Source organism: Tachyglossus aculeatus, chromosome 24, assembly GCF_015852505.1.
Source record: "Tachyglossus aculeatus isolate mTacAcu1 chromosome 24, mTacAcu1.pri, whole genome shotgun sequence".
Classification (NCBI taxonomy): Eukaryota; Metazoa; Chordata; class Mammalia; order Monotremata; family Tachyglossidae; genus Tachyglossus; species Tachyglossus aculeatus.
The window spans coordinates 25510199-25654377 of NC_052089.1; the positions used below are offsets into that span (position 1 = coordinate 25510199).

Here is a 144179-nt window from a genome sequence, read left to right on the forward strand (position 1 = left end):
CCAGATTAGAAAGCACCTCTTCTAGTTAGAAAATGATGATGATTGTAGCCCCTGATTAAAATTAGGGACCCTTTTCTGGTTAAATACACCATTAATTACATAACAGAAGCAGGATAAAGTTTTTATTCTACGACATAATTGCCTCTGAAAGTCGTTTGGGTTTCTTTCTCTCCGAAAAAGGAGTGTTGCAATCTGTACCTGTAGAGATCACCATTCAGGCAGCGTTGCGGTGGAAAGTTGAACCTGTAGAATTTAACCCCTAATTTTTGGCACCCTGAACAGCGATCCCTTAAGGTGTTTGAGAAAAGCATTGCATTCATATAAATGAGGTGCTTTGTTCTGAAGGGTCTGAATTCCAAACAAGGAGATAAATAAATCACTACATTAGAAAAAAACATAATTCTTGAATTTTGGCAGAACTTCAGTGAACTCTGCCTTGGACAATTAATATACACACACCAGTTTGCTCTGAGATTGGAAGTGCAGAATTTGATAAGGGAATCACAGAATAGACTCCAGCCTTGGTTAGGGGAAGGGAAAGTGTGGGCGAAAGTTAAAGGAGAGGGGCCCGTTTTGTTATTGCTGTGAGATAAATGGACGCAGATGCGTTTACAAATTCATACCAATTTTAGTCTGCGTTTGGTTTGTCTGACGGAGCCAGCTCTACTCTCCCAACGGTTGTAATTGGGATTTACTCCGATGCTGCCTGAGAGACTGAGTGAGCCCAAGGCTTGAGAGTCTGTCCCCTCTTCCCCCCCGCCACTTCAGGTCTTTTTCTTTTTTTTGTACTCCCCCCCCACCGAGAAGTCAAGTTTGGCGGGACCTCTACCTTCCCTCCTCCCCTCAAAGAAGCTCCTCCGGCTAGTATTTTTAAACACTATGAGGTTTTTCAGAACCCTTCTCCAGGGTGAGTTACTGGTATTTGGAGTTCAAAAAAAAAAAAAAAGCCCGAGTGAATCGATCCAGGTTGCGTCGTTGCATTCCGGTAATATTTCTAATGGAAATGGGTGATGTATTGTCCTACCTCGCTCACCCCACTGCTCCCTTGGAGAGACAGTCAGGGTTTGAAGAAGGGCATACCCCTCCCAAGAAGAGCTGACAGGCCTGCATGAAACACGATGTCATGTGGGGGATTCTCATGAGGAAATGATAGATCCTCCCTCTGCCCCAGGAGAGTCTCTGTGGGCACCCCTTTGGCATCTTGCTCCTTCCAAGCTGGTTCTCTCGGGCCGATGCTCCCTCTGCCGAGATCCCCATTCCCATGATGCTAAGAACCGAAAGCGCTAATTACACGATCCGGGATGGAAGTTGCAGTTTCAGAGCCGATGCCGAATTTGAGAGTTTTCGGCTCATGCCAAACAGGTGGATATGTTGGGTAGGGACCATCTCTATATGTTGCCAACTTGTACTTCCCAAGCGCTTAGTACAGTGCTCTGCACACAGTAAGCGCTCAATAAATACGATTGAATGAGATGAATGAATATGTTTTTCTCAAGCCGTGTGGAAATAGTTCCCTGGAATACCCTCCCTCCCCCCACCCTGCTTACGACCCCGAGGCCTTCAGATTGCCTGTGTAGGAAGCGTTTCCCTGCGCTCCACTTTCCCCCAGACCACACTGAGGAATCTTACCTACCGCCCTCAGGACATTAAAATGGTTGGACTCTGTGGGGGGCCATCTTGTTTACTTTTCGCGATGCCCGCTCCGGGAATTGTTTTCCTGCTCACTTGCTCGTTTTGCTCGTTGATCAGTATCCATGAGGGCCCCGCCAAGAGCGAGGCACTAGAATGGGCCACTGGCTCCCTTCAGGTGGCCCAGAAAGCCATCTCCTTTCCAGTTCCCCAGGCTAATCCAGGTGCCAGGCTGTGAGGAAAGATGGGCGGTAACAGAAAAGCTACCCCCCTTCCCTCCCCATGAAACCTATTATTCAGCCGGTTCAACCTTCCCCCGTTGTCAAGGTGAATTAACGGTGAGGCAGAAACAGAGGTGGCCTGTACTTTTTGAAAGAAACCTCTGCGTAATGATCAGCGCCGGGGTTTTGCAGGTTAACAACCCCGTCTCCCTGCACTAACACATTTTTGCGCCAAAAGACTGGGAATTAGTAACTGATGTTTGTTCCCAGAGGGAAGTGCTGGCTTTGTGGAATTCAGTGGTAAGCGCCTCGGTGTGCGGTGCTAGACAAAAAGACCGATGTGTAGAATGGATTGTTTTTATTTGAAAGTGTGTGGGGGGTTGGGGGAGGACGAGTGGAAATCTCTCATTTCTGAAGACCCATGTGCGTCTCTGTTTCTGATCTCCAAGGGGTACATCTCGATGGAAATAGCAAATGTCCTTTTTCTTCTTAATTTCAGGACCAGCCCCTGGCCTTGACATGCAATCTACTCCCTGGTAAGTCACCCGACTCTGATTAAGTTTCTTTCATATATACTTTTGTTTTCTTAAGCGAAGGCTCATTCAAGATCGTACTTGCTGGAGCTGAGTCAACCAATGGCTTCCTTTGTAGTTCTGAACAATGGAAAGGTAAGGTGATACGCTCTATAATGAGAATCGGTGTAAAAACGCAGGTGATAGTTGGCATTCGTGTGGTCAGAACTGCACGTTTCCCCACAGGTATAGGCTACTACCAGTACTCATGAGGAAAATGAAATTAGATGCCATTTCCAGATGTGCAGATTCACTCTGGCTCCCTCCAGAATGGATTTTTGCAGGGAATGAAATATAAATTGTGTTGGGTTTGGCACCTTTACAGTGCATTGGGGTTTAGGGGGGAGTAAAGACCTAAGGATTATGAGGGGGCGAGAGAGAGAGACAGAGATTGCATATGTGTGCGGGGGTGTGTGTGTTTAAAAAGGGTAAGTGAAATATAATGTCAAATGGCCTAGCTGGTTTATTGTGTGCGATTTGGTCTGCCATGTTGAGCTATCGACCCCCACCATCCGTCCACCCATCTGCCTTCCTTTCGTCTTCCCTCTCCCCGTCAGTGGAACGAGAGACAACTAGGACCACCAGGAGCTGAGAAGGACATGAGATTGTCGAGTGGGGCATAGATGAGGTGCTGGACTTGATAATGGTGACCAGAAGTTTACTGCCACCATTTTGAATCTCTCCAGTTCTTCCATGATGCTGGTATTCTCTCTGCGCTTTGGCCCGGGGACCTCTCAAGGCATCAACCTGGGGGAAGCCCGTCTGACAACGTGAGCCTTTTGGGGGCCCGTGGTGTTGCTTGGCACAGGTCTGGCTTCTGACAGTCTCGAGTCTCTCTCTCTCCATTTCTGTATTTCTTCCTCTCTTTCCTCTGTCTCTGTCTGTTTCTCTGCCCCCTCTCTGTTTCTCTCTGTCTCTCTCTCTGTTTCTCTCTGTCTCTCTCTGTCTCTGTCTCTCTCTCTCTCCATTTCTCTATTTCTTCCTCTCTTCTCTGTCTCTCTGTTTCTCTGCCCCCTCTCTGTTTCTCTCTTCTCCATTTCTATTGATTTTATTTTGTTTTAATATGGTTTGGTTTTGTTCTCTGTCTCCCCCTTCTAGACTGTGAGCCCACTGTTATGCTAGGGACCGTCTCTATATGTTGCCAACTTGTACTTCCCAAGCGCTTAGTACAGTGCTCTGCCACACAGTAAGTGCTCAATAAATTCGATTGATTGATTGATTGATTGAGGTAGGTGGTGCCCACCACACGGGTTTTTTCCCTAAAGTGAGGCTGTGCTCATTGTGGGTGGGAGTGTGTCTGTTTATTGTGGTATCGTATTCTCCCAAGCGCTTAGTACAGCAATGGCTCAGTGGAAAGAGCACGGGCTTGGGAGTCAGAGGTCATGTGTTCAAATCCTGGCTCCGCCAACCATCAGCTGTGTGACTTTGGGGCAAGTCACTTAACTTCTCTGTGTCTGTTACCTCATCTGTAACATGGAGATTAAAACTGTGAGCCCCCTGAGGGACAACCCTGATCACCTTGTAACCTCCCCAGTGCTTTAGAACAGTGCTTGGCACATAGTAAGCGCTTAACAAATACCATCATTATTATTTACAGTGCTTTGCTACAGTATGTGCTGAATAAATACAATCAAATGAATGAATGAAAGAAGGTCACTCCCACGTGCCAGTAGGACCAGGTTTCTGGAAGTCAGCGTATCAGTGGAGCGCCTGTGGTGTCTCGGGGTCAGATCCCCATTCTTCAGGAACTGATCCTCCTTCCCTGTGTCCTGCCTCTGCCCCCACTTCCTCCTTTCTTCCTCTGCCTCCCTGTTTCCTGTTACCTCACGATTCTCCCTCCAGGACCACCCCCTCTGTTTGCCTCACCTCTCAACAGGTGGATATGAACCCTTCCCTTTGTCCTCACTACCTCAGGAAGTTCTTGCCAACTGCTGATGGATTCATCCGAGCCAAAACCATCACCATGAGTGGTAACTTGTTGAGGCGCTTACTCTGTGTGCAGAGCACTGTACTAAATGCTTAGGAGAGCACAAGTACAACAATAAACAGACACATTCCCCACCACAATGAGCTTGCAGTTCAGACCAGAGAGCTCCCCCTGCTCCAGACCCTCCCCATCGACCCCCTCAGAGGGCAGCGACGGAACCAGAGTGGGCTGAGGGGATGGGGTTACCGGCATCCCACCCCGCCTTCCCTTCTCAGAGGGCTTACAAGCTCATGGGTCTTCTCCCATTAATAATAATAATAATTTTGGTGTTTGTTGAGCGCTTACTATGTGCCAAGCACTGTTCTAAGCACTGGGGGAGATACAAGCTAATCAGGTTGTTCCACGTGGGGGCTCACAGTCTTTAATCCCCCATTTTCCAGATGAGGGTAACTGAGGCACAGAGAAAGTGAAAGGACTTGCCCAAAGTCACACAGCTGGTAAGTGTGCGGAGCAGAGATTAGAACCCATGAACCTCTGACTCCCAAACCCCATGCTCTTTCCACTGACCACGCTGCTTCTCTGTCAGACATCTTCAAAAACCGGAAGGTCGGGAGTAAGGCCAGAGTAGTGGCAACCTTGAAAATGTTAGCTCAACGATCAAAGGGCATGACGTATTTGACTATTATTCATGGAGGAGGTCAAGCAAGAGGATAGAAATCAATCTAACAGTGAGGCTATGTTGAACCCAATTCACTTCACTTCTATGTCGTATTTATTGAGTGCTTTACTGTGTGCAGAGCACTGTACTAAGCTCTTGGGAAGTACAAGTTGGACAACATATAGAGACGGTCCCTACCCAACAGTGGGCTTGAGAAGAGGAAGCAGCATGGCTCAGTGGAAAGAGCCCGGGCTTTGGAGTCAGAGGTCAGGGTGGTTCAAATCCCAGCTCCACTCATTTTCAGCTGTGTGACTTTGGGCAAGTCACTTCTCATGGGCCTCAGTTTCCCTCATCTGTAAAATGGGGATTAAGACTGTGAGCCCCACGTGGGACAACCTGATCACCTTGCATCCCTCCAGCTCTTAGAACAGTGCTTTGCACATAGTAAGCACTTAATAAATACCATTATTGTTATTATTATTATTATTATTATTATTGTTCCTTATTTTCCCTTGAAGTAAGGCCACTTAAGAACAATAGCTCCTTCTGACCACTAGGGGGCTATAGGGGGCGTCGCTATTCACTTTTGCACTATATTAATCAATCAATCAATCGTATTTATTGAGCACTTACTGTGTGCAGAGCACTGTACATAACTATATTATGTCTTCCAAATCTGTTACATCGTAGTCTCCCAACCATTAAGTACAGTGCTCTGCACACAGTAAGCACTTGGTAAATGCCATCGATGGTGAAAAGCTCAATAAGAGACCACTCTCTAAATGGGAAAATACCTAAAGGGGAAACTTTGATTCCTTAGAGGGGACCGTCCCCTTCTAAGATCTCATTGGTTTTGCTCTTTGAGATTTAGCCCTGGGACCCGGCTGGATGTTTCCAAATTCCGCTGGGAGTGTCGTGCTGTTCAAGAAACTCCAGAAATGCGCCTCACACACCTAAAGAGGACCTGACTCAGCTGCCAAATAGTCATTTTTTTAAAAAAAAAATGGTTTTTAATCAATCAATCATTCGTATTTATGAGCGCTTACTGTGTGCAGGAGCACTGTACTAAGCGCGTTGGGGAAGTACAAGTTGGGCAACATATAGAAACAGTCCCTACCCCAACAGCTGGGGCTCATAGTCCACTCTAAAAAGTGTCCACTTTAAAAGCTCTAACTTTGTGTCTAGCACTGTTCTATAGCATTTAGTCAAGTTGGCTGCGGTCCCTGTCCCTCAGGGGACTCGCAGTCTAAGTAGGAGGGGGGACCAGATTCTGGATCCCCATTTTGCAGATGAAATAACTGAGGCACAGAGAAGAGTGAGTTGCCCAAGGTCACACATCAGATGAGGGACAGGAACCAGGGAGTAGAACCCAGGTCCTTTGATTCCTAGGCCCATGCCCCTTTCCATAGGCCATGCTACTTCTTTACTAATTGTGCCCGATTTTTTTTTTTTTTACTGTGGCGAATGAGCCTACCAGTGTGAAAAGCCGAAGTATATTCAAGCCAACCGGTAAGGGACTCGAAACGAGAGGTTAACAATTCCCAGCCGGGCAAATTATCCCAACAGCCCAGGCTTCACCCAAAAGACCAATTTAATCAGCTCTTCTCCTTGGCTATTACATTCTTCCATGAGGTTTCATTGCAGCCAGTTTTCTTGAGCGGATTTGGTGTTATCTCCGAGAGTTGCGGGGGAAAGGCTCCTTTGATGTGAACCCCTTCTAGAGTTTGAGCCCCCTGAGGGACTGGGTCTGTGTTAATTCCCACCCATGTATTCTTTCCCGGAGCTTAATACAGTACTCAGCTACAGAAGTGCTTAGTAAATTCTGTTGCCACTTCCACTGGTCTTGTGACCAGCTGATGATCCTTCCGGGTAGTAATATGAGTCTTGCTTTTCTCCGTTGTCTCCCAAGCGTTTGGGTTCTAATAACCTGTGGTATTCATTACGTGCTTACTCTGTGTCAAGCACTGTACTAAGCCCTGGTGTAGATACAAGATAATCAGATTCTACATGGGGGCTCACTGTCCAAGTGGGAGGGGAGAACAGGGTATCAAATCCCCATTTTGCAAGATGAGAGAATTGAGGCCTAGCGCGCCACACAGCTGACAGATGGCGGAGCCAGAATTAGAACCCAGGTCCTGTGATTCCCAGGCCCCAGCCTCTTTCCACTAGTCAACACTGCTTCCCTATGGGAATCTCTTTTCCCTGTGCCAAAAGAGAGTCTTATAAATATATCCAATCTCCGACATCCCCCGGGGCCACTTCTACCCTCACCCCTCTCAGATAGATATGTGAACATGTCAATATGGGAGAACTGAGATGATAACAATAAATAATAATAGTAATAATTATGGTACTTGTTCATTCATTCATTGTCGTATTTATTGAGTTGCTTACTGTGTGCAGAGCACTGTACTAAATGGCTTGGGAAGTACAAGGTCGGCACCATATAGAGACGGTCCCTACCCAACAATGGCTCACAGCTCTAGAAGGGGGAGGACAGACAACAAACGTGTAGAGAGGTGTCAAAACAGTCAGAATAAATAGAAGCACTTATTATGTACCAAGCACTGTTCTAACCACTGCGAGTAGATACAAGTTAGTCCAGGTTGGACACAGTCTCGGTCCTAAATTGGGCTCACATTCTTAATCCCCATTTTTTACAGATGAGGTAACTGAAGCACTGAGAAGTGAAGTGACTTGCCCATGGTCCCACTAGGAGACTGGATTAGAACGCAGGTCCTTCTGACTCCCGGGACAATGCTATATCCACTACAACATGCTGCTTCTCTATCTGGGTGGTGTTTACTTGACACTCTAACCCTGTTCTTGGTAAACACCCCCCAGGGGTAGAGGATAGGCAAGGGGTACTTGGAAGGAGAAAGTTTCCAACCACAGCCAGTTCTGTCATTTTTAAAAAAAATGCAGTCCTGAATTGAAATTCTCCTTAGGGGCTTTGCATGCCACAGGTGTGCCGGCAGTCTGTCGATAAAACGATAACCCCGTGGCACAGGCTGTTTTGAACGCACTCGTAAATAGCCTGCGTTTGGGGTTTTCTGGAGGGGCAGAGTTGTAAGGCTCAGTTGACCTAATTCCCATCGTTCACACCATTCAGTGCCTTTCATCTCTGGGTCACGAAGTTCAAATTTAGCCAAGGTCAGAGCTGACCAGATTGGACAGCTGTTCGGAGGCCGATCCCATTGCCTATAGAACACAGGCTGTCAGCCGGCCGGTTTGTCCCAGCGAAAGCTCACTCTTGGGTTGGGTTCAAAACTCAGGCTTGTTCGTCATACACCCAGATCCTGGGGGGAGCCCCAGAGGTCGTAATAAAAAGCTGGAAATACTAATAGCTGTGGCATTTATTAAGCGCTTACCCATGTGCCAAGCACCCAGGCAAGTGGCAGTGTTGGGAAATCAAGCAGTGCAGAGAAGGGGAACTGGCGAGGGACTTAGAATGGAAGAAGGAGCTCTCACTCTGTTGAACAATGCTGTTTAGGCAGAAATGTTGGGTTTTTTTCACTGTTTCCTCTCCATGATTGATTAAACATTGATGGGCCGAAAATATATCTTGGGGTCCTGGGCTTCTGGACACATGATTTGGGGGGGAAAAAAAGATGTGAAGGCCAGAATTGCCAAATGAATTTGGACTCTCCCAGGTTTTATCCTTCCAACTGCCATCACATGATGCATTTTGTGGCTTTATGTTTGTGTCTTTCATACTCTATCACTTAAGCAATTCCATCAGCCAGTGGTATCTGTTTGAGCACTTACTGGTGTGCAGGAAAGAGCTGTGCTAAACTAATTTCTTTAAAGGAATTTATGCTCTTATATGTGCCAGACACTGTTTCTGAGCATTGAGGTAGATACAAAGCTAACAGGATGGACACAGTCTGTGTCCCACATGGAGACCACAGTCCTAATCCCCATTTTTCAGATGAGGGTAACTGATGGCCCAGAGAAGTGAAGTGATACGTACCCAAGGTCACTCAGCAGAGAAGTGTGCATAACCGGGATTAGAACCAAGGTCCTCTGACTCTCAGGCCTTTGCTCTTTCCACTAGACATCACTGCTTCTCATGTGCCTCTCTCCTTTTCCACCTTACTCATATCTACCAATAATTAGTGTCTGTGTTTCCTTGGATGGTAAGGTCCTCCAGTCTGTAAGCTTCCTTGAGGGGCAGGGACATGACTACCAACTTGTTACGCTGATGCCAACTCTACCTCTCCCAAAATAATCAGACCAAGGGGCTCCTAGTCTAAATGGGAGTGGACCGAGAGATAGAGCAATGACCGCAGAAAATGAAGCAAAGGTAAATTGCCAAGTCAACAATCCAAGATACGGATGTAAAACAAAACTGGGTTCTCAGTAATCGAATCGAGAGGATCGGTGTTTACCCCAGTACCCAGCTCCAGGCACGGTCTTTGTTTTCAAATCCACGCAACCTCCCAAGCATCGATTCAGATCTGGACAGTGGGCGGCTTCTGCTCCCCTGGCTGGAGTCTCTAGAACAAAGACCGTGGGAGAGACTAAAGTAATAATTAATAATAATAATAATATATTAATAATAATAATAATTGGCATTTATTAAGCGCTTACTATGTGCAAAGCACTGTTCTAAAGCGCTGGGGAGGATACACGGTGATCAGGTTGTCCCACGGGGGGCTCACAGTCTTCATCACATTTTACAGATGAGGGAACTGAGGCCCATAAGAAGTGAAGTGACTTGCCCAAAGTCACACAGCTGACAGCTTGATGGAGCTGGGATTTTGAACCTCATGATCTCTGACTCCAAAGCCCATGCTCTTTCCACTGAGCCATGCTGCTTCTCATCGATGGATTGGTAGCCACTGGAGATTTTTGAGGAGATTTTTAAAGTTTACTCCTTTACCCAAATACAGATGGCATCCTATGCACAATAAGAGAGCCCTTCTATGCTGAACTACCAACTATGTTACCCACGTCTGTTATAGTCTCCCAGTGCTCAGCCCACAGTAAGTGCTCAACAAATACAATTTGACTAACGAGCCCCCAAGTAGATATTCAGCGCTATAGAACAGTGCTTGGCACATAGTAAGTGCTTAACAAATGCCATCATCATCATTAGGAAGACACGTTCCCTGCCCTCAAGTTTGCCAACAGTCTAGTATTTTTGTTTCCTTTAGCCTCGCCTGTTTGGACATAGGAAATCCTCCTCTATACTGTGGAAACTCCTAACTTCCTGTGGGTAGGTTTATTGTGGACCAACTCTATTGCATTGCACTATTCCCAAGCGCTTAGTACAGAGCTCTGTACAGGAGTAAGCTCTTAATAAATACCATTGATTGGCTGATTGGGGTCATGTTCCAAAGGGGAGGTCAGGAAGAGGGGAAAAAAGAAGGAGGGTGCAAGGACAGCATGTCTTGTTTGTTGTATTCTCTCCCTAGCTGCTTAGCACAACGTCCTGCATGCCAACGGTGGGCTCTTGTGTATGCTATTGATGACAGTGATATGACATTGGTCTGCTAATACTGTCAGTCTGGCTAGTGCACCCTGATTAGAATCAGGTGAAATGAAATTCAGGGGAAACCTCCTGTCCTGTTCCCCAGTTGACTGGGGACCCTGAGCACCCAGGCCCTGACCTCCTTTCGACTTCCTCAATCTCCAGAATCACTTGGGGTCTCTCAGTGGCAGTTCCAAAGAGGAGGCCGAAAGTTGCCAAACTGGCCCACTGGGGCCCAGTTTGGATGTGGGCAACCATGCCATGGATTTGGGCATCCGCTCAGGAGGCTGAGCTTCAGCGCCCCTAAAAACCACTCAGTGCAGTGGATGTAGAGAAGCGGCATGGCTCAGTGGAAAGATCACGGGCTTGGGGAGTCAGAGGTCATGGGTTTGAATCCTGGCTCTGCCACTTGTCAGCTGTGTGACCTTGGCCAAGCCACTTAATTTCTCTGGGCCTCAGTTCCCTCATCTGTAAAATGGGGATTAAGACTGTTGAGCCCCACGTAGACAACCTGATTACTTTATATCCCCCAAGTGCATAGAACAGTGCTTTGCACATAGTAAGTGCTTTACAGATACCATCATCATTATTATTATATAGGGACCACAGCGACTTTATGATAGGAAAGGTTTTTCCCCACCTCAACTCCTTATTGAAGGCACATCTCCTCCAAGAGGTCTTCCCTGATTAAACCCTCATCTCTTCTTCTCCTCCCACTCCCTTCTGGTCACCCCAGTTGGCTCCCTTTATTCACCCCTCCCTCAGCTCCACAGCATTTAATGTCCACATCTGTAATTTATTCATATTAATATCTCTCTCTCCCGCTCTAGACTGTGAGCTCACTGTGGGCAGAGAATAAGTAGCATGGTACTCTCCCAAGCACTTAGTACAGTACTCTGCACACAGTAACCGATCAATAAATACAATTGATTGGTAGGGAGGCAAAAGGAAAAAACAGATGATAAACACCAGCCAAGGTTTCTAGGGTTGAATCTGGGAAGGCTTTTTTTTCCGAGAGCACGTTTGTCAGTGTAACGGGGGCCAAGGGAAAACCTCAGTCCTCTGGGCAATGATTCTACAGGCGTTTTAGATAACCCAAGATCGGAGGGGCTCCCTTAGCCCTCCTTGGGTCGGTGAAGAAGCAGTCTGTCTGTGTGCCAGGCGGAAGACTCAAGGGAGCACCGAGAATCCTTTCGGACTAGCAGTGGGGAGAGCCTCGTTTGGCTCGGCTCACCGAAAAAACAACAACTGGTCCATATTTCTTTGGGGCCTCCAAGAGTGGAGAGAGGATAAGTGGTTTGGACCGCATAGTTACGGCGTGCCCAAGACGGGAAGCACAATCCGAGAAAACTGAATCCAGAGTCCCTGCCTAGAAGGACCTCGATGCTAATGAGACCAAATGAGGAGCATATGAGGTTTCAGTCCTGATAGAGTCTGGGCTTTCTTTCATTCGTTGTCCCTCCTCACTTCCTTGTGCCCCAGGGAAGGGAGGGCGGCTGTCCCGTCAAACCCTGGAAGGGATATCTTCTCTCTGCCCATTTCATGGGGTGGTTTCCAGAAAGATGTGGGGAGTAGAGGGGGCGAGAGCTGATTTATTGAGCGTTGTGATCTTCCCTTGGCCTTGGATGAGCTTGGAACAAGCCAAAGACCCCCTGGAGGCTCTGCTCCTGGCCACAGGGAAGACCCCCAAGTCGGGATCAAAAATGAACGTCCCCGAATTTCCTCCCGACCTCAACAGGAGCCATATCCAGGAAGGTTGCTGCTTTGTTCCGGTTCTGCAGTCAGCAGAATCACAGTGGGCTTGTAACCCAACTTGGAGCTTGTATTGTAAAGTTTTCCCCGGGAAACGCTTAGTGACATTAATGATGATGAGCATACAACTCAAGGATCCACATCTCAGTGCATTTGTGTGTGCGTCTGTGACCCTAAGCAACTAACTTTATATCCCAAGCAGTAGTAATGGTATTTGTTAAACAGTTATAATGTGCAGAGCACTGCGCTTCACTGGGAAAGAATTCACAGATGGGAATTAGACAAGTTTGGGATGCCTGTAAATTTGTTATGGAGAGGGAATGTGTCTGCCGACTCCGTTGTATTCTCCCAAGCGCTTAGTGCAGTGCTCTGCACACAGTAAGTGCTCAATAAGTACCTTTGATGGTGATAGTGAGTGGGCCCTGTCTGCACAACCATTAGAAGCAGATGAAGAACCACAACTGAACATTCTCATCCTTTCCCAGAAACTCATTCGCTGCCCTTAATCTACGAGTGAGGGTTTTTTGTTGCTGTTTTCATGATGTTTAAGCACTTAGTTGGTGTAGTACTGTTGTGGGTGTCGGGCTTGATGCAAGATAATCAGGTTAGATGCAATTTCTGTCCCACACAGGGCTCACAAAATCAGTTGGAAGGAGAAGGATTTAATCTCCATTTTGCAGATGAGGTAACTGAGGCACAGAGGTTAAGTGACTTGCCTGTGGCCACACAAGAGGCAATGGTGGTGCCGGGATTAGAACCTAGGTCTTCTGATTCCCAGGACTTCTTTCTACTAGGTCACACTGCTTCTCATTTGGTTTTGTGGTAAGTTTTGGGCATGAAAGTTTGAGGGTGCTGCAGGGCCCCATAAGGGTTTAGAAAGATTCATGGATGATAAATTCAGCCTGGATTATTAAGGAGGAAACGTAAGAGTGGATAGAATGCTCCGGATTTAGTAGATTGATAGTGAGTGCACTGATGGTCCAACCCCATCATAACGGTGGAGTCACTCATCATATTCGAGTGCCCACTGTATGCAGAGCACTGTATTAAGTGCCTCCAAGAGTACAACACAACAAGAAACAGACACATTCCCTGCCCACAACAAGCTTCCAGTCTAGAGTTGAGCGAAGGCAACTTTTTCCTCAGTGGTGCTTCGGCCCAAGACCGGATATCGGATCGGACCGGTCTCCGGCCTGACCCAAGGTGGCCTCGCTTATATTTTTACTGTGGATGGAACTGGCGGCCGTTTGTTCTGACTCCACCTCTGGCCTACTGTGTGACATTGGGCTAGTTGCTTAACCTCTCTGGACCTTCTTTTCCTCATCCATTGCATGAGGTTTGATAATGATAGTAATGATGGTATTTGTAAAGTGCTTACCGTGTGCCAGGCACTGTACTAAGTGCTGGGGTAGATACAAACAAATGAGGTTGAACACAGTACAGTCTATTGAGAAAAATAGATTGTGAGCCCCCGTGTGGGACAGGGACTGTGTCTGACCTCTTAATAAATGCTATAACGGTAATTAGAATTATTTTTTTCTTATTTATTTATTTTGATGGAATGAAACATTATGTATAATTATTTTACATTATTCTGATGTTCTTATGAGCTCCTGGAAGGCAGGGGACAGATCTGATATTTCTTGGAAAAGTTCTCCAATCACCTAGCGCGGTGCTTTGCATTCAGCCCGCAGTAAATTGTGCTCACGGTGAGTTTTTGTACCCCACTGGCAGGGGTGAAAGGGAAAAACTGACTCGTTTTAGGGGGAAGGGGGGTGCTGAATGAGACTGGGGCCCTTAAAAGTGGCAGCTCGCCCTGCCATTTCCCGGCCAGCCAAAAAGATCGAGAGCAGCGGAGTATCGATCGGCTACCTCTGGAGTCAGAGATTCAGGGGTTCTAATCCCAGCTCCGCTACCTGTCTGCTGTGTGACCTTGGGCAACTTACTTTACTTTTCTGGGCCTCAGTCACCTCATCTGTAAAATGGGGATTGAGACTGTGAGCCCCTAGGGACAGGGACCGTATCCAACTCATTTTGCTTGTATCCACCCCAATGCTTAGTACAGTGCCTGGCATGTAGTAAGCACTTAAGTGCCATTATGGTTTTTTTCCCACCCACCCCGAGTCCTTGCTGGGTGGCTGGGATGCCAGTCATGTTCAAACCATCCATCCACCCAGCCATTCCTCAGTTGGTCTCATAATTATTGAATGCTACAGTGCAAGCGCTTAGTACAGGGCTCTGCACACAGTAAGTGCTCAATAAATACGATTGAATGAATGAATGATTGTAAGTGCTTGGGAGTGTACAGTATAGTAGAGTTGGTAGGCATGATCGCTGCACTCAAGGAGATGTCTTAGAGAAGCAGCGTGGCTCAGCGGAAAGAGCCCGGGCTTTGGAGTCAGAGGTCATGGGTTCAAATCCCAGCTCCGCCACTTGTCAGCTGTGCGACTTTGGGCACGCCACTTAACTTCTCTGTTCCTCAGTTACCTCATCTGTAAAATGGGGATTAAAACTGTGAGCCCCATGTGGGACAACCTGATCACCTTGTAACCTCCCCAGCACTTAGAACAGTGTTTTCCACATAGTAAGCACTTAATAAATGTCATTATTATTATTATTATAACTAGGGAGGATTCTTGGTGGCTAACTGATATCCTGTGGTTCTGACTGTGTGTGGTTTTGACCCTGTGCCCCTCCTGGCCGGTGTTGCATTGAGGGAAAGCCCCAGCCTGCTTTCACGGGAAGGGCAGAGGGTGGGTATGAATAACTGTGGGTGGGAGGCCAGAAGGATCCAATCTGGGTTCTCATCTTGGCTCCATCACTTGCTTGCTGTGTGACCTTGAGAAAGTTACTTCAAGTCTTTGTTCCTTCAGTGTCCTCATCAGTAAAATGGGGATTAATCCTTATTCCTCCCCTCTAGACTGTGCCCTTTGTAGAGCAGTCAGTGGATCCAACTAAATGATAGTGATCTCTACCCCAGCACTGAGTGCACTGCTTGGAGTAATGTAAACCCTTAACAAATACCACATTTAAGATTAAGATTGGTATCCGCCAGGCTCTTTCCAAACCCTTTGGAGGTTCCCACCAAGGGCCCTCCCGTGCCTTCTAGTGTACAGATTATTTAAAATTGTTGGGGTGGTTTTTGGGGTGGTCAAAATGTGACGTCTGCCGGGGAACTGTCTTCCCCAGCACTTGGGCAATTTGCTTCACTTTTAGGGGTTATCAGTTTACTTCTCAGCAAAATGGGGTATAAATATCCATTTTCCCTCCTGCTCAGACTGAGACATTAAGGCCCATCCTCCCAGTGTGGGGTTTGAATCAGTCAATGGGTAGAATTTATTGAGCGCTTAGTCTATGCCAAGTCCTTTACCAAGTGCTTGGGAGAGTACAGAATGAGTTAGTGCATGTGATCCCTGCCCTCAAGGAGGATACAGATGAGCTGGGGAGACGGACACGAAAGCAACTTATAGGTCGAGGGAAGAATCAGAGTCTATATATTTTTAAAGCTAAGGGGGTAAGGTGGGGGGGGAGTACCCAAATGTCGAAGGAGTGAAACGGCAGTCAGGGGTGAAAGAGGAGGGGGAGGTGAAAGTGGTCACCATACATAGACCGCGAGTTTCAAGTGGGACAGGAGTGGTGTCTAACCCGATTAACTTGTATCTATCCCAGTGTTTAGAATGGTGCTTGACACACCATAAGCACTTAACAAATGTCAAATATTCACTCTCACCCATGGAAGAAATCATCTGGAGTGAGCCCTGGGCTCTACCAGGATGCCACACAGATATCTGTCTGAGCCCATTCATGAATTCTCTTCTTCAGAACCACAGATGAGACCGGTCTCAGATGAGAGGAATGAAGCTCCTTGAGGGCAGGCTTCTGTTGTACTTCCCCAACGACTTAGTACAGAGCATGTTACCCAGAGGCGCTCAGTAAATAGCTGTACTACAATATAAGTTCCCTCTGGGATGTCTCTGGACCTGGCTGATGTCAAAGCCATAATTTTGCCCTAAGGCAGGAAACAAATGAGTAACACAAAACACAAAAATTGCTTCTTTCTCCAGTTGTCACTCTGTTTCAGCTCTGATGTTCCAAAACCAAACCTATGAGAGATGGCCCCTGCTTCCTGAAAGGGCTTAGCATTTTTCTCAAAGCCATCCGATCGCCAGTCTGGAAATTGTGATTTTGGGTGGTGTTGGTGATGGAGGGGTGTCTCCTCTTCTCCACCCCCTTTCTATTTTATCGGTCTCTTCTCTTCAGCCTCCTTTCCAGACCTGTGTCTTGGACTTCAGTGTCCCCATCCATCGAAGATGTTCCCTTCTTTCCTCTCTCTTGGTTGAGGCAGGAGCTGGTTAAAACTCAATTGATGAAGAAAAGACAAAGGAGAGAGGATGAGAACAGGATCACACCCCGTTCTTCTGTTTCGCAAGGGCCGAGTTCTGGCAAAACCCTCCATTAACGAGAATTCGGGCTGCGGTTCTCACTCCTCCGGAGACCAAGCGCATATGCACAACCCGTCTCCATGGACACCATCGAGTGAATGTTCCCCAATTCCCTAACAGCATTCCAGCCAAATCATATCATGAAAGCTCACCTTATGGTGGGACTGAGCGTCTTCCGACATCAGTGAAATGGAAGATCATACCAAACCTGAATTCATACGGGGGAAAGAAGTTTTACAGGGAGGGGAGCTAATCTTCACCTGAGTCTTCAGCTGGTCTGGAAGGAAGAGAATCCATTGAAATTTTCTTTGTTCCTCTGGGTTAAGGTGTCAGGCCTGATTTTCCCACCCTTCTGTCTCTGGGCTATAACAAATTGTCAGGTTTCAGTCTCCTCTGCTGATGTGACAAGCTGATTAAGAGTATTTCATCCAGTTGGTGTATTTGATTTTCCATGGGAGACCCAAAATTAAGACTCCCGTGGCGCTTTCATCTTCTCTCGGTTGCACTGTTGGGGAATTGTTTTCTGGGTTCCCGCCTGCAAAATATTTAATCTTGGCAATTTGAGGCAAATCCACCCTTCTCTGAAGATGCATCAGCTGCTTTGGAATATGGCATCTGGTCATTCCATCTCGTGCGGGGAGGCAGGGATGAGGGGGGTGCGAGGAAGCGCTGTTATTGATCCCCATTAATCAGTGGTGAACTGGAGGCCCAAGTTGTTCAAGTGGTTGCCCCTGGATCTGAATGGGATTGGTGGGAGTGGAAAGGGAGGGAAAAAGTACAAAGGGTCCCACTTTCCCAGACCAGCTCGGCCCAGACCTCCTCTCGCCCCACCCCTGACCTAAGATTTTGCTCTGTGGAAGCAAAGCAAAGTCTGTCGAGTTAAGCAGATTGGGAAATGGCAGGCCACCATCACCCTGGTGAAAATCACGGGCTGTGGAAAGTAATGTGTCTTCTCGCTTTCTCGTTAGCAAATGTGTTACCACCCGAAGGATTCTGGAATGTTGGATTTGGGGAAAATCTTAACTGTAAAGCAGCATGAAGGGAAAGATCTCTTCTGCCCAATATGGAACTTCTGCTTCTCCTAGGATATCATTTATTCACATTAACGCCTGTCTCCCCCTCTGGACTGTAAGCTCATTCATTCAATTCAATTGTCTTGAGCGCTTACTGTGTGCAAAGCACTGTACTAAGTGCTTGATGTAAGCTCCTTGTGGGAAGGGAATGTGTCCGTTCATTGTTATATTGTACTCTCCCAAGCGCTCAGTACAGTGCTCTGCACATAGTAAGCGCTCAGTAAATACCATTGAATAATTCTGTTGTGCTCTCCCAAGCACTTAGTACCGTGCTCTGCACATAGTAAGCACTCATTAAATATCATTGATTGAATGGTGATGTAAGATGCAGTTTTGCCGACATATAGGAAATTCCTTTTGCCAATTGACACCGTAAATCCGTGGTGCCTAGAGAATCATACTAAGTTTCTCGGGGAAGTGCAACAAAGTTAATAAAGTTCTCACCTGCAGAATGAGACCCTCCTTTCCTCTTCTCCCACTCCCTTTCTGTATCGCCCTTGACTTGCTCCCTTAATTCAGCCCCTCTCCCAGCCCCACATCATTTGTGTACATATCTGAAATTTATTTATATGAAGGTCTGTCTCCCGCTCTAGACCGTAAGCGCTCTGTGGGCAGGGAATGTGTCTGTTTATTGTTATACCGTAGTCGACCAAGCGCTTAATACAGTACTTTGCACACGGTACTTGCTCAATAAATACGAACGAACGCAGGTGAATGTGACAAAGGAGAAAATGGCCAAAGTGGCTAGCAATCAAGGGCTACCGTCAGCCTCTCCTCAGAACCTCGTTCCAGAGAAGCCATCAGGATTTCCCAGGGACGTCTTCTAGGAGAACCAAGATTGCTCAGGGGATGCTGATGTCACGTCCACCTGTAGCCAGGCCTTTCTTCAGTGGTTGCAGGATACCCAGGATCACAAACCGTATCCTGCCGATCTCCCCGACGGTGGCTCTTATTAGCATTTGTTGCCCATCAGGGCCACTCTAAGCGGAAAGCAAGAACGGTCCTGTAGTGCGATCTTTCCTCTATGTGCGTCAAAGGGAACCAGAGTCTCATTTATCCACAGGCCTCAAGGAATCCCCATTGGGCGCATAGCACGCCGCTTCCAGCGGAGCAGAATTTTTAGGAGCTGAGGAGGAGTGGAGCCGTGTGTGCCCGGGCAGGATTCAGCTGGGATCGCTCAGCATCAGGCTCGCAGCTGCGATGAAAACCAACCCAGGATGGTTCCGTTTCTGCCCCGGGGCTGGTTTAAGTATCCATGGGCTGGTAACCCAATCTTCTAATTACAGAAAATTTAATGGTATTGAATGGTAACCCAGAAGAATTCTGAGAGGAGGGAAAAAGGGGAAAAAATGAAAGGAGAACGCTAATTTAGTTTCCAGCGAAAAGTAAAGATATCGTTTGGTCTCCTTTGGTTAATTGGTGGTGGTAGGATGGAAAAATTCATTTGTAATGGTTGCAACATGTAAGCTAATTATTAGCATTCTTGGGTCATTCACCTCCCGGTTTCCCATAGCCATTTGGGTTGTGAGTCGAATTTGGCTTGTGTTACAGTTAAATGATGGCAGGCAAAGGTAAATGTATATTAATATGTTGGGAAGCAGCATGGCCTGGTGGATAGGGCCCAGGACTGGGACCCCGAAGGTCCTGCGTTCTAATCCTGGCTCCGCCACTTTGCTGCGTGACCTTGGGCAAGTCACTTCACTTCTCTGGACCTCAGTCACCTCATCTGTAAAATTGGGTTTGAGACTGTGAGCCCCATGAGGGACAGGGACTGTGTCCAACCTGATTAGCTTGTATCTACCCCAGTGCTTAGAACAATGCTTGACACGTAGCATGCGCTTAATAAATAGCATTATTTTTAGTATTGATAGGAATTGGTCTTGAGAGTGTGCCTAACTCAGATGTTGCAGAGCGCGTTTAATGGGGAAGAGGGCAAGGCTGTCCCATCCTGGGATCTGAATTGACACTGATTGTAGTTGGTGTTGCCTGAAGGTTCCCCGGGGACCACCTCTCCCCTGGCCCCCCGCGAATTCTGGTGGGGATCTCATCACCCCCTTGTTGGGGTCAGGTGTTCATCGGGTGTTGCTCTCCAGAACTGCCAGCTCCCTTCAGTGAGAGACAGTGAGATAGGAGGAGGTGGTTCTCAAAATCCCCAGGTCATCGCAAACCTTCCAGTTATTCTTCAGTTTCACCCCTCTCTTTTTATTCCCTTCCATCTTGGTGTAGCAGAATGGAGTCTCCTGATGGGCTCTAATGAGCCTTGAGGTAGGGGCCTGAAACAGGAGCAGTGGCGGGGGGAACCCCTCTAGGCTGTGAGCTCATTGTGGGCAGGGACTGTCTTAGTACAAGTGCTTAGTACAGTGCTCTGCACCCAGGAAGCGCTCAGTAAATACCATTGACTGATTGGATGCCACCTTTGGGCTGATTCTTAGGAAATGGTTTCAGCTGATATTTCATCCACATTGCATCTTGGTGGTTCTCGGTGCAGTGCTGGTGTGTAATTTCTGTGTCAGTAGTGATTGTAGTGGGTCCATAGAAGTCAATCAATCTACCATATTTGAGTGCTTACTGTGTGCAGAGCTTGGGAGAATCCAGTATAACACACTTGGTAGACATGTTCCTTGTCCACAAGGTGCTTCATTTCTGGAGTTCTCCCTGACCTGCAAGGAGAATCTAGGTAGACCTAAGATTGTGAATACTGTTGGGTAGGGACTGTCTCTATATGTTGCCAACTTGTACTTCCCAAGTGCTTAGTACAGTGCTCTGCATACAGTAAGCACTCAATAAATATGATTGATTGATTGATTGATTGAATACCCAGATATTAAGGGAAGCAGTGGAGCACAGTGGAAACAGTAGTGGCCTCGGTTTGAATCCCAGCGCTGCCATTTTCCTGCTGTTTGACCTGGGTCAAGTCACTTAACTTCTCTGTCCCTCAGTTTCGTTATCTATAAAATAGGGATTAAGTTCTACCTCCTCCTTAGACTTTGTTGCCCATGTGGGTCAGGAACTCTGTCAGACCTGATTATCTTGTTTCTACCCCGGGCCTTAATACATAGTACATACTTTATAAGTACACCATTATTATTATTGTGTGCACAGCATATGTACATATACATCTATTATATTGATTGTGAGCTTCTTGAAGGCAGGGCTGGGTGGTCTTTTAGGTCTCCTAACCACCTACACCAGTGTTGGGCATGAAGACTTCAATAAATAGGCTGTTGATGGAACATATGTGTGAAGTGTCCTGCCAGACTGAGGCCAGGCCAGCTGGAAAATTAGCACCTGCCTAGGTATTTGTGGAGTGTTTACTCTGTACAGAGCACTAAGTATGTGGGAGAGTATAATACAATGGATTATATTGTAGAACCTACCCTTGCCCAGAAAGGACTTTCAGCTTAGAGTGGGAGGTGGAAGTTTAAAAAAAAAAATACAGATAGCTAAAAATGGTGGAATTTGTGAAGCACTTACTATGTTCTAGGCAAGCACTGGCATAGATAGAAGCTAAGCAAGTTGGACACAGTCCTTGTCCCCCTTTGAGCTCACAGTCTTAATCCCCATTTTACAGAAGAGGTAACTGAGGCATAGAGAAGTTGTGACTCACTTAAGGTGAGAGAGCAGACAACTGACAGAGCCAGGATTATATGTTTAAGTGCTGTGGGGCAAGAGACAGAGGTGAAATCAAGGGGAACAGACCCAAAGGCACAGCACGTACATACGTATCTGTAATTTATTTCTTTATTCATTCATTCAATTGTACTTATTGAGTGTGCAGAGCACTGTACTAAGTGCTTGGGAAGTACAAGTTGGCAACATATAGAGACGGTCCCTATCCAACAACGGGTTCACAGTCTAGAAGGGGGTTTATATTAACGTCTGTCTGTCTCCTCTGGACTGTAAGCTCATTGTGGGCAAGGAATGTGCCTGTTGTTATATTGCACTCTCAAAATTGAGTGCTTAGTACAGAGCTTTGCACGCAGTAAATGCTCAGTGAAAACGATTCAATGAATGAATAGGCAACAAAGGGAGAGCTTAGACAGGGAAGACTTCTTGAAGGTGCTATGATTTTAAGGGGGCTTTGAAGATGGGGAGAGCAAAACACTTTAACAGAATGCAAGTGCTAGGTAACACACATGATGTATGAAGTAATCCCAAGCACTATAAGGATCCGGGTAGTTTCCGACTTAAGACATTTCACGTTACACGAACGACACTTAAAACATTTCTGAAGGTATACAATATATCAGTTTGGACATCGGAGGTAAAATAATTCAACGGGTGTTAAAAGATTGCACTTAGATATATTGTAGCTGAAAATTATGTGAAGTCGAACCTGTAGTGTTTTGACCTATTCCAGATATCTGGTAGGGGATGAGGTGGAAGGTTTTTGCCTCTGACTGTGTCCTTTTAAAAACATTTTCGAAGAGGGTGTTCTCTGAAGAGAAGAATTTGGTCAAGGCCGAAGCAGCATTATTAAGAGCCCTGGTATGGGAGTTGGAGGATCTGGGTTGTAATCCTGGCTCCTCCACTTGTCTGCTTTGTGTCTCGAGCAACTCACCTCACTTCTGCACCTCAGTATCTTCATCTGAAAAATGGGGATTCTCCTTCCAACTGCGAGCCCCATGTAGGCCCTGATTATCTTGTATCTGTCCCAGCACTTAGTAAGGGACTTGACAAATAGTGAGCATATCGTACCACAGTTATTATTATAGCAACAATGGTACAGAAACACAACTTGAGACAATCTGTGTGTGTGCCCATCGTGACCAAAGCTGTGGGTCCCACATTGGCTGTTTCAGCTATAAACACACCAACTGGTGAATTTCACTGTCAGTGATGTTGTCTTTTAAACGAAAGACTACTATCTCTATCCATTTAGATATAGAATGCCTGTAGTAATAGTAGAGGAAGAACGTGCTTTGAGTACTCCTTGGTATTCACTGTACTAGGTGCCTGGGAAGTATAGAATAAAGAAGTGACCCATTTTTGGTTCACAAGGACGTTGAGAGGAGAGAAATATAACACCCTGTTCAGCTTGAGTTGTCAAAAATAAATGAGTATACATATATGCACAAGTATATATGTGCTAAAGTTAGTTGAAGGGATGATCTGGCCCAGGATGCTGGAGAAATCAATCAGAGAAGGCTCGTGGGAAGGGGTGGAATTTTAGAAGGGATTTGAATGTGGGGAGAGTCGTGGTCTTTCTCAGTGTCAGGGGGAGGAAAGCTGGTCAGACAAGGGCCTTTTTCACATCGGGTCTGAGTTGATGTTTTAAACTCTGTGTGGAAAAGCCCAGAGCTTGGGTTCCAAAAGCAGGTCAGAATACACTTCAAGGCAGCAGGGTTGGATGAGTACCATCAGAGGTCCTGGACTAGGAAGCTTATAGCTATTGTTTCTACAGCACTGGCTTACACTGGAACTCCACTTCTTGGACCGCTAACCCAGGAGAAGGAGGTTCCATCCAGTTAAATAGATCCCCTCCCTCCAGCTCCCCAAAATGATGGGGGTGAAGACGGCCCACCTCCGGCCCTTAAGCCTTTTGGATGGTGAATAGCTCCGGTCCACAAAGTGGAAATTTAGAAGGTCCCCGCCAATCACCACCATTCCTCTCAAGCCCGGGAAGGGGCAGGGGAAATGTTTGCTTCACACTCCTGGGGTAAGGCCATCAGTGGCAAACTCTCCCTGTGTCGATCTTCTTTTGTTCTTCCAGTTGGGGCTGGCCAGAGCGGGGCATCTCTCTCAGCTCCCCCATCCACTTCTCCCCCACTCTCCAACCTTCCATTTTCTCCTCTTTCTTTGTTCAGGGGTACCGGTTCCCGCCTCTTTTTTGCTCCAGAAATGTTGGGTTTTCCTAATCTGGTTTTTCCTCCTCAAGCCCCTCCTCACTGTCTGTATTCTTCTCCCATCTTCCTCCACTCCCTTCCTCCTCCCCCTGGCCCCGTTCTTGTCTATTGAGGCCATGTTTGCCCCCAAGAACCTGCTTCAGCACCATTCCTTGCCTGTGACACCCCCTCCTCCTCATCTGGTCCCAGAGCCTGGCTCCCCCAAACCGGCATCCTTGCCTAGATTTGTTTCTCTTCGTGCCTTAGTTTTCCGGGGGCTGAAGGGTGGGCTCAGATCCTTGCTGGCACATTCCCACATTCACTTCTCTGCTCCGGCCTATCAGGGAAGAAAAAGGAATTGGGTATGTGGGGGTCTTTCCTCCCCCTCTCCGTGCCCGTCCCTCCCCCGCCACCTCCCACGCATTCCCCCGCCCGCCCTGTTACTCCATTTTCTCCTAGAGTAGTTAAGTGAGAGCTTGCGGTATGGCAGCATTGTCTGTGCCGGTGGCCACACAAGTACTTGGTATTCACTGGAGATTTAGAGAAACGGCAGCTGCATATAAATATGCAGGGTGGCGGCGGAGGGGGGCGGAAGGCAGCAAAGGCAGAGGGGCCACCGGAGTGTGCAGTCCCTCGACTGCGGTGCTGCCACGGCGGATCAACGGACGCCACCCCCTCCCCACGCCAGCCGCCCCCTGTCAACGGGTCAAATGCATCCGACGCCAGCACCCCACTGGGGCATCCTTAGTACAGTGCCTTGTGTGTACTAAGCGCTTAACAAATGCCATAATTATTATTCTTATCCTCCAGGACCTGAACCCTCAAAGAAGCTCTACCTCCCCCTTCCGCCATCTCCCCACCAGGCCCACCTGTCTCGTTCCTCGACCTCCGAGAGCGGTTGGGCTCCTGATTTGAAAGAGAAAGGAACTCAGGAGCAGGCGGGTTCCCTCAGCCTGATCCTCTTGGCACCCAATAATAGTAATAATAATAATAATTATTATTATTATTATAATAGTGTCATTTGTTAAGCGCTTACTATGTGCAAAGCACTGTTCTAAGACTGGGGAGGTTACAAGGGGATCAGGTTGTCCCACCGGGGGAATCACAATCTTAATCCCCATTTTACAGATGAGGGAACTGAGGCCCAGAGAAGTGAAGTGACTCACCCAAAGTCACACAGCTGACAATTGGCAGAACTGGGATTCGAACCCCTGACCCCTGACTGCAAAGCCGGTGCTCTTTCCACTGAGTCACACTGAGGCCCAGAGACTCCGCTTCCCAGAAGGCCGGGAGTGAACCCTCCCTGGCTCGGAGCGAGCACCCCTGGACTGTGAACTCATTAGGAGCAGGGAAAATATCTGCTAATTCCATTGTATTGTACTCTCCCCGGGGCTTAGTACAGCCCTCTGCACGTAGTGCTCAGTAAATATGATTGATTTGATTGGACTGGGCAGAGACATTAAGGAGGAGGAGGACTAAGCCTCTCGTTAGCCTCACCTCATCTCCGGTGGATCCGAAGAGTCGGGGATGCTTCTCCCCATTTTACAGAGGGGGCAAACTGAGGATTGAAAAGCTTGCCCTTCCTGAGAGCAGCCCAAATGAAGGTTGCCCAGAATCCGGGAGAGGAAGCCCATTGGCGGAGTGGGCTTTATTCAACCAGGACTGACTGATGCTTCCCGGGAGCAGTAATGATAATAATAATAGTATAATGATTGTGGAATTTGTTAAACACTTACATGTGCCAGGCACTTTATTAAGTGCTGGGGTAGATACAAGCAAATTGGGTTGGAAACAGTCCCTGTCCCACATGAGGCTCACAATCTTAATCCCAATTTTACATATCGAGAAGCAGCATGGCTTAGTGGAAAAAGCACAGGCTTGGGAGTCAGAGGTTGAGGGTTCTAATCCCAGCTCCGTCACTTGTCAGCTGTGTGATTTTGGGCAAGTCCCTTAATTTCTCTGTGCCTCAGTTACCTCATCTGTATTAAGACTGTGAGCCCCACGTGGGACAACTGGATTATCTTGTATCTACCACGGTGTTTAGAACAGGGTTTGGCACATAGTAAGCGCTTAACAAATACCATCCTTATTACTATTTTACAGATGAAATAACTGAGGCCCAGAAAAATGAAGTGACTTGCTCAAGGTCACACAGCAGACAAGTGGCAGAGCTGGGATTAGAACCCAGGTCCTCCTGACTCCCAGGCTCAATCAACTAGGCTATGAGGCTTCCTCGAGTAGAAAGACACATGGAAAATGCATTCGTTCCCTGCCGATCCAACAGAGCGGTCTCAGAATCCTAGAGGCAGGTGGGGAGATGTGTGTGGGGGCGGTTTTCCTCTCTGTTTTCTTTAGAGGGTTGATGCTTACTAGTGCCCACCCAGCGTGGCACCCCTGACGGGTAGCGGGGTTGTAAAACTCAGAGCCACAGTTGGTTTTGGAAGCTGTACTGTTGAGGTTGCAGTGAGTCACCTCCATCCTGGGGAACGATAATTCCGACCTCCCTGGAATTGTGCCTCGGGACCACGCTTCAATTTCATAAATCAAGTCCCCGACAGCAGCAGAGAAAAGCCCACCTCCCACCACCTGTGGCAGAGAGTTGGGCGGCAGAGACGACCTCATCTAAAGGGATCCGGTTTGGGTGAGGGCGTCCTATGATCACGTTGTGCGGCAATCGGGTGTGGGCTTTGGGGCCATCCTCTGGGAGAGGTGTAAAAGTCCACAGCAGCAACCTGTCTCCCGCAAGCCCACATCCACTGGCCCGGCCATTCGGCATCCGTTGTGGCAGGGCACCAGTCCCAGCCCCTTGTTTTCGTTTCCATTTTTCTACCAAAACGGTCAGGTCATGTTTCCCCACTACTCAAAAACTACTGGTGGTTGCCCATCCACCTCCGCATCAGTAGAAACTCCTCACTGTCGGCTTTAGATCCCTTAAAGACTTTGCCCCCTCTTACTTCACCTCACTCCTCTCCTACTACAACGTCACCCGCTCGCTTGGTTCCTCTAATGCCAACCTACCCACTATATCTCCATCCTGTCTGTCTCGCCCATGTCCTGCCTCTGACCTGGAGCCCGCTTCACTCTTCCAATCCAACAGACACTAACTCTCCCCTCTCTTCCAAGGCTTACTGAAGGCACATTTCCTCCAAGAGGCCTTCCCTTACTAAGCTCTCGTTTCCTATTTTCCCACTCCCTTCTGCATCACCCCGATTTGCTCCCTTTATTCATTCGATCATATTTATTGAGTGCTTACTGTGTGCAGAGCACTGTTTAAGCACTTGATTTATCACCCCTCCCTCAGCCCCACAGCACTTAGGTTCATATCTGTAATCCCTTGATTTCTACCAGTGTCTATCTCCCCGTCCCCTTCATTGTGGTCAGAGAATGTGCCTCCCAACTCTATTATATTGTACTCTCCCATGCACTGTAATACAATATTCTGCACACAGTAAGCACAGAGTACAATTGATCGATTGATTGGGTTCCTTTTTGCGGAGGCGCCAAAGGAGTGGCTGTGGGAATTGGGTGAGCGGTGAAGTCGTTGAAACCCTTGCTTATTTTTCCCCTCCTCCTCCACTTCCTCTCCCCTATGGTGACCCCTCATCCTCCCACCCTTCTTCCCACACCACAAGGAACTGGATAAAGCGTGGAGCTATTTGTTTTGAATTCCTTTTTACAGAAACAAAAATAGCGGAACACAGCCTCCTCTCGGCCAAGCGGCTTTGTCCACTGGCCTGCCCACTAATGGAGATCTCTTCCTCTCATAGAACGATGCCTCCCATCTTGTTTTTGTTGGACTCCCCACGGCCTCAGGAGCCAGTGCGGGAGCTTACCGTGTGTCCGTAGGAAACCCGGATTGGCTCTCTTCCTCCTACTCGCTTTCTTGGGGGAAGCACAGGATCAGAACTCATAAGGGTGGTCCCACGGGTCGGGTGGATTTGCCATCTTGAGTGGATTCACCTTTTGGGTCACCACTTAGGCTCTGTTTTATCTCCACTGGCAGTTTATTGAGCACCTGTGGCGTACCGAACACAGTGCTAGGCACTCTGGACTGTGCAAATCAAAGTAGGAGACGTGGTTCCTGTCCTCTAGGAGCTTCCAATCTAGGGTCATTGGCAGACTTATGTTGCCGAATTGTACTTTCCAAGCACTTAGTACAGTGCTCTGCACACAGTAAGCACTCAATAAGTACGATTGAATGAATAATAATGATAATAATGAGGTTATTTGTTCAGCTCTTACTATGTGCCAAGCACTGTTCTAAGAACTAGGGTAGAGAGAAGGATATCAGGCTCTGTTTTCGGGGTTGGGCCTAGCCTGTATCCATTTTGAGTCATGCCACCGGGACTGCTGTCATCTAGGAAGCCGCTGTTCATACCGATGTTGACAAGATGGTGCCTTGCCAATGTCCCCAAGCCTATTGGGAAGTCTGACGGTTCTTCCTCTGGTTTTCATCTGGCCCTGCCCCCTCCCTGCCAGCCCCAGAATGGAACTGGAAGCTTTAAGCTCCATTTTTCGTTGTCTTCAAAGCCAGAACTCCCTCCCTCCCTCCCCATCAGCTCCTGCGGCCGAGTGCCATGGCTCAGACATAGGGCCTGAGGTCACAATGTGCTGGGAGGGGAACCCAAGGTGCAAGAGCAAGCTCTCTCCTGAGCCCCCGACTCTGGAGAAACACTGTAAGAAGTCGATACCTTTCCCTAAATAGCGTACATGACATTGCGTTCGGGTGGGTGTCTGACAAGACAACCGCCAAGTCACATGTGTGTCCCCATCCTCTGTTGGTGAGGGCCAGCAGCCATCTGGAGAAGCAGCGTGGCTCAGTGGAAAGAGCCCAGGCTTTAGAGTCAGAGGTCATGGGTTCAAATCCCGGCTCCGCCAATTGTCAGCTGTGTGACTTTGGGCAAGTCACTTCACTTCTCTGTGCCTCACTTACCTCATCTGTAAAATGGGGATTAAGACTGTGAGACCCCGTGGAACAACCTGATCACCTTGTAGCCTCCCCAGCGCTTAGAACAGTGCTTTGCACATAGTAAGCGCTTAATAATGCCATTATTATTACTATTATTATTATATGTAGTTCACCCCTGGCCAACATAAGATCTAGGAGTGCTCCGCCAAGAGAATCCCTAGGGCCAAAAAGCAACCGATGGGTGCCCACCTGACCCTGAGAATATGGCAGCATCCGGGATAGCGTGGTGCCCACTTCCATGGCCATCCTAGCCACAGATCCTGGGCCCACAGGTGGGTCATTTGCAGAGTCCAAAGCGGCGGAGAACCACTTCACACCAAAGTTTGAAAGGTGGTGCCCACCTCAGTTGGCGCTAGACTGTAAGCTCCATGAGGGCAGGGATTGTGTCTGCCGACTCTAATGTATCATCCTTTCCCAAACCCTTAGTTCAGTGGTCTGCACAAAGTGCGTGCTCAGTAAATGCCATTGCCTGATGGGTAGCATGCAAAATCTAAAACATGTCGTGAGGCAGCTGAAGGCCATGAGAAGCAATGTGGTTTAATGGGCCTGAGCGTCAGAAGGACCTGGGTTCTAATCTCAGTTCCGCCACATGTCTGCTGTGTGACCTTAGGCAAGTCACTTAACTTCTCTGGGCCTCAGCTCATTTGAAAAATGGGGATTAAGACTGTGAGCCCCATGTGGGTCAGGGACTGCTCAACCTGATTACCTTGTATCTGCCCCAGCGCTTAGAGCGGCGCTTGGCACATAGTAAGCGTTTAACAAATACCACGATTATTAAGTTGTTTTTGTTTCCATTGTTCCTATCTCCTTTGTAGTCTTTTCAAACTCCAGGCTCTAGGGCCGGGAGCCTGTGGTAGTATTTAGAGGCTTACCTACGCACACGTACACACCCACACAATGAGCAGGGTAAGCGTAGGTCACGAAAAGGTGCTCCAGTCAAGCAAAGAATTTAGCTTCTCTGTGTCTGTTTTCTCATCTGTAAAGGGGTGAGTCAGTACCCGTTCTCTCCCCTCTTTGGACTGGGAGTCTCCAGTGGAACCGGGATTGTGTCTGAGCTGATCATTTTATTTCTACTCCAGTGCTGGGCGCATAGTAAGCGTTTAACAAATGCCACAATCATCAGTCATCATCCCACAGCTGTTCTCATAGCGCTTGGCCCGGGGGTTGTGGCAGGGGCGGAGGTGGGGAGGGGGTGGTTTCCATCTGCTGCCTGTTTTATCTCAGCTTTGGCTCCGATGTGGGTCTCTGCTGCCATCTTCTTGTCCTTTGGTGGCCCCTCCCACCTGATCCACCCTCCGTGATTGTACTTAAGGGCCCAGGTCAAACTAGACCATTCGTTCATTCAATCATATTTATTGAGCACTTACTGTATGCAGGGCACTGTACTAAGCACTTGGGAAGTACAAGTTGGCAACATATAGAGATGTTGTTAGGACCCAACAGTGGGCTCACAGTCTAGAAGGGGGAGACAGACAACAAAACAAAACATTGTAGACAGGTGTCAAAATCGTCAGAATAAATAGAATTATAGCTGTATGCACATCATTAGCAAAATAGAGTAGTAAATATGTGCAAGTAAAATAAATAGACTAATAAATCTGTACAAATATATACAAGGGCTGTGGGGAGGGGAAGGAGGTAGGGCAGGGGGCGTGGGGAGGAGGAGAGGAAAAAGGGGGCTCAGTCAGGGAAGACCTGGAGGAGGTGAGCTCTTAGTAGGGCTTTGAAAGGAGGAAGAGAGCTAATTTGGTGGATGTGTGGAGGGAGGGCATTCCGGGCTAGGGGGAGGACGTGGGCCGGGGGTCGACGGCGGGACAGGTGAGAACGAGGCCCGGTGAGGAGGTTAGCGACAGCGGAGGAGCGGAGGGTGCGGACTGGGCTGGAGAAGGAGAGAAGGGAGGTGAGGTAGGAGAGGGTGAGGTGATGGACAGCCTTGAAGCTGAGAATGAGGAGTTTTTGCTTGATGGACTCAGGCTGGACTGTAAATTCTTCAAGGGCAGGAGTTGGTTCTTGTAATTCTATCATGTCCTCTTGCAGGCTCTCAGTATGGTGCTGTGCCCACATTAAACGCTCAGTAAATGCCATCGATTGATTTATGGAATGACCATCCATCCACGAGATTGTAATCTCTTCAAGGGCAGGGGTCGACCAATTCTGTTGTATCATTCATTCATTGTCGTATTTATTGAGCGCTTACTGTGTGCAGAGCACTGTACTACGCTCTTGGGAAGTACAATTTAGCAACAAATAGAGACAATTCCTGCCCCCAATGGGCAAAGGGGGAAACAGACAACAAAACAAGTAAACAGGCATCAGTAGCATCATTATAAATAAAAAGAATTAGAGATATATACACATCATTAATAGAAATAAATAGAATTATAGCTATAAATCTGTACATATATACACAAGTGCTGTGGGAAGTAATCCAGTGCTTAGAACAGTGCTCGGCACATAGTAATTGCTTAACAAATACCATTATTATTATTCTTATTGTTATCATTACAGCCCTCACCCTCTGCTCCTCTGCCTCTAACCTCCTCACTGTGCCTCGTTCTCGCCTGTCCTGCTGTCGATCCCTGACCCACGTCCTTCCCCTGGCCTGGAATGCCCTCCTTCCACATATCTGCCAAACCATAATAATAACAATAATAATAATAATAATAATGACATTTGTTAAGCACTTACTGTGTGCCCAACACTGTTCTAAGCTCTGGAGAGGATACAAGGTAATCACGTTGTCCCACGTGGGGCTCACAGTCTTCATCCCCATTTTACAGATGACGTAACGAAGGCACAGAGAAGTGAAGTGACTTACCCAAAGTCACACAGCTGACAAGCGGTGGAGCCAGGATTAGAACCCATGACCTCTGACTACCAAGCCCGGGCTCTTTCCACTGAGCCACGCTGCTTCGCTAATAATAATAATAATAATCATTAATAATAACGATAATTCTGGTATTTAATAATAATTATGATGGTATTTGTTAAGTTCTTAGTATGTGCCAAGCACTGTTCTAACCACTTGTATCTGTTAAGCGCTTACAGTGTGCCAGTACAGCGCTGCTTCTTGCTTCTTCTATTTATTTATTAAGCGCTTACTGTGTGCAGAGCAGTATTCTAAGCACTTGGTAGAGGACATTAGAACAATAAACAGACACATACCCTGCCCACGATGAGCTTATGGTCTAGAAGTGGAGAAGACAGACATTAATAGGCCTGAAGGGAAGACAGAACAGATGTCGACTCCCCATTTTACATTTGAGGAAACAGGCACAGAGAAGTCAAGTGCCTGGCCCAAGGTCACAGGGAGGCCAGCAGCGTTGCAGGGATTTGAACCCAGGTTCTCTGACTCACAGGCTGATTTTTCTAATGATAATAATAATTATTATGGTATTTGTTAAGCGCTTACTATGCGCCAAGCACCGTTCTAAGCACTGGGGTAGATACAAGGTAATCAAGTTGTCACACATGGGGCTCACAGTCTTAATCCCCATTTTACAGACGAGGTAACTGAGGCACAGAGAAGTTAAGTGACTTGCTATTCGCCCACGTTTTCCCAAACCCCTCAGTTCATTCGGTCTTTCCAGTTGAGGAGTTTATCCTATTTTAAGACACTGGGATTAGAGCATGGAGGCAGTTGGAAAGATAACTGTTGTATAATTCAACAGCAGAGTTGAGGACTGTTGACAACTTTGAAGACAGTGGTATCGACTATAAGATTTTTGTCAGTTTCCTTTATTCGTAGTATTTGTGGAACACCTCTAGTATTCAGAGAACTGTGCTAAATGCTTGGGAGAGTACAATTAAAGGGAAAAACGTGGTCCCTACCCCCAAGGAGCTTTCAGTTGAACTGGGGAGACAGACATAAATTTTATTTCAACAATGGGAGGAAAGGGTGGGTAAAAATTTGACTAAGATCAATGGGTGTCCTGCCTTGTGTTCTTCCATCGGTAATATTTATTGAGCTCTTACCACCTGTAGAATAATAATAATAATGATGATGGCATTTGTTAAGCGCTTACTATGTGCAAAGCACTGTTCTAAGCGCTGGGAAGGATACAAGGCGATCAGGTTGTCCCATGTGGGACTCACAGTCTCAATCCCCATTTTACAGATGAGGTAACTGAGGCACAGAGAAGTTAAGTGACTTCCCCGAAGTCACCCAGCTGATAAGTGGTGGAGCCAGGATTAGAACCCATGACATAATATCATAATACAATAAGAATCATAATATAATGATATTACTAATGATTGTGGTTGAAATGCTTACAATGAAAGTATTTAAATGTGAAAACATTTGACTGTGAAAGTGCTTAGTAAAAAAGCAGTGTGACCCTAGGGGAGGCCTGCGAGCCTGCTGTTGGGTAAGGACCGTCTCTATATGTTGCCAACTTGTACTTCCCAAGCGCTTAGTACAGTGCTCTGTACACAGTAAGTGCTCAATAAATATGATTGAATGAATGAATGGGAGTCAAAGGTCCTGGTTTCTAATCCCGGCTCCGTCAATTGTCTGCTGTGTGACTTTGGGCGAATCAGTTACCTCCTCTGTGCCTGTTTCCTCATCTGTAAAATGGGGATTAAGGCTGTGAAGCCCATGTGGGACATAGACTGTGTCCAACCTGAGTATCCTGTATAATATAGTGCCGCTACATGGCAAGTGCTTAACAAATGCCATTAAAAAAAGCCTGTGCCAAGCATTGTTGTAAGCATTGAGGTAGGTACAAGATAATCAGATGAATAACAGTCCCTGCTCCATATGGGGCTCACAGTCTAAGTAGGAGGGAGAACAAGTATTGAATCCCCGAATTTCAGATGAGGAAACTGAGGCACAGGCAAGTTAAGTGATTTGCCCTAGATCTCCCAGCAGAGCAGGGACTAAAACTGAGCACTGTACTGATCAATAAAGACACTCCCTGGACTTAGAGTCTAGGTAGATTTGCACACAGTTTTTGCCCCACTGGGGTGAGAACAGAAGTCATCAAGGAGTTGCATGAGTCCGTCGTAACTGATCTAGGAAGAAATTTTCTTCAACTGCAGTTTGGAAATATACATTCGCTGGATCTCTTACGTGGGTTCACAGTAAGAAAAACATCTTTTGTTTGCCTACAAAGGGTTTATTTCCCAGCAGTTTTAAAATGAACTTTTCATCCAAGAAGGGAATCAAGCATGAAGCTCTGAGAGTCTGGCCCTCACGTGGTGGGAAAATTTATTGTGATTTAGACAACTTCTTGGAAATTGGCAGGGAAGAGTCGTTGGAGGCAGGACAAAGCAGTTTTCAAACTGTGGACTTGGGAATGGAAGTCTTAAAGCCCATTTTTCAATATTTCTGTAAGAAGAAGCAAAGTGAACTTAAAATTAACTCATTCTAATAGAGAGAGCCGGAATCTTAGCCCCATTGTACATATGAGGAAATTGAGGCAGAGAGACTGTAAGCTTGTTGTGGGCAAGGAATTTGTTTATTGTTCCATTGTACTCTCCCAAGCGCTTAGTACAGTGCTCCTCCCTCTGTAAGCACTCAATAAATAGGATTGACTGACTGAACGACAGGGTTCTTGTCTACTGTGCTCTCCCAAGCGCTTAATTCAGTGCTCATTAAATAGCATCAACTGATTGAGAGATGAAGTGGTTTGCTCTACGATTACAGTGCTCATTAAATAGCATCAACTGATTGAGAGATGAAGTGGTTTGCTCTACGATTAATCCATCAATGGTTCTTATTGAGTGCTCGGTGCCAAGCACAGTACTAAGCGCTTGGGAGAGGACATTCACCATCACTTGGCCTCGGGTAAAGTTTTGTTTTGGGAAATGCTGTTCCATTTTGCTGCATGTGCCCCATACGTGATGATACTTTAGGCACCATCTTGCAAGAATCCTCCCCGCAAGTATCTCTCTATCACCTCATCACCACTAACCCCATTGCCCCAACACCTTGGTTCGAAGAGGCGTCTACTTCTCCCCAGTAGTAGTTACTTCTTTCCTGTGGGATGCACCATCCCCTTACCACTATCTTAGGGAGGGACAGTGGGAAAAGAGCCCTAGCTGTCGATAATCAATCAATCAATCGTATTTATTGAGCCCTTACTGTGTGCAGAGCACTGTACTAAGCACTTGGGAAGTACAAGTTGGCAACATATAGAGACAGTCCCTACCCAACAGTGGGTCGATAAGAGAAGCCAGATTTGGGCAGTAATAAGGATTGCTGTGGTTAAGTGCTTACCCTGTGCCAAACACGGAGTATCTACCCCTTGGATAGATAAAATAACAATAATAATTATGGTATCGTTTAAGCACTTAATATGTGCCAAGCACTGTACTAAGCTCTGGGGTGCAAACAAGCAAATCGGGTTGGACACAGTCCCTGTCCCACGTGAGGCTCGCGGTCTCAATCCCCATTTTACAGATGAGGTAACTGAGGGCCAGAGAAGCAAAGTGATTTGCCCAAGTCACACAGCAGAGCTGGGTTTGAACCCATGGCTTTCTGATTCCCAGTCCCGGGCTCTATCCACTACGCCGTGCTGCTTCCAATCAGATGAGACACAGCCGATGTCCCACAAGGGATTCACAATCTTAGGGCTAGGGACAGTGAGTATTGAATTGCCATTTGACAGCTGAGGAAACTGAGGCGCAGAGCAATTAAATGACTTGTCCAAGGTCACCCGAGAGGCAGTTTAGCAGAACCAGAATTAGAACCCAGGTTTCCCGACTCGCAGTCCTGTTCCCTTTCCATTACGAAAGAGCTCTGAGGCAGCAACTTACCTTGTTTTCCGTCTTATCCTTCTCTGTATCCGCTCGCTAGATTGATGGTTTCTAGCAGTGCACTGTGGGATTGTTTGTTTATGGTATAGAGTGAGTCAGCTGCTTGGGCTTTATTTAGCTCTTGCTCATTCAGAGCTTTGGGCAATCTGTCCTCGTTGTGGCAATAATATATTTAGAACTGATTCATCTCAAGACAACCAAAAGCCTTTGTGAGTGAATGGCTAAGAAGTTGAAAAATTCTTGCTAATCCTCCATATTGCCCCATTCTTGAATCCACGGCTTGGGAGAAAAAAAAAAATCACCCCACTTTCATGCTTATTTTGGGAAACGGTGTCATTTTTAGAAGGAACAGCTGCTTAAATGATAGTTCCAGATTGAGTGCTTTCCATGAAAGGGAAAGAAACGAGAGCGATCCCAATCAATTCTCTTCTCACTCCGAGTACCACTTGAAAACCGTGAGCCTCCACCTCTGCTGGAAGAAGGACAGGTGTTATCTAGGAAAGGGGGCGGCCTCATCCACGGCTTCCCGTGTTATCTGTCCTGGAAGATTTCTCCTGGGGGTTGGGAGACATGACTTAATTCTGACTCTTCCATTTCCCCGCTGTGTTCATTGTCATATTTATTGAGTGCTTACTGTGTGCAGAGCACTGAACTAAATGCCTGGGAGAGTACAGTATAACGATAGACACAGTTCCTGCCCACAATGAGCTTACAGTCTAAAGGAGACCTAAACTGCAAACCTGGAGCAAGTCACTTTAACATCTCGATGCCTCCGTTCCCTCATCTGTAGAATGGGGACACAATACCGGTTCTCCCCCTCTCCTTTAGACTCTGAGCCCCTTAGCCATATGTCTGATATGCTTATATTGCATCTCCCTTAGTGCTTAGCACATGGGCATGTAGGATGCGCTTAACAAATACCACAATTATTATTATTATTTTTTTTGCAAGATCCATCCCAACTGTCTAAAAGCGTTTCGCGGAAGAGAGATAGACTACGGAAAATCGCTTTCCACCTTAGCTTCCAGGATCGAAAGGGGAAAATAAACTTGGCAGATGTTTCCAGCTGGCAGTGGGTAGCTCTTTCCATGGCAGTGAACTCTCAACCATCTCTGCCCAGACAATCGCCCCAAGTCTTCCTGGGGGTGGATACAAGCAAATTGGGTCAGAGTCCCTGTCCCATATGGGACTCACGGTCTTCGTTCCCATTTTACAGAGTTCTCCTGTGGCCAGAGTGGATCCCAACATTTACAAGAGGAAAGTCTTCTTGGTCCCCTCAACTTTACCCCCAGCCTAGTGGCAGGAACCCATGCCTGGGAGTCAGACCACCTGGGTTCTCATTCAGGCTCTGCCACTTGCCTCCTGTGTGACTTTGGGCAAGTCATTTAACTTCTCAGACCCTCAGTTTCCTTGTCTGTAACGTGGGGATTCAGTAACTGTTCTCTTTCCCTCGTAGACTGTCCCTGTCCCCCACCAACCCCAAGGCACCCCCCCGCCCTACCTCCTTCCCCTCCCCACAGCACCTGTATATATGTTTGTACCAATTTATTGCTCTATTTTACTTGTACATATTTACTATCTTTATTTTGTCATTGATGTGCTTCTAGCTTTACTTCTATTTATTCTGATGACTTGACACCTGACCACATGTTTTGTTTTGTTGTCTGTCTCCCCCTTCTCTACTGTGAGCCCGTCGTTGGGTAGAGACTGTCTCTTTATGTTGCCGACTTGTACTTTCCAAGCGCTTAGTACAGTGCTGTGCACACAGAAAGCGCTCAATAAATACAATTGAATGAATGAATGAAAGGCAGGCATTGTGTCCAACCTGGTTATCTTGTGCTGACCTCAGCACTTAGTAAAGTGCTCAGCGCATAGCAAACATTTAGCAAATACAAGTATATCTTGGAAGCCCAGTGTCCAGCCTGATATCCTATACCTAGGAGGGATTCCAGTGTGACACCAGAGAGGCTAGTTGGCTCCAGAGTTTCAACACAACTTCAAGTCTGGATTTCTCACCGTGACCTCTAGACATAGTGGCTACTCGCTCTTCCTAGATCTTCCTCCTGTCCCTACTGTCTGTCTCCCTCCCCCATTAGAATGTAAGCCCCCCCGAAGGTGGGAGATGTCATGCTGCTGTTGTAATATCTGTAATATTAAGTACAGTGTTTTGCACTCAGGCAGGGCACAGCGTGGCTTAGTGGAAAGAACACGGGCTTGGGAGTCAGAGATCGTGGGTTCTAATCCCAGCTCCACCACTTATCAGCTGGGTGACTTCGGGTAGGTCACTCAACTTCTCTGTGCCTCTGTTACCTCATCTGTGAAATGGGGATTAAGACTGTGAGCCCCATGTGGCACAATCTGATTACCTTGTGTCTACCCCAGCACTTAGAACAGTGCACATATTAAGTACTTAATACCATTATTTTTTTTTATTTTTTCAAATAATAATAGTAATAACTGTGGTATTTAAGTACTTACAGGCACTGGGGGGACATAAGCAAATTGCTTTGGACACAGTCCCTGTCCCACATGGGGGCTCACGGTCTTAATCCCCATTTTACAGATGAGGTAACTGAGGTCCAGAGAAGCGCAGTGACTGGCCCAAGGTCACACAGCAGCCAAGTGGCAGAGCCAGGGTTAGAACCCAGATCCTCTGATTCCCAGACTCTTGCTTTTTTGGCCAAGTCATGCTTGCTTCTCTCGGTGGGTTGACGGGTAGCAGTCGGCTCTGACAGACCTACAAAACCTGCCACAGTTACTTGGGATTTACTGTCAGTAGAGGCCCCAGGGCGACCAAGAGCTGAAGAAAGAGTGGGGAACTAAACCAGACACCAGTGTGGGCGGACCACACCTAAAATTCCGTCTTGGCGGCCGCACAGTGTGAAAGTTATTTCTGGCTGTATTAATGTCTGTCTTTCCCCTGCTAGACTGTAAGTTCGTTGCGGGCACGGAATGTATCTGCCAAACTCTGTTGGATTGTACTCTCCCAAGCACTTAGTGCAGTGCTCTGCACATAATAATAATAATAATAATGGTATTTATTAAGCACTTACTATGTGCAGAGCACTGTTCTAAGTGCTGGGAAGGTTGCCAGGTGATCAGGTTGCCACAGGGGACTCACAGTCTTAATCCCCTTTTTACAGATGAGGTAACTGAGGCCCAGAGAAGTTAAATGACTTGCCCAAAGTCACACAGCTGACAAGTGGTGGAGTTGGGATTTGAACCCATGACCTCTGACTCCAAAGCCCGGGCTCTTTCCACTGAGCCATGCTGCTTCTATGCGCTGAGTGCATAGTAAGCACTCAGTGAACACTGTTGATGATGATGTTGTTGGTTGGGTTTGAACATACACACACGCACGCACACACTCACACGCACACACTCACACTCACACTCACACGCATGTACATGGTAATCTCCGCAACGCTAGCCCATAGGAAATCAGGCTCTCGATTTCGATTATTTTTACACAATAGCAACACTCTTCAAATCATTGGCTTTCCAGCCTTTGGGTCAGAGGAATATATTGCTGTGGTGGTGTTGCTAGAATCTCCTGTTAGAGACTGTGTGTTCATATTGAACAATTTTTCTTTCAGGTCGTCTTCCAGAAGATCCTAGGAGCCTGACTCTCAGAGCCAAGGTAAGGGAGGCTCTGCTTGTTATGAATCTGAGGCATAGGTGGACTCAGTCCTCCAGCCCATTCTCCATAAAGTCCAGGGAAACCTTCCGCTGAACAGCAGGCCAGCCCCTTTATGTGCGTGAATAGAAGATAGTTCCCTGAGTAGTTGTTGGCCCACAGTTAAGACAGGAAATCTCCATATTGGTTACTGAACATCATGGGTTAACTGTTCTATTTTGAAATGCTGTTTCATCCTGTTGGGAGTGATTCTCTGACCAGTGTTCAGCCGGTATGTCGCTTGTCAGATACTGATGTGGCACCGGATGTCTTTTTGACGGATATTTATATTTTCCACACCCTGTCTCCCTCCACCTCAGCTCCCCCCATGGCTTGGAAACCGGCTCCCGTGTTCCTGGGATGCTGGGAGGGAAGGGAATGCAGTGGCTCTGGAAAAAATGGGGGTGGGCAGGAAGCCCCCCGGAAAAATGCCGAAGTCTCAGGTGGTTTGGGGCAGTCTCCCAAAATGGCGTGTGTGACCTCATCACAACATACTGTTTGCCCAGAGTAACATGCGATGCCGTGTGATTGTGTGGGTCAGATCAGTGGGGCCCCCACCCTAATTCACATACTTGGTGGTCTTTTCTCCCGCATGAGTTTGCCAACTTGTACTTCCCAAGCGCTTAGTACAGTGCTCTGCACACAGTAAGTGCTCAATAAATACGATTGATGATGATGATGATGATGAGTTTGGCAACAGCCATGTGTGACAGTGTGTAGGTGGCTGTTCCTCAGGTTCTCGGTTTCTATGGCCCAGTGCCCCACGGGGGAAAACCTGATCACCTTGTATCCCCCCCAGCGCTTAGAACAGTGCTTTGCACATAGTAAGCGCTTAACAAATGCCATTATTATTATTTTTATTAACAGAGTTACATTTCCTGAAAAACGAGCAGCTTTGATAAGGGTTGTTGCGTGTCTTCCTTGGTCATCCACATAGTCTTCCCTGTGTATTTCATTAAACCACAAATAACGGGTGACTGAACCAAGTTCACATGCGTGCACCTCACCCTCGGCTTTGCAACAGTGTCTCCTGAGGAATTTCCCTCTCAATAGTCACACCTTGAATTTGGCAAGGCCCTTCTTCTCTCCAAACCCCTTTCACACTGACTAACTCTGGTTCCTGAGAAGTAGGGAGAGGCAGGGACTGCTTCTTCCCATTTTTACAGTTGGGCAAATCACTTAACCTCTCTGGGCCTTGGTTTTTCCAAGATCACACAGCAAGCCAGAGGTTGAGCTGGGCTAGAACTCTGCTCCTGACCCAGGTTGACTCGTTTATTCTTTCATTCATTCATTCAATTGTGTTTATTGAGTGCTTACTGTGTGCAGAGCACTGTACTAAGCGCTTGGGAAGTACAAGTCGGCAACATATATAGACAGTCCCTACCCAACAGTGGGCTCACAGTCTAGAAGCGGGAGACAGAGAACAAAACAAAACATATTAACAAAATAAAATAAATAGAATATGTACAAGTAAAATAAATAGAGTAATAAATACATAAAAACATATATACATTTTTTTGTACATTTATGTGTGTGATACACATTTCAGAGCAAACAAAACAGATCATCCTAGCACTTTTCCCCTCTGTAATACACATCGTTTGATATTCCAACAGTTGTAAATGCCTTTAAAACTTTGAGTAGTTTCAATTAATCTTTTAGATCATCTTCTAATTCCAGTTGATTGTCTTACTTCATCCCTCCTGGATCTTGGGATCCTAATATCGTCCTTATTCCCGATGCTTTCACCAGTGCTCCAGGATATCCTTATTCATAAATATCATAATAATAAAAATTAATCTTCTAGTATTCAGGTTTGTTTTTTTAACGGTATTTAAGCATTTACTATGTGCCAGGCACTGTACTAAGCACCGGGATAGATACTGGATAATCAGTTTGGACATGTCCCACATGAGGCTCACAGTCTTAATCCCCATTTTACAGATGAGGGAACTGAAGCACAGAGAAGTGAGGTGACTTGCCCGAGGTCACACAGCAGACAAACGGCAGAGCCAGGATTAGACCCCAAGTCTTCCAACTCCCAGGCCCAAGCTCTTTCCACTGCTTCTCACAGTTTTGTTGTCCACCTTTTAAAAATCCCTTTCAGCTGGCACTGGTTTCTTACTTGTCTGAAGATCTGTTCTTGGTCCTTTATAAACTCATTTATCTCAATGTCACTGCTTAACATCTCGGCATCAGCCTCCCCCACACCCCTCGATTGCCCCATTATTTTTCACCAAAAATCCTAACTCAGTCGTCCTTTCATTTAGGCAGGGAGAATATTCGTTTTCCAATCGCCTTTGTTCAGTCGTCTCCCTCCCGGTTCCCTTTCCAAATCGGTGGGAAGCTCAGATCTGACTTACCTTCCAAGCGATCTCTTTGCTGAGGACCATCTTATTTCCAAAGGAGTCGTTTTGTAATGTAATCAGGCCCGTGGGGAGGCTTTAAGAAATAGTCCCTTCATTAGTTTGACCTCCTTTTCCGTTCACTGTTTTGACTGAGTGTATCCTGAACTCTACTTGATATGAGAGGAGACATCTTCCATTGAAAATTTCTTTAAAGTCCGTGGCTTCTTCACTGGGATCCATTGATAATAATAATAATGATGGCATTTATTAAGCACTTACTATGTGCAAAGCACTGTTCTAAGCGCTGGGGAGGTTACAAGGGGATCAGGTTGTCCCACGGGGGGCTCCCAGTCCTAATCCCCATTTTACAGATGAGGTAACTGAGGGCCCAGAGAAGTTAAGTGACTTGCCCAAGGTCACACAGCAGACATGTGGCAGAGCTGGAATTCGAACCCCTGACCTCTGACTCCAAAGCCTGGGCTCTTTCCACTGAGCCACGCTGCTTCTCTATTGATGATAATAATAATAATAATAATAATATTATTATTAATATTATTATTATTATTATGGTACTTGTTAAGTACTTAATGTGTGCCAGCCATTGTACTAAGCACTGGGGTAGATGTAAGCTAATCCATTTGGACACAGTCCGTGTCCCACGTGGGGCTCACATTCTTAATCCCCATTTTACAGATAAGGTAACCGAGGCCCAGAGAAGTGAATTGCCCAAGTTCACACAGCAAACAAGTGACAGAGCTGGGATTAGAACCCAGGTCCTTAGAAGATTTCACAGTCTTTTTTTAATATATAGCATTTATTAAGCGCTTACTATATGCAAAGCACTGTTCTAAGCGTTGGGGAGGTTACAAGGTGAACAGGTTGTCCCGTGTGGGGTTCACAGTCTTCATCCCCATTTTAAAGATGAGGGAACTGAGGCCCAGAGAAGTGAAGTGACTTGCCCAAAGTCACACAGCTAAGTGTGAAGCAGTGTGAAGCACGAGAAGCAGGGTGGCTCAGTGGAAAGAGCCCGGGCTTTGGAGTCAGAGGTCAGGGGTTCGAATCCTGGCTCCGCCACATGTCTGCTGTGTGACCTTGGGCAAGTCACTTAAATTCTCTGGGCCTCAGTGACCTCATCTGTAAAATGGGGATTAAGACTGGGAGCCCCCCGTGGGACAACCTGATCCCGTTGTATCCTCCCCAGCGCTTAGAACAGTGCTTTGCACATAGTAAGCGCTTAATAAATGCCATCATTATTATTATTATTATAAGTGGCGGAGCCGGGATTTGAACCCATGACCTCAGACTCCAAAGCCCGGGCTCTTTCCACTGAGCCATGCCGTGAATTACCATTAACTTGTGACCAATGTTTTTCTCTCTACCCAAATGGCTCTCAGGTCCTCATGCTGAAACGTCTGATGCCAGAATATAGGCTTCACTAGCTGGTTAATTTTGGAAGGTACCCAATTGATTATGCTTAAATTCACGACAAAACGACGGAAGGGGAACAGAATTCTTTTGATGATGACATCCTACTGAATCCCATTCCTCATTTTTGACAGCATGTTATCTCAATATGCAGCCTCTGTAACAATCACCCACATTTTATCTGTCATCCTAGTTGGACTGGCTTTTTTTTTGTACATTTATCTGCGTGACATGCATTTCAGACTCCAGGTAATGCTACTTTTTCGGTTCCGTTTGATTCATTTTCATTTCTTGCTTAGGAGTTGTGGTAGCTCCTTCCATAGAGAACGCCTTCAGAGCATCTTAATGAATTCCATGATGATGATGATAATGGTATTAGTTAACCATTTTAGTGCCAATAATAATAATAATGATGGCATTTATTAAGCGCTTACTATGTGGAAAGCACTGTTCTAAGCGCTGGGGAGGTTACAAGGTGATCAGGTTGTCCCACGGGGGGCTCACAGTCTTCATCCACATTTTACAGATGAGGTAACGGAGGCACAGAGAAGTGAAGTGACTTGCCCAAAGTCAAGCAGCTGACAATTGGCAGAGCCGGGATTTGAACCCATGATCTCTGACTCCAAAGACTGGGCTCTTTGCACTGTGCCACGCTGCTTCTCTGCCAAACAGTGTGCTGAGTGCTGGGATAGATTCAGAATAATCAGATTGGGCCCAGTCCCTATAATAATAATTATGATATTTATTAAGCACTTACTATGTGCCAAGCAGTGTTCTATGCGCTGAGATAGATACAAGGTTCTCAGGTTGTCTCACGTGGTGGGGGCTCACAGTCTAGGGAGAGGGGGAAGAGACAGCGTGGCTTAGTGGAAAGAGCATGGGCTTGGGAGTCTGAGGTCATGGGTTCGAATCCCGGCTCTACCACTTGTCAGCTGTGTAACTTTGGGCAAGTCACTTAACTTCTCTGTGCCTCAGTGACCTCATCTGTAAAATGGGGACTAAGACTGTGAGCCCCACGTGGTACAACCTGATAACCTCGTATCTACCCCAGCACTTAGAACAGTGCTTGGCATATAGTAAGCGCTTAGCAAATGCCATCATCATTATTATTATTATATTTAACCCCCATTTTACAGGTGGGGAAATTGAGATGCAGAAAAATGAAGTGACTCGTCCAGGGTCACAAAACAGGAAGGTGGCGGAGACAGGATTAGAACTCAGGGCTCCATACTCCCTGTCCTGTACTCTACCCCCTAGGATCTTAAAGATGGATCGCAGGTAAATATCATGACTTCTGTCCATTTATCTGTCAATTTTAGTGTAATTCCTTCATTCATTCAATCGTATTTATTGAGCGCTTACTGTGTGCAGAGCACTGTAGTAAGCACTTGGAATTCCAACCCAATCATCTTGTATCTACCCCAGTGCTTAGAGCTATGGCACATAGTAAGTACTTTGCAAGTGTTTAACAAGCACTTACCAAGTGAGAAGCAGTGTGGCTTAGTGGAAAGAGCACAGGCTTGGGAGTCAGAAGTTGTGGGTTCAAATCCTGGCTCCACCACTTATCAGCTGTGTGACTTTGGGCAAGTCACTGAACTTCTCTGTGCCTCAGTTACCTCATCTATAAAATGGGGAGTAAGACTGTGAGCCCCAAGTGGGACCACCTGATTACCTTGTAGCTGAGAAGCAGCGTGGCTCAGTGGAAAGAGCCCGGGCTCTGGAGTCAGAGGTCATGGGTTCAAATCCCGGCTCTGCCAATTGTCAGCTGTGTGACTTTGGGCAGGTCACTTCACTTCTCTGGGCCTCAGTTACCTCATCTGTAAAATGGGGATTAAGACTGTGAGCCCCCGATGGGACAACCTGATTGCCTTGTAACCTCCCCAGTGCTTAGAACAGTGCTTTGCATAAATAAATAAATAAATATAGTATAGTAAATAAATATAGTAATAAATGCCATTATTATTATAATTATAATAATTATTATTATTATTATTATTACCCTAGTGCTGAGAATAGTACTTGGCACATAGTAAGTGCTTTACAAGTACCATAATTAGTACTATTATTATTATTATTAAATACAATTGAAGACACAAAGTTTTTTTTAAAAAAGCTGACTAATCACCCTGCAAAACTCTCCCTCATGACCGACCATCCCTCAAGGGGAAATCCTCGGAGAATAAGCCATTTCCTCGCCTTCCAGGGCCATGGCTACTCCTCAGTGACCCTAAAGACAGGGGTCCCCCAACATGAGTCCCGGGCCGGCTACCGACAGAAAAGATAGCTCATTGGATCAGGACTTGGCCTGCTGAGGGAAAGCCTTAGGGATATCATTTCTGAGGTTTAAGGGGTCATCACGAAGCAACAGGGTGTGGGCAAAATAACTGTTACGATGATTCATTCATTCATTCATTCATTCAATTGTATTTATTGGTGCACAGCACTGTACTAAGCGCTTGGGAAGTACAAGTTGGCAACATATAGAGACGATCCCTACCCAACAGCGGGCTCACAGTCTAGAATGGGGAGACAGAAAACAAAACATATTAACGAAATAAAATAAATAGAATAAATATGTACAAGTAAAATAGAGTAATAAATATGTACTAACATATATACAGGTGCGGCAGGGGGATGGGGAGGGAGAAGAGGGGGAGAGGAAGGAGGGGGCTCAAGCTGATGATGGCCAAGCTGCATTTATTTTGGAATACTTGTGGGATTTGCTAATTGCTTACTATGTGCCAGGCACTGTACTAAGCGCTGGGATAGGTACAGGATAGCCAGGTCGGACATAGTCTGTTTCCCACACAGCGCTCCTCATCCTATTCCCCATTTTATAGATGAGAGGACTGAGGCCCAGTGAAGTGACTTGCCCAAGGTCACACAACATACCAGTGGCGGAGCCAGGATTAGAACCCAGGTCCTCTGGCTCCCAGACCTGTGCTCCCTCCACTAGGCCCCGATGCTTCTTTGTAAGCAGACCCTACGGCTGTGAGGGGGAAGGTGACGTATGTTTTAAGATGCGGCATGATATATGAACACACCCTGCCAAGTCGTTTGCCCTTTGGAAAAGATCGTAGTCAAGCCAGTGAGTTGGCTCATGGAGAGCAGTCAGGATTGTGAAACCACCCCTTCCAGGAACTCTAGGCTGTGCAGCCTAGTGGGAAGAGTTCAGGGCTGGGGACAGGAGACCTAGGTTAATAATAATAATAATAATAATAATAATAATAATAATAATAATAGTAATAGTGGTATTTAAGTGCTTACTACGTGTCAAGCACTGTTATGAGCTCTGGGGTAGATTCAAGCTAATCAGTATGGACACAGTCCCTGTCCCACCTGGGGCTCACAGGCTTAATCCCCATTTTATAGATGAGGGAAATGAGGCACAGAGAAATTAAGTGACTTTCCCAAGGTCACACAGCATACATGTGGTGGAGCTGGGATTAAAATTCCCGTTCTTCTGACTCTCAGGCCCATTCTCTCTCCACTAGTCTCTGGGTACTAATCCCAACTGCAACACAGATCTGCTCTTTAGACTATAAATTTGTTGTGGGCCTGGAATATGTCTGTTTATTGTTGTATTGTACTCTCCCCAGGGTTTAGTACAGTGTTCTTTACACAGTAATTGCTTAAAAAAACTCGATTGCCTGTATGAACCCTTGGGAAATTGACTTCGCCGAGCCTCATCTGGGAAATGGGGATAAGATTGATCGTGAGCCTCAGGTGAAACAGGAGCTGTGTCCGTCCTGATAGCCTCATATCTAGCCCGACACTTAGCACTTAGTAAGTGTTTAATCCAAGTCGTAATTATCAGACCCCAGGCGCTTCAAGAACAGTTTGAATCCTCTGAACTTGGCTGTTCAGTTGGCTCCAGAAGGGAGAGCGCGGGTGGGGAGTTCATTAACGAACGGCAGTTGCCCGAAAAACGAATTTCCAGTAAAAAGTTGAAGAAATTGGGCCTGGAGAAGGGAATGAGAAAGGGGTGAGAGAATCGGGTTAAGCCTCAGCCATCTGGTAGCGATTATCTGTTCACGCTGGAAATGGCCGGAGCCAGCATTTAAGATGTCGTTACGTGATAGAGCGGCGATATCTTGCAGCGGTCAGCGTTGGTGCCGGTGAACTGTGGGCCGTTGAAGTTTTGACTCCTCTGAAGTGCTTGTCGAAGCCTTCCAAAATAAATAAATGTCGTTTTCCGAAGGAATGGGGACATAGCCCAAGGACCAGGCCTGTCACGGGGTCTTGAGACCCCATAGCCGGACTGCGTTTAAGCATAAGTGCCTTCAGACCACACAAATCACACACCGTAGAGCCCTTTGACGGACAAAGCTCTCCCAGTTTACTTTCCCGTCACCTCGGCAGGGCTCCTCCAGGCAAAAACATCAAAGACTTGGGGAAAAGAGAAGAAAAACGTTCCAGACAATGCAAGAAAACACAGTCTGGAAATGCTCCCTGGGAATTCTGCCTTGGATTGACCACACTTCAAAACTCAATTCTCCCAGGTCCCCCTCTTTCCAAAAGAAAAATAAAGGGAAATTTGCCTAACTTAAATGGGCTTGGTTTGGGGTCTGCTTTATGCCCTGTTTCTTTTCATTTTTCTTTCTGGCTCCCACCCTCTTTATTCCATCAATCACTGGTAAGTTTTCCTTCTTTCTGTTTCTTTTCTCCTCCCCTTCTTGTCTTGATCTTCCCCAGATCCCTGCACTATAAAATACCTCCTAATTCCCGACAGTCACTATTTAGTTGCTATATTTTATTATGTTTCTCACTGTTGTTGGTTTTTTTTTCTTTTTTTTGGTCACACTTTCTCTCTGTCCATTTTGGATCAGTCAGTCAGTTGACGCTGTTTACTGAGCGGTGACAGTGTGCAGAACACTGAACTAAGCTTTTGGAAGAGTGCAGTACAGTGGAGTCGCAAAATATGATGCTTGCAATCTCCAGGAGAAAGAGGCACTAAAATATAAATAGGAGAAATGATTAAGTGTAAGGATTTGGATACAAGTGCTGTAGGGCTGGGAATGGGGGGCAGTGCATCAAAGTGCCAAAGTGCAGAGTGTTTGAAGCAGCCTGGCGTAGTGGATAGAGCACAAGCATCGAAGTCAGAAAGACCTGGGTTCTAATCCCGGCTCTGCCACTTGTCTGCTGTGTGACCTTGGGCAAGTCACTTCACTTCTCTGGGCCTCAGTTACCTCATCTGTAACCTGGGGATTAAGAGTGTGAGCCTCATGTGGGACAGGGACTGTATCTACCCCAGCACTTAGTACACTGCTTAGCACATAAGTGCTTCAATACCATAATAATAATGATAATGTTTCACCATTTTTATGGCTAATGATATCTGTTCCCCCTTCTAAACTGTAAGCCCGTTGTTGGGCAGGGACCGTCTCTATATGTTGCCAACTTGTACTTCCCAAGTGCTTAGTACAGTGCTCTGAACACAGTAAGCGCTCAATAAATATGATTGAATGAGTGAATGAATAACTGTTGCCCTTTTTCTGGTTAGTGAAAAATCCCAGGTCGTCCCTTTCCATGGTCGTCTTCTATTTCTTTCTCACAGTCGGATTCACTTCCCCAAGCAAGTGCTACTAAGGGCTTGGAAGGGTGCAGTAGAGTTAGTAGATGTGAGACCTTCCCTTAAGGATCTTCGAGTCAGGTGGGGAAGACGGCCACTTGGATAAATTACGGGGAGGAAGAAGCAGTATCATCCATTCATTCATTCATTCGTATTTATTGAGCACTTACTGTGTGCAAAGCACTGTACTAAGGGCTTGGGAAGTACAAGTTGGCAACTTATAGAGATGGTTCCTACCCAACAGCGGGCTCACAGTCTAGAAGGGGGAGACAGACAACAAAACAATCAATCAATCAATCAATCATATTTATTGAGTGCTTACTGTGTGCCGAGCACTGTACTAAGCGCTTGGGAAGTACAAGTTGGCAACATATAGAGACGGTCCCTATCCAACAGTGGGCTCACAGTCTAGAAGGGGGAGACAGAGAACAAAACAAAACATATTAACAAAATAAAATGAATAGATATGTACAAGTAAAATAAATAAATAAAACATGTGGACAGGTGTCAAGTCATCAGAATAAATAGAAATAAAGCTAGATGCACGTCATTAACAAAATAAATAGAATAGTAAATATGTACAAGTAAAATGAATAGAGTAATAAATCTGTACAAACATGTGCAGGTGCTATGAGGAGGGGAAGGATGTAGGGCGGGTGGATGGGGAGGAGGAGAGGAAAAAGGCTCAGTGTGGGAAGGCCTCCTGGAGGAGGTGAGCTCTCAGTAGGGCTTTGAAGGGAGGAAGAGAGCTACACAGTAGAGTGTAAAGTTAGGTATGTAAGTGCTTCTGGGGGAGGTGCGGATTCTCAACTGCATAGAGGAGGCGGTCGAGCTGGTGGCAGCTGTGTAAAGTGAGAGGGTAGAGAAGCAGTGTGGCTTAGCAGAAAGAACACAAAACTGGAAGTCAAAAGACCTGGGTTCTAATGCCGCCTCCCCTGCTTGCCTGCTGTGAGACCAGAGGCAAGTTGTGTAACTTCTCTGGGCATCAGTTTCCTACCCTACCTGCCCAACCTCCCTCCCCGCCGCCACAGCACCTGTATATATGTTTGTACAGATTTATTACTCTATTTATTTTACTCGTACATATTTACTGTTCTATTTATTTTGTTAATGATGTGCGTCTAGCTTTACTTCTATTTATTCTGATGACTTGACACCTGTCCACATGTTTTGTTGTCTGTCTCCCCCTTCTAGACTGTGAGCCCGTTGTTGGGTAGGGAAGCAGTTGAAGCAGCGTGGCTCAGTGGAAAGAGCCCAAGGTTGGGAGTCAGAGGTCATGGGTTCAAATCCCGGCTCCACCACCTGTCAGCTGTGTGACTTTGGGCAAGTCACTCAACTTCTCTGTGCCTCAGTTACCTCATCTGTAAAATGGGGATTAAGATTGTGAGCCCCACATGGGACAACCTGATCACCTTGTATCCACCCCAACAGTGCTTTGCACATAGCAAGCGCTTAACAAATACCAAAATTATTATTATTATTATAGGGACCATCTCTATACGTTGCCAGCTAGTACTTCCCAAGCGCTTAGTACAGTGCTCTGCACATAGTAAGCGCTCAATAAATACGATTCAGTGCCTATTCTCCCTCCTACTTAGACTGTGAGCCCCATGTGGGACAGGACCTGCGTCTGATGTGACTAACTTGATTCTACCCCGGCGCTTAGAACAGCGCTTCACACTTAGTGAATTCTTAACATACGTGAAGAAGTGGCATTACCTAATGATTAGAACACAGACCTGGAAGTCAGAAGGACCTGGGTTCTAATCCCGGCTCTGCCTCTGGTCAGCTGCGGGACCTTGGGCCAGTCACTTTATTTTTCTGGGCCTTGGTTACCTCATCTGTTAAATGGGGATCAAGACTGAGACCCACGTGGGACGTGGACTGTGTCCAAACTGATTAGCTTGTATCTACCTCAGTGTTGAGTAATAATAATAATTATGGTATTCATTAAGCACTATGTGCCCCACACTGTACTAAGCGCTGGGGTAGAGTGCTTGACATGTAGTAAGCTCTTAACAAATACCATAAAAACACACAGGAAAAAAAGCAAATACCATAAAACATACAAATAAAAACCTAGGCTTTGACAGGGCCAGCACGGCACTGAGACCAGAGCTCGGTTCCTCAAGCTCGTCTCCCTCGCCGCTTGGGCAGGATAATTGTTATCCTAAGCTCAAGCCAAGTATTTCTCTTTTTAATGCAAGGGGCCTCCAGTGTTGGGCCTGCCCAGTTGGAGCTGTGTGATTTTAATTACGTGTAATTTTCACCGAAAAAAAACAAAGCAAAAATCGAGTAATGGCTGTACGGGAGAAATGACTTTGGTTTCAAGAACGAGGTTGTTACTCTTGTTAAAAGAGCATCGTGGTTGTAGTTTTCTGGTAGAAAAGAAGGTGGGCAGGGATTGTGTCTACCAAGCCTGTTGTAGTGTGCTGTCCTGAGTGTCTAATACAGTGCTCTGCACAGAGTAAGCTTTCAGTACATGCCACTGAGTACTTGACTTACATTAAGGGGCAACTGTGCCCATGTGCATCCGGGAGAAACAACATAGCCTAAGTGGATAGGGCACAGGCCTGGGAATCAGTAGGTCATCGGTTCTAATCCTGGCACTGCCACATGTCTGCTGTGTGACCTTGAGCAAGTCACTTCTTCTCTGGGCCTCAGTTCCCTCATTTGTAAAATGGGGGTGAAGACTGTGAGCCCCATGTGGGACAGGGACTGTGTCCAAACTGATTACTTTGTATCTACCTCAGTGCTTTGACCAGTGCCTGGTACATAGAAAGTGCTTAATACCATTAAAAAAAAAATGTGTGGTTCTGTACTTGTATGTAGAGACAGTTGTGTAGTCCACTACATGCTCCGATTACTCGATCCGGAAGTTTCTTTTTGTCAGCCTTCCCTGTTAGAGTCTAGGCTCCTTGTGGGCAGGGTACAAATCCTCGGCTTTTGTTGTTGACTTAATGCCGTCCCCAATAAGTGCTACGTAAAGAGTTACCAATAGAATTGGTGGTCTATATTAAGTGGTCCTTCTATATCAAGCTCTGTACTAAACACTGCAGGAGATCTGCCACCATCATCAGCTCGGTCATAATCCCCATCCTGAGAAGAGTCTTACAACCAAAGCAGGAAGAGGACCAGGTATTGAATCCCCCTTGTATCCTCAGATGAGGAAACTGAGACCCGGAAAAGCGAGGCGGATTGTCCAAGGTCACCCCGTAGGCAAGTGGCAGAAACAGGATTAGAACCCAGGTCCCCCTGTCTCCCAGGCCTACGCTCTTCCCAGTAAGCCACACCGCTTATGTCCATTGTCACTAGTAGAAAAAGCTCAGTCCTTCCCTGTATGGAAATTAATGCAGGAAATGGGGCTACAATGGAGTCAGAAACCGCGACCGGCGTCATCCTGCCCAAAGCTTTGTCTTCTCCTGTCTTTCTCCTTGCTGTCAATGGCGACCAAACTGCCCCTCGTCACTGAGCCATCTCTGCTTCCCTCTCTTTCATCCATTCCTCCCACTTCCCGCCCTTCAGTTGGGGCCAGAAATGCCCGAAAGGGCGGCTCTCTAGCCTTAACTCTTTGAAGTTTTCCCTCCTTCCGTCTCCACATACCCCCAAAATCCCCACCCCGTCTTCACCCCCACTCGCCGAGAATGCAGAGTTGGCATCTCCCGACTGTGGGCATCCTGGTCCGAATGATTCAGAGGACCTGCCCCCTCTCCCCCCGGCGAGGGAATGTTCCGTGAGGGAATAACGTGGAAGACAACAGTCGCACTGTGCTCCGATCACTGGCACCTCGCTCAGAGTGAACTCTCCTTAATCGCCGTTTAGAAATGTCCCTCTGTTGTTCTCTGGAAACACTGCCTCTTCTGTGAGAGCGGCAAGGAAATATCTCGGAGATTTGGAAAATGGCCCTCCCGAAATGCAGTGGGCCGTTGGGTGACTCGGCAAAGTAGGCCAAGGCCTGCACCACAGCCTCACATACACGTGTGTGTTCGTGCATTCACACGTGCCTCCACAAGTTTGTATATGTTTATATAATTGTGGAATTTGTTAAGCGCTTACTATGTGTCAGGCACTGTACTAAGCCCTGGGGTGGATGCGAGCAAATTGGGCTGGACACGGTCCCTGTCCCACATGGGGCTCACAGACTCAATCCCCATTTTACGGATGAGGTAACTGAGGCCCAAAGAAGTTAAGTGACTTGCCCAAAGTCATGCAGCAGTCTCCACTACGCTGTGCTACTTCTCTGAGTGAATTATATAGCTGAGTGAATTCCCCCAGTTGTTTCTGAGAATTTGAGCACCTAACAAGTGCAGAACGTTGTCCTAAGCAATGGGGGAGTACAATAGAGTTGGAAAACCTGGTCCCTGTCATCCAGAAACTTAAGGATTGACGTATAGTTGTCTAGCAACCCTAAGCACGTACTCCTGACTACATACATGTCAGTTTATTGGTGGTAAGCACCGTGAATGTAAATTGTAGTATGAGCAGAACGCTTGGGAGAGTACGGTACAATTGATAGACCTGATCCCTTCCCTTAAGTCTACTTGTTAGGGATAAGTTTGACATACACAGCTAATTGAAAAGCCTGAGAACATCGCCCTCATTCATTCATTCAAGTGTATTTATTGAGTGCCTACTGTGTGCAAAGAACTATATTAAGCTCTTGGGAAAGAAGCAGCGTGGCATAGTGGATAGATCATGGGTTCTAATCCCCACTCCGCCACTTGTCCGCTGTGTGACCTTGGGCAAGTCACTTAACTTCTCCGGGCCCCGGTTATCTCATCTGTAAAATGGGGGTTGCGACTGCGAGCCCTACATGGGACAGGGACTGAGTCCAACCTGACTTGCTTGTATGCACCCCAGTGTTTAGTACAGTGCCTGATACATAGCACTAAACAAATACCACAATTATTAGATTACAATATAACAATAAATAGATTCATTCCGTGACCACAACGAGCTTACAGTCTCCTCCTGGTCATTCCTCTCCTCCTCCCAATCACTGTTTTTCAATTAGTCCCTGGTATTTATTGAGCGCTTACTGTGTGCAGAGCACTGATACTAAGCACTTGGGAGAGTACAGTACAAAAGAGTTGGTAGAGGCGATCCCTCCAGGAGGATCTGATTTGTTTAGAGCGAGTTGGTATTGGATCGGCTGCATTCAGTTGAAGTATTCCAGGCCCGGTTTACTCCCTGGTTTGCACATGAGGGAACTGAGGCACAGAGAAGTTAAAGTGACTTGCTGGAGGTCACCCAGTAGGGAAGGGGTGGAGCTGGGATTAGAACGCAAGTCCTCTGACTTGCAGGCTTGTGCTCTTTCCGCATCGCTTCCCATCTTGCAGGACTCCACGTGATGGGAGTATTCGTGTTGTAGTGGTAATAGTAGTATTATCAAGCATTTCCTAGTTGCTTTTCCCACTTGGCCAAAGTAACAGTGGGTATGTTATTTGAGTGTCCTCTACTAGGCACTTGGAACAGTACAAGTCATGTTCCTTGTCTACAAGAGGCTTACACTCTGTCCCTAATCTGCAGTAGCATTATATTTCCCCAGATCACTGCTCATTCATTCAGTCGTATTTATTGAGTGCTTACTGTGTGCAGAGCACTGTACTCAGCGCTTGTCATGTAGGGACAATTTTTTCCCTGCCTGAGACCCTTCCAAGAGACAGGGACCGTGTCTAATTACCACTTGTATATCTGCTACACTGTAATACTATAACAATAATAATAATAATAATGATAATTCTGGCATTTGCTACTAACAAAAACAAAACAAGTGCCATCCCACACAGGGCTCACATTCTTACTCCCCATTTTACAAATGAGGCACCTGAGGAACAGAGAAGTCAAGTGACTTGCCCAAGGTCACACAGCAGACAAATGGTGGAGGTGGGATTAGAACCCCAGTCCTCTGACTTCCAAGCCCTGGCTCTTTCCACTTGGCCGTGCAGTTTGCCCTATAGCTTGTATTCAACTTGTTTATACACCTCTTTTACCACTTTAGCAAAATCAGCGTACAAATCTGAAGTGGGACGGGGCAGCTTTTTCCTTTTCGATCGCCATTCCTGATCCGCTGAGTCGTTCATGTCTTCAAGGCGTCCCAACGCCTGTGTGGTGAATTGATATTGTCTGGTATTTTCGCTGCCTGGAGCCAAAGGAAAGTTTAACAAAATAATAATTATAAAGTGCCACGACGGTGCATGCCTGATCTATTTGTCCTATCCTAAACTTTAAGCTCCTCTGCCTGCTCTTCTAAGCACCAACAGAGTCTCACCAGGGACAGCCATACTTGGAGAAAGCCCTGAGGGTTGGCCAGGCGATGGCTTACTTGCTTTCACCATTTCCCGCGGCAGAGAGGTCTGGGTAGGTGACCAGCACTGACCTGGCTGAATTCTGCCCAAGCCACATTCCTCCGCAACCCGTCATCCCATTGCTGTGGCCGGACTTTGATGCATTCGGTCCTCCTGGCAGAGCTGCCTGGCTTGAGAGAGGTGAATTAGGTGCAGTGGGTCCGTTTGGAATTTCCGTTTGGTTTCCTAAGTGCATAGTAGTGTTGTGCACACTGTAAATGCTCAATAAGTACCACAGATTTATTGTTTAATTTGGTCTTGTGCTGAAGCTGAGCACGCTCAGTTCTCCCGATTCCTTCCTCCAGGCAGACTTTCCTGAAAAATAATAATGGTATTAAGCATTTACTAAGTGCCAAGCACTGTACTTAGCTCTGATTGATACCCATCACCACAAGTCACAGCAACCCAACCCAGCCTCGGGCACTTGGTATTTTTGTGTCTTCAGATGTTCCTTGATTGCTGTATTGAGCTAGCTCCTGCCGATCTACCATGCTACAGCCTGCTATCATCCTGTTCTTTCTCCTCCTTCAGTTATTTGTAGTAATTACAATGATAACAATGGTATTTGTTAAGTTATTATTGTGTGTCCAGCACTGTTCTAAGTGCTAGGGTTGATAGAAGTTAGTTCAGAAACAGTCACTGTCCCACATGGGGCTTACAGTCTAAGTAAAATCAGTTGGTCTACCAGCCTCTGCCGTTGATTGTAATTGTAAGCCCCTGTCCCTGGGTTTTGAGGGAGTCTACCATGCAGACAGCCAGTGCCCAGTAAATACGCAAGGATTGGGGATGCCGATACACCTGTTCTGCAGGGTCTTAGGGAGGAGAGACTTTAATCTCATTCCCGAGTATGAGATATACCTGTGAGCATGAGGATACTTTCTCTTTTCCTCTATGCCCAGGGCATATTTGCACGTGCCTTCTTGCTCTTTCTCTCTCCCCCTCTGTGTTCCCCGTGCCCCTTCTCTGCCTCCTCTCTCTCTCTCTCCCCTCTCTCTCTCTCCTTTCTCTCCTCTCTCTTTCTCCCTATTCTCCCCACCCCCCCAACATATTTTATCCAGATGTCTCTGCCTTTGGATGTTTGTGTGTCGATGTCCCTTTTAAGCACACACAACACTTTCTGCCTCTGTCTTTCTCTGCCCTTCCTGCTTTCCTCAGTCCCCTCTCTTGTTTTGTTGTCTATCTGGATAACTCTATGTTTTATACACACAGGCACACACTTTCTGGGGCTTTGACTCTTTCGTGCTATGTTTGTGTCTAGACTGTGAGCCCGATGGGTGGGGACCATCTCTATATGTTGCCAACTTGTGCTTCCCAAGAGCTTAGTACAGTGCTGTGCACACAGTAAGCACTCAATAAGTATGATTGAATGAATGAATGAATGATGAATGTCTTATTCTCTCTTTGCCTCTGTCTCATCTCTTTTATTCTCTCTCTCTCTCTCTCTCTCTCTCTCTCTCTCTCTCTCTCTGACTTTCTCGGTGTGTCTCTCTGGGGGTGTGTTTGTGTCATGCAGATGCAGTCTTTGCTTATGCCTCTCTCACTTTTGCCCTCTCTTGCTCAATCTTTCCGTGGAGATTCCCCCCCCACCCCTTTCTTTCCCTCTTTCTCACTGGGTCTGTGTGTCTATCACAACTCTCTCTCTCCCCTCCACCCCCCCCCCACCCAAATAGACCCACCAATTTCAAACATTTCCAAATTCCTGGTCTCTTTCTCTAAATTCAGCTGGATTGGATGATTGCGTGGAAATGGGTTTTCACTCATTCATTCAAAAGTATTTATTGAGCACTTACTGTGTGCAGAGCACTGTACTAAGCGCTTGGGAAGTCCAAGTTGGCAACATATAGCGACGGTCTCTACCCAACAGTGGGCTCAAAGTCTAGAAGGGGGAGGCAGAGAACAAAACAAAACATATTAACAAAATAAAATAAATAGAATAAATATGTACAAATAAAATAAATAGAGCAATAAATACGTACAAACATCTATACATATATACAGGTGTTGTGGGGAGGGGAAAGAGGTAAGGCAGCGGGGAAGGGGAGAGGGAGGTGTTTTCCAGTCACCAGCAGAAAAAGCTCTGAAAACGACCTTTATTTCATGGTTCAACCTTCTTTCTGCTCTTCATCCCATCATAAGACACGTATTTATAACACATGTCACACTTTATCCAAAATCGCAATTACGTGTTAGCTGTCAAGTGCGAACTGGCCCCCTCTTTCCAAGCTCAAATATCTTTTCCAGCTCTTCTCTACTAATGTAAAATGATGCCAGGCCACCTGACAATAATGGTAATAATAATTCATTCATTCATTCAATCGTATTTATTGAGCGCTTACTGTGTGCAGAGCACTGTACTAAGCGCTTGGGAAGTACAAGTTGGCAACATATAGAAACGGTCCCTACCCAACAGTGGGCTCACAATCTAGAAATAATGGGTATTTAAGTGCTTACTATATGCTAAGCATTGGGGTAGGAAGATTCTAGCTGATCAGACACAGTCCTTGCCCCAGCTGGGGTTCATGGTTGAAGGGGGAGGGAGGACAGGGATTTAGTCCTCATTTTACAGCTGAGGAAACCAAGGCCCCAAGATATTAAGTGACTTACCCCAGTTCCCATAGCAGGCAAGTGGCAGAGCCTGGATTGGAACTCAGATCTCCCTCCCAATTTTGTGCTGACAACTGTAATAATTTGGGATTTAAGTGCTTGTTATGTAGAGTCATGTTCTAACTGCTGGGGTGGATACAAGCTAATCAGGCTGGGCACAGTTCCTGCCCCATATGGGGCTCATACTCTTAATCCTCATTTTACAGGTAACTGAGGCCCAGAGAAGACAAGTGACTTGCCCAACAGGTGGCGGATCCAGAATTAGAACCCAGGACCTTCTGTCTCCCAGGCCCGTGCTCTATCCACTAAGCCATGCTGCTTCTTTGTTCTTTCCCCAAGTCCACACTGCTTCTCAATCACAGCCTCACCCTCTGGAATTCATTTCCCACTCTCAAACCAAGAAAAGAACCCCATGAGCAGAGTCCAACTCTGGACTCTCCTTAGACACCAGAAGATCCAAGTGTTCTTAGTGGCAAAGTAACCATCCTATTTCTTTGACGCAACGACTGAGGCTTAACTACTCATTTGGGGTGATTTTCCTACACATAGGCCACCTGGACCTTGACATTGATCCGCAGACCACCTGATTCCCCCCCAAAACATTGTCCAGATTGGAGAGTCGGTGCCAGCAGTCAGAAAACCACACTGATTGTCTCTTCCTCTCTCCCTCCACGGACCGTCTCAATAGCAGGCTTCGAAAAGTGACCCAGAAATGACGCAAATGTATCCAAAGTGTAAAAAAAAAAAAATTGTCGATCCCATTGTGCAGATTCAGAATGAAACACCAGACGGGAGTCAGAAACTTTAAACTGGATGGAGAGGACAATGATGTAGAATGGTTTTTAGGTCACTAGTGGCTGAGCGAGGCTGCTTGGCATGTTTGGCTAACCCAGAGTGCCGACGGTGGCAGAGAAGGGGCAGGGCCCTTCATCCGGTTTCCTATTAAAGACCCGGAATGTAGCCTCAACGCCAGGGAGAAATCAAAGGAGATCATTCTTTCTTTAACTGAAACCATGCTTGGGAATTCTCTGCACAATGATTCTTCCAAGAGCTGCTACAGAATTGGCCTACTAGGGATAGAGCACAGCACCCATCTGTTTCCATTCCGTGTCGAAACAATCCACCTGGACCCATCCGTGGGGCATGAAAGGACCCAGAGAAGCTCCTCAGAGAGTGCTCTCCCAACTCTTGAGAGAAGCAGTGTGGCCGAGTGGATAGAGCACGGCCCTGGGAGTTAGAAGGTCCTGGAGTCCAATGCCGGCTCTGCCACATGTCTGCTGTGTGACCGTGGTTGGGTCACTTCACTTCTCTTGGCCTCAATTACCTCATCTGTAAAATGGGGATTAAGAGTGTGAGCCTCATGTGGGGCAGGGACTGGGTCCAACCTGATTACCTTGTATCTACCCCAGTGCTTAGAACAGCGCTTGGCACATAGTAAGTGCTTAACAAGTACCATCATTATTATTATCGTAATTATTTTTATTATCTCGATTGTGGCATTCCTGATGAAACAACTCCCTTCAGTCTCCAGCCCATCAAGCATGCTGTAATAATAATAATTATGGTATTTAAGTGCTTCCTATGTGCCAGGCACTGGGTAGGGACTGTCTCTATATGTGGCCAATTTGTACTTCCCAAGCGCTTAGTACAGTGCTCTGCACATAGTAAGCGCTCAATAAATACGATTGATGATGATGTACTAAGCGCTGGGGTGGATACAAACAAATCAGGTTGGACACAGTCCCTGTCCCACACGGTGCTCACAGTCTCAATCCCTGTACTGATGATGATGGTAGTGGTGGTAGAGAAACAACGTGGCGTAGTCAAAAAAGCACGGGCTTGAGAGTAAGAGGTTGTGGGTTCTAATCCCGACTCTGCTACTTGTTAGTGGTGTGATTTTGGGCAAGTCACTTAGCTGCTCTGTGCCTCTGTTACCTCATCTGTAAAATGGGGACTAACACTGTGAGCCCCACGTGGGACAACCTGCTTACCTTGTATCTACCTCAGTGCTTAGAACAGTGCTTGGCACATAGAAAGTGCTTAACAAATACCATAATTATTATTATTAGAGAAGCAGCGTGGCTTAGTGGAAGGAGCACGGGTTTGGGAGTCAGAGGGCATGGATTCTAATCCCAGCTCCGCCACTTACCAGCTATGTGACTTTGGGCAAATCACGTAACTTCTCTGTGCCTCGGTTACCTCATCTGCAAAATGGGGTTTCAATACCTGTTTGTACGAAGAAGTAGGAAGAACAGGGATCAGAAAGGCAATAGGACAAATTGTCCTGGATGAAATATCTGAATAAATGATCGAATGCACCAGTGAATACTTTTTCTCACACCTGATATCTTTCAGGTAAGGGAAAAAAGGCCAAGTGGAGGAAAATGGTTATTACTCTCGATGCAGTTTGGGGGCTGTCCTAGGAAACTAAGACATTCACTGAGCTTCTGTAGATGAGTGTCAGCAGCACTCATTGAATGTATTCGGTGCAGTCTCCGGTACCGGCTGATTGGACGATCTGTAGAAGAATTAGAAGATCCAGACCCTGCCCGCCGGGAGCCTACAGCCTACAGAAGGGAAGAGGGAGGAAAAACAGGCATAAATTGATGCCTATAAGTCAGTGGTAGAGAATATGTGTCAAGAATAGACGGGAGATAAATATATTTGAATTGTGGCAGGAAGCACTTAATGTGCTGGGCTAGAAAGAAGGTTATAAGCTCTCTAAACGGTCCCTGTCCCATATAGAGCTCCAGATCGATCGCATCCCCATTTTACAGATGAGGAAACTGAAACCCAGGGGATAAATGACTTGCCCAAGGCAATTGAAAGAGTCTAATGCCAGGAAGGTGGAGGGATGGACTGTGGGCAGGGTCCCAGGGTGAGAGCTCCCTGCCAGCTGGACTGTAATAATGAGACCCTACACAAATTCCTTGAAATGTTCCTTTTTCCACTGGGAATTCTGGGAATGGTGTCAGGAAGGGCTGAAAGAAAGGGAAAACGCAGATTCAGACACCCACAATTTTGAAGTCGACAACAAGACCCCCCCCCGCAAAAAAAAAAAATGAGTTTTCTCTGAACTTTCGTATGAGTTTTAAAGGCCAGAGACACTGTGCCAACTTTGGAAAATAAAATAAACGCGTTTCTAAATCTGGCTTCCGTCCCTCCCAGCTTTCAGTAATGAAAATTGAAAATAATCAAAACCAAAAGCAGGACAGTGTCCAGCCTCAGACTCCAGATGCTTGGCTTTGTTTTAGCTAACAAGAATTTATTAACCTGCTCGCCCCTGTGACGGTATCCTAAGCCCCGACCGTGAACCAATAGGGAATATTGAGTGCATACTAAGTGCAGAACACTGCACTGAATGCTTAGGAGACGACAGCCGACTTAGTAGATGTGATCTCTGACCCCAAGGAGTTTTCATTTTAGCCCAAGAGACAGACGCTAAAATAATTTCCTGAGAGGAGGAAGAAGGAAAGGGGGCTATGTGAGAGTTCATTGCTGAAGTGATGCGGAATGTGAGGTCACATCTCCTCCAAAAGGCCTTCCTTGATTAAACCTTCTTTTCACTAACTTCCTCTCCCTTCTATGTCACCTGTGCACTTTGGGGCATTTGGTATTTACCCCACCCTCATCCCCATAGCACTCAGGTACTTACCTTTAAACTGTTTTTACAAATGATTAATATGGGCAGGGAACGTATCTGCCGATTCTGTTGTATTGTACTCTCCCAATTGCTTAGTACAGTGTTCTGCACTCAGTAAGCGCTCAATATATATATCATTGATTTATTGAGCATGTAAGCTAGGTACATTAGTGCTCCAGGATATTGTGAGTACCCAGTGCTCAGGTAGTGGAAAAGAACAGAAGTAGGGGGATATAATGAGGGGGAGAAAGAAATTTGGACAAGGAGGGAGAGCTTCCTGAAGGAGATGTGTTTTTAGCATGAGGCGTGAAATGTCAGATTCGAAGCAGGTGGAAGGTCCTGGCAAAGGGAGTTTGGCGGCGGGGAGGGGAACAAAAATAAAGCACAGAGAGTTGGATAGCCCAAAAGGATCAAAGAATACAAGCTGGGGTGTTGCAGGAGAGGAGAATGGTTAAGTTTAAGATAAGGATAAGACCATGCTGACTCATGGGTGGGGAATGTGGCTATACACTGTGCTGTATTTATAGTCTCCCAAGCACTTAGTACTGCTCTCTGCACACAGTTAAGTGCTCAGTAAATACCACTGGTGGATCGATGCTGAGCTACCAAACTGGGAGAGATTCCTTTCTCCAGGATTTACTTCTCTCGCCCTCCCTGACCCGCTCTATGTTGCCACCTGGCAATTATTATTATTAAGAATTATTACCTGGGCTGCTGGATCCTAGGTGATTCTGGGATTCCTGCCAGAGCAAGATTTTGTTGAGCGCAATTTAGACAGAATGTGGTGGAAGACTATAAATCAGCTGTCTGATCACTGGTATTTTTCCCCCTTTTAGACTGTGAGCCCACTGTTGGGTAGGGACTGTCTCTATATGTTGCCAACTTGTACTTCCCAAGCGCTTAGTACAGTGCTCTGCACATAGTAAGCGCTCAATAAATACGATTGATGATGATGATGATGATGATTTTTTGAGGGCTTATTCTCTGCAGAGCAGTGAGCTATGCATTTGGGAGAGTGCAGTACAAGAGAGTTGGTAGACACATTCCCTGCCTACAGTGCGCCTGCAGTCTAGAGGGGGAGACAGCCATCAATATAAAAAATTTTCCTAATCCTGGTCCTGGCACTTCTCTGCTGTGTGAGCTTGGGCAAGTCACTTGACTTCTGTGGGCCTCAGTTACCTCATCTGTAAAATGGGTGACATGGACTTTGTCCAATTATATTAGTTTGCATCTACCCTAGAGCTTAGAACAGTGTTTGATGTGTAATAAGCGTTTAATACCCTTATTATTATGATCGTTAATTTAAAGTGTTGCGGGGCTGAGGGTGGGGTGAATACTAAATGCCCCAAGGTCACAGATCCAGGTGCGAGACTGTGGGACCTGGTGTCCTAATAAGGATGGAGATTGGTTATAAAGAGTCGCCTAGGCAGGAAAATGTTTTAAAGTTTGTTTCAATATGAGCAAAGGATCTTATGACCACATTGTTCTCAGTAGATCATTAGCATTACACAGGGAACCAATTGCAACATTTTTACCATTGTCTTCTGCTATCCGAACTTCATTACATAGTGGTCCCATTGTGCCGCTATTGAACTACTTACAAAGGGTCAGACATTGCAGAATTTTATTTGTCTTTCTACAGTCTCCTTGTTTTTCACCAGGTCTGATTAAAACTGTGTACCCTACCAACTGTTTTCCAACCACCTTCTTATCCCTTATTCCCTCTTGAGCCGTGGTTAACCCAACATGCTTTTTAGCCAGCGTGAAGTCTTTGAGTAATGGAATGACTGGAAACAAGTGAACTGATTTCCCTTCAGATGAGATCCAGGGCTAAACGCGTTACCTCATAATGAGAAGGCCTCAATTCCAGTCCAAACCGGTCCTGTTGCAGGTGCAGAAGCATCCAGTGCCTGGACCTTGGACTTGTCTGGGCATCCCATCTTGCTTTCCCATCTTGCGTGACAGGGGAGTGCGTTGGGGTGGCGGGGGACCTGGTGTGGGGGGTGGCTGCACTGGCTTTGTACGTGGAACTGGGAAACTTCTTGGATCATTCACCAGACACAGCTTAGCTGTTAGGTGGGAAAGGAAGGAGTCAAAGAGCATAGTTTGGGTTTGAGCTGAACCAGAAGGAGGGGAAGCCCTTCCTAGAGTCCACCCAGTTCTCTTAACAATGCAGGGATTAATGAAGGCAATAATCATGGTGACACTTGTCCAGTGCTTACTAAGTGCCCAGCACTGTGCTAAGCCCTGGAGTAGATATGAGGTAGTCAGGCCGGATGCAGTCCCTGTCCCTTATAATAATAATAATAATCATAATAATGATGGCATTTATTGAGCGCTTACTATGTGCAAAGCACTGTTCTAAGCTCTGGGGAGGTTACAAGGTGATCAAGTTGTCTCACGGGGGGCTCACAGTCTTAATTCCCATTTTTACAGATGAGGTAACTGAGGCACAGAGAAGTTAAGTGACCCTCCCAAAGTCACACAGCTGACAATTGGTGGAGCCAGGATTTGAACCCATGACCTCTGACTCCAAAGCCCATGCTCCACTGAGCCACACTCTCAGTCTTAGGGGGAAGGAGGACAGGCCTTTAACCCCCCTCCGATAGATGACAAAGTGGTGCCCAGAGAGGTGAAATGATTTGCCCAAGATCACACAGGAGGCAAGGCATGTTAGGCCATCTCTGAGATCATGGTTTGGTTGTCATTGTCAGTGGAACATTCCCTGATTCCCTCCCGGTGCTCCAGCCAAAACGGATAGGGATTGCACGTGCCACGGCAGGACGGAGACAGCCATCTTAGTAGCTCTCCCTCCCCTGGGCCTCCCGTGATCCCATGGGAGCCGGGGGTCGCGACTTTCTGTTCACAGATATGAAAGAGCTGCTCTAGCCCCAGGCATGGGCCACCCGTCCGAGGCGGAGCCTGGAACGCCGCGGCTCTGGAACCTATTAGGTTTGAGCAAATCGGCTACAGGCGGCAGCATCGGAGTAATCCGTGGGTTGTGCTAATTCTGCCCACTTCAAGTTCCATCACACCCCTTCTAGGGCGAATCTGTCATCACATGCGTGGAAGACATGCAGACCCGGAAGATGGCAGGGTCTCGGATGAGCCACAACTTAACAGGGAGGCTGCGGCTGTTTCAGCTGATGTCAAAATCCTGTAGGATTTCAGAGGGGAACGGGGTAGATCAGAAGAGGGAGTTGGGTCCTAAATATGTCTTCAAAGGGGAGGCTAGAGAAGGGAGTAACTGAGAGCATACCCAAGGAAGGGGCAGGAAGGTGGAGAGGTGGGGTCGCAATGATGATAATAGTGATAATAATATTACTTAAATGTTTATTATGTACCACAGACACTATAATAAGTTCTGGGGGTGTTACAACCAAACTGGGTTGAACACAGTCCCTGACCCACATGGGGCTCATGGTCTTCATCCCCATTTTACAGATGAGGGGACCGAGACCCAGAGAAGTGAAATGACTTCCCCAGGGTCACACAGCAGACAAGCGGCGGAGCCGGGATTAGAACACAGTTCCTTCTGACTCCCGGGCCCACGCTGTAGCCATGCTGAACCTCCTTCACTCAACCACCACCACTTTCTGGTGGACAGAAAGTCCCATAAAAAAAGCATTCAGCTACAGTTCTTTCCTGCAGACTTGGTGGATGGAGGCGAAACTGACCATGCATCCCGCGTTACCTGGGAGAGGCCCGATTTAAGCGGTCAGCCTTCCTTGCACCAAACCCCATCTGCTCTTGGTCTCTTTAAGAGACTGGAATTCTCCACCCAACCTAGAGCAAGCTCAGTCCCTGCTTGGCTGAGATACCCGTCCACTTTGGGCCGTAAAGAACGGTAGACCCTGAATGCGACTGGGTTTTATCCCCGTGTGTCTCCACTCTTCCCCTCTCTCTCCCCTTCTCTGGTGCGTCTTAAAAAGCTCCAAGCCGATACGAAAGGGTGCTGAGACTAGTCTGTCTGGCCGTGGACAAAAGCAGATGAAACCAAATAATTGGAAAGATAAGTTAGCTTTAATAATGTCTCCTCTCCTTTCAAGTGGCAAAATCTCTGCCTGTCCAAACCATCTGCCCTGGCTCTTCCCAGGTTTTCCAGCCCAATGTCTTGGTACATGGTCACTTTCTATCTCTCCCAAGCAAGGAGAATGCCACCAAAGGTTTTCCACCCAAACAGGCCCCACACCAAATCCAAACGCCAAGCCCGGAATGACCCGCCACCTGATTTCACCCACGGCCCTCCCGATGTCGTTCATTCGGCGGGGTGCTAGGTTGCTCCTCTTTCTGCTGAGTCCCAGGACTGGCGTAACCATTTGGCTCGTTCTTCCTCTTTCCAGAGAGTTCTGGGAGAGCTTAAGTGTCTAAGAGTAATAAAAGGGCCATTTGTTTTCTACGCCCTCATCAAAAGGCCCCGCATTCAGCCGACTACGTGGTACTCAGATTTATCTCTTCTGGAAAGGTGACAGATTTTCCTCTCTGGTTCCAAGAAGTCTAGTTACTGCAGGCCTAATGCTCAAACACTTAACCACTCAACTCGGGCCAACGGAGGGGAGAAAGCAGGGAGCTCCTAAGACCTAATGAGTCAGAGCTTGTCCCAGTCAAGTTCAAATCTGAGGAGGGAGCCGCTGGCCCTGGGGACGGATGTGTCCGTAATGACAATGTTGAGTCCGAGATCTTTTCTTCTATTTTTAGTTGGTCTTGGAGGAGTTTCCCGGCTGCTGCACTGCACGACCCGGGAGCCTTCCCAAATGGAGAGACTTTTCAGTGAATGATAACAATAACTGTGGTATTTGTTAAGGGCTTATGATGTGCCAAGCACTGTGGTGAGTGCTGGGATGGATACGAGCAAGTCAGGTTGGGCACAGTCCCTGTCCCACCTAGGGCTCACAGTCATAATCCCCGTTATACAAATGAAGAACCTGAGAGAGAGAGAAGTCACATGACTGGCCCAAGGTGACATAACAGGCAAGTAGGAGTCATCATTCAGATTTTTTGAAAGGGGGGAGAGACTCTGAATTCCCCCCTTACGGAAGTCAACGGGTGACTGTACAGAGCACCCACTAAAGGCGAAATCCTTGACTAAGCCCTGGGTGGACTGTAGCATGATCCCCATTCTCCACGTTCAAAGAGCCCACCATCTAATGGGAGTGACAACCGAGCCACTGTTATGTGCAAATAAGCGGGAACTGGAGGGTGATCAGAGAGAGTGCAGAATTAATACGGTTGCATCAGGATGAAGTGGTTGAATGGGCTGATGACTAAATATAAGCCCGTGTATCTAAATCCTGAGGTAAGGGGTAAGGTGCATAAGGACAGTAGACCTTATTCCTTGTACGGGGAAGTGGCATGGCCTAGTGGAAAGAGCATGCCCCTGGGAGTCAGAAGACCTAGATTCTAATCCCTGCTCCACCACATAACTGTTCTGTGCCTTTGGGCAAGTCACTCTACTTCTCTGGACCTCAGTTCTGACAAGCACAAAATGGGGGATCAATACCTGTTCTCCCTCCTACTTAGACTGTGAGCCCCCCTTGGGACCTGGTTATCTTGCATCTACCCAGCACTTAGTACAGTGCTTGGCACCTAGCAAGTGCTTAAATACCACAATTGTTATTACTATTTGTATCACTAATGGTTACAGTACTTGTTAAGCGACTAGGTGCCAAGCACTGTACTAAACACTGGGATAGATACAAGATAATCAGGTCGGACAACAGTCTCTGCCCCAACTGGATCTCACAGTCTAAGTAGAAGGGAATAGTATTCAATCCCCATTTTACAGATGAGGAAATTGAGGGGCCGGGAAGGGAAGTGACCTGTCCGAGATTAAATGACACGCAAGCGACGGAGCTGGGATTAGAACCCAGGTCCTCTGACTCCTGGATATGGACTCTCTCCACTAGGCCACACTGATGAGGACAGTGTTGGGTTGAGGTGACTTGGAGTGTTCCCTAACATAGGAAAATGGGTGGCCAACAGCAAACTTCAAAAATCATATTTTATTCTCTGTTTCATCTACCCTGAGGAGCAGCTCTGTGGGGTTTTCTGGAGATCGTCTTCCAAGCCGGCCAGCCCCCTCTTCCTCTTTTTTTTTATGGTATTTGTTTAGCACTTACTATGTGCCAGGCACTGAACTAAGCACTGGGGTAGATAGAAGTTTATCAGGTTGGATACGGTGTATGTCCCAGCTGGGGCTTGCAGTCTTAGCCCACATTTTACAGAGACACAGAGAAGTGAAGTGACTTGCCCAAAGTCACACAGCAGACAGTTGGTGGAGCCAGTCTTAGATCTCAGATTCTTCTGGCACTCAGACCCTTGCTCTACTAACTAAGCCACACTACTCTTCGTCTGACCTAATGCAAGTATCGGATCCACATCTGTGAGAAAAACATGGATTTGGACTTGGTATTCTAAAGAACAGTCCAAATGGAACCCAGGAGAGAAATGAGGAGTCCGAAGCCCTAAAGGGTAAGGTAAAGAGAACAACACACAAGATACAATTGGATTTGAGGAAGATGCAGTGATTTACTCTTTGACAAACTGTTTTTTCCATTCGCACTTCAGGAGATGGATCTTTCCCCAGTCAGTCAATAAATCCATCAGTGGTATTTACTGAGTGCTCACTGTCCTAGGCACTTGCGAGAGAACAGTACTGTAGAGTTGATATAGGCCTGGTTTATTCACTCTAGCAATCTAATTCTAGCTCTAACGACCGCTCCTGCTAATTGTAAATCATTTTGTATGCATGTCTCCTCATTCGGCAGTAAACTCCTCCTTCTGTTGTGCTTTCCCAAGTGCCCAGGACTTAGGTGGCCCTCGGGAAGCACCACTATTTGATAGACTGACTGACTGCAATGGTCCTCAGCTTCCTGCTCCCGCCCATGTCGCTCTCGAGGGAGAAGTGGCTTTTGGAAAGCGAAGGCTCCTTTCCCTCTGGCGCCTGAGGGCCATTTTTCTCTGGCATTCCATTTCCGGCTTGGGAAATCCAGTCGGGCCCACAGGGCAACCCCTTCTTTAGAGCCAGCCCAGCCCAAGTGTTTCTAGCAGAATGTGGATTCATTCCACAGCTTGGCCAAGAGGACTTGTTCATATTGTCCTTGTTCCTTCAAACCACTCTGGGCCAACTCCAGTGCCTATTGTCACCGGTACCTCGATAACCCGTGCTTCGCTTTTGAGGACATTTAAAAAGGGCATTTTTTTGTTGGGTTATTTCAGCTAAGCAGAGTCAGTCTCAGAATAACAAATTTCTGCATTAAAACACACACACACACACACACACACACACGTCTTATGTAGCTGTAGTGCCAGACTGAAATAAAAGGCCATCTCAGCAAAATTGTTACCTTTGGTCACCCTGACAATATTCAGAATGGAGCACTGGTCTCCTGGAGATGTGGAGGGCCAGGCGGTCATATTATTCTCTGGCCATTCACAGATAGTATCCTAAATTCCTCGTTTCTTATCATCTAATATCCTTCCTCGGTGTAGCTAGAGTCACTTTCCTGGCCAAGACTCAGATGACACCAAATCTTTAAAAGAATTTGCGGCATGGACAGGTCGATGTTTTGCCCACTTGTTCCGTTTCACTTTTCAGAGCATTTCTTGCCATCCGAAGGAATTTGTTAGGGGTGGCTTTCATGACTGTAGGAAATTGCGGAAATACTGCAGGACCCCATTTCTCCTTCTGTCAGCGCTTAGAACAGTGCTTTGCACACAGTAAGCGCTTAACAAATGCCATCATTATTATTATTATTATTATTTTGGGGGACCAAGGCTACCTCACAAGGCCAAAACAGCTGGACTTACCTTCTTCATCTGTCACCAGTACTACCAACATAGACATGTTCTGAGGCCAAAGAAAAAAGGTTCCAGTCCAGGGACTCGGCCCCTTGTTCAGTCTTTACAGATTTCCTTTTTAAATAAAAGCCAAAAATTGGGCAGCCCTACGGGTCTGAACTCTGGGTCTTCTGGTTCAGGGAGGATTTAGGGTGGGAAGAAACCAAAAAGCAAATGTAAAAATCATTAAAGTAAGAGCCATCCAAAAGACTTGGAAGTATTAGTCACTGCCAAATTCAAGATGACAGTAGGCACTTTCCGTACAGTTAGTGAGGGATGGAAACCTGGGGGCAGAGCAAAGAAATGGTGAAGGGAACAATAATTTTCATCCATAATCTTCTTTCCCCTGCCTCCTCTCCCCAGGTGGGGAGGAGGAGAGAAGGGGAAGGAGAGCAAGAGATGAGTCCTAGACAGAAATGCGTGTCCAGGAAGCTTGATGATGATAATAATAATAATTGTGGTATTTGTTCAGGCACTGTACTAAGCGCTGGGGTGGATACAAGCAAATCAGGTTGGACACAGTCCCCATTCCCATTGAGAAGCAGCATGGCTCAGTGGAAAGAGCATGGGCTTTGGAGTCAGAGGTCACGAGTTCAAATCCTGGCTCCGCCAATTGTCAGCTTTGTGACTCTGGGCAAGTCACTTAACTTCTCTGTGCCTCAGTTACCTCATCTGTAAAATGGGGATGAAGACTGTGAACCCCCCCGTGGGACAACCTGATCACCTTGTAGCCTCCCCAGCACTTAGAACAGTGCTTTGCACAGAGTAAGCACTTAATAAATGCCATTATTATTATTATCATTATCCCACCTGGGACTCACAGTCTTAATCCCGATTTTACAGATGAGGCAACTGAGGCCCAGAGAAGTGAAACTACTTGCCCAAGGTCACACAGCAGACAAGTGGCAGAGCCAGGGTTAGAAGCATAGAGGAAGAAAAATATCACAGGGCAACAATGGTATGAATTGAGCGCTTACTAAATGCGGAGCACTGTACTAAGGTAACTGTCCAGCTAAGAGAGTTGGTAGTCACGATTCCAGCCCACAAAGGGCACAGTGACAAGAACCTGAAGTAGAATCTCTGCATTCGATAACCAAGGAACAAGTGTGTGTGTTTCCTTTCCACAAAGAACTGTCTTCCTCTTTTGTCTACTTTTGTCCACTTTGGGAATTAGTGTGGCCTACTGGAAAGGACACAGGCTTGGGAGTCAGAGGACTTGGGTTCTAATCCCATCTCCATCACTTTCTTGCCGTGTGACCTTGGGCAATTCACCTCACTTCTCTATGCCTCAGTTCTCTCCTCTGCAAAATGAGGATTCAGTACCTGTTCTCCCTCCTTCTTGGGCTGCGAGCCCCATGTGAGACCTGGTTGTCTTGTTTCTACTGTAGTGGTTAGAACAGTGTTTGGCATATAGTTAGTGCCTAACACATATAATGAATATCATTATTACTATTCCCCAACGCCATTTCCCAGTGTCAGGCGTGACAGTAAATTGGAGTCCCAGACATTTAACCAAAGATTTGGCCCTTCCCCTGGAAAAGGAAGATTGCCTCCTTTTCCAGTCTCATCTGAAAATTGGGCTTATATTAAAAGAGGGGACAGAGAGCAGTTTGAGAATATCGTCATTAAATAGAAAGTTGAAAGGCCATTTGTATGTGTGCCAATAAAAGTACAAATCTAGAGGGAAACCCGTAAATCTGTTTCATCCACTTTATGCCATTTGGCCAAAGGGAACCCTCTTCATGTCCCTTTGGAAATTTAGTTGAGTTTGCTTCTGGAGCTAGAGATGGGACTGCTAAAGGAGCAATCTTGTGCCTCCTGAGGATGGAATCTGGCTTTTCGGCCGCTTTTCCTGGCTTCCCGTTAAAGGAGCTTGTTGAGTTTGCCTGCGGATTCTCAGTAGAGTTGGGGGAAGAGGCAAGGTCCACTTTGAAGGGTTCTGTGGACTGCTCCAGTGCTTTATTACATGAGCAAGTGGAGGTTGGAATTGAAGTGGACCATAACTAAATCTCACTCCCCATCCACGCCCCCCCTTCGACCCCCAACATAGAGATGGAGTTGTTGCCTCCAGAAGATGGGGCTCTTGGAGTGATCCTTATCTTAATGTTCCTGTCATTTCAATATTCATCGAGCTTTCCCACTTCTGGTCCCCGATTTTCGAGGAAAATTTTACTTTTAAGCCCACAGATGTGCCGCTCAAAAAAAGATGTCTCTGGCCTGAAGGGAACTTACTTCTCTGTTAATTAATGGTGGTTTCATTCCAAAACGATGTGAATTCCTTCATTACAACATCAGTTCCTGGAAGAGAAATGTATCATCCTTGGGAATTCGCTTGGCATTTTACTCTGGATTAAGTAACCTCGTGAATGGCCTGTCTCCATCGCTTTCGAGATGCCTCCCTGGCACTGTGTAGACAGCATCCTGTGAGAAAGGAACCAGAGGGCTACTGCTCGGATGTGTCGCTCTCTGCAGAGCGGAATGCCAGCTAGCTGTCAGAGCCACCGGCGGGGGATTATGGTGGGACGTTGGAGCAGGGTTTCGTATGACTCAAATCCCGACTGGCTCGCTTTCGGAGGTGGCTGCTTCCAGGAAAATCGCAATGGGTAATGCATGCCTACTGTTGGCGGAGAGTAGCTCCGGGCACATCCAGGACATAATGTGTGCCAGATTAGATTGGGAAGAAACGAAAACCCGGGAAAGAGGGGTTTGGACGTGGGAAAGAGGGAGACAGAGGGGCAACCGCATCTGGAAAGATGTCTCCTGGAGCCACAGGGAATCATCGGGGGGACGAAGAAGGGGACGACGAGAGGAAGTGTGCCTTTAAGTCCAAAAACTAGCTTGCTCTACGCTACGTCTTTTCGTTGGCGAAACCGTTTGGGTGTGTTCTGAGATGAAGTTGCCGAGTAGGCATGTTCAGACCTTTAATTGCTACATGTAGTCGAAAGGGTGGTTTTGTGTTTTCTTTCCCCCCTCCCCACCCACCCACCCCACCTCCAACGAGAAGAAGCCAGAGTCCGCCGCGCAAATGAAAGCGGCATCGCGAAGAATCAAATTCACTTTGGATGAGGCTTCAAATTCCGAGTCGTCATTGCATCAGGCAGCACAATCCCATCTCTGGTTGATGGGCAGCAGAAATGGGCAGCCTGCCAGGTAGGCGTTTCCATGACTCCCAGCCCCCAAAGGTGATGCGTTTTTTTTTTCCAGCTAATTCAATGAAGAGGGGGTTGAACTTTGGGTCTGAACGAGAGACAATAGCCGCCGTCGCAGGATCAGCAGAACGGTTTGCGGGAAGGAACACTCTCGGGCGACCTGACGGCGGAGATTTTGTGACGGTGCCAGCGGCGACTCCCCGTTCCCCCTGCGGCCCCCTCCCCGCTCGGCTTTTCTTACCCGGCTCGAAAAATGGTGGATCTTTCACGCTTGACTCTGGCCAGACGCAGCGAACGATTGGGTTCTGAGGCACACTTTGCTTTTCTTCTGGCTGCTTTGGCAGGGCACCAGGAGGCTGTCCTTTTCATGCCTGATAAATCCTGCTTCTTATCTCTAAACAGAAAAAAGGAGATATAAACAGAATATTCAGGCCGAATAAGCGAATCTCAAACTGGCACGGTGAAGTTGTTTTTTGCTCCCACTCTTTTTCGGGGCTGAGGAGCGAGGGGAACTTTTTGTTTTGTTTTTCTTCACAGCTGGTTTCCCAGGACTGTCGGCCTCCCTTTTCGACACTGGAAGAAGAAAAGTTTTTCTGGTCCCTGATGTTCAGGCGTTTGAACTGGGCAACTGGGCGAGAGTCTTGCCTCTGAGCTCACTGCTGCAGTCCGGTCAAGACGTTGGCATCTTGCCTCGTCACCTCCCGTTCTCTCCGCCCTCCCGCCCTCCCCCACCAATCCCTCCCCACTCCTCGGCTCTGGCAGAGCCGTGCAAACTCCATTTGTAAAATCAGCACAGGCGAGATGGATTTTCTGGTCTCTCCCACCTTCCACCGCTGGGCTGGAAGTTGCGGCAAGGATTGGTGCAGCTTTTGCGCAGTGCTCTGTGCCTGGAATTTCGAGAAGAAGGAAATCGGAGGCAGGCATCCCAGTCCCGTCTGTTCTGAGAAATAGCAGGAACCTCCGAAGAAACAAATCTGAGTTTGTCCTACATTCGAGAGTGCTGGAGGAAAAAAAAAAGTAACTCTCCGGCTCAATTTTTTTTTGGGTTTTTTTGACTGGCACATTAAGCCACAGACATCAAGATGCACTAAAACCTTTAAACAACACAACTAAATGAGACACAGTGACTTTTACTTTATTTTTTAAAATATATGTATCGCATAAATATCCATATTTTGCACTGGGTGAAAATGCACCTTTCATATCAGGTATAATTTATTTTCTTTTTTTTCCTCTCCTTTCGAAACCTGCGTTGCATAATAGAACCCGTTGTCTGTTCCGTAGACCATATTTAGCAAATCTCGCCAATTTTCTTTTGCTAACTTTTGACTTCTAGTTCAGTGGCTCAGATCCCGATGTGAAAGAAATTGGGAGGGAGATTCTGAAAGTCGTGTTGACCTGAAGGATCTGATCCATTCTTTGATCTAGCTTGGCACTGAAGTTGGGCAAAGACAGTAATGATTGTCCGTACTTTTACGTTCTCAGTGTTCGCTTGGATAGCTGTAAGAAACAATGGTATTTGGGGCGGGTTGCTGAGGAGAATAAAAATCGGGTTTTTTTTTCTAAATTTTGTAGCATGTGACTCCTATTTTCAATTGCTCAAGAAACTTCAACTCACAGTACCAAAAAACCCCCAAAAAAGAATTAAAAGAATTGTTTTGTGTCCAGTACCGTATGTGGAGTAATTCAGTACTGCGTTGGCATGCCTTGAAATTGTATTTAAGGAATGGACAAAGAATTTGGGGTAACAAGGACAGTGATAAAAGGCACATGCTCTGGAGACTTCCATGCAGCAAGCTGCTTTGTGAGGATATTTTACTGCTTCTCATTTTAAAGGTGTTCAGTAAGGAAGGGCTCACCCTGATCGACCTGGAGACAGTGCTGAAAATGTCCGGCGAGGATTTCCTGTGAAAGGCACAGACCAACTTACTCTTAAGTATAAAGCAAAGTGCTGCTTCAGCAGATCAATTGCTTTTTCATCATGTTGTCTGCTGTGGAAAAAAATCGCTAGGCAATTTGATCAATTTGTTACAAAAGTAATTCCGGTTGGCCCACTATGGAAGGTTTAGCCAGAACTGCTTTATTTATAAAGTATATGTATATAGTTTTTTTATATAGTTTTTCCTGCCTGTAGTGTGCGTGTGTGTATTTTATGTAGGTGGATGAGTCTACATTCTAATGTGTAGTGTGGCTTCTGTTGGTTTCAATGACATAGCCTAGACAGAAAAGACTTGGGAAACATGCACTGGGCTTTCCTTAAAAACTGGGATTTCTGAATTATGAATTGGTGGTCACTAGTTGATTGTACCTAAAAGAGTTGTTTTTAAAACTTTGCCAGCACACTGAGAAGTCTGTAGCACGACATTTTACTCAGTTCACTTCCTTTAAATGGTTTCGATAGTGAAAGTCGTAATAAAGCCGATCAATCGGATGATTGATTCTGACTCCAGGAATTGTGGGAAATCACTCAAATGCTCATATTCTATTTATGAGTGATTGTTCGTTCGAACCGAACTGCGAGCAAAGTCTTTCGTTTGCTTTCCGGGACATTTTTCTGGAATTATTGACAAACACCATCGGTATCACAACTACCCTCGGTGGAGCGCTTAAACTTACACCTGCCCAGTGCAGTTTTTTTCGGTCCCCAGAGGTCAGTCAAAACTTTTGGGTCGACACGTTTCCCCGTCGTTGTTTTTTCCAGGAGAAGTTGAATGAAACTTTTCTTAACCGTGTGCTCCCTGGCGGATGAAACCCCTCTCTAGATTTTCTGCTTCGTTATGCGAGGCGGGCTGCTTCTAGCAGGCAGACTTCCTTGCGCTGTCCGTTCTGTCCCGTGATTAACTGCCCCCTGCGGCCCCCAACCCAAAATGAATGAATGCTTGAAACGCTGAATTCCGGTCAGCTAGAAGTTTCCTGCTGCCTCTGGGTTTTCCAACTAGGCCTCAAGAAAGCTTCCTTGTCAGGATTCACTTCCAAATGATCATCTCCTTTTTTCATAACTCTGGAGCACCCCAATCTCCCACCTCACGCTCACCCGCACCCCAGAGTTTCTATTCAGGCTCCAAGTTGTCTCATGTTTCTTGTTCTTGCTTGTTTTAGGAGGAAAAAGAATCCTGACATGAATATGGAACGGAAAGAAACCGATTCGAAGCGGAAATCCCTTCAGGTAATTAAATCGTCCACTTTACTATCGTCCGTTTTCTTTTAGCCCCAGTGTTAAAAATATGTTCAGCGGCGGGATTTCTTTCCTGTTTACAGAATGGAGCTCTCTTACAAATTTATCTACGCAAATTTGCTGGTTTGGATATTTTTGTTCTTTCAGTTGAAAATAGCAGAATCCTGGCAGCTTTGGCAACTGCTTGAAATTGTGTTGCGAAACTAGTGCCCATTTCGGGTGCCCACGCGTGCACGCTTGCACACACAAACACGTACACACGCACAAATATACACATACACGCTTGCGTGAAATGAAATCTATTTCATGAAATGATCCATACCTTTAACATGCTCGCATATCAGAGAACATGATGTTGGAAAAATATATTGTAATATCTAAAAATTCAGGGAAGAAAAGCAAGGGCCCAAGTTTTTTGCGGCTCTCCGACACCTTAAAATTGCTTCTTTTTCCTTGTAGGTTGGTGTCTTAATTTGTAGGGTGAATTAGAGAACTTTTTTTTCTACTTTTGTCACTTTTCAGTGCATGGTGGCTGAATCTTTAAATCATAGAATAGGAACAAAGGAAGAATTTGAAAAGTTCAAGAACATCACAGAGCTTTTCCTAAAGAACCCCAGCGATGTGGACATGATCCAAAACATTCCAAAAGTCACTGGAGCTTTTCAAAAATTTTGGAATTTTTTTTTCTTCGTTTTTGCCCTTTAGTATATATACATTAGACATTTAAAGAATAGGAACGCTGTTTAAAATTGTGCCTAGCCAGTCCAAATTTGCCCGAGATATTTGCTTAGGAAGCCAAGTAATTGCGTAGAAAATCACTGTGCTGCTAGGAAATATTCCTGAAATTGTTGCTGGTTTATGTTTCGACTTGTTTTAAGACTGTCAGTCTTTTAAGACTGTCAAACAATTAGAATTTTTCCGGTATCACACCTGTTGACAGGTTGAAAGTTAATTGGAGGGATTATACGCTGTAAAATTATATTCTGGGCCTGATAAATACCTTCCTCTTCATTTGATGTCTGTGATGAAAAAGGCTTGGTGTGTCGATGAATTTGTATGCAAAAAGCCGACGCGGAGGCCTTTCTGTTGAGCTTTATCAGCTGCGACCGAGTAGCGCCGATCGTTTTAACCACTTAACCCAACACCTTCGATCCGGGCCTGTCGCCGTGGAGAAAACGTCCCCGATGGCTTGCCGTCAGTTCTGCGCTTGATGTCAGCTGGGAGAGACCGTGTGACAGTGCCAGTTGGCATAAACCCGTAGATCCGATCTTGTGGTGAAGTGAAATACACAAGCTCGCCTCTCTGGGTCTGTGTCAGTGTGGTAATCGGACAAAAATATATGCTTCCAGTTGTTGGAGAGAAGGTGCTCTGCCCCATTCAGATGGATGATGCGCGTCCTAAAGGATCATTTTCTGTTTGGCTTAGCTCATCAAGCCTGTCCTGAGCCAGAGCCATTTTATTTCTCAGTCACTCGAGTGAGCTGCCCTCAAAAGCGCGTTGTGCTTTCCGCTGAACGTCCGTTGAATGGGCCCGGTTTCGGAAATGGAAGGGGGCTTTCATTGGTTTATCACGTATTTTGTTTTTTGGTATCGGGTTGGGGGGATTGAGAAAAAGAGTGTTACCCGGCTTCTCAAAGCCACCTGGGCACGTCCGGGTCACGTGGGTCACCCGGTCGCCAGAAGGAACGCCGTATGTTGGCTTGAAAGCAGTGATCGGCGGCCTGAGGAAAGCTTTCAGAACGACAGTTGGGTGGAGACGGTGGGAGTCAGGTGGGATTTCCCCGGGCCCATCTGAGAGCCCCCTCGCCCCCCCCCCCCCCCCCGAAGGAAACGATTCCAAGTCCGACTCCTGCTGGAGGGAAACCCAGTGAAGCCATTTGGGGTTCATGGGCACCGGAGGTTGGCCCACATCCCAGGGCTTCCCGAAACCGGACACCGCCGCCTTTGGCATTCCACCCCTGCCTTTGGCATTCCACCCCAGCAGGGAGCCCTCAGACGCGGAAGGCCATTTTGGAGGCGGCTGGCCGAAGACCGGAAGAAGACTCTCCCTGTCACCTCTGGAAGCCGTGTGCATCCGGGTTGAGGTAGTAGGTTGTATGGTTTAGAGTCACACCCCGGGAGTTAACTGTACAACCTTCTAGCTTTCCTTAGAGCACACTCAATTCTTCGTGGGAGTCATCACCGTTTCCAGCTGGCCAGGAGAGCCCTGCTCGGCAAAGAGCCAGGTGTCTCTGGCAACGGGGTGTGGAGGGGAGGGGGGTGGGCATCACGCTGCGGCTTTCATACGATCGGGACCCTCCTAATTGCTGGAAGATTCCATCCCGTTCAGCGCGGGACAACGGTAAGGTGTCGTTCCGGAGGGATCAGACCACCCATTCCCGACGCTCGGAAGAGGGAGTCGGCTATGCTGTGTGCCTTAAGGGTGACGATGGAGAAGCAGGGAGCCACGATTGTATAGGCGGGTGCAGGCGTTTCCGGCTTTGACCGACTGTTTGTTAAATGTTGACTCCTCCTCCATTGTGCCGGGCGGTTTCCAAACTTCCAGGTTGCCTGCCGAGCAGCGTTTCCAAAATTTCCGGCGTGTGGCAGGAGGGTTTGCGGGCGACCGAGATCCAGTTCTGTTGGACTGTTCTGTGTTCAGGGTTTTCAGCCCCACGGTTTAGCCAATGTAAATCGGAAACTCTTGCGAGGTTCGTCATCTGACCCCCTTCTTGGCAGCCATTTGTGAGTTTGACTAGATAACACACACAAAAAAAGGGGGCATACGAAATGCATTGAAGATTGAGAAGATTGGTCTGTAATGCATCGTAAGGACTTATAGTGGCCACCATCTTGTATCTTTTTATTTTTTTTTGTGTGTGGGGGTGTTATTTGTTAAGCCCTTAATTGACAAACATTGTTCAAAGTAGTGGAGTAGATAGACGCTAATTGAAGTCAGATACAGTCCCCGTCCCTCATGGGGCTCGCAGTCTATGTAAGGGGGAGAACAGGTATTGAATCCTCAAATGCAGTTGAGGAACACCCCTTCTAGACTTTAAGCTCATTGTGGGCAGGGGACAAGTCTACCAAACACCCTTATATAGTAGTCTCCCAAGCGCTTAGTACAGTGCTCTGCACACAGTAAGTGTTCAATAAATACAATTGATTGATTGATTGAGGCCCAGAGAAGTGACTTGCCCGAGGTCACATGGCAGAGTCAGGATTAGAACCCAGGTCCTCTGGCTCCCAGGCCTGTGCTCTTTCAAGTAGGCCCTGCTGCTTCCCTGCAGAAATCTGTTCTGAAATTTTGTGTGCATATTTTTTAAATGCTTACTGTATTCCAGGCACTGTACTAAGCTCTGGGGCGCATACAAGGAAATCAGGGTGGACACAGTCCCTGTCCCACATGGGGCTCACAGTCATAATCTCCATTTTACAGATGAGGTAACTGAGGCCCACAGAAGTGAAGCGACTTGCCCAAGGCCTCCCAGCAGATGTGGCAGAGCCTGGATTAGAACCCATGACCTTCTGATTCCCAGACCCGTGTTCTACCCATTCCACCATGCAGTGGAGTCTCTCTGAGGCCATCCAGTAGAGATCCACTCAGGTTGGATAGCAATGATAATTCACAGGAGTTGCCAACATCTCCTCCTGAAGTGTGGGAAGGGTAAGGCCCAAGAGGCCCTTTTATCAGTCCTGGGAAATTTTGCCATGTTGTGTCCTCTCTCCCTCCCAGGATCCTCCTACAAGTTTTGCCCCTTCTGGCCCTTTATTTCTGCATCCTCCCCCATCTCCCTCACTGACACTTAAGCTCATTGTGGGCAGGGAATGTGTCTACCAACTCTGTTGTATTGCGTCTTCCTAAGTGCTTAGTACAGTGACTGCACACAGTAAGTGCTCAACAAATACCATTGATGGATTTATTTGAGAAGTGCTCCTCAGCCTCAAGATGGCAATGTCACCACCGGGCCAAAACTTGCCCCTCCTCCTCACCACACTGTCTGCCGGGCACGTTGGCACAGAATCACAGCCAACCCACAGGTCAGAGTTTACTCACCGATTTCCCCATTTTCATCCAAACTCGGGAAAATGGAAACATTTAGAATAGACCTGGTGGAAGGTTAAGAAATAGCATGACGAATACGATTAAGAAACAAGATCTAAATTAGCAGGGCATCTTGTAAGCGAGGAAACCACGAAAGTGATTTTAGCTAAACAGTTCAAGTTTTTTAATTGTGCAAGAGTATTTGTTCAAGGTCTTGGGATAATGAACCTGAACAAATATATTCGGTGTGGTGGGGGTGGGGAGGTTCATTATTTGGGAGTTTCGGAGGTTGGTTGGGTGCAGTTGTCTCTTCCAAGTGTATTGGATTACACAGTGGGTTACCCAGACGCAGGAGTAGGACAAGGGTAGAAATCCCAATTAGTCAAGCAAGATTTAAAATTCTATTATGGTTATTATTGTGGTATTTGTTAATGTTAAGTGCTTACTATGTCCCAATCAGCATAATAAGCCCTGGGGTAGATACAGGTTGGACACAGTCCCTGTCCCAGATGGGGTTCCGAATGTGATCGGTCACTATTTTGTGAAGCGCTTACTATGTGTCAAGCACTGTTCTAAGCGCTGGGGTAGATACAAGTTGATATATCCCTGTCCCACATGGGGCTCTCAGTATTAGGGGAAGGGAAGACAGGTATCAACTCCCTGTTATATTGGGGAGGAAATTGAGGCACAGGGAAGTGAAGTGAGTTGCCCATGGTCACACAACAGAAAAGTGGCAGAGCTGGGATTAGAATCCAGATAACTATAATGATGGCATTTATTAAGTGCTTACTATGTGCAAAGCACTGTTCTAAGCACTGGGGAGGTTACAAGGTGATCAGGTTGTCCCACGGGGGGCTCACAGTCTTCATCCCCATTTTACAGATGAGGGAACTGAGGCCCAGAGAAGTGAAGTGACTTGCCCAAAGTCACACAGCCGACAATTGGCAGAGCCGGGATTTGAACCCAGGACCTCTGACTCCAAAGCCCTGGCTCTTTCCACTGAGCCACGAGATCCTCCGGCATCCAATGGACAGTTGTGGGCCTTTTCCTGTGGTCTCAGACAGTGGATCCCAAAACATGATCTCATCATATATTCCTCCAGCATGCATCTCACTAAGAAGCCATTGCTGATTTTCAACCATAAAGAGGGCGTTAAAGGGATAATGTCCCAAAGTCATGCCCTTGGCTGAAAACTGGCCCAAAAGCCTAGCGCTTTGACCCATTGGTTTCATCTGTGGTTTTGCCTGGGGGATGTTTGGGCCTCCAGAGGGGCAGTGGAGTTGTAGTGAGTCCATCCCATCCTTGACCAGCCTTCATCGTAGGAATAGAAGCTGCAGCAGGCTCACGGTCTGTTGGAATCAGTTGAATTTCAGGTGGCCGTTGGAAATGGCTCAAACCAGTACAGAAATAGACCAGTTAAGGCATAAGCAAGCCCTTGACTCAGGTAACACTGATGAGCATGAATGGAGACATCATACATACCTTGGTGGTGATGATGGCATTTGTTAAGTGCTTACTGTGTGCAAAGCACTGTTCTAAACGCTGGGGGTGGGGGGGGGGGAATAAAAGGTGATCAGGTTGTCCCATGGGGGGCTCACAGTTTGAATCCCCATTTTACAGATGAGGTAACTGAGGCACAGAGAAGATAAGTGACTTGCCCAAAGTCACACAGCTGACAATTGGCAGTCGGGATTAGAACCTATGACCTCTGGCTCCCAAGACCGTGCTCTTTCCATTGTGGTAAGGGACAGGGGAAGTGGGAGTTGGGGCGCGCAGGAGATGGGGAGAGCAAGGGGTGGAGGGGAAGCAGGGGATTTGGAGGAGAAGCAGGAGATGAGGGCAGGCAGTTCGGGGCGGCCCCTCACTGTTGAAGTAGCCGCGGCTGTAGGCGAACCAAACTGCCAAAGCGAGCGGGCCGAGCAGGATCAGGGACACGATCACAGCCGCCACGATGCTGTCCACATTCAGCTCCACTGTGGTGGCGGGGAGACCAGGTTGGGGGGTGAAGGGGGGCGTCCCAGGTCCCTAGGGATCCAGCGCTCCCGATGTAGACTGTCATCTCTTTCTTAGATCTTCAGCATAAATTGCCCGGTGAGGTTTTTAGGGACAACCCGTCTCCTGCAGTCAGCGAGGCCTTAAGTGGTGCGGCTCCCTGGTAATTTAGGCATGGGCATTCATACACCACGGAATGGAAATGAAGACCATATTTTAAGAGGTAACCCTCCGGCCAATCTATTCTGTGCACCTAAAGAGTCATTACGTTCTCCCTACGCTCCCTCCTCCCACCCCCCAAAAAAAAAATCCACTGTTGTTGGATTTCCTGTTTTGCTGGTGCTTTGGAGTGTCATTTGAGAATATGACACTAATAGAATTCCAGTCACACGGTAAAACATTCGATACTATATTTCCTCCCTTCACTCTGTCCCCTCTCTTTTTATGATGTGCCACTGGTCCTTGAAGTTGAGATTGTCGGCCATCTGAGATGGATCCAGACATATTAAGAACAGACATGAAGCCCTCCAAGGGTACTTGGAACCATTAAGGCCTCCACTCTAATCGTAATACAAAAAGAGCAAGTTAATGGAAAAATAATGGGTGCATCACGGGGCTTTCTAAAAATACCTCCATTTAGCTCCTCGCTTCTTTGACAGAGCTCTATGGGCAACTCTGGCTCAGAGTGGAATTTCCATGTTTTTCTGTAACCTGTTCGTGACCGGGTATGGGTTTGGATCTCTCTGGCGCCTTGAAAAGCAGCAGACCCAGTTGTCTCTGTCTCGCTTTGGGGGGACATCTCTGAGAGCCTGACGGGAGTCTCCCAACAAGTCATTTTATTTTCTATTTCTCAGTCCCTCGTATTTATCCAGCACAGGTATTTCCATGATCTGTCCTTCCAGACCTCTTCCCCAGAAGAATTTAGCTTGAAAGGCAGTGTGTCTTTCACACGTGACCCTTCTAAGATCACCTCTCCTCCAGGAGGCCTTTCCTAATTAATATCTCATCCCCTCACCCCATTTCCCCACTAACGACCCCATCAGCACTTAGTAATAACAATAATAATGAGTAAATGATGGTATTTATTAAATGTGTACTGTGTGCCAAACACTGTACTAAGCCCTTAGGAACGATGCAGCGTGGCTTAGTGGAAACAGTCTGGGCTTGGGAGTCAGAGGAGATGGGTTCTAATCCCGGCTCTGCCACTTGTCTGTTTTGTGAACTTGAGCTTAATTTCTCTGTGCCTCAGTTCTGTCATCTATAAAATGGGGGTGAAGACTGTGAGCCCCACATGGGACAACCTGATTACTTTGTAAGTACTCCGGTGCTTAGAACAGTGCTTGGCACATAGTAAGCACTTAACAAATACCATAATAATTAGATCAGAGACAGTCCCGGTCCCTACCCCGGCTCCTTCCTAAATTGGGGGAACCATTGGCTTTGATTGGATTCGTTAAACGTTTGCTTTGGTTCCTTTATTGGGCCTGCCCCTCTTGGGATGAGGGGAACTTGGGATATTGCTGTTTGTAATTGTTTCGGCAAGTGAGGAGTCAAGGAGAGGAGAGAGGTGTATCCACTTACAGAAGAGGCTCAAGGGGAAAGAGAGGAGATGAGATCAATCGATCGATGTTATTTATTGAGTGCTTCCTGGGTGTAGAGTACTGTGCTAAATATTTACAGTGCCACTGAGTTAGTAGATGCCATCCCTGTGAAGCCAAGAAAGAAGGAGCTAGAGACAGAAGAAAAAAGGAATGCATTTCCCCTTGCCACACTCCTACCTGTAATGTATTTTCATGACTCATTCCCTGTCCAGATTGTAAACCACGAAGGCAAGGATCAGGTCTGCTAACTCTGTTGTACTCTCCCAAATGTTCAGTACGGTGCTCTGCATTAGAATAAGTGCCTGATAAGTGCATTCATCGATATACTGTTCCGCTCGTTTCAAAAGGACATGTAGGTTGTGACTTAAATTATTCGTCCGAGGGCTCACTTCCCCAGAGCTGTGATTTCCACAAGGCCAATTAGATTATCTCGTGGCAATTAGACAACACACTCCATTCTCCTGTCGCATGGAGATTTTGTTCCCTTCACACCCTGTGTTAAGAAAACCTCAGGCTCTAGTTCACACGCGTGTTCCATTACCGTGCACCGTTGCCCAACCGTTTCTGCCTCGGGTCTCACGTTGTCAGACATGCACTGTCAGGAGAATGTCCCTTAATTCCCCATCAGCCTTAAAGCCTAAATGCATAGTGATCTCATGCCCGAGAAGTAGCGTGGCCTGCGAGTTAGAGGAGCTGGGTTCTAATCCCAGCTGTGCCAGTTGCCTGCCGTGTGACCTTGGGCAAGTCACTTAACTTCCCTGGGCCTCAGTTTCCTCATCTTAAATGGAGGCTCAGTACCCGTTCTTCCTCTTTGACTGTGAGCCCCTTGTGGTAAAGGGACTGTCTGATGCGATTATCTTGCATTCAACTCATTCAATCGTATTTATTGAGCACTTACTGTGTGCAGAGCACAGTACGAAGCGCTTGGGAAGTACAAGTTGGCAACATATAGAGACGTTCCCTACCCAACAGTGGGCTTACAGTCTTGCATCTATCCCAGTGCTTCATGCAGTGTTTGGCGCATAGTCAAGTGATTTACAAATGTCCCAATTATTATTATTCTTAGGTGATGTGTGTTCTAGTCCTTCTTCTGCCACTTGCCTGCTCTCTGACACTGGGCAAGTCTCTTGACTTCTCAGTGCCTCATTTGTTGTTATATGGTACTCTCCCAAGTGCTTAGTACAATGCTTTGCACACAGTAAGCACTCAGTAAATACGATTGAATGAATTTTCCACTTCCGTGAAATGGGACAAATGGCCCTCTCCCTTGCCCTTCTAGACACTGAGCCTCATTCGGGACAGGAGAGGTGTCCAATGTGATTGTTTTGTATCTTCCCTGTCATTTCTAGACTGTGAGCCCGTTGTTGGGTAGGGACTGTCTCTATATGTTGCTGACTTGTACTTCCCAAGTGCTTAGTACAGTGCTTTGCACACAGTAAGCGCTCAATAAATACAACTGAATGAATGAATTATTAATGGTAATTAATGGTTCACCACCTCTGTGGCCAACAGGGTGTGAGCCAGGTTAGCAGCTGCTAGCCACATCTTGCAGGCATCCCAGCAAGACCATCTTCCACGATGCCCAGCTTACTCGGGGGAGGAAGGGGAGAAGGGGAAGAGTCCCGGCTGAAGCCGCTCCACCCCGTGCCCCTGTCACTACCACCCACTCCCATTCCCCCCAGTTCACTGCCGCCTACCTGTTTCTGCTCCCAAAGTGGTCACTTTCCACCTTCTCCCCGCTGCCCATCTCTGATGCCTGGAGTCACAACAGTTGATGCCCTTGCATCCCACAGGTGTAAGCTAATGTGGGCAGGGGTGGTATTGGGGAGGCAGACGGGCTCAGCAGCAAAAGAGGGCTCATCTTGGTTCACTTCCTATTGTCTTGGCCAATCGCTGGCCCCAGCCGCACCTGCCAGGGAGTGCCAAGTGAGCCTGGGAGCTTTCCTGAGGTGGACATTGCTCAGAGGCCCTGAAATCCCCCTGCAGGCTGTACTCCCACAGAATGGACATTTTAGGCACTTGGCACCTTGCCCGTCCCGGCCGGATTGAAACAGGCGGGCTTAGAAGTTGCCAGTTATCTCAGAAATGAGGACAGAGAACAGCTCCATTTCCACCTTTCACCAATTCATTCATTCAGTCGTATTTATTGAGCACTCACTGTGTGCAGAGCACTGTACTGAGCACTTGGGAAGTAGCCCTCTGCTCACCCCCTCCTTATCTCATGGGGAGGGGGTGCCCACTGTCTGCTGGCATTGCCTTGGTCTTTCTCCAGTCCACTGTCTTTCCATTTGAGGGCCCAGGCATGGCCAGGCTTATGAGAAGCAGTGCGGCCTAATGGATAGAGCATGGGCCTGGGGCACAGAGAAGTGAAGTGACTTGCTCAAAGTCACACAGCTGATCAGTGGTGGAGCAGGGATTAGAACCCACAACCCCTGGCTCCCAAGCCTCTTTCCACTAAGCCACGCTGCTTCTCTTTCTCAAAAGCTTTTCCCTCATTTGAGTCGATTCCACTGATACTAATAAAACATTTTAAGGAACTTAGGATTTCTTAAATTTCGGCATCCCATCACCAGGCAATATTCTTGGATACCTACCACAAAATTGGGAGGGTTTTTTGTTTTGTTTTGTTTTTTTAAAGTTCTAACAATAGAGTGTTATGATGTCGAGGGTAAAGCTTGCCTCGTTATGATGTGGAAAGGCACCACATTAATCTGAGGAAAATGAATTCCAATTTTACATGTAGAGGCTTGCGGTCCAGGACTACCAGGAATTCCCAAGCAGGCCAGGACCTCAACGCTCCTCTAAACCCCTCTGGCCCTGGTGCCAGAGTGAGGAATGTTCATCCATAAGACACCTTTAGACAGGCAGAGAAGGGTGCTTCGGCGTATGAAGCAGCATGGCTTACTGGTTAGAGCACAGGCTTGGGAGTCAGAAGGGCCTGAGTTCTAATCCCAGCTCCACCGCATGTCTGCTGTATGCCCTTGGGCAAGTCACTTACCTTCTCTGTGCCTCAGTTCCCTCATCTGGAAAATGGGGATTTAGAGTGAGCCCCGTGTGGGACAGGGACAGTGTCCAACCTGATTAACTTGCATCTACCCCAGCGCTTACAACAGTGTTTGGCACATAATAAATACTTAACAAATACCATTATTATATGATGGCCACTGGGCACATCCGTTCATGAAGGTAGCCCATCTGATAGGGCCAGGTGGTTCTCTCTGAGTACGGGCAGCAGAAAAAGTTCAAGATGGAGGTACGTGCTCATTTCTTGTGGATCAAGTGCTAGCCTTTTGTGAATAACAAACCACTCCAGGCCGACAGGTTTTCACATTTCAGCCTTCTTACCCTGAATCCCACTTGATGTAATTATTGGCCCTCTTCTTCATTCTCCATGTAGTAGCCCAAGACTAAACTTTGAGGCGTATGTGGAAGGCGAACTTTTTGTTTGTGTTCTTGTCTTCAAGTTACTTGCATGGGCACATTTAAATTGTGTTTCACCATGACTAGTTGAAAACTCAGTGGGAAAGAAATAAGGATCGATCAGTCAGTAATATTCATGACTGGAAGCAGCGTGACTTAGTTCTTAGAGCACGGAGCTGGGAGTCAGAAGGACTTGGGTTCTAATCCCGTCTCCGCCACATGTATGCTGTTTGACCTCGGGCAAGTCGCTTCATATCTCTGGCCCTCATCTGTAAAATGGGGATTAAGACTGTGAGCCCCATGTGGGACAGGGACTGTGTCCAACCCGATTAACTTGTAGGTACCCCAGTGCTTAGAACAGTTCTTGGCAAATAGTAAGCGCTCAACAGGTACCATAATTATTATTGAGTTCCTTCTGCATGCAGAGCACTTTCCTGAGCGCTTTGGAGAGTAGAAGAGACAGTTGGCACTGTTCCTGCCTTCAGGGAGCTTTAAGATGAGTGGGAAAGAAAGACACAAAAAGCTTTTACCGATAAGAAGAAGAAATGAAGAAGTGTTTGAATTAGTGCCTAAAAACCGATAAAAAGGGGAGCATTTTCAGGGATATTTATACTCCCATCAATCAATATAATTTATGGGATGGAAACTTTCCTTACTAATTGTAGTCAGTGGTTGGGACAATAGAGTAAGTATACGTAGGTGGTCCATGCTCTCAAGGAGCAAATAGTCTAGCAAGGAAGGCAGACACTAAAATAAATTATGGGAAGGGGCAGCAACCGAGAAGCAGCATGGCCTAGTGGGTAGAGCAAGATCCAGGGAGTCAGAAAGTTGTGGGTTCTAATCCCGGTTCTGCCTCTGGTCTGCTGTGTGGCCTTGGGCAGGTCACTTCACTTCTCTGTGGCTTAGTTGCCTCATCTGTAAAATGAGACTCTGAGCTTGAGACTCTGAGCGCCACATGGGACAAGGGACTATGTCCAACTCGATTTGCTTGGATCCACCCCAGCGTTTAGTACAGTGCCTGGCACATAGTAAGCACTTAACAAATACTATTATTATTATCAATAAAGATATGGACAAGAGCGCTGTGGGGGTGTCTCAGTATGCCGGGGTCCATCCTGGCCTTGCTCCACTGAGTTGGGCCTTTGGGACTAACTGGCCATCTCGTCTCCCTGGACAGTTGTGAGTTTCAGTTGAGAAGAGATGCCGTGTGACCCATGACAAAGTGCTAAATTCTGCCTCGTGTCATTTGCATCCAACTTTATCCCCAGAGACTCCCTGCCCCATCTGTAATGAAGGGCAGATTTTGCTCCTAAGCACTTAAATTTGTCTCGGGCCTACGTTAATACTGTTTACACTTAAAATAGTCAGCATTCTAGGTTAGTTTCTGCTTTCTTTTAATGCACATTTATGAGAAAAGGAATAATTAGCAGAGGTTCCAAATTTCCAATTAAAAACACATGGTGAGCCCAAAATGTGTTAACAGAGCCCTGTGTGGGTTGCTGGAGCTATTACAGTCTTAATCTTGGCTATAGGGGATCCTACTTCCAGTTCTTAAAAAAGAAAATACAAAAATCTTGGGCCTAGGGCACCGCCATTTCATTCAGACTGTGGAGGCGGAAAAGGGAGCAGGGATTTTAGCCGCCATTTTGGCCCTTCTCAGCCCTGATTGGAAACTCGCGGGTCATATAATAATAATAGCGGCATTTATTAAGCGCTTACTATGTGCAAAGCACTGTTCTAAGCTCTGGGGAGGTTACAAGGCGATCATATGACTGGCTCTGACCTCTGTGGAGCCCATCACACCCATGGCCTCGGCGTAATTGGCCCTCATGACGACGCCCAGGATTTTGCCAGTTTCCCCACACTAGACCGCAAACTCCTTGGGGGCAGGAACCAGGTCTTCTCCCTCTATTGGACTCTCCTGAGCTCTTAGTCCAATGCCCTGCACAGAGTAGTTGCTCAATAAATGCCATTTGCTTGCTTGATTGATTGAAGTGGTGGTTTGGAGAAGCACCGTGTTCCTCAGAGGAAGCCCACCACCCATTCCAGGACCAGCTTCTTAATCATCACAAATAATTGTGATCTTGGTTTCTCACACAGCTGTGTGCCAAGCACTGTGCCGAGCACCGGGGGTGATTCACCACAGTCTTCATCCTGCACGGGGCACTCCACTGAAGGGAAGACTGTGAGCCCACTGTTGGGTAGGGACCGTCTCTATATGTTGCCAACTTGTACTTCCCAAGTGCTTAGTACAGTGCTCTGCACACAGTAAGCGCTCAATAAATAACGATTGATTGATTGAAGAGGGAGTGGGGCAGAGAGAGCTTGGCTTGGGGATGAAAGCAAACCTTTGGCCCTTACCGTTGTCCTCAAGTGCTCATGCTCGCCCGGAGCCTGTTCTTGCTCACTGCCCGAGCAGAGAAAGGATTTGATTAAAGTGAGCTGGCCATTGCTGGGATGGGAAATAAACATTTGGGTATTAAGATGATGGGCTGAAACCGTATTTCCTTTCCAATACGGTTCCTTTCCAAGGTCATTAGCAATTCAGTGACGAAAGGGAGTTCCCCCACCCCATGCTATCTCTCCCCCTCCCTCTCTCTTTTTCTATATCCGTCTCTCTCTCCTTCTTGATCCTTCCTCATTGAGAGTGTAGCCCAGCGTAGTCCAGGAGGACAGGGCCTTGTCTTGCTCAAATCAGCTGCCATTGCTGCTTCCAACTTGGCACCAGGTTTTGCCTTTTAGGGCTCAGGGATCAGAGAAGCAGCATGTCCTGGTGGATAGAGCCCAGGTGTGAGAGTCAGAAGGACCTGGGTTCTAATCCCTACCCCGCCACTTGTCTGCTGTGTGACCTTGGGCAAACTTCATTTCTCTGAGCCTCAGATAACTCGGTAAAATGGGGATTAAGACCGTGAGCCCTATGGGGGACAGGGACTGGGCTCAACCTGATTAACTTGTATCTATACCAGCACTTTGTACAGTGCCTAGCACATAGTAAGCACTTAACAATTACAATTTTAAAAAAAGGGCACAGTCACTGCTAAAGAGACCCTGCACCTAACCCTTTGTTGTGTTTTTTTTAATGGCATTTATTAAGCGCTTACTATGTGCAAAGCACAGTTCTAAGCGCTGGGGAGGTTACAAGGTGATCAGGTTGTCCCACAGGGGGCTCACAGTCTTAATCCTCATTTTACAGATGAGGGAACTGAGGCCCAGAGAAGTTAAGTGACTTGCCCAAAGTCACACAGCTGACAATTGGCAGAGCTGGGATTTGAACCCATGACCTCTGACTCCAAAGCCCATGCTCTTTCCAGTGAGCCACGCTGCTTCTCTTTGTTAAAATCAAAGAGTTATTATTTAGTGGTAATTGTAGTAGTAATTGTTAGTATTATTGCCATTACTGTATTTGTTAAGCACTTTCTATGTGTCAGGCACTGTTCTAAATGCAGGGGTAAATAAAAGTTAATCAGGTTGGGCACAATCCCTCCAAATGTGGAAGAGTTGGGATTAGAACCCTGGTCCTCTCACTCCCAGGCCCATTCTCTTTCCACTTGACTTTCTGTGCTGCTTCTAGCCCTCTGTAGTAGTAATAATTATGGTATTTGTTAAGTGCTTATTCTGTGCCAAGCACTGTACTATGCATTGGGGTAGACACAAGATCATCAGGTTGGACACAGTCCCCGTCCCATATAGGGACAGAGAAGCAGCGTGGCTCAGTAGAAGGAGCCCGGGCTTGGGAGTCAGAGGTCGTGGGTTCTAATCCTGCCTCTGCCCCATGTCTGCTTTGTGACCTTGGGCAAGTCACTTAACTTCTCTGTGTCTCAGTTCCCTCATCTGTAAAATGGGGATTAAGACTGTGAGTCCCATGTGGGACAACCTGATCCCCCAGAGTGCTTAGGACAGTGTTTCACACATTGTAAGCGCTTAACAAATGCCATTATTATTATTATTATCATTATTATTATTATAGGGTGATGAAGCTTCAATAAAGCTATTAGGTTGTTGTTGCCAATGATATTGGAGCTCATTCCAGGCCTATTTGCTGCTTTGGTTGTGGAAGGGAGCAGATGAGAGCCCAGGAATTCTCCAGAGAAATAGTCACAGTTGAGATAGGACAACCCAAGTCCCGGTTGGTTTTTGGAAGGATGGATTTGCTGAGGGTTTGCCGAGTCTCTCCAAGGCAAATGATTCCAGAATCCCAAAGTGATGGACCACCAGGTTATCTCTCACGCTGGCATTGTTTGTCACCAGGGGTTTCAGAGGCTCCATAATCACCAGGGGGAATCAGAAATCGTCAAGGGGCTCCAGGGTCAGCTGGGGGCCACAGCGTCACCAGAGGACACCAGAGTCGAGAACTCGGGGGGCTTTAGAGTCATCAGCAGATTCCAGAATCACCCAGGGGGACCCTTAGTCAACAGAGGCCTCTAAATTCACCAGAAGGCTCCAGAATTGCCAAAGGGCTCCAGAGCTTCTGGACAAAGTCCAAGTAGGAGGGAAGCCAGGTAGAATGCTAGGTGGTTCAATCAGTAGGCAGACCAGCTGTGGTTTTAAACCACACCATGATACATCGGAAGCGCACAAGAGCCGGTCAAGAAACTCAAGGACTCGATGTCTGTGTATTTCCCTAAAGGGGAAAAAATGGTCAAAAATCAATAAGGAAAATTTCTGAGAAAACACTGCCCAAACCCCTCTCTGTGGATGTTCCCTAATGGGGATTCTGAACTGTTCCTCAGATTCCACCGAACCTCCAATTATATGTTAGGTATCTGATGCCGCCTCTTCTTTCCATATTCTGTCAGCTTCTTGAGGGCGGGACACGGGAGCCTTGCCTCCACTGGACTCTGCCAAGCGCTCAGTACAGCTTTGCTCTCACTAGACACACAGTAAATGCCACTGACTGATCATTGCGCTAGAGTAGGGTTCAGTAGGTTGGCCAAGGGCTGTGGTTGTACTGGTAAAGACTCCTGGATTCCCATCCTCTTGCTTTGCGATCTGTAAGAGATGTCCTCTACGCTGTCAGCTTCTTGTGGGCGGGGAATGTGTTTGTTTATTGTTGTATTTATTCTCCCAAGTTTTTAGTACAGTGCTCTGCACACAGTAAGCACTCAATAAATAAAATTGAATGAATGTTCTGTGAGATTACAGCCTCTCTGTGGAGAAAGGATGTCAGGACTTCCTTATTCTCTTTCTCGGAGGCTGACCCAAGCAGAATCCAAGTCTCTTCCATCCAACTGACTCCCACCGGGAAGCAGCGTAGCCTATTGGATAAAACCCGGGCTTGGGAGTCAGAAGGACCACATGTCTGCTGTGTGACCTCGGGCAAGTCGCTTCACTTCTCTGGGCCTCAGTTACTTCATCTGTAAAATGAGGATTAAGATTGGGAGTCTCTTGTGGGACATTGCCTGTGTCCAACCTGAGTTGCTTATCTACCCCAGCGCTTAGTACAGTGCCTGGCATGCATAATAGGTGCTTAACAAATAATAATGATAATGACAAAGGCGCACAGTACATACCACTAATTGACAGGCCCCAGCTGGCTTGGACTGTCTCAATTTTATTATACTTTTTCAGGGCGCTCTAAGAAATTGCATTTATAGACAGATGGTAAACAATTCCAAACGGGTTATAAATTTCAATCCCAGCGAAGTCTGGATGAAGATTCAGTTATACAAATAAAAGGGGAATGTATTTATCCTGGCACCCGAGGGGGAAAAGATGGACGTTGGGCAAATTCTTCCCCGTGTTCGGAGCCACGAGTTGTGAAGCAGTTGCTTGGGAAGGGATTCTGTTCCAAGGCTCAGGCATCTGGTCTCACCGGCCTTCTTGGAGAGGCTGAGGAGAGAGAGGAAGGAGCCGCCGGAAGAGAAATGCCATTGACCCTCCAGCTCAGGAAGGATAGGGGGCTTAGGCATTTCAGGCGGTGGATTTCCTCAGACCGTGGGCAGTCGGGCACTGGGATGGATTCCCCAGAGGCGTGCTGGACCAGTCATAAGCCCCTGGGTTGCGAAAAATAGGAGAGGCTCCAGCTTAACCCGGACGATGTGGGAACGTGTGGGCGAAGCAGTCTTCAGGGATGCTCCCCTCAGCCCAGCGTGGGCTTCCATGAATCTCGGGGAGTGGTCCCCAGGTGAAGTTTGGGATACAGCCCCAAAGGAAATGGGCAAAGGGAATATTATTATTATCCATTACCATTATTGTATTATATTTTATTACATATTGTACATTATATTATTTTATTGTCATTATGGTACTTGTTAAGTGCTCACTGGGTGGCAAGCGCTGTACTAAGCACTGGGGTAGATACAAGATAATCATGTCGGGCCCATTCCCTGTCCCACATAGGGCTCACAGTCTTAATCCCCATTTTACACATGAGGAAACTGCAGCACAGAGAAGTTAAGTGACTTGCCAAAGGTCTTACAGCAAACAAGTGGAAGAGACAGGGTTAGAAGCCAGGACCTCTAACTCCCGGGCCCGGATCTTTCCACTTGGCCACACTGCTTCTCTATATGCTTCTATATGTTGCCAACTTGTACTTCCCCAGCGCTTAGTACAGTGCTCTGCACACAGTAAGCGCTCAGTAAATACAATTGATTGATTCTTGATGGTTTAGTTCCCCTGTTGTGGTCACTGCCTTGGCAGTTTGCCCATGGGCCACTGATCAATTGAGAGTTCCTCACCGCCTTGCTGTGCCTTATTTTTTTTGCATTGTTTTCAGAGCACTTTATTTTTAGTTCCATAAAAAGTGACTTCTGGTCTTGGGCCCTTATGGACTAAAAGGTACCTCACCGCCCCACCTCACGTTAGGGAAAAATAATTTTAACATCCCGAGTACCGTTACTTTTTTACCGTCATCACAGTAATCATTATTATTATGAACATATTATATTGATTATAACTCTGCTACTCAGCATGAAGCAGGGGTCAAGTTCTTTACTAAATGCTGAGGTACCTTTGAGACATTCTGCTTGGGTTCATTCATTCATTCAATCGTATGTATTGAGTGCTTTATGTAGAGATGTCCCTACCCAACAACGGGCTCACAGTCTAGAAGGGGGAGACAGACAACAAAACAAATCATGTGGACAGGTGTCAAGTCGTCAGAACAAGTAGAATTAAAGCTAAATGCACATCGTTAACAAAATAAATAGAATAGTAAATATGTACAAGTAAAATAAATACAGTAATAAATCTGTAAAAACATGTACAGGTGCTGTGGGGAGGGGAAGGAGGTATGGCGGGGGGTGGGGAGGAGGAGAGGAAAAAGGGGGTTAAATGTGTCTATGTCAGGAAAGGGGGCAGGAATCTCAGATCCATTTTACAGGTGACAGAACCGAGGACCAGAAAAATTTTATGCCCAAGGCCACGGAGTGGATCAGTGCCAATCCCAGGCCCTCTCCACTAGGCCCCACTTGCCACCCCAGGATTCTCACTTTTGACCCAATCCCTCCAAATGCCCGAGTGAGTTCAGGTTTTAGCAGGTTTCATCCGGCTTCACCATTGCCTCCTCCTGCCAGGCAGGTGTCTTTATGATTATAATGTATCTTTTGTAGCAACCACTTTCCCAAGAAATCCACCTGCCATTGGGGTAGGGTCCCCTTTTCCCGGGATAAAAGGAACAAAGCGCCAGTGTTCTTCGACACAAAGGTGTCCTTAGCGGGGAGGAAGGGCGTTTGAAAATTGTGTTCGAAAGGACCAATCAGCGTCCGGGCATATGTTTTCCCAAGACCTGTATCTCTCTCATTTTGCCTTTGACTTTTTAACCTATCTTAAAAAAACAAATCACGCCAAGAAGTTGAGGACTTAGGAGAAGTGTGGGTAGCCGCCATTATTTTGGATACAAAAATCTTGATTTTTGAATTCACTGCTGTTTTGGTTTCTACTGTTATCTTGTGCCTGTTTTCCCCGTTAGAGTGTAAACGCCTTGTGGGTAGGGATCTTGTCTCTTACAGTTCTTGTGCTCTCATGGTTTCCCAGCACACAGTAGGCGTTCAACAAATATTATCATTGTCGATCATTTATTGGGTGCTTACTGTGTTTAGAGCTCTGTACTAAGCACTTGGGAGAGTAAAATGCAACAGAGCTGGTAGACATATTCCCTGCCCTCAACGAGCTTACAGTCTGGAGGGTGAGACAGACATTGATAGAAAGAAGTTATGGATAGGGACGTAAGTGATGTGGATCTGAGGAAAGAGTGAATAAAGGGTGCAAATTCAAGTGTGAGGGTGATGCAGAAGGGAGTGGGATAAGAGGAAATGAGGGCCTAACTGGGGAAGGTCTCTTGGAGGAGATGTGTCTTCAATAAGGTTTTGAAGATGGAGAGAGTGGTCGAAGGATAATAATAATAATAATAATAATAATAATAATAATGGCATTTATTAAGCGCTTACTATGTGCAAAGCACTGTTCTAAGCACTGGGAAAGTTACAAGGTGATCAAGTTGTCCCACGTGGGGCTCACAGTCTTCATCCTCATTTTACAGATGAGGTAACTGAGGCCCAGATAAGTTAAGTGACTTGCCCAAAGTCACACAGCTGACAATTGGCGGAGCCGGGATTTGAACCCATGACATCTGACTCCAAAGCCTGTGCTCTTTCCACTGAGCCATGCTGCTTCTCTGGATCAGTGCTTCTAATTGTCAGGCATCCCCTGTGGAACAGAGATGGTGTCTGATCTGTTTTCCTTGTAATTACCCCCAATGCCTAGCACATAGTAGGCACATAATAAACCCCTACTACTATCACTCCAAGAACTCTCCTTTGTGAAATCGGAGAATGACTCCAAAGATCGGTTCCCGCGATTTCCAAAGCCCTGCCCCTTGACACTGTGAAATCCCTGATCCTTTTCAGTCTTGATCGACCCTGGTGTCTCCCAGAGGACACAAATTCAAATTCCCTCCGCTCAGCCCAACTTTAGCATCCGTAGCCATCTCAGAATGACTGAGGATGATGCTTTTAGGAAAAGGAGATTGGTATTTATTAAGCGTTTTTGATGTGCTAAACCTTGGAGTAGCGGGAAAGTTATCAGATCGGACAAAGTCCCGGTTCCACGTGGGGTTCATAAACGATTTTATTCCCCACTTGGCAGATAAGGAAATTGAGGTGCTGAGAGGTGTAGTGACTTACCCAAGGTCACACAGCAGGATAGTGGTGGAGCCAGGACTACAGTACAGATATCCTGCCTCTTTCCAGTAGGCCATCCTGCCTCTCTGCCTCCCTCAAGTATTATGGGTGACATTAATAGACATTAATTTTTAGACTGTGAGCCCACTGTTGGGTAGGGACTGTATATGTTGCCAACTTGTACTTCCCAAGCGATTAGTACAGTGCTCTGCACACAGTAAGCGCTCAATAAATATGATTGATGATTAATAGAGAACCAGCATGACCTACTGGATAGAGCTCAGGCCTGGAAGTTAAAAGGACCTGGGTTCCAATCCCTGCTCTGTCACTTGACTGCTCTCTTTGTGGGCAGGGGATGTCTGTTTATTGTTATATTGTACTCTCCCAAGTGCTTAGTATAGTGCTCTGCACACAGTAAGCACTCAATAAATATGAGTGATTGAAGCAGCGTGGCTCAGTGGAAATCAATCAATCAATCATTCAATTGTATTTATTGAGCGCTTACTGTGTGCAGAGCACTGTACTAAGCGCTTGGGAAGTACAAGTTGGCAACATATAGAGACAGTCCCTACCCAACAGTGGGCTCACAGTCTAAAAGGGGGAGACAGAGAACAAACCAAACATACTAACAAAATAAAATAGAGCATGGGCTTTGGAGTCAGAGGTCATGGGTTCAAATCCCGGCTCTGCCACTTGTCAGCTGTGTCACTTTGGGCAAGTCACTTAATTTCTCTGTGCCTCAGTTACCTCATCTGTAAAATGGGGATTAAGACTGTGAGCCCCATGTGGGACAACCTAATCACCTTGTAACCTCCCCAGCGCTTAGAACAGTGTTTTGCACATAGTAAGCCCTATGCCATTATTATTATTATTATTATACTGAGCCAATTATCACAATTTGAGTTTGTTCTCATTTTCAGTGTATTTTTAGGTTTACAGGCTTTTTTTTCCCTCTTTCTCTATTTGATTTCCCAGAATGTCATCAACAGTAATGTTCAGGTTGGAGTTGTCTAGACCTGATGTTTACATTTTTCAGCATCCAAGTGGATAACTTAATCCTGTATTCATTTTTTTTTTCAAAAAGGAAGAAATGCCAGGACCCAAGAGATATCCAGTAGGCACTCAGGAAAGGCTGTTGATGATGATGATAATAATATGTGCTATCAATAGAAGATATTCAACTCCAAGTCCTTGCCTTCTGGGCAGAGCACATCTTTTTGAAGAATCTTTTACAGGCTTAGCCTGGTTAAACAAAGACCTGTACCCAAGTTATACGTTTAATCAATTAATCAGTCAATCAGTGGTATTTATTGAGTGCTTACTATGTGCAGAGCACTGTACTAAGTGTTTGGGAGACTACAGTTCAACAGAGTTAATAAACATATTTAGGAGAGTACAGTTCGAGTTAATAAACATGTTAATATTTTAATGTATATGTTAAAATCCAGTGCCTGGTACATAGTAAGCACTTGGCAAATACCATTATTATTATGATTATATCTTTGGAATGTCTTCCCCGGCCATCTCCATTTCCCTGCTTGTTGGTGATTCTTTAGTTCTGGGCCTCTCCGACTGTGCTGTGTGTTTGTTTAATCTGTTTTCTTTTGTAGTCTAAACCCATCCTTTTGAGCAGTTCTCAAGTATTCCTTTCCCCATGCCATTTCTTACTGTTTAAATGTTTGTAGGCAGTTAGCACATCTCCTGGATTCTGGTGGACCAGCTGATTTGGGCGTCATTATTCTGAGGAAAGTGGAAATAGCCCACCCTTTCTGTTGACACTTGTCCAGACTTAGCGCTTTGACCACTAACAGCCGAAAGGTTCAGGCAGTTACCAACTCAATCAATCAATCAATCAATATTTATTGAGCGCTTACTGTGTGCAGAGCACTGTACTAAGAGCTTGGGAAGTACAAGTTGGCAACATATAGAGACAGTCCCTACCCAACAGTGGGCTCACAGTCTAAAAGACTAACTCCATCCAACTCCATCTCCTTAATATCATTCCACAAGTCCGTTCTTCTTTTATCCCAAAAAGCAACAAAAATCGTATTTTCCTGTCCTTCTTGGCTTCTGTTGTCTTGCCGGTTTCAAGATATCCTTGCCATTTCCTTTCCCTTGGGTTATTTTCCTAGGGATGTATTGGATTCGTGTCTGAATGGAATTGCTTGGAGGCACCCTCGGTTATCCACTCAGGTGCTGGAAAACATGGGTTCTCTTGCTTGTGTTTCGGCCTACTTAGACCCTCTTTCTTTTTCCAAACCTGGGCCAGACGGACCCTAGATTGGCCAGTCGCCAATGGGCGGCTACCTGATCCCTAGAAGGGTCGGAATTGACGGCGGTTGCTGCTCCCGCAATGCCCAGGGTTGGACAAAGGCGTTGGGAGTCGAGAGCGGGTGGGATGTGGTGAACCTCGTCGGTGATACGTGCCGTGGAAAATCCGTGGCTGCGAAATGGATAAGGAATTCTGCTAGATTGTTGAAGGAGAGAATCACCGCTGGTTTGATTGAAACCTCAGACAAGGGGTCTGCCGTATTTCAGACCTCGATTCACTCTCCTGCTACCACTCCCGGCCTCCTGGAAGAGTTCCTGCCTCCTGCGTGGGAGTCCAAGAGGGAGTCTCCCTCCCACGCCAGTCTGTCAGTCAAGCAATGAGTGGTGTTTATCGACACTTCCTGTGTGTAGATCACTGTACCAAGCAATAATAATAATAATAATTGTGGTATTTGTTCAGCACTTACTATGTGCCAGGCACTGTCCTGAGCTCTGGGGTAGATACAAGATAATCGAGTTGGACACAGTCCCTGTCCCACAGAGGGCTCACCGTCTTAATCCCCATTCTATAGATGAGGTAACTGAGGCACAGAGAAGTGAAGTGGCATGTCCAAGGTCACATGGCAGATGAGTGGTGGAGCTGGGATTAAAACCCAGATCCTTGTGACTCCAGGCAGCTGCTTCTCAAGTGCTAGGGAGAGTACCGTAGAGTGGGTAGACATCACAGGTTCCTAATAGGAATTAGTGGGAGGCATGAAGCGCTGAGTCTTATGGGACATATACTGGTCAGAAATAGGATTGGAGGTGGGGGTAATAATAATAATAATGATGGTATTTGTTAAGTGCCTACTATGTGCACAGCACTGTTGTAAGCGCTGGGGGGATACAAGGTGATCAGGTTGTCCCACGTGGGGCTCACAGTCTTAATCCCCATTTTACAGATGAGGGAACTGAGGCACAGAGAAGTTAAGTGACTTACCCAAGATCACACAGCTGACAAGTGGCGGAGCTGGGATTCGAACCCATGACCTCTGACTTCCAAGCCCATGCTCTAGGTAATGGGAGAGTTGGTGGAGACCAGGGAAGTTGTTTGCCTCCCTTCGGGAGGGGCAGTCGGTAGATACATACTTACCAAGAACAGGTATCTCATCCCTATTTTGCAGTTGAAGAAACCGTCAGCCCAGAAGCGTTAAGTGACTGGCCCCCGGTCACAAAGCAGACTGATGGCAGATCAGCGATTCGAGCCTGCTTCACTTAGAGAAGAAGTGTGGCTTAGTGGAAAGAGCATGGGCTTGGGAATCAGAGGATGTGGGTTCTAATCCTGCCTCCACCTCTTGTCTGCTGTGTGACCTTGGGCAAGCTGCTTCACTTCTCTGGGCCTCAGTTACCTCATCTGTAAAATGGGGATTAAGATATATGTGAGCTCCATGTGGAACAACCTGACTGTACCTACTCCAGTGCTTAGAACAGTGCTTGGCACATAGTAAGCGTTTATCAAATACCATTATTATTATTATTATTATTATTCACTCCCACACCTCAGTGGAACTTGGGCTGTGTTCCAAGTTTTCCCACAGTGAGGTCTGTTTGGGGCCAGATGTAGGCCAGGCTAGAAGTTCAAGGACCCAAGCTTCCGCAGAGTTGCCCAGCAGGGACACGGAGGGTAACTAGGCTCTCGGTGCGTTAAAGCACCGCCCTTGGCTTGCTCTGCCTTGGGCCTCTAATCTTCCCGTGAGAGGGAACAGTGTTGTAGAACTGGGATCACAAAGTGCGTCAGAGCAGATAAAAGACTGGGAAGAGCAGCATAATGTGATCAGGAATGAGTGGAATCCACTTTGGAGGTCCGGACTCCCATCATCAGGTGCGGAGTTTGACACCATTGCCGTCCGACGCTAACGAGCGTCTCGTGGGAGAATCATCCACTCCGCGCTCATCGAGAGTGAGATGTTAGAGGATTGAAGCTTGGCACCCAATAGTCGCCGGCCCCTCTCTCTTCAGGCGTGCTGGAAGCCAGGGTGCAACTTTACGGCTTCTCGGTCCACCGGGGTGCTGGGAGATGGCAGAAGCCAGCAGACCAGCCTGGAGGTCTTTTTTTCCTCTTCTCCCACTCCCTTCTGAGAAGCAGTGTGGCTCAGTGGAAAGAGCCCGGGGGTGGGAGTCAGAGGTTGTGGGTTCTAATCCCGACTCTGCCATTTGTCAGCTGTGTGACTTTGGGCACACAGTTACCTCATCTGTAAAATGGAGATCAATCAATCGTATTTATTGAGCGCTTACTGTGTGCAGAGCACTGTACTAAGCGCTTGGGAAGTACCAGTTGGCAACATATAGAGACGGTCCCTGCCCAACAGTGGGCTCACAGTCTAGAAGTGGGCTCACGGTCTAGAAGACTGTGGGGATGAAGACTGTGAGCCCCCCGTGGGACAACCTGATTACCTTGTATCCCCCCCTAGCACTTAGAACAATGCTCGGCACGTAGTAAGTTCTTAACAAATGCCATCATCATCATCACCATTCTGCGTTGCTCTGACTTGCTTCTTTTATTCATCCTCCCCTCCCAGCCCCACAGCGCTTATGTCCATATCCGTCATTCATTTCCATTCATGTGTGTCTCCCCCTCTGGGCCATGAGCTGGTTGTGGGCAGGGAATGTGTCTGTTGATTGTTATATCGTACTCTTCCAAATGCTTAATAGAGTGCTCTGCACATAGTAAGCGCTCATTAAATACAATTGAATGAGTGAATGGAGAGCAAAGATGTGGGAAGGAACTGGCCACCAAGAGGCAGATTTGAAAGCAGCCATGGGCCCCACCAGGTACAGATGCATCAGGCCAGAAAAGAATAATTAGGTGCCCCTAGCATTGAGGTGATGATGATGATGGCATTTGTTAAGCACTTACTATGTGCAAAGCACTGTTCTAAGTGCTGGGGGAGGTTACAAGGTGATCAGGTTGTCCCTCATGGGGCTCACAGTCTTCATCCCCATTTTACAGATGAGGGAACTGAGGCGTAGAGAAGTGAAGTGACTTGCCCAAAGTCACACAGCTGACAAGTGGCAGAGCCTGGATTTGAACCCATGACCTCTGACTCCAAAGCCCGGGCTCTTTCCACTGAGCCACGCTGCTTTATGTTCATGCTCTGCACAAGTGCTGATATTGTCTGTTTGAGATTTTTACATCTGTCTCTCCCCCGTTGGAGGGTAAGGTCCTTGTGGACAAGGATCAAGTCTCCTGCTTCTGTTGTATGTCCCAAGTATGTAATGCCATATAGCCTACACAGTAGGCAATTAGTAAATGCAATTACTGCTCCTACTACTACTAATGTGATGGTATTTGTTAAGGGCCTGCTGTGTGCCAAGCACTGTTCTAAGCACTGTGATAGATAATGATCTAGATTTCTAGTCTGTGAGCCCACTGTTGGGTAGGGACTGTCTCTACATGTTGCCAACTTGTACTTCCCAAGCGCTTAGTACAGTGCTCTGCACACCATAAGTGCTCAATAAATACGATTGAATGAATGAATAATAATAATAATAATAATGATATTTGTTAAGTGCTTACTATGTGCAAAACACTGTTCTAAGCACTGGGGAGGTCACAAGGTGATGGGGTTGTCCCACAGGGGGCTCACAGTCTTCATCCCCATTTTCCAGATGAGGTAACTGAGGCCCAGAGAAGTGAAGTGACTTGCCCAAAGTCACACAGCTGACAAGTGGTGGAGTCTGGATTAGAACCCAGGACCTTCTGACTCCCAGACTCCAGCTCTATCCACTATATCCTGTCTCTTCTAAACGATCAGGCTTCTCCTCCTGAGTGTGAAGCCTTGTAGTAAGAGATTGGAAGAGTACATCAGAAGCAAGAGACACATGCCCTGCCCACCAGGAACTTACAGTCTAACGGGGAAGTCATATCAAGAGACCAAAATTAGAAGCAGCATGGTCGGGTGGGGTTGGAGGACCTGGGTTCTAATCCGGGCTCTGCCACTTGCCTGCTATGGTAATTCGGTCTCAAACCTGCTCGGGTAAAACTCTCACCTTTGTCATCGTCCTCTCTGGGCCCAAGAGACACCGCAGAGAGCTAATTCAGCTCCTCGCGCTGAGGTTCGGGGGGAATAGCCGGATGGGTCTTTGATGGGGTGGACCATCCGATAATGCCAAGACGTGAGAGAAGACCCTCAACTGAGATGATTGCATCACGAGTGGTGAGGGGTGGGTTCTACCCCCATTTCAGGCTGAAGAATTTCAACCAACCAATTAATCAGTGGTGTTTGAGGAGCACTTGTTTACAGAGCAATGTGCTAAAATCTTTGGGGAGTGCAGTAGTGTTGGTGGGCATGATCCCTGCCCCTAAGGAACTCACAGTTCATTCATTCAATCGTATTTATTGAGTGCTTCCTGTGTGCAGAGCACTGTACTAAGCGCTTGGGAAGTACAAGTTGGCAACATATAGAGACGGTCCCTACCCAACAGCAGGCTCACAGTCTAGAAGGGGGAGGCAGACAACAAAGCAAAACATATTAACAAAATAAAATAAATAGAATAAATATGCACAAGTAAAATAAATAAAGTAATAAATATGTACAAACATATATACATATATCCAGGTGCTGTGGGGAGGGGAAGGAGGTAAGGCAAGGGGGATGAGGGGGTGGGGGGGGGAGGGAAGGAGGGGGCTCAGTCTGGGAGGGCCTCCTGGATGAGGTGAGCTCTCAGTAGGGCTTTAAGTTTAGGACTCTGAGGATTTTTCTGAGGACTTCAGGGAGACGGTTGAGTTGTCAATTTTGGAGTCTAGAAGATCCCACTTCAGTTGGGATTCCTCGCTTATGTGGCTGACACCCGCCCCCCCCCCACCCCCCCACCCCCACCCCCATTCTGGTTCTCTCATGTCTCAAAAACTGGCCCTAAAAAGGCACACATTCCCAGAATAAAGGCAAAGCCTGGGACCTGATGTCAGATGGAAAAGGATGAGGTAGTACAAAAATCCAAATCAACCAAAAAGACAAGACCACTAATACCACCAGTGGCAGATAAACATTGCCTAGTGTAAACGGCACGGGCCTGGGATTCAGGGCACTTGGGTTCTAATCCCGGATCCGCCAACTTGCCTGCCATGTGACCTCGGGCAAGTCACTTTTGTGCCTTCCTTTCCCAATCTATAAAATGGGGATTGCATACCCATTCTCCTTCCTACTTGGGCGAGCAATCATTTATCTTCCAAACAGAACAACTCACCCATCCTAAGTGGCCCTTATTAAGCATCTGCAGAAAACGATGCACTGTGTTAGCTGTTCGGAAAAGTCCAGCAGAAGCCCCAGGCCATGAAGATCATTTCGGTGTATTTTACCCTGCTCAAGATGAGGGTTAATCTGCTGGAAAGGTGAGAGGAGTCTTTTCCACCAGCATCAAGATTTAGTTTGGCAGTTGCGGCCTAGTGGAAGGAGCGTGAGGCTGGGAGTCAGGAGACCTGGGTTCTAACCCTGGCTCTGCTGCGTGACTTTGGATGAGCCACTTAACCTCCCTGGACCTTCATTTCCTCATCAGTAAAGTGGCATGATAATCCCAGCCCTCCTCTTCCTCACAAGAATGTGATGATAGTAAAATGAGATGCGATGTGCAAGCGCTTTGGGAAAATAAAAGCACTGAACAGATTTGAGACTCTTCTCCGAGGACAGACCCATTGGGATCCCCTGAATCCCGTATTATTAATAAGGTTTTTAAAAAGAACAGGAGACTACCTGGGGCAGGCAATGGTTTAAGAATCCTAAAATTTGGATAGGGTGAGGGAGGTGTAAGACAAACATAAGTAATTTAGTTTTTGTTTGGAAGACATCTTGGAACCCCAGCGGCTTGTGAGCCTTTGATATTTTATTTGTATTTACCTTTCCTGTTTTATGATTGCTTTTCTAGAGAAAATGATGCCTCAGGCCTGATTTATTGGGTGTCACTGAAAATGTCAAGCACCCTTCTGCCAGTTTAACTCAAGATTCTCTGGCCAGAGCCTTATTTTTTCCTATTTGTAAGTCTCCTCACTTACAAGTCAAGTTCTTTAAACACTTTACTTCTGAGAGGTTTCATGTTCGGCTCATCTAATTATAAGATCATAGTTGCTAAAAATAATTAAGACGGAGATCCGGGTTTTAGCAGAGAGAGGCTCTGCCTCGCTGGTGGGATCTACTGGGTGCCTGCAGTTTCTTGTGAGGGATCTTTTGTCGTGGACAACAGCAGTGGACAAAATGTGATCGTCTTCGAGAGGGACAACACACTGTTGAGAAAAAGAGTTCTGATGCCGGCCACGGCAATTGTTTGTATTTCACGAAAATGGCATCAAGAGGGTGTGGTTGAATTCAGGTCCCTGTAATAAGAAATTTGGGGTAGGGCGGAGAGCTTCTGGGAGCCCTCGTGTCATGAAATCGAACGTCTTTGCCCAAAGGCCGCGGGGGGAGGCCCATTTCTCCCAACGCCGGCTGAGTTTATTTAAAGAGTTCTTCCAGGTCACCTTTGAACCCCAACGATTTCTCCAGATGTACAGATGTGAACAATGTAAAAATCTCGCTGCTTCAGCAGAACAGGATCCAGCTGGCAGGGAACTCTATCTGCAAGTCATTGGTTACAGCTGTGTTTCGATTTATGTGATGGTTGAAAAAATAAATTACCGGATTAAATGGCTAGAAAGAGGACTCTTTGTTTAGCTCTTGTGCGGGGACCGAAAGTGTTTATGGTGCTGTTTTCTACCCGGTCTTTGCAGAAGTAAGCTGGACAAATAGACTTATTCAAGGCTCTCCTGAAAGGTTGAGCATTCAGCCTTATTTCTCCACAGAAGAAACTGTATGTTTTTGTGCAGTGCTGTCAGCCAACAGATGTTTTAGTGGTCTCTGGACTTTCAGGGAGATGGGAGAATTTCTGCGTTATTAGACATGGCGTTCCATCACTGGAGAGAAGCTGTTTTCTTTTGTTCAAAGCTAATACTTTAGGATGGCCCTCTTGGGAGCCTAGAAGAGGAAGTGGGGTTCCTCCCGGACGCCCACCTTCGTCAGTGCGAACCTTGGCCGCTTCCACCGGGATTTGATTTTGCTTTCAGAGGTGGGCAGAGTTGGGCAAGTAAACGAAACCAGATGAGTTGAACCATCATAGGTGGGGGAAGGGGCCTGTTGAACCGTCTAGAGGGTTAGGAGTCTGTAACTGTGGTATTGGTAAAACCTTCTTACGTGCTACGCACTGGGCTAAGCGCTGGGTAGATGCGACATAATCTGATCAGATGCGGTCCCTGCCTTTTATGGGCCCCGTGGTCTAATGGGGAGGGAGAACAGGTGTTGGATCCTCCAATTTACAGACGATAAAATGGAAGCTCAGGGCAGTTAAGCACCTTGCCCAAGGTCCTACAGAAGGCATGTGGCGGAGCCAGGACTAGAACCCACATCCTCTGACGGCCAGGGGTGTGCTCTCTCCACTAATGATAATAATAATTATAACTGTGGTATTTGTTAAGTGCCTACTATGTGCCAGGCACTCTTCTAAGCACTGGGATGGATACAAGCAAATCGGATTGGGCAGAGGCCCTGTCCCACATGGGGCTCACAGTCTTAATCCCCATTTGACAGATGAGGTAACTGAGGCACGTAGAAGTGACTTGCCCAGGGTCACACAATGGGCAAGTGGCAGAGCCGGAATTAGAACCCAGGTCCCTCTGACTCCCACTAGGCCGTGCTGCTTCTGGTCGTTGGAAAGAGTGAACGGTTGAACCCCGAGACCCATACAGAAGGGAAAGCGCAGGCAGCTTCCAATATGGGCGGAAGTCAGTGCGAGAACATCGCCCATCTTCTGACCTTGTGGGGAAACGGCTTGTGGGCTGCTCCTTTCGACACAGAAAATGGCATAGCAGTTTGCCCTTCAGGCTCATCTTGCCCTTGGGCTCTCTGGGCAATTGGCTTTCATTTCGCACCGGAGAGGTGTCAGGAGCAGTGAATCGACTGTGATCGGACCCAACCAATCAAAGTACATTTCAGAACAAACACAGAAATGCATATGGGAAGCAGCGTGGCTCAGTGGAAAGAGCCCGGGCTTTGGATTCAGAGATCACGGGTTAAAATCCTGGCTCCGCCAATTGTCTGCTGTGTGACTTTAGGCCAGTCACTTAACTTCTCTGTGCCTCAGTTCCCTCATCTGTAAAATGGGGATTAAGACTGTGAGCCCCCTGTGGGACAACCTGATCACCTTGTAACCTCCCCAGTGCTTAGAGCAGTGCTTTACACATAGTAATAGCTTAACAAATGCCACCACTATTATTATTATTATTATTATTATATGGAAAATACCAGTTGCCATCGGCTTGGAGTCATTCAGCCACCCAGGGCTCTGCTTTCCGAAATCAATGCAGCACAAACCCCGCGCTCTGGGGAAAACTGCACTTTCCAGGATGAAATTGATAATGAGGTCAAACAAGTTGGTCAAGTTCCATCATAATAGTGCCTCAGCTTCGCCTGGGAGGTGTGGGGGGAGTCTAAAATGAGATTTGCCTTTCCCTAGTCTACCCCTTCCTCCTCCCCTCTTTACAACAGCATCGTAGTCTTTCGAGAAACCAGTCCTCGCAAGAGTCTAGGAGAGGCAGAAGAAATCAGCATAATGTATCCCAAGTAGACAAAGGTGTGATTGATCCGTCTGAGTCTCCTGGCCCTCTTGCTGTGTCAGGCTGTTTCTTTGATCAATGAAGGTGTGCCCTCTGACCCCTTCCCAAGATCGATAGCGCTCGATCGTGAGGGACGAGGGCGAAGCCGGAGAATGCAGGGTAGATTTTAACCTTCACCGTCCAGAAGGGCGTCGGGATTAATTCAGTGTTTGAAGACCCCACCGCCACCCCCTCCCCCTGAGCATATCTGAGTCCCAGGGCGTCAGGACTCTCAGGCAGAGTTGAGGAGCGAGCCTGAGGCGGCAAACGGCCGGCCATGAGAGAGAGAGTGAGAGAGTGTGTGTGTGAGAGAGAGAGAGAGAGAGGAAGAGAGAGAGACAGACATGGAGGAATGGCATTCAGATTTTTGGGTAAATTGCACCAAGAGATGCAGGTTTCCCAGGCAGAAACAGAGGAGGGAGTCCTCCTGTGGCAGCTGAATGTGGCTCAGTTGGCATTCGAGCCCTCGGGCAAGGCAGGGTAGAGCTGACCTTACCCTTCAGGATCAACTCTGTCCTTCATTAATCAAAATGGCGGCTGAGATGGTCAAAATCAGGAAGGTATGTCGCACATTGGCAATGGTGGATCCTATAATGAGGGAGTCTGGCTTATAACAGACCCCCCAAGCATTCCCCCTTTCTGGTAAAGCCACACTTCTTCTGGGTGGGCTTATGAAAATGGGGGAATTAAATCAGGGACTTACTGAATCTCAGTCTCATCCCTCTTGCCACTGACCCCTTGCCTCCGGCCTCCCTCTGGTCTGGAACTCCTTCCCTCTTCATATCTGACAGACCATCACTCTCCCCGCCTTCGAAGCCTGATTAAAATCACATCTCCTTCCAAGAGGCCTTCCCCAAATAAGCCCTCTTTTCCCTCCTCTCTCTCCCTCCTGTATCACCTATGCCCCAAGTGCATAGAAGACACAGAAAGGAGGATGAACAAGGTGGAGAAATGAGGGATTATTTGGGCAAGGCCGCTTGGAGGAGATGTGATTTTAGTAGGGCTTTAGAGAAGCAGTGTGGCCTAGTGGATAGAGCACAGGCCTGGGGGTCAGAAGGACCTGGGTTCTAATCTCAGCTCCTCCACCTGTCTCCCATGTGCCCTTGGGCAAGTCATGTCATTTTTCTGTCCTTCAATTGCCTCATCTGTAAAATGGGAAAAAGACCGTGAGCCTTATGTGGGACAGGTATTGTGTCCAATCTGATTTGCTCATATCCACCCCAGCGCTTAGTTCAGTACCTGGCACACAGTATGTGCTTCACAAATACCACAATTAAATGCAGTTAAAGAGGGAGAGAGTGGTGGTCTGCCAGATGTGAAGGGGGAGGGGCTTTCAGCCAGGAGGGAGGTTGTAGGCGAGGGGTCAGTGGTGGGGAGAGATGAGAATGAGGCAAATTCAGTAGATTAGTGAGAGAGGAATGAAGCATGCCAACTGGGGTGTTGGTGGAAAGAGGATAGATTGTGTAGTGGGGAGAGGAGTGACCGAGTGGCTTAAAAGTGATGCTCATGAGGTCTGCTTGGTACGATGAGGGTTGAGAAACCATTGGAGTTTCTGAGGAGTGAGGAGATGAGTGAAAAGTGGCGTTTTTAGAAAGGCGATATGAGCAGCGGAATAAAGTGTGGTCTTGATTCAGAAGGCAGTGCAAGATGGCACAGAAGAAGAGAGGCCAGGGCTAACCAGGTAGATTTGGGAGTCATCAGATAGAGGTGAGAGTTGAAGCCAAGGTGGTGGAGAGAGATGAGAATGAGGCAAAGTCAGTAGATTAGCGAGAGAGGAATGAAGCGTGCCAACTGGGGTGTTGGTGGAAAGAGGATGGATTGTGTATTGGGGAGAGAAGTGACCGAGTGGCTTAAAAATGATGCTCCCGGGGTCTGCTTGGTACGATGAGGGTTGAAAAACCATTGGAGTTTCTGAGGAGCGAGGAGACAAGTGAAAAGTGGCGTTTTTAGAAAGGCGATATGGGCAGTGAAGTAAAGTGTGGTCTTGAGGCAGAAGGCACTGCAAGATGGCACAGAAGAAGAGAGGCCAGGGCTAACCAAGTAGATTTGGGAGTCATCAGATAGAGGTCAGAGTTGAAGCCAAGGGAACAGATGAGCTCCCCAAGGTGATGAGCGTCGGTTGAGAAGAAAAACCAGAATGGAGCCAGTTGAAACAGTTAGTCTCCGGACCACCTGGATCTTTCAGAGTAGCAGGGGTGGGACCAGGATGAATTCTTTGGTGAAAGAAATGTGCACATCGAGAAAGGGAGGTGCTGGATTCTTAAAATCCCAGAAAACCAAACCACATTTCTACAGAAGTGCCTGGCCAGGAACGGGACCATCAGATGGCTCGTCCCACATCTGCCCTTTGGCCCGATTGGGTTGTGATCTGTGATGATAATCGTGCTATTTGTTATGCCCTTACTATGTGCCCAGCACTGTGATCAGATCGGACACAGTCCCAGTCCCACCCGGGGCTCTTGGTCTGTCGTAGTGAGAACAGATGAGGAAACAGACCCAAAGAAGTCAAGCGACTTGCCCAAGGTCGCTAAGCAGGCAAATGGCAGAGAGGGGATTAGAACCCAGGTCCTTGGACTTCCGGGCCCATCAAGTCAAAAGTCAGCCGTTAGCTCTGCCCTATCATGGAAAGACAAATCTCATCCTTTCCCCAGAGGAAGTCCTGCCTCCATGTCGACCACAGTTGAAGGCTCCGTCAACCTCATCGCCCTCGCTATCATTATCGGCATCATTCCTCTCTTCCTCACTTTAATGGAAATGACCACACACATACGTCGTCCGTTGTGAAGTCAACCAATCCGCCAGTCACTGGCATCTATAGTGTGTTCATAGTGCTGTATTCAGCCCTTGGGAGAGTACAGAACAATACTCAGTAGACACGATCCCCGCTCACAAGGAGCTTACAAGTCTAGAGGGACTACTCTCCGATTATTCGAAGACTTGAACTTTCTTCGGGCGTCCACAGCCTCCTCACACTCGTCTTATCCCGGTCCTTTCCGGAAGGGATAGCAGCCGTCTCTACTGTAATGACTGCTATCTCTCTCTTTCCCCTCTCATTCTCTGTCACTCTCTCTTCTCCCTTCTCTCTCCCCTCCCAATTTGTCTCGGCCTTTCTTCTCTCTCGTCTCTCCTTCAATGTCATCTCCCTGGTGTGGGCATTATTGCTGCCCCCTTGTGGATCATGTGAGGACTGTGGAGGGCTGAATAAATGGAGTGTGTCTCCTTGGGGGGCACACGGGGGGCTTGCCCAGCTCCTCCCCAAACCCTCCCTCAATTTATATCCCCCCCCCAAACCCAGACTACCTTTTCGCCCAGGACTGCCTGATCCGATACCGTTACATGCCTGCGTATCTCTGGAAAACGTCAGTCCTATTCGTTCAACCGTATATATTGAGCACTCACTCCGCCAGCCCCCTCAAACAGTGCCAGTTTCAGGTGCTTTTTCTTTTCTCCCCCGTGCCTTCTGCACACATAAATCCAAGCCAGAGCAAAGCCATTCCTAACCGATGAGTAAGGCCCTTCCACTCCGAGCACCTGGGCTCAATCCTGAATCATCGCCTAGGGTAAACATCAAAACTCAAAGCTGGATTTTAAGAAGCGGATTGAATTTACGAGGGGGGTGTGGGAAGGCCGTGGAGGTTGGGGGAGGGGGGCTCCATTTTTACAGCAGAAGCAGCTGGATCACTTATATCGGAGGAGCAGGAATCCAAGAATGCTCATCTTGCAAGGAAAATCTCCTGTGCATCGATATCACATCTTCCTGGATTCCTACTTAGAAAACTGGGTCCAACTTTCGAGTCATCCTTCCAACCCACCCCACCCAACCTCCAGCGTAGATCCTCCCACCTTGGCCTCTCCGGACGCTAGTGCCCACTCTTTCAGAGACAGACCGTCGCCCACTTCCTTTAACAGAGGGGAAAGGGCAGAATCTGACCCCTGATGTGAGACCGTTAATCTCTCCTCTCCCGTCTGTGGCAACAAAGACGGACGTCAGAGGAAATACCCCTCAGAGTCGATTTCCAGGGGGTCTTGCCCAGCCCTGCCTCTCCTTCTGCCCCCCCACTTTCGGTTTCCCCACAAAGATGCGTCGAGTGGGTGTGGTGTTAGACGGAGGAGCCTGTATGGAAGGGATTTAATGTGCCTCGCACTGAAAGGAGCTTTTCACGTCGACCCTCATGCCATTACTTTGACTCCACTGATGGCTTCGCCTCAACCATTATGTCAGCCTTACATGAGCTAATTTTCTGGAAGCTACCTTACCATCCAAAAGCCCTTCTGCAGATTTCAAGGAATCACTAGAGCCGGGGGAGCATTTTGGGTCTCGGGTAAATTAAAACACACTCAACATGGGGTGGGTGCTATTGCGAATGACGATTCTTGAATTGGACAAGCCCTACCCAAGGAGTTCTTGGTCCAGGTTACTTTTCTGCAGAAATTTCACATTTGGGTGGGAAGGGGAAGCAGGCTGGTTCGAAGCCTGCACCTACGCGCCCCCACCCCACCTGACCTCACCGTTCACTAGTGTCTCGTGGAATGGGGCGAGCAGGAGCGGGTTAAATGATGTCTTTGAGCTGATCTCCACAGCAACTGGAGGCCGGTCCCAGCCCAGATTTGATTTGCAGCTTTGTTTTTTTGTTGTTTTTGTTTAAGAGCTTACTATGTGTCAAAAAACACCATCCTAAGCTCTGGGGTAGGTACAGGTTCATTAGGCCAGACACGGTCCCTATCCCACATGGGGCTCACGGTCTAAGCATATATGTATATATGTTTGTACGTATTTATTACTCTATTTTACTTGTACATATCTATTCTATTTATTTTATTTTGTTAATATGTTTGGTTTTGTTCTCTGTCTCCCCCTTCTAGACTGTGAGCCCACTGTTGGGTAGGGACCATCTCTATATGTTGCCAACTTGTACTTCCCAAGCGCTTAGTACAGTGCTCTGCACACAGTAAGCGCTCAATAAATATGATTGGTTGATTAAGTAGGAGGGAGGGATAACAGGTATCGATCCTCCATATTGCAGTTGAGGAAAGCGAGGCACAGAGAAGTGAAGTGACTTACCCAAGGTCACACAGGAGACAAGTGGCAGAGGCAGGATTAGAACCCAGTTTCTCTGACTCCCAAGCTCACGCTTTTTCCACTAGGGCATGCTGCCTATTATTTGCGTTCTGGGGAGGGGAGTGCTACTGAGGATCCACGGGGGCTGGAGAAAGAAGCGCGTGGAATTGGATTTTTGCTGAATGGAACGTGTCTGCCACCACCCAGCCGGACTCTCCCAGGCCCGGGTATTTTCAGTCTGCCTTGTGTTCCTGAGTGGCTATTCCCCTGCAGATGCCCTGCCTCCCAACCTCTGCAGGGGAAAGAATGGGTGTAGTCATCAAGGAGATGGAAAATCCACCAGCCACTGGGGCAGGTAGATGTAAGCATCTCAGGACGCAAGGGCGTTAGGCATCGGGGAGCTGGCATCCCAAAAGACCCTGGAGCTGTGGTCGGTGCAGTGGAGATGGAGCTGGCGGCTGACATCTCGCTTCAGACGGTTATTGATTTTCTCCGAGTCTCCCCCATCCCCTCCTCGAGGGTGGTCCCCATCATAGCCCAACCGTTTGAACCCGAGATCCTTCCCCCACAGAGGTGGATTGGTCAAAAACATCCCAGCGTCCGTCACGCGTGTCCCGGCATCCTTCCTGGCCTCGGCACCCCCGGGGCGCTCTCTCTCCTTCAGATGGACTCGGACTCAGTCAGTTAATGTTTTTAACCATCGAAGAGGCAGAGAGAAAATAGTGGGAGAGCCTGCATACCGGAGGCGGGGAGGGGCGGGAGGGAGAGAGATGGCACCGATTGAAAAACGACATGGCTGGAATTTGCATCCGCCGTTTCTGATTGGCAGAGCCGGGAGCAACTCCTGGTTGAGGCCGTCCACCCAGCTAGAGCATCAGTAGCCCGTTTGCTGGTAGCGCATGTTCAATTATTAAAATAGTAGACCTTTTTTTTTCCCCCGTCTGATAGCCAGAGCGAGGTCACGACATTAATTTATCCAGAGTATTGTGGGTAACTGAACTGGGGGAAAAAAAAAAAAAGAGGGCACAGATACCGGAGCCGCTAAAATGGATGGGTCCGAACACCAGGAGATTGAGGCGATGGCCAATCTAATGTATGGATAGCGGTGCGAAGCTGGCATCCGTCACAGACTATTGATGGCAATAAGTATTTTCAGCCACTCTGTGCATGTGTTCATTTTTTTATATATTATTATTATTATTCCGCAGTACACGCTGGGCTGAATGTTCTAATCCTGTAGTCTTTCATTTCCCGAATCTGATCGCAGTTTGCTTTTGTTGTTCGGTGCTTGGTGTTTCTTGGTGTCTCTCTCTTTCCCTCTTTCTTCTCCTCCCACTCCCCCTGACTGTCTCCCCGCCTCCTTCTCCCTCCTCTGTCTGTCTGCCAACTCCTCTCCCTCGCTTCCATCTCCCTCTTTCTCTTCCTCTTTCTCCCTGCCTCCTCCCGTCGTCTCCTCTTCCTCCCTCCCTTTCCTCTCCCTCCCTCCCGCCCTCCTTCCCTCCCTTCCTCCCTCCCTTTCTCTGTCTCTTCCTCTCCGCCGCTCCCTCTCCTTCTGAGATTTCAGACTTAACCGTCTGTTACCTACAACTGCCCATTTCCTCTTGGCTGTTTGGGGTTTTGGAGATGGGACAGGAGAAGTCGCCTCTCCCGGCGGGAGCTGTCTCCTTGTTCTTGACGGGGATTTTGCAGTGTTTTCTCTGGAACTTCCGCGAGTGAATACCCTTCCCGCTGGCTGCCACAGTTATGTTGCCAAACCGCTCTCTTAGTTGGTACTGCAGTGCTGCACTGCATGCTGGGATCTATCTGTGTGGGTAAGCCGAAATTTCTACAGCACCAGACAGCTTTAGAATAAGCTTGAGGATTGCATCCTGATCATCCCTTTGTATGTATATGTGTGTACATATGTATAAATATACGTACATATATGCCTATGTACATACAGATGGGCAGGTAGCTAGCTATTGAAATCTGCAAATCACTGTGGCTGGAAAAATAATTCACAGCTCTGTCTCCTGTAGGAAAGAGAGCTAGCAAGTTTGCCACCCTCTGTGCCACGAAATAGTACCGCTAAGGAACAAAGGAGCAGAGAAATACATGCATTCTGCCTTCTCGTGTGCCGACAAACCTGTAACACCGACATGAATCTCAGCTCAAAGAATCGCTCATTCCGATTTTCCAACGCGTGTGCAGTCTCTCGGTCTCATGAGGGAGCGCATATACATACGCGCTAACCCGCTGCGATGTTTGCGGAGCGTACCCACGTTCCTTTATCTCACGGAGATGCGCGCTCCACGCACCCGACACCCCAGTTTGCGGAGGTCTGAAATAAAGAGCGACTCCTGTCCTGTTATCGATTCGCATCCAGTGACTTACGATTTCCACACCGTTTAAATCATATTGGCGATTCAGATCTGTCAGCGCCTTGGCTCCCACCATATCATCCCTCGGCCGTGACAGGACACGGAAGAAAACCCGAAGCAATGTTTTCTCATTGAAATTAGCGGGGTGGTGATGGAGCTGGGCGGGGGGGAAAGGGGGATGTTTACTATGATGATTTTTCGTGATTTACGATGAGGAAGTGAGGAGCCTCACCGGACTAGATTTCTTTGGGGCGGGAGAGCCGGTATACCGGGAATCCTTCCTGCGGCCACATGGTATTCTCGCAACAGCGGACGGACCCGGGAAGGCGCCGAAGACGGTCCGAGACGGCTCAAGTCCCGCCGTGTCCCTCTCCGTAACGTGTGGGAGTCGGGGAGAGGACCCGGGACGCCAGTCTGTGTCAGAGCCCTTTTTCCCGGCTGCATTTGGAGATCCGTCTTATTGATTAGGAGGGAAAAGGGGGTGGGAAGAGGAAGGGAGGGGAGGGCTGGCAGACGCCCGGCTTATCGAAGCGCCGGACGGTTTCTTCCGGAAAGGTGTCCGACAACTGAGACCCGGCCACGGAGGAAGTAGAAAGGTGGCAAAATCAGAAGAGGGATCTACTGGAAGACCCGGAGGCATTTCGAAGAGACATTGGGACCGGTGTGGTGTTTTGGGGTCGGGGGTTGGATTTTTTTTTTCCCTATTTCTCTTTTGGTTTGTTTGGTTTTTTTCTTCCTTCTGTTCTTCCAACATCCGACCTGGAGTGCCAGCTTCCTGCAATGGCTTTGATGCCGCGGGTCCGAGAGAGGGTGGGTGGCTAGAGGCTTAGGCGGGAGAACAGCCGAGAGTTGACACGCCAGCCGACACCATCCCTGCCGCACGCAACCGCTCTGAGTCAGCATACGATGATCCGCCTTACCTTCTGGGGGGTGTGCGTATGTATGTGGTGTGTGTCTGTGTGTGTGTGTCTGTGTGTGTGTGTGTGGTGTGTGTACGTGCGTAGAGGGGTATCATCCCGTCAGTCAGAGAGAAGCGAAGGTATGTTGGAGGCAACCGAAATCCATCTGATTTCCATCTTTGGACTACCCGACGTATTCCCTCAGGAGGGTGGGTCGCGGGGGAGGGCGCGGGGGCCGTAATTATGTTAATGTCATATTTAGAGGGGAGATTTTTCATTCTCGTGATGGCTTTGCAATCTGCGGTCCAGAATCGTCAAACCATCTTCAGGGTCGGGACGAGACACACGGGGCCGGGAGCGGAGGGCGGCTCCGGGTGGTTCTGTGTGGGGACGAGATGCCTGCTTTTAACTCCTTCCCCTGCCGAAGACCCCACTGGTTTCCTGACCGATGAACCAGAGAGGGGCTCGGCCACGGTGTAGCCCAGACCCAAATATTGCACGTCCTCGAAGGCATCCCGAAAACCGAAGTAACATTCTGCAGGGGAGGGGGACGGAGGGGGGCGGGGACGGAAGAAGGGACAGCATGGGGGTTTTAGCAGATATTGTCTCCCAACGAGGATTTCCTTACAGCTGACTGAAAAATGGCTGGTTCACCTGTTCTACAAACAGACATTCTAATTCTTTCCTTTTTTTTCTTTTTCTTTTTCTCCCCCTCTCCCTCTATCTCCCCTTCTCTTTTCAAAGCACAACGCCGCTTGGAGAACCAGATTCGGCTTCAGTGGCCGGGACTTTTATGGCTCTGATTATTTAATCTGGGCTCCGGACTCCAACGTGGATCCCATCAGAGTAGAAACACTGTTCTTGGTCCCATTCCCCGCTCCCCGACTGCCAGACCTGGGTCCACCCCCCACCCCCCCAAAAAAAATTTTTTTTTTTTTGGAAGAACAATCAGTGTCGAGCATTTGGGATTGGGATGATCCGTTATTAAGGACTCCATTGACCACGAAGTCACTTGGTCACCGATGGCTTTTCTGATCAGCGCGGAATTTCTGTGCTTGTCGAGGGATGCTTTGTCAGTAGTTCAGGAGTTCAGCATGCGAGTATTGGGCGTCCGAACTGAAGATTATTTCAGAGGGTCTGCCCGGGGAGAGGTTTGAATCTGGATGACGGAGCACGAGCGGAAAGTTCGATTTGATTTTTTTGGAGGTTTTGTTTTTAAATGCCAAAGGAAGTCTTAAGATTACATTGGATGGGTGGGGTGTACGGGGGCCCACCTTTTCAGGAAGGCTGCCCGCCAGGGGTAACGGAAAACAAAATTTCAGTCCCACTGGTAGGCATTTTCATCCTTCTTCAGTGCCTCAGAGGACGCAGGGGGAAATGGTATCCGCAGAGCAGCAGGAGACTGATGACAAAGGCGAGGGTGATTTGAGGGTGGTTCTCAGGTCCGGAGGGCTGGGTCCATTTCGAACCCTTCTCCTTCATGCCCATCTTAAAGCCCGGGGGCAGCTGGCTCTGGCAAGCGACGACTTTTTATTGAGGCGCCTGGGTCGTGCCCTTCCCCGGCACGGAAACCAGAGTTCCACCGAATGCCATTCTGCCACCTTAGCCAGGCCCAGGCCCGGAGGCAGGATTCTCCCCGATCGGACTGGACTTTTCCTAGTCCCTGAGACCCTAACTTGTGAGGTTTTTGAGCAACGATCACAAGTCAGGCTCTTGGGACCTAGGCGGAGTGGCCTCGTCGTCTCTGGGCCTCGCCGGCCGCTTCTCGGAGAGCTCCTCTGGTCGACCGGCACCCGGATTTCCCTTCCGGCCCACCCTCTCCCAGGACACGATCCCACATGGCCCGCTGGGTCGACGGACTGATTCCCCAATTCCTGGCCGCCTCCTCCCGCCTCAGGTAGCGATGTCCGTTTTCCAGAGAGCATGTAAACCTGACGTGGCCGTTGCAGAACAGAACGAGCGGGGACCCTCCGCCCCTGTGAGGAGTGATCATTTGGCGGCTTTGGGACGCAGGTGAAAGGAGCTGGTCTTGCAGAACGTTTGCGCAGGTGATTCCCGAGTACGCGCGCCGAGGCGAACATGTGAGCCCTGGAGGGGGATTCATTTGCCCGGTCTCTGGATTCAGTCGGGCTCCCGCAGGGCTGATCTCAGTAGACAAGCCCGACGTTGCTTTTCTCCCTTCCTGTGGTGGGACTGGTCCTCTGTAATAGCCGCCAGGGTGTCCCCAATTGGTGGTATTTATTGAGCATTTCCTGTGTGCGGAGAATTCATTCATTCACTCAATCATATTTACTGAGTCCTTACTGTGTGCAGAGCACTGTACTAAGCTCTTGGGAGAGTACCGTACAACAGAGTTAGGCCCGCTCTCCACCCACAGGGAGCTTACAGTTTAGAGGGATCACATGCATCATGGAGTAGTGGATAGAGCAAGGGCCTGGGAGTAAGAAGGTCATGGGTTCTAATCCTGGCTCCGCCACGTGCCTGCTGTGGCACCTTGGGCAAGTCACTTCACTTGTCTGGGCTTCAGTTCCCTCCTCTGTAAAATGGGGATGGAGACTGTGAGCCCCCTGTGGGACAGGGACTGTGTCCAACCTGATTTGCTTGTAATAATAGTAATAATAATAATAATAATAATAATGGTGATGGTTTATGTTAAGTGCTTACTATGTGCCAAGCACTGTTTTAAGCGCTGGGGTATATACAAGTTAATCAGGTTGTCCCACGTGGGGCTCACAGTCTTAATCCCCATTTTACAGATGAGGTAATTGAGGCACAGAGAGGTTAAGTGACTTGCCCAAAATCACACAGCCAACAAGTGGCGGTGGCGGGATTAGAACCCACGACCTCTGACTCCCAAGCCCGGGCTTTTTCCACTAAGCCCCACTGCTTCTTGTGTCCTCCCCAGTGTTTAGTGCAGTGCCTGGCACATAGTAAGTGCTTAACAAATACCGTAGTTATTATTACCATTGTCACAGTAAGGTATTCCAAATATTGGCTCGGAACCTCCGACCTGGGCGGCGGTCCAAGACGGAAAGTCGGCCCGAAGGTTTCAGATGGGGTCGCTTTCCGTCCACCGCCGCGTCCACGCCTTGCTCTGATGGGGGGCAGAGCCCAGCGGGAGCCACTGGGGCCCGATTCTTCAACTAAGGCGAGGCAAAAGTGCTCAGATGGCATTTTCGTTGTTGATAAAAGCCAGAGTCCCAAACCACAACACACCCGTCGGGATCCAGTGCTATCGCTCCAGAAAGTATTTGCGGAAATGATGACTAATCATTGCTCCGATTTCCGAAACCCGTTTCGACCGTCTGCACCAGTCTGGCCGGAGGGAAATGTCAGAGTGGTCCAAACTCCAGGGGCTCCTCCACGGAAGCCCTCCGGTCCCTGTGACCTCCCCTCCCTCCCCTACTTGGCTCTAGGGGTGTCATTTGCCGTTTGCTTTGTCTGCCTTTTCCAAAATCACACGTTCCCCATGTGAATGCCTCGGTCGTTTTGTCAGAATAAACGCTTTTCACACTAGAATCATGTCTTGAGGTTCCGTGTCCTTCTTCCTCACGGCGTAGTTTTGAGTATCTGTTGAAATGAAATCGATTGGAGTCCAAACGGCTCGGAGGAAACCGTCCCAGAGTTTCGGCCTGTATCGTGGAGAGAGTAGATTCCTCCCTTAAGGGGCAGCGCTTGAACCAGAAGCACAACCTTAGAAATTCACAGGCCTCCCCTGGCCCAGAATAAGGTCATCGAACGTATTTAAAATATAAATTCAAACCAAGACAAAGCGGGGTTGTTTTGGGTGAAAGGGTTAATTGATTGTGTTACTTTCTAAGACACTTTCCAATTCCATTCTCAAAGAAAATGAACGTGTGCAGAGTTCTAATCTCACTGTCGAGGAAGTTACCAGGTATCCACCTGCACAGGAACCCACAGTGATAGGAATAATTATAATAATTTATATTCAAAAGGTCCCAAACATGTCTGTGGTTAAACACTGATGTGTATTGCCCTTAACGTTCGAACAAATAGGTGTACGGATTAAGCTTTTTTTTTTCTCAAAGATCTGTGTGGTGCAGTGTTTTCTTGAGTGGGATTATTTCCATGATTACCACATGCTTTTTAATTTCCATGTGAGAAGAGCACCAGATAACTGCTTTTTCCAGGATTCACACAACTGTACCATCGACAGCCCCGTCGATTAAATAACGAGAAAGGTCCTGCGGCCGAAACGTGACTAAAATCCTGTCGAATTTTTTTTTTAATGTGTCCATCATTCGTATACGAAAAGGTAGGAGACAATCACCGGTATGAACAGCGCTAAGCTTTTTATCAAATTGTGACATGGCTAGACCTATAGACTCCCCCGCCCCCCACCACCGCTAAATATGTGATGCTCTATATCTTTTTCCTGAACGAGAATTTTCTCCATTTGAGATGATCCAGGTGTCACCGTGCTTCTGCGTTTACCCATTAAGTCTCTAAAGGTTCACGGAGCGCCTACGTGGAACGATCCCGCTCCGTATTCATATATAAAAATAGACCCTCTGTAAGAATTTTCTTGACGGATTTTATATTGGAGCAGGGTGCTCTCTAGATCTTCACAATACGTGCTTTCGGATCATCAGATCATGCTAAGGTTAAAAAAAAAAAACCCAAAAACCCCACAACCCTCCAGCAGCAGCGAAAGGGAGATGATGTGCGGTGCATACAGAGAGAGACACGATATTAACAATTCAATGAATTCCTAGTTGGGAAGCAGACTGAGCCAACTGAGCCAGACGCATATATTAAGCGCTGTCTGCTGACGATGTGAGCCTGCTCAATGCAGTGGAAATGAAGGATCGCCCCGCTTCTGACACCAGCTTATTTGTTCATTTTAATTTTAAAATGGAAAATCACTGTTTTACATAAACATCTTAACCCTCGCGTACGTTCCCCCCCCTCCCGTTGTTTTGGCTAATTTACTGTCAACAGAAAGTTCTTCCTTGCCCCCGCCCCACCCGAGGAAACATCCTCCGGAGGATGGCCACGGATCTGTCTGTCTTTTGTCTGCCGGGCCCGATCGTGTTATTATTGTAATAATGGTACCTTTTCACTTTTAATCTCTGCCAGGAAAACATCCCCTTTTCCCAAAACAGATGGGCTCTCGGCCGATCCGACTCCAACAGCAAAGCGCCTCGGCCCCGACCCCGGGAATCGCCTTACGGTGTGTTGGGAATGGGGGAGACACTCAGTCAATCAATCAATCAATCAATCAGTCGTATTTATTGAGCACTTACTGTGTGCAGAGCACTGTACTAAGCGCTTGGGAAGTACAAGTTGGCAGCATATAGAGACAGTCCCTACCCAAAAGTGGGCGGCTCACAGTCTAGAAGGGGTAGGCAGAGAACAAAACCAAACATATTAACAAAATAAAATAAATTGAATAGATATGTACAAGTAAAATAAATAGAGTAATAAATATGTACAAACATATATACATATATACAGTATATATACAGTATATACAGTCGGTCGTATTTATTGAGCGCTGACTTTGCGCGGAGCACTGTAGAGAAGCAGCGTGGCGTAATGGATGAAGTGCGGGCCTGCGGGTCTAAATCCGGCTCTGCCACTTGTCTGCCTGGTGACCTTGGGCAAGTCATTTCACTTCTCTGGGCCTCAGTTACCTCATCTGGAAAATGAGGGTTAAGAATGTGAGCTCCGAGTGGGACAGGGACTGGGTCCAACCTGATTAATCTTCTATCCACCCTAGAGCTCAGAACAGTTCTTGGCACATAGTGAGCACTTAAGAAGTACCATAATTATTACTGCTAAGCAGTCGGGAGAGTTCGGCATAACAATATTTAACGGACACATTCCCTTCCCAAAACGAGTTTAAGGATGTCTGGATCCCCGACGCCTCCGTGACCTGAGGAGCTACGGAGGGAGCTGTGGGGGTGTCTGTCGACCGTCTCTGCGGGAGGGTCAGCGAGTGGTCCCGGGAGGCAGGGGGAATCGTGTCAAACGATCATCATGATGGACGCACGTGAGAGCGGTCGGCACTACCGTAAGTCCGCCTGCTGCGACCGTGGGCTAGTAACCTCTCGTATCCGCCCCCTACAATTCAGCCCGCTCACCCCTCACCCCCTGGTGTGGTGTCTTGTCTAGATGGGAAACAGAAAGGGTTTCCCCCATCTCCGAGGGGATGCTTCCGTCCCTCCTGACTGAATATACTGGACTGTGAGCTCCCTGTCTCTAGGCTGTGAGTTCGATGTGGGCAGGACTGTGTCTGTTGTTATATTGTACTCTCCCAAACGCTTAGTACAGTGCTGTGCAAACAGTAAACGCTCAATAAGTTCGTTTGACTATTGAGAGAAGCAGCGTGGCCTAGTGGATAGAGCCCAGGCTTGGGAGTCAGAAGGACCTGGGTTCTAGTCCTGGCTCTGCCATTTGTCTGCTGTGATGCCCTGGGCAAGTCACTTCACTTCTCTGTGCTTGTTACCTCATCTGTAAAATGGGGATTAAGACTGCGAGCCCCATGTGGGACATGGACTGTGGCCAACCTGATTACTTTGCATCTACCCCCGTGCTTCGAATGGTGCCTGTCATGTAGTAAGTGCTTAACAAATGCCATAAAAAGTCATGTCCTTATTTTTTTTATGGTGTCTGTTAAGTACTAACTATGTGCTAGGTACTGTACTAAGTGCTAGGGTAGATAGAAGCTAATCAGGTTGGACATAGTCCCTGTCCCACATGGGGCTCACAGTCTTAATCCCCAGGGAACTGAGGCCCAGAGAGGGGAAGTGACTTGCTCAAGGTCACTCAGCGGACAAATGGCAGAGCCGGGATTAGAACCCAGGTTTTCCTGACTCGTGGGCCATCCTGCTTCCCTATGGGAAGTGTATGCTTCCCTATGCTTCCTTATGGGCCTGTCCCTCTCCTACTAGACCGCTCCTTCCCTTAACCCTGCCCATGGTCTGAAAGAGGGATCTGAAAGTTCAGGGGGCAGGAGGCACCTCTTTCACAGCCCTGGCTCCGGGAGAGATTTGCCCTCGAGACCTCTCAGTGCACGGAGTTCAGATGTCCGTGGAGCAGACCGTCCTGAAATTCCCGGACGGCCTGGAAAAACGAGCTCCAGTTGCTCACGTCCCTGGACCCCGTGACAAATTCAAAAGTCCATAAATCTTGGAGGGGGGGACGGGGGGGATACGGCCACTGCTACTGTCTCCTCATTTAAAGCGGCAGGCAGGGTCACCATTTCCTGAGACTGATAAGCACCGTTTGCCGTGCGGGCGACTGCCTGCTCCCACTTTGGATCTGCCAGTAAAAGAGATGACAAGTAAGTCCTTTTCACACGTAATAAGAACTGTGGTATTTGTGAAGCGCCTCCTGTATGTCCCTCGCACTGTGAAGCGCCGGATCATCAATATAATCAGGTTGGGCCCAAGTTGCTTTCCCTCATGGGGCTCCCTGTCTTTAAGAAGGCGTGAAAACAGGTGCTCAAAGCTGTCTGTAATTCATACCCTTGGTAAAATTCGTTCTCAGCCGTGGGCAACCCTGACGCTTGAAGGGCTGGGGTCCCTGTCGGTCTCTGGTCTGGTGGGTTAAGAGAGCACCATTCCTTGCTCGAGAGTTTCCCTTCAAATCAGTGGGTGAAGTTGGCCTTGTGAAACTCCTCAGCATTTTTTTCTCACAACCAGCCCGTCGTTAGTTCGCTCACTGCTGTCAGCTCTGCTATATTCCATCTCCCTCATCAGATAAAAGATGATCGGGCCCAGATTTATCTGCCTATGGGCAAATCTCCATTTTTCTCCTTGTAGCCTGAAAACAGGTGGCATCTGAAGGCGATTGTGATTAAGCGGCCCTAAGTCTACTGAAATCGTTGGCGACAAAATAACTTCACCTTTAACCAAATGTTCAGCCTGTAAATGGGATTTAGCCTCAGTCGGCTGATTCAGCACTGCAGTTATCAACCCGATTCTTGGTAGTGTTTTTTTTTTCTCTCTCTCTCTTCCTCTCCCCTCCTCTCCCCCCTTACCCCTGCTCATTTTAGAGTTAGAAATTAGACATCACCTGTTGGGATGGGGGTGGGTGGGAGGAATCAGTACATGGTGGCCCTGTGTAGACTTTGAGGGAAAGGGGCTACAGAAAAAAAAAAAAAATCAGGTCAAAATAGTCTCTGGAAAATGTTCTGGGGTAGAGAAATCTCCCAAGATTTGGGTGGCATCAGGGCAACCCGCCAGCCAATTGGAAAGATTTTGTTGTTGTTGTTGTTGAAATTAATTCCTTTCACAGAGAAAGGCTCTTGGACACTACGCTAGGCTCAGTAGGAAGCTCGGGTTTTTTTCCCTGCTGTTCCTCACACAAAAAGCACAGTCTGAGCATTGATCAAATTCCTTCAGGGGGGTATCTAAACTAGACAGCATTTAAGTTTGGGGATTACGCCACAATCTGTTCCCTCCACTTTCCTCCCCCCGCCCACCTCCCCCTTCCCCACAACGTGTAGCCTTTTCAACTTCTTCAAAGAAGTGGAAAAAAAGTAGGTTCTTTATTAATGGCCGACAACGCCCCGACTCCTGGACTTCCATGGTAGAGCTCAAAGAATGCCGCAGGATGGAAACTGTAACAAAGGATCGAGGACCCGGGAAGCAGAGCGGATAATGAGCAGAAAGTTTGGTGGGGAAAATTCAACCTGGCCAGGAGGGGAAAAGAAATTAAAAAAAAAAATCCCCCACCAGTCTGTCTTTGGAAAGATGGCTTCAGGAAACGGGTGTCTAGGTACCTCCCGGCATAATGAATTTCTTAATCATTTTTTCTCGGCTAACTGAAAAAAAAAATCACCATATAAATTAGATTAACAGACTCTCAAAGGAGCCGCCTGGACAGTGAAAGAAAAGCGGTTTTCCCCGTCCGGAGGTGTGCTTGTGAAAAATGCATGGAGGCCTCGGTAATCTGTACGGGGAGACAAAGCGTTAAAAAGAACAAGAAAAAAAACCCTAAAAAGAACAAGAAAAAAAACCCCAAAACTGCTGGAAAATTGTTGAGGCAGTGTTGATACTTTATATTTTCCCCTTATAGAAAGTCCACTATCAAAATAAATTATCTTTAAGTTCTGCCTGGGATTCATTACCCACCCGTCTGATTTGAAATTGGAAACAGATTGAAGGAAACACTGTGGACCCAAGGTCCTCCAAAATGTGAAATCCTGATTCGCTCCTACCGGGATTTTAGGAGTTGGAGGGTCCCCTTCTCATTTTCTCTTCCTCACCCACGTCAATAAAAACCCACCTCATCTTGGAACTTGAGTACGGTGCCCTGCACGCAGCAATCTCTCAGTAAGGTCATGGGTTCTAATTCCCGCTCTGCCACTTTTCTGCTGTGTGACCTTGGGCAAGTGACTTCACTTCTCTGTGCCTCAGTTACCTCATCTGTAAAGTGGGGATTAAGCCCGTGACAAACTAACACGCTAACCTGGTTAGCTTGTATCTACCCCAGCTCTTAGAACACTGGTTGGCACATAGTAACTGCTTAATGAATACCATTGTTATTATTATTATTATTATTATTGTTACCAATTAAGAGCTGTATCGAGTCCCCAACTGGGCTTTGCGGTGATTGAAGTTCTTGTGGCCAGGAATTCCAACTCTATTATACCAGCTCTATTATGTGATCGCCTCTCAAGTGCTTAGTGCAGTGCTCTGCATGTATTATGCGCCCACTAAACACCATTGATGGATTGGTAGAAATAGGGAATACGGTGACTAAAATTCGCTCAGGAACAAATGCAAAGAGTGTACCGTCTCGCCTACAATGCCTTTAGCAAGTTAGGTCCCCCCCTAGCAACCCAATAGATCAATCAATCCACTTTATGCATTTGAAAGATGGTCAGACTCTGCACTAACCGTGTTGATTGTTGGGTTCGTGGCCCCGAGTTCGAGTTCACCTGTGGGCAGGTATATGAAAATCTCTCCTTAATGATGCTCATCAAGGTTCCCTGAAACTGTTTTGGAGTTCATTTTGTGAACGCAAGAAATAAACGGAGAGTGCCGAGAGATAATTCCTTCTCAGTGGATATGTGGGGATGCAGTCATCTAGAGTCTGAGGTCCTTGAGGGTAGAAATTGTAGCTTCCAACACTATTGTACTCTCAGAATCTCATCTCAGTGCACTGGGAAATACAGTTCATTCATTCATTCATTCAATTGTATTTATTGAGCGCTTACTGTGTGCACAGCACTGTACTAAGCGCTTGGGATGTACAAGTTGGCAACATATAGAGACGGTCCCTACCCAACAGTGGGCTCACAGTCTAGAAGGGACTCATGGTCTAGAAGCAAATGCAGTCCCTGTCCCACATGGGACTTGTGTCTAAAATGAGTAACAGCCCCGTTTTACAGATGAGAAATCTGAGGCCCAGCAACGTTAAGGGACTTACCTAAGGTCACGCAGCAAGCCAGCAAGCCAGCCAGGACAGTTCTTTGCTCAGTTCAACTAGAAATCCCAGAACAGGTGGAAACGGGGTCGTTAAATAGGAGTGCCAAAAGCCATCGGTCATTAATCTAATGAATCCTCCTATTTGCTTCTCCAATGTGGAAACAGCCCAACCTTGGAAACTTGAACCTTGTCCCCCTTTCCCTCCACCTTATTTTCTCCTTGTAGCATTAGTCTGGAACCAACTGGGCTATTTCTGGCCTCCCAAGGTCAAGAACTGCAGCCTCTGCTGCACTGAAAAGGATGCACGTGCTGGGAATAAATGTCTCAATACCACCCGTTCACATTTATTGGTGGCGGCCTGGCCTAGGGAACCCGGATTCTAATCCCAACTCGGCCACTGGCATGCTGGGAGACCTTCTGCAAGAGATTAACTTCTCTGGGCCTCAGTTTCCTCATCTGTAAAATGGGAATAAGACACCTCCCTCTTAGAATGGGAGCCCCATGTGGGACAGAGACTGGGTCAGATCTGCTTATATCTGCCCCAGGGCATAAGTCCAGTGCTTTGGCCCCAGTACGAGTTGGGTAAATGACCAAATTATTATTTTTATTATTATAATCAGCACAGTGAACTGGAAAGACACATTCGAGTGTTTGAGCCCCAACCTTAATACCGGCTCCTCGTACTCGATAATCAAATGGGCTAATGGGGTTGCAGATCCTGGCACATAAACATCTCATCTCTGTTTTAGAAGCACCCGCATCAGCTCCCCGCTTTTGAATACACTGCCTGACAGCCCTGAAATACAGATGCCCATAAAGAACATGTTTCATTTACACTGCAGCCTCCTCCCTCGCCCGACCGGGCTCCCCAAGGTAAAATCTTCCCGGCCGATCCGTCCGTCTCCCCGGGCCGGGGCCGGGAAAATCAAAGCAGAATCTCGGATCGGCGGGGGCGGTGGGTGAGGGAGGGCGGTGGGCGTCTACCCAGGCTTTTCCAGACACCGCAGTGCGGCTCCAGACGGTCACCGTTTGGTCCCGACGATAAATCACCGCCCGGTAATGGCCGAGGGTGACGCCTTGACATTCTCGAGAAGGGTAAGAGACCTGATTGGAATGGAAATCAATCTCGCTCCACCGATCCCGGGTCCCTTCTCCCCATCCGTCCTCGCCCCCCTCTAAGCCGGGCAGAATTCTCCCCATGTTGGGAGGATTGAGGGTTGAGGTCGGTGCCCACGGAGACGGTCGCCCTTCCCGTTTCCGGGGAAGAAGGGAAGTTTCTCTCTCTCTGCAGCGGTTCTTCTCATTCTCCATTCTCATCCCTCATTTTTCAGTGAAACAGCAGTTCAGTGAGGCATGAAGAGGATGCAGGACCTTTGATGAAGCCAATCAGGTGTTTTGATCCTAGAATACTCCCTCCGAGGGTGTCTTTGTACCGGTTTTTGTACTGCAGCAACAAATAATAATTTTGCTATTTACCATGAGCTTGGAGTGGTACAGGTTAATCAGATCCCCTGTGGGCCTCACTGTAATAATAATAATAATAATTGTTGCATTTGTTAAGCGCTTACTGTGTGCCAAGCACTCTTCTCAGTGCTGGGGTAGATGCAAGATAGGCTGGATATAATCCCTGTCCCACATGAGGCTCACAGTCTTGAGTCCCATTTTACAGGTGACACAACTAAGGCACAGAGAAATAAAAAAAAAGATGGTATTTGTTAAGTGCTTACTATGTGCCAAGCACTGTTCCAAGCACTGCGTGAGCTACAGTCAATCAATCAATTGTATTTATTGAGTGCTTACTGTGTGCAGAGCACTGTACTAAGCGCTTGGGAAGTACAAGTTGGCAACATATAGAGACAGTCCCTACCCAACAGTGGGCTTACCATCTAAAAGGGGTAGACAAGCTACAAGGTTATCAAGTTGTCCCAGGTGGGGTTCACAGTCTTTACAGATGAGGTAACTGTGGCACAAAGAAGCTAAGTGACTTGCCCAAGGTCACAAAGCATATACGTGGTGGGGGAGGGATTAGAACCCACAACCTCTGACTCCCAAGCCTGTGCTCTTTCCACTTCTGGGGTAGGGAGAGTGGTTTTTTTTACCCCTGTGTGACAGATGAGGAAACCAAGGCCCTGAGAGGTTAAGTGACCCACCCAAGGTCCCCCCAGCAGGTCAGAGATCAAACCTGGATCTCCTTTCTCCCACACTCGCATTCTCTCCACTAGGCCTCACTGCTACCCAAACGTCCAGCTCTCGAACAGGGAGCTCCTTTAGAACCCCACAACTTAACCAGGAAGGTGAAATGAATCATTCAGTCCATCGGCACCGTGTGTGGAGCACTGTACGGAGCACTTGGGAGAGGACAATAGAGTAGGTAGACATGATCTCCGCCTCTCAAGGAGCTTTCAGCTTGGTGGAAGCTCGCAATCTGTCAGTGACGTCTGGTTACTCTCGTCATGTCGCTGTGGCTGCCTAACGTTGGCAGCTTCAGGAAAGTATCCCCCAAAGAGAGAATGAGGAAGTGGTTGGAGCGAAAGCCTCTCCCTCCCTCACTTGAGCGCTCTTCAGAAGGCATAACTGAGACCTCAGAGTTGCTTTCTTAGTACAGTGCTCTGCATACAGTAAATGCTCAATAAATACGATTGACTGATGATTGCGATGCAAATGATTACTTTGTTCATTCAGTCAGCCGGCGGTATTTATTAAGTGTTTTCTGTCCACAGAGCAATCAATCAATCAATCAATCGTATTTATTGAACTAAGCACTGAACTAAGTGCTTCGGAGAGTACAACAGAGTTGGTAAGGTACTTTCCCTGCCCATGAGGAGCTTACATTTTTCCATTAATCTGGTTGGAATCCACCCTGACAATGGAGGAGTTCAGCAGGTTTATTCCAAGCAATGATGTTTGAAAGATTATTCCCTTAGAGAATAATAATAATAATGATTGCTTAAGGGACAGGTATCCAGAAGTCCCAGGATAGATTGCATGGCAGAACCTCCAGAATACGGCTTTATGGACTCTATCCAGCCTGTTTCTTTTGTTGTTGGGTTTTTTTTTTTTTTTTTTTTGGTGGCATTTCTTATGTGCTTACTATGTCCCAGGCACTGTACCAAGTGCTGGGGTAGATCATCAGGTTGGATATAGTCCCTGTCCCACATAGGGCTCACAGTCTTCATCCCCAATTTTCAGATGAGGTCACTGAGGTCCCAAGAAATTAAGCGACTTGCCCAAGGACACACACAGCAGACAACTGGCAGAGCTGGGATTAGAACCTGGGGTCTCTGACTCGCAGGCCATTCATTCATTCAGTCGTATTTATTGAGCGCTTGCTGTGTGCAGAGTACTGTACTAAGCGCTTGGGAAGCACAAGTTGGCAACATATAGAGACGGTCCCTACCCAACAGCGGGCTCACAGTCTAGAAGGCCAGTGCTCTTTCCACGAAGCCACGTTGCTTCTTTAGATTATCTTGAATTTACTCCAGCCCTTAGTATGGGGCCTGGCACATAGTAAGCGCTTAACAAATACCATTTTAAAAAGGAGGCTGTGGTTTCAGAGGAAGGCTGTGAGGCCCAGTTGGGGCTCTTTTCAGCACCGCCACGAAACTCGCCGGTGGAGTGGGCAAAGCAGGGAGGCCAGCCCAGGCAGCAGTGATTTAAATAATCATCAATCATATTTATTGAGCGCTTACTGTGTGCAGAGCACTGTATTAAGCGCTTGGGAAGTACAAATTGGCAACATATAGAGACAGTCCCTACCCAACAGTGGGCTCACAGTCTAAAAGGGGGAGACAAAACCAAACATACTACAAAATAAAATAGAATAGATACGCACAAGTAAAATAAATAAATAAATAAATAGAGTAATAAATATGTACAAACATATATGCATATATACAGAAATGATGGTCTACCACCCGGGGTTGAGAATCTGTGGGGGCTACAGAGTTGGTGCCAATGGGAGGGAGTTGAGTTTTAAGCTGGAGCAGAGAGAATCTGATTTTCTTTTTCCTTATGGGGCAGGTCACTTAACTTCTCTGTGCCTCAGTTCCCTCATCTGTAAAATGGGGATTAAGAATGTGAGCCCCCCCACCCCCCGTGGGACAACCTGATCACCTTGTAACCTCCCCAGTGCTTAGGACAGTGCGTTGCACATAGTAAGCGCTTAATAAATGCCATTATTATTATTATTATATATGGTGATGTGAGCCTCATGTGGGGCAGGAACTGTGTCCAACCTGAATATCCTGTATCTACCCCAGCGATTAGTACAGTGCTTGGCACTTAATAAGTGCTTTACAAATATTATTATTATATAATCAAGGAACTGGTTCTGGGCCACTTCCAAGTGGGTGGCTCTGGTTGCAGTTGCCACAGTGGGTGGTCTCAGAGGTGGCCTTGGGCCAGGACTGTGAGCCCACTGTTGGGTAGGGACTGTCTCTATATGTTGCCAATTTGTACTTCCCAAGCGCTTAGTACAGTGCTCTGCACATAGTAAGCGCTCAATAAATACGATTGATGATGATGATGAACTGGCCCTGAGTGGACTCCATGTGATAGACAGTGTTCTGGGTCTCTGCTGAGTTTCCATGCTCAAGAATGAGGGTCAAGAAGGGAATAGAGAAATCTGTATAGATGCCATGAACGTAAAGTACGACAACAAAATAAAAGGTAACCCTTAGGGGGGTACAAAGTGGTTGGGATTTGGGGATCCTCACTGGTCTTTTCAACCATAAAAATACGCACATGCTCTCTCTCTCTCTCTCTCTCTCTCTCTCTCTCTCTCTCTCTCTCTCAGGTGAATGTTACCATCATTCATTCATTTGATCATGTTTATTGTGCGCTTACTGTGTGCAGAGCACTGTACTAAGTGCTTGGGAAGTACAAGTTGGCAACATATACAGACGGTCCCTACCCAAAAATGGGCTCACAGTCTAGAAGGGGGATACAGACAACAAAACAAAACATGTGGACAGGTATCAAGTCATCAGAATAAATAGAAGTAAAGCTAGGTGCACATCACTGACAAAATAAATAGGATAGTAAATATGTACAAGCAAAATAAATAGAGTAATAAATCTGCATATATACAGGTGCTGTGGGGAGGGGAAGGCGTTAGGGCGGGGGGGATGGGGAGGGGGAGAGGAAAGAGGGGGCTCAGTCTGGGAAGGCCTCCTGGAGGAGGTGAGCTCTCAAATTTGTCTTCTAATCCAAAAGGCAAGTATACATATTGATCATCATCAATCGTATTTATTGAGCGCTTACTGTGTGCAGAACACTGTACTAAGCGCTTGGGAAGTACAAATTGGCAACATATAGAGACAGTCCCTACCCAACAGTGGGCTCACATATACACATATGTATGTGTATTTGCACATCCTTGCTATGGAACTCCCCTGGCCATCTTGATTCCCGAAGTACCATCAGAAGACACACAACTCGTTTCACTTGAGATGTTGGGCAGGGCTTCTGGTAGGGCCCCTGTGGCTCCGGCACTCCTGAGCAATCCTGCTCTAGTGCCTTGGTTGTTGACCTTGCCAGCGATCTTTAGGACGGGAGTTGATGCTGGGTGGGAGCGGGTTACGGAACCAGAAACGGGGAAAGGGAGAGAGAAAGAGAGAGATGGGGAGAAGGGGGAAAGAGGAGGAGGAGGTATGCAGCGATCGTAGAAACAAAGACTTGACTAAATTAAGCGATTAAGTCCTAGCAGGGAACCTGCGACTTCTGTCGCTACTGCCTCTGCCCTACTGGTTCGATGATGGGGTAGGGGTGTGTCGGGAGGGGGAGAGAGACGGCTCACTCGCCGCACACAAAAATTAATTCCCAGGTAGCCAGACACAACTGGATTTTTCTTTTAGCTCAGAGCACACTGTAATTGCATTTTTCATTTCAGCAATTATAGAGGATATTAAAGCGGATCGAGTGCGGTAGCCATATAGATAATAAGCTGGTTCCTCAGAGCTACCCACTTGGCCGGGAGCAAATGGCTACAGCACGTTTAGGGTTACACTTCTTCTTTTCCTCCTTCCCTGCATTGGAGTCTTTTCCCCCCCTCCCCCTCACCCCCCGGTTGCCATGGTAACGCTCTATCTGGCTGCCAGCTCTGTCGTAAGTTATTGAACTGAGACTGGCTTTTGGTTTAGCAGATAATTAGGTTCTGTCTCTCAGGTTCATTTTCCTGTGACTGGGACGTGAATATGACCCAGACAACTGGCCTCAATTTCAGTGTCATCGGCGCGACTTTAACCCTTCTCAGGCATTTCTGGGGGGTGTCCTCCCAGCACAGCGTTTAGCACAGCACACCCTCGTGAGCCGCCCCCGCCTCCCCCACCACCCACGAATCTCCTCCTGCTTGGGGGGAGGACCAGGTGGAGAAGGGAACTCAGCCTTAAGAGCAGAGGATTCCCGTCTGGCACTTGGCATTTTCCTGGGAATTGGGCTAAACAAGACCCGATACTGATTCAGTGGACCCTTAAATTAAGGCGAGGAGGGGGAGATTCTGCATAAATTAGGACCACCCTCCCCACCCCAAGTGGTGTCCGGGACTTTTAGCTTGCAAGTCCTTTGTCAAAATGAGGAGTCCCTTTTCTTCTCAATTTTGAGGGGCTCACCCAGAAGAAGGACTCACAGTTAATGAGATTTTCTGAACAGTCACGGACCGAGTCCCTGCCCCCTCCCTGGGCCCTGAGTCATGTCCACCCCTGGACTTGTGGGTCGACGGGCTTCTTCTAAGAATCAACCCGTCCTATGCGCGGTGCCAAGTACCCACCCCACAGATCAGGTTTAGGGTGTCCCTTTAAAGTCAGTCCCCGAAACACCTGCCTTTTGCCCAAAGGCAGAGCAAGGAGGATCCCCAAGCAAGCCCCCAAATCTGAGTGTCATCTGGCCCAAGCGGATGAGATGCGGTGCAATCTGGGACGTGAAGAGGTGGAGGCGAATGTTAGTGGAGGCCCATCAGTCAAAGCCACCTGAAGTCATTTTCCAGTTGGATATCTGAGTGGGAGATGCGGGATCATGGGAAATTCAGCCTTGGTGCCATCCCGTCCAGTTAAGAGCACGGGCTTTGGAGTCAGAGGTTATGGGTTCAAATCCCGGCTCCGCCAACTGTCAGCTGTGTGACTTTGGGCAAGCCACTTAACTTCTCTGGGCCTCCGTTCCCTCAACTGTAAAATGGGGATTGAGACTGTAAACCCCACGTGGGACAGCTTGATCACCTTGTAACCTGCCCAGCACTTAGAACAGTGCTTTGTCCATAGTAAGCACTTAACAAATACCATCATTATTATTATTGTTATTATTAAGGAGGGAGAGGATCCACAGCCGGATTGGCTGGGCCTATCAACTGTCGACACTGTTACTGGGGATGAAAGGTACATCCTCAGTTTGGGGCCCCTTGGCGTGCTGGGACTTTGACTCAACAAATCCCCCGCTGAGCCCTTCGATGCCCCCGAATCTCATGGGTGGGAGGAAGAAGGAGGTGGTCCAAACATCCTGGTGGAGCCAGGATAATCTTGGAATTTTGTCAGTTACCACTGATAGTTTTAGGGGACAGGTCTGGAAGAGTCTCCCCTAGGGTGACCAGCCTACCCTTCGCCAATTCTTGGGTACCCTGTAACTCTTGGACTATCCCCACCCCTGCCAGAGCATGCTTGGTACATCCTCAGATTGGGGGCCCTCAGCATTTTGGGCATTTTATCCCCATATTCCTGCCCAACCACCCAATCCACCACTTTTACGGGCAGGAAGGTGAAAATCCAGAAGCTTGAGATAGGATCTGGATGGAACTGCAGATTCTAAGCAAAATTAATGTGGTGAGTTGAAAGGCTGTCGTTAAGAGTGTGGGTGGTTTGAACACTGACATGACTAAGTGTCTTGCCTTGAGGTAGGGTGAGCATCTGCTGTGTCAACATTGTGCAAGGACCCAGAGAGATGGTGCTACTCAAAGGAATTGAGTGAGTGAGTGAGAGAGAGAGAGAGAGAGTGTGTGTGTGTGTGTGTACACAAGTGTTGTTGGGATTGGGAAGATCAGATACAGGCAGCGCTCTAAAGCTGCATACAGATTATATGAAAAACCTTCCAACCCAATGTTAGGTTGGCCCCGTGCAGATATGGCCAGGAAAGCAAATGTGGTGACCAGCAATTTTCCTTCACAGGGCTTGTGCATTTTGGTTTAATGAGAAGTACCTGCATTCATACACACACATACACACAATACATGTGCATGCATGCACAAAATACACATACATGCACACAGAGCGCCAAATCCTCGCACACACCCCAAGTACAGACAATTCAAGAAGCAAACTGCAGAACAGTCCCTGTTCTTCTGCTTAAGGATGTCATGGTAAGAAGACTCTTAGGCCATTCTGTTTTCCCATAATCCACTGGCGAAACCAGCATAGCGTTCTATTTTGTAAAAGCATCCGACCGTGCTGTTGGGAGGCAGGTGTTTTTGACATGGAGTTTTCAGGGTGGCCATTCATCTGGCTTTATCCAGATCGGTCTAGTTTTCAGCCAATTCTAGAAGATTTATGAGTTTGTTGTGTAAGCATTTGGGGTGTGGCTTTATACAGCTCTCAACATACCCTTCCCACGGAGCAACAGCACAACAGTACCTGGGGCAAAGGATTCTGGGAATGGTTCTGTCTCCCCAGCAGTGGGAGATTCTCATTTTTGACCTTGTATTATTACATCAGTAGCTGTAGCATGAAGTGATATATTACTGTCTGTCTCCTGCTCTAGACTGTAAGCTCCTTGTGGGCAGGGATGATAATAATTGTGGTATTTGTTAAGCACTTACTATGTGCCAAGCACTGTACTAAGCACTGGGGTAGATGCAAGATAATCGGGTTGGACACAGTCCCTGTCCCACATGGGGCTCACAGCCTTAATCCCCATTTCACATTTGAGGTAATTGAGGCACAGAGAAGTGAAGTGGCTTGCCCCAGGTCACACAGCAGACAAGTGGTGGAGCGGGGATTAGAACCCAGGTCCTTCTGAATCTCAGGCCCATGCTCTTTCCACTACGCCATGCTGCTTCTCTGTTATATTGTTATTTTTCACTCTCTCAAACGCTTAGTACAGTGCTGTGAACACAGTAAGTACTCAGTGAATATGATTGACTGACTGACTCAGACACAGGGCCCCATGATGGTCACTGGGAATGGGATTGGTAAGGATTGTTATGCCCATAGAATTTCATTGAAATGAAACCCTCCGATGGGAAGAGAAGAAAGTCCCGCCACCCAATACATATCCCATTTGCAACGACAATAACCATCCCTTCACCCGCCCCCAGAGCCATCCCTTTGTTTCTAGAACCGGCCCTTTCTCTCAAGAGCAACCCTTTAATTCTGTTGAAGCATAGGAGATGCAAGAGAACGGTGAGGAAATCTTCAGCGGTCGCCCCAACTTGTCCGACGGAAAAACCAATACGTCTCGGTCTTTTAGATCATGGTTCTTTACCGTATCCCTCCCCGGTTTCCTTAAATTTCTTTCAGAGGGCTAAAATCTGAGGAAATCTTCAGCTGCCGCCCCAGCTTGTCTGACGGAAAAACCAATACGTCTCGGTCTTTTAGATCATGGTTCTTTACCATATCCCTCCCTGCTTTCCTTAAATTTCTTTCAGAGGGCTAAAATCTGAGGAAATCTTCAGCTGCCGCCCCAGCTTGTCCGACGGAAAAACCAATACGTCTCGGTCTTTTAGATCATGGTTCTTTACCGTATCCCTCCCCGCTTTCCTTAAATTTCTTTCAGAGGGCTTTCATTGGTGCCGAGGTGTGTGGGGAATAGGAACGGGGCTAGTCTCGACTAGAAATCAACTCTTCCATGTAGCTCCTAGACGGTATTTGAGAATAGTAGCCTCCCCCTCTAGGGAACCTTTCTGCCAACTCTGGTGCATTGTAGTCCCCTAGGAGCTTAGTACAGTGCTTCATTCGCAGTAAACGTCCAATAGATACCATTGATTGAGTGACTACAGTAGGTGGAACACTGAACTAAATACTTGGAAAGTAAAATAAGGAGCACAAGAACTGAAAACCAATGGCTGTCATACCAACACCTTGCTCTGCCTTCCCAAAATACCAGGAAACTTTACCATCTAATGGAGGGCCAATCGGTCTTTGTTGCTAAAGTACCACCAGGGAGGTCAGAATGGTTCGTGACTTCTGAACCTACTGAGAGCTCACCTCCTCCAGGAGGCCTTCCCAGACTGAGCCCCCTTCCTTCCTCTTCTCCCCCTTCCCCTCGCCTTACCTCCTTCCCCTCCCCACAGCACCTTTATACATGTATATATCATTGTACATATTTATTACTCTATTTTACTTGTACATATTTATTCTTTTTATTTTATTTTGTTAATATGTTTTGTTTTGTTGTCTGTCTCCCCCTTCTAGACGGTGAGCCCGCTGTTGGGTAGGGACCATCTCTATATGTTGCCAACTTAGACTTCCCAATCGCTTAGTACAGTGCTGTGCACACAGTAAACGCTCAATAAATACGATTGAATGATTGAATGAATTAATGAATGAAGTGACTCATTCTACGGAGATTTTTGTTTTTCACCAACTTCATGCCAGTTTCAACATGTACTGCCCAGAGGGGCTTCAAAAACCTTCTGTGGCTATTTATCCTTAAATTTGTACATTTTCCCTTTTCAGATAATGCTTTTATTATCCAGGCAAAATCACAGGAAGGTTTTTGGACCCTTTCATAATCTATTACTTTTGTCCTGACTCTGGTTTAGCCCTCTGAGTAAGCTGTCTGCGAATTATTTTCCCCAAATATTTTCATTACAGCTATTGTACTATATGGATTTGAGTGTCCCTCCCTCCCCATTTATTTACATATTATCTGTGTGTAGGGGTGCTAGTCTGCTTTTATTTGCCGTCTCTGTTTCAGTTTATCTCAATATCCTATACTCTAAATTGCTGTTGGCCTCTTTTATATGCAAGCATTTGCTTTCCATTATCTTCTCTCCCCTCAGCATTATTTTACAATCGCTACATTTAATCGGAATGTTCTTTGTCATGGAACAAGAGATAGCTCTCGGAGAGGATTTGCTTGAAAGAGAATTTAGATATCGTTCCTTTTTTATTTCCCCCTCACCACCCAATACCACCTTTGATTAATAATAATTACGGGCCAGCTTTGTTCTTCTTATCTGGGTGTCAGCAGTACCTGGAATCCATATCCATAGCCTACCTTGTGATGAGGGGCAAAAGACCAATAAATTCCCGCTGAGTGTGTTGCCTGTTACATTTAGGGCATTACGTCCACAGTGATGAATAAAAGCAGTCGGTCGTTACCGCCTGGACTAAGAACATCCAGACCCTCCCCAAAGGCCCTGCTTTAAATGCCGACAGAGTCAAGGGACTCTTCGAATATCGCAGTGGCGAGTCCCTTAATTTCCTCCTCCGGCCAGACGGTAAAGGAAATGGAAGGTGGTGATGTCATCCCCTCCGTTAAACCACCGAGTTTGCATCTAAACAGGGCCCTCTTTCAGTTCTTTTTGAAGAAGAGGTGTTTAAAAGAATCCTGTGGTCTCAGGAAAACACGTGTCTGGCCGGACATGGAGTGACACGGGCATCGCGTATCCATCCGTTACGTATATCCAAGTGTTCCTAATCAGAACACCCTTTAATATGGCATCATTAATGGAATAAGGCCAACATGGCTTCCTGTGATGATGTCAGCTGTTTTCACCTGGTTTCTCACAAAGCTGTGGCTAGTTCATTCTCATCAATCATTGACAGGTGGTATCGTTTTTATTTTATTGTATCAGCGATAGATGCATAACCCATCATTAATTGAGTGGGCATTTTTGCTGTGGGTTTTTTTTTTTTATAGTATTGGTTAAGTGCTTACTATGTGCCAGGCACTATACTGAGCCCTGGGGTAGGTACAAGAAAAATAAGTTGGACCCAGTCCCTATCATTCATTCATTCAATCATATTTATTGAGCGCTTACTGTGTGCAGAGCACTGTACTAAGCGCTTGGGAAATACAAGTTGGCAACATATAGAGATGGTCCCTACCCAACAGCGGGCTCACAGTCTAGAAGGGGGAGACAGAGAACAAACCAAAACATATTAACAAAATAAAATAAGTAGAATAAATATGTACAAATAAAATAAATAAATAGAGTAATAAATACATACAAACATCTATACATATATACAGGTGCTGCGGGGAGGGGAAGGAGGTAAGGCGGGGGAGGAGGGGGAGAGGAAGGAGGGGGCTCAGTCTGGGACTCCTAGAGCTTCTCATATAGGGATATGAGAAGCAGCGTGGCTTAGTGGAAAGAGCACGGGCTTGGGAGTCAGAGGTTGTGGGTTCTAATCCCGTCTCCACCGCTTATCAGCTGTGTGACTTTGGGAAAGTCACTACTTCTCTGTGCCTCATTTACCTCATCCGTAAGACTAAGATTAAGACTGTCAGCCCCACGTGGGATAACCTGATTACCTTGTATCTACCCCAGAACTTAGAACAGTGTTTGGCACATAGTAAGCACTTAACAATGCCATCATTATTATCATTATTATGTGGGGCTCACAGTCTTCGTCCCCATTTTACAGATGAGGTAACCGAAGCCCAAATAAATGAAATGTCTTGCCCAAGCTCATAGAGCAGACAGATAGGGGAGCAGGGATTAGAACCCAGGTCCTTCTGATTCCCAGGCCCGTTCTCTGTCCACTAGGCCATGCTGGTATTTCTGGCCTAATGGCCATTGTTTCTCTCCTTCTTAATTCTTAATGGGGATTAAGACTGTGAGCCCCCCATGGGACAACCTGATCACCTTGCAACCTCCCCAGTGCTTAGAACAGTGCTTTGCACATAGTAAGTGCTTAATAAATGCAATTATTATTATTATTAATCAGTGTGAGGAATGGGTACAAATCTAATTGTAATGGATGAAAATTCCAATCCCAGCTCTACCACTTGTCTGTCGTGTGACCTTGGGCAAGTAATTTCATGTTCCTGTGCTTCAACTATCTCATCAGTAAATTGGTAATAAGTAATAAGACTGTGAGTCCCATGTGGAACGGGGACTGTGTCCAACCTGATAAGTTTGTATTTATCCAGGGCTTAGTAAAGTGCCTAGCACACAGTAAGTGCTTAACAAATACCATCAAAAAGGCAGTCAACCGAGTTATAAGAAGGTGAGTTCCACCACAGAAACAGTGCATCGGGAGAAGTTTGCCGGTGGTAGCGCTGAGCCCTGTGTTAGCATGTTTTCCATCTCTGGGGAAACCCAACACGGCTGTGATCTCACCTTTCAACGTTTGGAGACAAATACAAGATCCATCAGGTCCAGCTGGCTCCCTGATTCCCCGGAGTTTGCATAAACGTGAACATTAGAAAGAATTGGATCGCAAAAGGGAGGGGCTGAGGAGGGTGTCAAAATTGTCTGTATTTCCTGTGGCCGTTTGCTGTTCTTACTTCCCAGCGCCCAGCGCAGTCACAGAACGGAGCACACACTGCCAATTTTGATAAAGCAGTAAATTCCAGAGAGCGTGCTGCAACCTCAATAGAGAGAGATTACCCCCTAATTATGGAACGTATCAATGAGATCATTAGAGTGACATGATTCTGATGATGGAAGACATGCAGGACATAAAACTCCACAAGTTGGAGGAATATTTATAGAGCAGTCTATAAATGGCGGTGGGGGGAAAAAGAGCAATTAATAATAATAATAATAATAATGGCATTTATTAAGTGCTTAAGGCTACGTGCTGATGAACTCTGATACCTCCAACCAAATTTCTCTTCAGCATGGGGCAAAACCTCAACCACTTGACTAAGCTAGGAAGCAGCTTGGCCTAATGGAAAGAGCCTGGGCCTGGGAATCAGGAGGACCTGGGTTAGAACCCAGGTTTGCGACATGTCTGCTTGTGTGATCTTGGGCAAGTCACTTCACTTCTCTGGGCCTCAGTTTTCTCATCTGTAAAATGGGGATTAAGACTGTGAGCCCCATGTGGGCCAAGGACTGTGTCATCATCATCATCATCATCATCAATCGTATTTATTGAGCGCTTACTATGTGCAGAGCACTGTACTAAGTGCTTGGGAAGTACAAATTGGCAACATATAGAGACAGTCCCTACCCAACAGTGGGCTCTGTCTCTAAAAGGGGGAGACAGAGAACAAAACCAAACATACTAACAAAATAAAATAAATAGAATAGATATGTACAAGTAAAATAAATAGAGTAATAAATATGTACAAACATATATACATATATATAGGTGCTGTGGGGAAGGGAAGGAGGTAAGGTGGGGGGGATGGAGAGGGGGATGGAGTGTCCAACCTGATCAGCTTGTATCTACCCCAGCGCTTAGCACAGTGCATGACACATAGTAAACATTTCACAAATATCTTAGGATGAACTTTTCAGCATGAAAAACAGAGTGCTTGTGCAGGCATTTTCCACAAAAGGAGAGTGTTAGGTGAACCAGTGTTCTCTGACAAAAAGCATGTTGGTTTTAAAGGATCCATTTCCCAGAAATCTCTGTTTCCCAATGAGTAGAACATGTGGTCCCCACCCACCCTCTTGCCGCTGGCCGCAGGGGCAAACAATCCCCACCCCCTGAAGGGACCCTCTGGTCCAGGACTCTGGGGTTCCCACCTCTCTATCTGAGGGACTGGGGTGTGCTAAGAACAGAGAACCCCCCAATCGGCAGAAGCACAGCCAAGGACAGGACAGGACCCAATTTCCACCCCAGCTGCTCATGGGAAAGATCCTATCAGTCCCAGCCCATTCTGCTTTCATTTAGGGCCTGAAATTGTGATTCTGTGAGAAGGCACAGCCAGCTGAGAGCAAACCTATGAAGAACAGGGAGCAAACATGCCATCCGGTTCCTCAATTACCCAACAGAAGATGTGCCAGATCCAATTTGGGAATACGGGCAGTCTGTGCCACTCTCCCTATCTCTCAGGTGCGGGCCGGCCGGTATTCCATCCCATCCAATATATCCTGAGGTAAAATTAGTTTCCTGGTTTATTCGTTTGGCCACACAAACCAAATCAAATCTAGTGACAGAAAAGAAACTGGAAGGACCAACCCCATTTTTCACAGGTTGTCTCGCTGGGCTGCCCCCATGCCTGTTGTCAGGAGGCACTCTTGACTGGAATTGTGTTGTTGTTGTTGGTTTGTCTTCTGGGGATGTTTTAGGAAAATGATTAAGAGAGCAGAGTGGAGTATGAACCGTGCCATCCTGAGCAAGGTTGGGGAACTGAAACCCTTCCACCCATCGTCGGAAAGACCATGGGTCTGGAACTCAGGGGACCGGGGTTCTAATGCCAACTGCTCTTCTTAGGCAAGTCACTTAACCTCTCTTTGCCTCACTCTCCTCAGCTATAAAATGGCGATTCAGTATCTGTTTTCCGTGCTTCTTAGACTGTGAACCGCATGTGGGAAAGGGACCGTGTCTGACCTGATTAACTTGAATTTACCCCAGTGCTAAGGACATTCAGGCCATGTTTCTCCACTCCTCAAGAAAATCCAGTGGTTGCCCATCCACTTCCTCATCAACCAGAAACTTTAAAGCACTCAGTCATGTTTGTACATATTTATTACTCTATTTATTTTACTTGTACATATTTATTCTATTTAATTCATTTTGTTAATATGTTTTGTTTCGTTGTCTGTCTCCCCCTTCTAGACTGTGAGCCCGCTGTTGGGTAGGGACCGTCTCTATATGTTGCCAACTTGGACTTCCCAAGCGCTTAGTACAGTGTTCTGCACACAGTAAGCGCTCAATAAATATGATTGAATGAAGGAATGAATGAATGCCCCCTCCTACCTCACCTCTCTACTCTCCCAAATGTATAAACCAGCGCTCACACTTAGCTCCTCTAATCTAACCTTCTCACTGTAACTCAATCTCGTCTATCTCACCGCCGACCGCTCGCCCACATCCTGCCCCTGGCCTGGAACTCACTCCCTCCTCATATCTGACAGACAATATCTGTAATTTATTTATTTCTATTAATGTCCGTCTCCCCATTTAGACTGTAAGCTCCTTGTGGGCAGGGAATGTGTCTGCCTATTGTTGTACTCACCCAAGCACTTGGTACAGTGTTCTACACACAGTAAGCACTCAATAAATATGATTGACTGACTGACTGAAGAAATACCCCCTAATCTTAGGGATTTTTTTCTTGGAACCAGCTTAGGCACTGACCAAGCTCCAAGCTTCTAGCAGCTAAAATGGCTGCCTGAAGTGGTAACATAAAATGGCTGCCGGGAGAAAAGATTTTTTGAGGATAAGAGGCAAAAATACCTTGTTGGGGGCCCAAGGGAGAACGTTACATGTGTGTGAAAATCTTCATTCTAAGCAACGGCCTGTTGTCTATCCCAAATCAAGTGCTGCTTCTGTGTCTGACACTTTCTATTTAGCATCGTTTTCATCTAGAGAAATTTCCTTATTTCAGATAATGATTTTGGAGAAAATAATGAATAATGGAAATAATGAAATCCACATGCTAGATTTGTGATTCCGCAGCCTCCACTGGAAAATCGAATTCTGCTAATCTTCAAGAGCGGCTTGGTAAGAAGGTCCTCTAAACAGACCGTCCATTAGTAACATCATTCACGTTTGCAGCAATAACACTCATTTCAGGTTCAATTTACAGAAACTGGAGGTTCACTCTGTCAGTGGTAGTAGTGTTGGGATTTACTAAATGCCCGTAGAGTGCAGAACACGAGGCTAAGTGTTCAGGCAACTTTAACCGAAGAAGGAAAGAATGAGACCTAGTCCCTTATCCAGGAGCTCTGCACTCTAACATTCAAGGAGGGGTAGATTCATGATGAAATGGTTAGAAAAAGTACATTCCCCAGGTTATATTTTTATTTAGGATTGCTTGGGGACACATTTTCAAGTTGACCACGAGACTCTGTACGTTGTTCACTCAACAGAATACATCTGTTCTCAATGAACCGTGTAAACTTTACAGCCGAAAATGTTTCAATATAGTTCCTAATTCAGTGAGATTTCTTGGATGTGGGAAAGATCACTTCAGTAGTGGGTGCTTTCCCCTAATCCCTCTGAGTCAGCAAAACTGCACAGACACGTGTCTTTGAGTAGACAGAGAAAATAGGCCAGGACTCCTACCTCACCTCCCTTCTCTCCTTCTACAGTCCAGTCCGCACCCTCCGCTCCTCCACTGCTGATCTCCTCACCACACCTCGCTCTCGCCTGTCCTGCCATCGACCCCCGGCCCACGTCATCCCCCGGGCCTGGAATGCCCTCCCTCTGCCCATCCGCCAAGCTAGCTCTCTTCCTCCCTTCAAGGCCCTGCTGAGAGCTCACCTCCTCCAGGAGGCCTTCCCAGACTTAGCCCCTTCCTTCCTCTCCCCCTCATCCCCCTCTCCATCCCCCCATCTTACCTCCTTCCCTTCCCCACAGCACCTGTATATATGTATATATGTTTGTACATATTTTTTTTACTCTATTTATTTATTTATTTTATTTGTACATATCTATTCTATTTATTTTATTTTGTTAGTATGTTTGGTTTTGTTCTCTGTCTCCCCCTTTTAGACTGTGAGCCCACTGTTGGATAGGGACTGTCTCTATATGTTGCCAATTTGTACTTCCCAAGCACTTAGTACAGTGCTCTGCACATAGTAAGCGCTCAATAAATACGATTGATGATGACTCCACCTAACTCGAAATTCCAATCTCACAAAGAATCTAGGGCTTTTTGCAGGGTCAGTCCAGGGGTGTGAAAAATAGGAATTGTTCAAATGGGGGAAGATTTTTTCTTTTCTTGAAAAATGATCGGGCCCAACCGACATCTTTCTAGAAGCAAGTGGGACGTGTGGCCAAGTGGAACGAGGCTTGGCACCGGGAGAGCCTTGTAGGAATCCCGGCTCTGCCGCTGACCCCCTGGGTGGCCTTGAGCAGATCGCATAACCTCTCTGGGCCTCTACTTTCTCAATGGATACCCACATTCCCTGCCTTTTAGAATATGAGTTCCCCTTGGGATAGAGACTATCTTTCTCCTCCTGCCAGAGGGAGGGAGGATGTGATGGAACAAGAGAGGGACAGGGTGAGCAAGGGAGGGAGAAAAGCAGAGTGGCCTAGTGGAAAGAGCCCGGGCTCTAATCCCGGCTTTGCCACTCATCTGCTTTATGACCTCATGTAAGTCACTTAAATTCAGAGAAGCAGCGTGGCTCAGTGGAAAGAGCATGGGCTTTGGAGTCAGAGATCATGGGTTCAAATCCCGGCTCCGTCAATTGTCAGCTGTGTGACCTTGGACAAGTCACTTAACTTCTCTGTGCCTCAGTTACCTCATCTGTAAAATGGGGATTAAGACTGTGAGCCCCGCGTGGGACAACCTGATCCCTTGTAACCTCCCCAGCGCTTAGAACAGTGCTTTGCACATAGTAAGTGCTTAATAAATATTATCATTATTATTCTGTGTCTCAGTTGCCTCAACTGCAAAATGGGCATTAAATACCTGTTCTCCCTCCTCCTTTAATAATAATGATAATAATAATAATTGAATTTATTAAGCGCTTACTATGTGCAAAGCACTTTGACTGTGAGCCCCATGTAGGACAGACACTGTGTCCAACCTAATTATCTTGTCTCTATCCCAGCTCTTAGAACAGTGTTTGACACCTAGTAAGCGCTTAACAAACACCTTAAAGAAAGAAGAAGAAAGGCTGGGTGAGGTAGTGAGGAAAAATTGGAGGCAAGGAAGGAGATAGGTGGAGGAAGAGGGAGGGAGATAGGAAGACAGAGGGAGGGAGTTAAGGAATTAAAGAAGAGAGCTAGGGAGAGAAGAATACATTACAAATAAAGCTTGTGTTGTAAGGTAGAGTTTAATTAAAGGAAGTAAAAAAGCAGAATGGTGTAGAGCAAACAAAATGCAAACCCTCCCTTTTTGTTTTGGCTCACAAAATCTTTTTCCCTGTCTATCCTTTCAACCTGATTTTTAAAGAAATGAATTTTCTAATGCATCTACTTAAGGATCGATGGTTTTCTGGCTTGCTGTGTGTAGGTGGGGAGGGTGTGAGCTATTCTAGTGAACTCAGAGAGAGATGTGTTCCTCGAAGGTGAAATCTAACAGGAATGCAGAGTCTTTGGATTCGATGTTGTTCACAGTCGATTTTCTCCCTCCCCCTTTCAAAGACTAGAGCAAAGTGTTCTTCTCTTAAAGCGGCATATTTAGGGTTGTTTGGTTTTTCTTTTCAGTCAGCCTGAGAGAACCAATGAGACCACCAACTTCATCCATTCCACCAGCCCTGGGTCCAAATATCGAAGCACCTGAGAGATTAAGTTTGC

At 47.2% G+C, this 144179-nt stretch overlaps 2 long non-coding RNA genes across 2 annotated transcripts in view; both read left to right on the top strand.

The window, feature by feature from the left end:
- The first annotated feature begins 2347 nt into the window (after positions 1-2347).
- Positions 2348-116779, top strand: LOC119945219. The gene is made up of 4 exons (XR_005456155.1): positions 2348-2386; positions 38900-38943; positions 75006-75072; positions 115226-116779. It is a non-coding gene; the product is annotated as an uncharacterized LOC119945219 (long non-coding RNA).
- A 24555-nt stretch (positions 116780-141334) lies between these two features.
- LOC119945218 overlaps positions 141335-144179 on the top strand; it is a 10569-nt gene continuing 7724 nt past the window's right edge. Inside the window, exons 1-2 of the long non-coding RNA XR_005456154.1 lie at positions 141335-141434; positions 144090-144179. The exon at positions 144090-144179 is cut by the window's right edge and continues 4 nt beyond it. This is a non-coding gene — a long non-coding RNA (uncharacterized LOC119945218). The remainder of the gene's footprint in view (positions 141435-144089) is intronic.